A 114,696-nucleotide genomic window follows, 5' to 3' on the forward strand; every position below is an offset into this window, starting at 1 on the left:
AAGAAACTACCATCAGAGTGAACAGGCAACCTACAAAATGGGAGAAAATTTTTGCAACCTACTCATCTGACAAAGGGCTAATATCCAGAATCTATAATGAACTCAAACAAATTTACAAGAAAAAAACAAACAACCCCATCAAAAAGTGGACAAAGGATATGAACAGACACTTCTCGAAAGAAGACATTTATGCAGCCAAAAGACACATGAAAAAATGCTCATCATCACTGGCCATCAGAGAAATGCAAATCAAAACCACAATGAGATACCATCTCACACCAGTTAGAATGGCAATCATTAAAAAGTCGGGAAACAACAGGTGCTGGAGAGGATGTGGAGAAATAGGAACACTTTTACACTGTTGGTGGGACTGTAAACTAGTTCAACCATTGTGGGAGTCAGTGTGGCGATTCCTCAAGGATCTAGAACTAGAAATACCATTTGACCCAGCCATCCCATTACTGGGTATATACCCAAAGGACTATAAATCATGCTGTTATAAAGACACATGCACATGTATGTTTATTGTGGCACTATTCACAATAGCAAAGACTTGGAACCAACCCAAATGTCCAACAATGATAGACTGGATTAAGAAAATGTGGCACATATACACCATGGAATACTATGCAGCCATAAAAAATGATGAGTTCATGTCCTTTGTAGGGACATGGATGGAACTGGAAATCATCATTCTCAGTAAACTATCACAAGGACAAAAAACCAAACACCGCATGTTCTCACTCATAGATGGGAACTGAACAATGAGAACACATGGACACAGGAGGGGAATATCACACTCTGGGGACTGTTGTGGGGTGAGGGGACGGGGGAGGGATAGCATTAGGACATATACCTGATGTAAATGACGAGTTAATGGGTGCAGCACACCAGCATGGCACATGTATACATATGTAACTAACCTGCACATTGTGCACATGTACCCTAAAACTTAAAGTATAATAAAAAAAAATTGATAGACCGCTAGCAAGACTAATAGAGAAGAAAAGAGAGAAGAGTCAAATAGATGCAATAAAAAAATGACAGTGGGGATATCACCACCAATCCCACAGAAATACAAACTACCATCAGAGAATACTATAAACACCACTACGCAAATAAACTAGAAAATCTAGAAGAAATGGATAAATTTGTCGACACATACACTCTCCCAAGACTAAACAAGGAAGAAGTTGAATCTCTGAATAGACCAATAACAGGCTCTGAAATTGAGGCAATAATTAATAGCTTACCCACCTAAAAAAGTCCAGGACCAGATGGATTCACAGCCAAATTCTACCAGAGGTACAAGGAGGAACTGGTGCCATTCCTTCTGAAACTATTCCAATCAATAGAAAAAGAGGGAATCCTCCCTAACTCATTTTATGTGGCCAGCATCATCCTGATACCAAAGCCTGGCAGAGACACAACGAAAAAAGAGAATTTTAGACCAATATCCTTGATGAACATTGATGCAAAAATCCTCAATAAAATACTGGAAAACCGAATCCAGCAGCACATCAAAAAGCTTATCCACCATGATCAAGAGGGCTTCATCCCTGGGATGCAAGGCTGGTTCAATATACACAAATCAATAAATGTAATCCAGCATACAAACAGAACCAAAGACAAAAACCACATGATTATCTCAATAGATGCAGAAAAGGCCTTTGACAAAATTCAACACCTTCATGCTAAAAACTCTCAATAAATTAGGTATTGATGGGACGTATCTCAAAATAATAAGAGCTATCTATGACAAACCCACAGCAAATATCATACTGAATGGACAAAAACTGGAAGCATTCCTTTTGAAAACTGGCACAAGACAGGGATGCCCTCTCTCACCACTCCTATTCAACATAGTGTTGGAAGTTCTGGCCAGGGCAATCAGGCAGAAGAAAGAAACAAAGGGTATTCAATTAGGAAAAGAGGAAGTCAAATTGTCCCTGTTTGCAGATGACATGATTGTATATCTAGAAAACCCCATCGTCTCAGCCCAAAATCTCCTTAAGGTGATAAACAACTTCAGCAAAGTCTCAGGATACAAAATCAATGTACAAAAATCACAGGCATTCCTTTACACCAATAACAGACAAACAGAGAGCCAAATCATGATTGAACTCCCATTCACAATTACTTCAAAGAAAATAAAACACCTAGGAATCCAACTTGCAAGGGATGTGAAGAACCTCTTCAAGGAGAACCACAAACCACTGCTCGGTGAAATAAAAGAGGATACAAACAGGTGGAAGAACATTCCATGCTCACGGGTAGGAAGAATCAATATCATGAAAATGGCCATACTGCCCAAGGTAATTTACAGATTCAATGCCATCATCTTCAAGCTACCAATGACTTTCTTCACAGAACTGGAAAAAACTACCTTAAAGTTCATATGGAATCAGAAAAGAGCCCACATCTCCAAGTCAATCCTAAGCCAAAAGAATAAAGCTGGAGGCATCATGCTACCTGACTTCAAACTATACTACAAGCCTACAGTAACCAAAACAGCATGGTACTGGTACCAAAACAGAGATATAGATCAATGGAACAGAACAGAGCCCTCAGAAATAACGCTGCATATCTACAACTATCTGATCTTTGACAAACCTGAGAAAAACAAGCAATGGGGAAAGGATTCCCTATTTAGTAAATGGTGCTGGGAAAACTGGCTAGCCATATGTAGAAAGCTGAAACTGCATCCCTTCCTTACACTTTATACAAAAATTAATTCAAGATGGATTAAAGACTTAAACATTAGACCTAAAACCATAAAAACCCTAGAAGAAAACCTAGGCATTACCATTCGGGACATAGGCATGGGCAAGGACTTCATATCTAAAACACCAAAAGCAATGGCAACAAAAGCCAAAATTGACAAATGGGATCTAATTAAACTAAAGAGCTTCTGCACAGCAAAAGAAACTACCATCAGAGTGAACAGGCAACCTACAAAATGGGAGAAAATTTTTGCAACCTACTCATCTGACAAAGGGCTAATATCCAGAATCTATAATGAACTCAAACAAATTTACAAGAAAAAAACAAACAACCCCATCAAAAAGTGGACAAAGGATATGAACAGACACTTCTCGAAAGAAGACATTTATGCAGCCAAAAGACACATGAAAAAATGCTCATCATCACTGGCCATCAGAGAAATGCAAATCAAAACCACAATGAGATACCATCTCACACCAGTTAGAATGGCAATCATTAAAAAGTCGGGAAACAACAGGTGCTGGAGAGGATGTGGAGAAATAGGAACACTTTTACACTGTTGGTGGGACTGTAAACTAGTTCAACCATTGTGGGAGTCAGTGTGGCGATTCCTCAAGGATCTAGAACTAGAAATACCATTTGACCCAGCCATCCCATTACTGGGTATATACCCAAAGGACTATAAATCATGCTGTTATAAAGACACATGCACATGTATGTTTATTGTGGCACTATTCACAATAGCAAAGACTTGGAACCAACCCAAATGTCCAACAATGATAGACTGGATTAAGAAAATGTGGCACATATACACCATGGAATACTATGCAGCCATAAAAAATGATGAGTTCATGTCCTTTGTAGGGACATGGATGGAACTGGAAATCATCATTCTCAGTAAACTATCACAAGGACAAAAAACCAAACACCGCATGTTCTCACTCATAGATGGGAACTGAACAATGAGAACACATGGACACAGGAGGGGAATATCACACTCTGGGGACTGTTGTGGGGTGAGGGGACGGGGGAGGGATAGCATTAGGACATATACCTGATGTAAATGACGAGTTAATGGGTGCAGCACACCAGCATGGCACATGTATACATATGTAACTAACCTGCACATTGTGCACATGTACCCTAAAACTTAAAGTATAATAAAAAAAAATTGATAGACCGCTAGCAAGACTAATAGAGAAGAAAAGAGAGAAGAGTCAAATAGATGCAATAAAAAAATGACAGTGGGGATATCACCACCAATCCCACAGAAATACAAACTACCATCAGAGAATACTATAAACACCACTACGCAAATAAACTAGAAAATCTAGAAGAAATGGATAAATTTGTCGACACATACACTCTCCCAAGACTAAACAAGGAAGAAGTTGAATCTCTGAATAGACCAATAACAGGCTCTGAAATTGAGGCAATAATTAATAGCTTACCCACCTAAAAAAGTCCAGGACCAGATGGATTCACAGCCAAATTCTACCAGAGGTACAAGGAGGAACTGGTGCCATTCCTTCTGAAACTATTCCAATCAATAGAAAAAGAGGGAATCCTCCCTAACTCATTTTATGTGGCCAGCATCATCCTGATACCAAAGCCTGGCAGAGACACAACGAAAAAAGAGAATTTTAGACCAATATCCTTGATGAACATTGATGCAAAAATCCTCAATAAAATACTGGCAAACCGAATCCAGCAGCACATCAAAAAGCTTATCCACCATGATCAAGTGGGCTTCATCCCTGGGATGCAAGGCTGGTTCAATATACACAAATCAATAAATGTAATCCAGCATATAAACAGAACCAAAGACAAAAACCACATGATTATCTCAATAGATGCAGAAAAGGCCTTTGACAAAATTCAACAACTCTTCACGCTAAAAACTCTCAATAAATTAGGTATTGATGGGACGTATCTCAAAATAATAAGAGCTATCTATGACAAACCCACAGCAAATATCATACTGAATGGACAAAAACTGGAAGCATTCCCTTTGAAAACTGGCACAAGACAGGGATGCTCTCTCTCACCACTCCTATTCAACATAGTGTTGGAAGTTCTGGCCAGGGCAATCAGGCAGGGAAAGGAAATAAAGGGCATTCAATTAGGAAAAGAGGAAGTGAAATTGCACCTGTTTGCAGATGATATGATTGTATATTTATAAAACCCCATCGTCTCAGCCCAAAATCTCCTTAAGGTGATAAACAACTTCAGCAAAGTCTCAGGATACAAAATCAATGTGCAAATATCACAAGCATTCTTATACACCAATAACAGACAAACAGAGAGCCAAATCATGAGTGAACTCCCATTCACAATTACTTCAAAGAAAATAAAACACCTAGGAATCCAACTTGCAAGGGATGTGAAGAACCTCTTCAAGGACAACCACAAACCACTGCTCAATGAAATAAAAGAGGATAGAAACAAATGGAAGAACATTCCATGCTCATGGGTAGGAAGAATCAATATCGTGAAAATGGCCATTCTGCCCAAGGTAATTTATAGATTCAATGCCATCCCCTTCAAGCTACCAATGACTTTCTTCACAGAATTGGAAAAAACTACTTTAAAGTTCATATGGAACCAAAAAAGAGCCCACATCTCCAAGTCAATCCTAAGCCAAAAAGAACAAAGCTGGAGGCGTCATGCTACCTGACTTCAAACTATGCTACAAGGCTACAGTAACCAAAACAGCATGGTACTGGTACCAAAACAGAGATATAGATCAATGGAACAGAACAGAGCCCTCAGAAATAACGCTGCATATCTACAACTATCTGATCTTTGACAAACCTGAGAAAAACAAGCAATGGGGAAAGGATTCCCTATTTAGTAAATGGTGCTGGGAAAACTGGCTAGCCATATGTAGAAAGCTGAAACTGCATCCCTTCCTTACACCTTATACAAAAATTAATTCAAGCTGGATTAAAAACTTAAACATTAGACCTAAAACCATAAAAACCCTAGAAGAAAACCTAGGCATTACCATTCGGGACATAGGTATGGGCAAGGACTTCATGTCTAAAACACCAAAAGCAATGGCAACAAAAGCCAAAATTGACAAATGGGATCTAATTAAACTAAAGAGCTTCTGCACAGCAAAAGAAACTACCATCAGAGTGAACAGGCAACCTACAAAATGGGAGAAAATTTTCGCAACCTACTCATTTGACAAAGGGCTAATATCCAGAATCTACAATGAACTCCAACAAATTTACAAGAAAAAAACAAACAACCCCATCAAAAAGTGGGCGAAGGATATGAACAGACACTTCTCGAAAGAAGACATTTATGCAGCCAAAAAACACACGAAAAAATGCTCATCGTCATTGGCCATCAGAGAAATGCAAATCAAAACCACAATGAGATACCATCTCACACCAGTTAGAATGGCAATCATTAAAAAGTCAGGAAACAACAGGTGCTGGAGAGGATGTGGAGAAATAGGAACACTTTTATACTGTTGGTGGGACTGTAAACTAGTTCAACCATTGTGGGAGTCAGTGTGGCGATTCCTCAGGGATCTAGAACACCATTTGACCCAGCCATCCCATTACTGGGTATATACCCAAAGGATTATAAATCATGCTGCTGTAAAGACACATGCACATGTATGTTTATTGTGGCACTATTCACAATAGCAAAGACTTGGAAGCAACCCAAAATGTCCAACAATGATAGACTGGATTAAGAAAATGTGGCACATATACACCATGGAATACTATGCAGCCATAAAAAATGATGAGTTCATGTCCTTTGTAGGGACATGGATGAAGCTGGAAACCATCATTCTGAGCAAACTATCGCAAGGACAAAAAACCAAATGCCACATATTCTCACTCATAGGTCGAAATTGAACAATGAGAACACATGGACACAGGAAGGGGAACATCACACACCGGGGACTGTTTTGGGGTCGGGGGAGGGAGGAGGCATAGCATTAGGAGATATACCTAATGCTAGATGACGAGTTAATGGGTGCAGCATACCAACATGGCACATGTATACATATGTAACAAACCTGCACGTTGTGCACATGTATCCTAAAACTTAAAGTATAATAATAATAATAATAATAATAAAAAGAAAAAGAAAAAAGACAGATTGCTTTTAAAGAAGTAACAACTTGTCAGTTGGCTTCTCAACATAATGAGGAGTGCTAAAAGACAGTGGAATAATAACCTTCAATGCACTGAGAAAATAATTGCCAACATACAATTTTACACCTGTCATGAATAGGGTAAATACAAACTAAGAGATTTTTCCAACAGCAGATCCTCACTAAAAGAATTTCTAATGTGTATACTCCTTATACAGGAAGAAAATAATCCTACAGAGAAAGGCTGTAATGTAAAAAGAAATAAAGTGCAGTGAAGAGTAAATATGTGGGTAAATCTAAGGGAAATGAATCAAATAAAGGAATAGTGATGTTGTTATTGTTACAAGAAGAAAATATATTTAAATACATGAAAAAATAATATGTAAGTTGGAAGGAGTTTAAATGATATTAAAATGTTCTGTGGACCTTGTTCAATAAGAGATAGTGATTAATTGTAGACTTCCATAAGTTAAGCTTGTATGTGGTAATTTCTATAGAAGCCTTTCAAATAATGGAAAGAGAATGTTTAATTTCATACCGAGTGCAGAAAAAAACTAGTATGTTTTAAAACAATCTAAAAAAGGCAATAAAAAAAGAGAAAACACACATGGAACAGGTGAGACAAATGAAAAGCACAAAATAAAATGATAGATTTAAGCAGAAATGTATCTGCAATTATAATAAATATAATAATTAATAAACAGGTGGTATGGTTTGAATATGTCCTCCAAAGTTTATGTGTTAGAAACTTAATTATCAATGCAACAGTGTTGAGAAGTGGGACCTGAACTTTAAGAGGTGATTAAGTTATGAGGGCTCTGTTCTCATAAATGGATTATGTCATTATTGCAGGAGTGGGTTCATTATTGTGAGAGTGAGTTCTTCATAAAAGCAGATTTGCCCCCTTTTCTCTCTCTCTGTCTCATGCATGTTTATGCCTGTGTGCTTGTGTGCTCTCTTGCCTTTCCACCTTCCACCATGGGATGACACAGCAAGAAGGCCCTTGCCAGATGAGGGCCCCTCAGCCTCACTTCCCAGCTTCCAGAACTGGAAGAGATAAATCTCTAATTTTTATGAATTTCCCAGTCTCAGGTATTCTATCAGGTATTCAGTACAGAACAAACTAATACACTTATCCCATTGATAATGTAAAGCCCACTTCTGACATAGAATTTAACAGATATTACTGGATTTTCAATAACCCTTATTCCCCTCTTACCAGGTCCTACAGCTCCTTTGGCATATTTTCTCTCTGTTCCCTTAGCAAGCCTCGTACTTCCTCAATCAAGTTTTGCTGATTTTTTTTTCCTTTCTAACTTTTATTTTAGGTTTGGGGGTACATGTGCAGGTTTGTTATATGGGTAAATTGCATGTCTTGGGGATTTGGCGTACAGATTATTTCATCACTTAGGTAATGCTCATAGAACCCGATAGATAGTTTTTTGATTCTCACCCTCTTCCCACCCTCCACCTTTAAAAATGTGTCTGGAAGCCAGATGAAAAGTTAGGGCAGATCCTGAGTAGGGTAAGTATTACCTTATAAATAGGGTTGACAGATTTAGCAATAAAAATACAGGATACAGGAGATTATGATACTGTAATAATTCATGAAAATTTAATAATTCACAGTTTATCTGAAATTAAAATTTAATTGGGCATCTTGCATTTTATCTGGCAACTTTATTTGCAAAGCATTGCCTCATTTGATACCTCTTAATAGCCTTCAAGAAATAGAAGGTCTCTATCTAACAAGGGAGAGTTGGTCACTTCTGCAGACCAAGGGGTTTAGGCAACTAAAAATTCTTTTTAAAATCCTCAACCTGATCTTCAGTTGTGCAGCTCTCCTGCTGCAGGAAATGAGTGTCTTTAAATGCTTCCAAGGAGATACTTTGACTCTCACAGTTTGCTTAAACTTTTTTTTTTTTTTGAGACTCACTCTGTCGCCCAGGCTGGAGTGCAGTGGCGTGATCTCAGCTCAATGCAACCTCCACCTCCCAGGTTCAAGCGATTCTCCTGCCTCAGCCTCCTGAATAGCTGGGATTACAGGCACCTGCCACCACAACAGGCTAATTTTTTGTATTTTTAGTAGAGATGGGGTCTCAGCATGTTGGCCAAGCTGGTCTTGACCTGCTGACCTCAAATGATTCAACCCCCTCGGCCTCCCAAAGTGCTGGAATTACAGGTGTGGGCCACTGCACCTGGCCTTAAAGTTGTTGATTAATAGATCTGAGCCTGAGATTTTTCTTTCTGCCGTGAATCAATAATAATTAACAATAGCTATCCAATTCCACAATCCTTTCTTGCAGGTACTATTACCCTACAAGCCCCAACTGCCTGAGGCAGGAGTTTCTAAACTTGTCAGCACATGGGAATAACCTGGGAGTGTCTAAAAATACCGGTGCCAGTGTCCTAAACCCAGAGATTGTAATGTAATTAGTCTTAGGTGTGGTCTGGGCCTAGGAATTTTTAAGTTTCCCAGGTGACTTTAATGTGCAGATCACTGGAACCACTAGCCTAGGATATTGTACCAGTTAGAGCATCCCCTTGCACCTGTATCCTGTTACAGCTCACTACAGGTAAAAGCCTTAAAAATCCACTTTCACAGTGTCTTAGTCCTTTTCTGTTGCCACAAAAATACTTTTTGGTGTGTGGCACGCAGCATCCAGGCAGTATCATCACCTGGTCCTATTGTTGTCCAGCTGGTGAGTAATCCAGCGACAAAATCCTGCACTTACTGTCTGCTTCCTAGGACCCTTCCTGGTATCAACTTTCTTAGGTAGGCTTCCTCAGAAGCAGAACCTAAGGCAGGTAATCTTATCCAAGTGATATGTGTGGAACACTCTCAAGAAAAGAGAGTGAGGAAGGCAGGACAGGGTAAGGATGAAAGCAAGAATGTGGTCTTAGCTAGTGACTAGCTTTAGTGCCTGATCCTGGGGCAACTCTGGAACACAAATTCTACTGCAGAGTTATCCCTACCCTGAGGCAGGGGGGTGAACTTTTGTACCCCTACGTCAGTTAATCATTGGCTGAGGTCTGTCCCTAGAGGGGTGATGGAGGGCTGGAGTATAGCTTCTTAGCCAGGGCCAGGACTAGGGTGAAGTGAGCAGGGTAAAATTTGAGAGAAAGTAAAAAACTCAACAATCAAAATTAATATGATTTTAATACAATATATTAAATAAATAAAAATGAATTTAAAAATTCATGATGAACACAATGAAGTTTTAAATAAAGATAGAATTAGGGGAAGGGGTTCTTATTTGGTCAAGGACAAGTCTCACAAAGAGAGCAACTATAGGTTGTTAACAGTCAACACAGCATCTGGGGGATGGATGCCTTGGCCAGGTAAGGGTGGGGAACCAACAATATCTATTATACCACCTTTCTCCCATTCTATTTACTTAATTTTGGGTTAACTCTATTCTCCTAGGATTTGGGGGAGGGAGCAGAAGAGAAAAATACTTGGTCTTTTTAATAAAGCCAAAAATCTCTGGCCATGGTGATTGCTTTAGGGATGAACTTGTGACCCAAATGAGCCCAATCTGCATCCTCCTCAAGGATGTTTTTGCTGGAGGTAACAGAAAAGATGCTGCAGACAACATACACTGGAGCCATCTCTGGTCATTTTTGCCAGCTGCACAGAGGAATCTTCCTATAATAGGAGAGACAGAGATCAACATGAAAAGAAAATCTGAGCCAAGAACAAAACCTGAGAGAGAAAGCGGGTGGGCTGAAAATATTGATTGTGCCTTTGGACTCAGCAAGGTCAACACTTTTCCATTCTATAATTTATCAGTTAGGAATTATTTTTTGTATGGAATAGAAAGCTTGAATTAAGGAGCAAAACCAACTTGAGGAATAAAAAGGGGGTTGAAGGAGAGAAGGAGAGAGAGAGCAAGAAGAAAACAGTCTATTGGCTCACATAATGGAAAAGCCCAGGAGTAGATTTGTTTCAAGTGTGGCTGGAAAAAGGTTGTGCATGACATCACCATGATCCATGGATCTTCTTTCTTAGAACTGGCTCCATCTTCAGGTCAAATATGAATCAGACAATAAGCTGAGTGACAGATATTCTGGTTTCCTCAAAACTCTACTTATCCACTTTTGACAATGGTTCCATGATTCCTGAATCAAACATCCATGCCTGGATTCTGCTTTCTTCAGGATGGATTATTTCCTAGCATCCTCCTTTTCTCCACCAGTTTTCTCCTCATGATCACTTATACCTGAATCATAGCAGAGGACAACATGGGCTCATATCACACCTCTTCCTCCTGCCACAATACAGCAAAACACAAGTTCACTGTTTTGCTGCTCTCATAATTTTTTTCTTCTCTAAATTCTCAGAATGTCTCAATTTACTCTTCTTTCCGTTTGATTCCCCCTTCTCTTCTTAAAACAACTTTTTAGACTTTTGCAAGGTAGCCTTTTTTTTTTCTTCCCAAGATAATGTATGTAAACTATTTAACACAGTACCTGGCACATGGTATGCTCAATAAACAGCACTGTGGAGGAGAAGGAGGAAGAAGAGGAGGAAGGGATGAACAATAATGTACCTTACATAGGTTTAAGAAGATATAAAATTTTTTTTTGTCTTTGCAACTTTACTACATTTTCTTTATTCAGTCCACCATTCATGGGCATCTGGGTTGATTCCATGTCTTTGGTAATTGTAAATAGTACTGTCATGAACATATGTGTGCATGTATCTTTATGGTAGAACAATTTGTATTCCTTTGTATTCCAATTTGTATTCCAGTTTTATACACAATAACAGGATTGCTGGGTCGAATGGTAGTTCTGTTTTAAGTTCTTTGAGAACTCTCCAGACTGCTTTACACAGCAGCTGAACTAATTTACACTCCTACCAGCAGTGTGCAAGTGTTCCCTTTTCTCTGCAACCTTGCCAGCATCTGTTATTTTTTGGCTTTTTAATAGTAGCCATTATGACTGGTATGAGATGGTATCTCACTGTGGTTTTGATTTGCATTTCCCCAATGATTAGTGATACTGAGCATTTTGTCATATGCTTGTTGGCTATATGTATATCTTCTTTTGAAAACTGTCTGTTCATTAATGTCCTTTGCCCACTTTTAAATGGGGTTGTTTGGTTTTTGCCTGTTGATTTAAGTTCCTTTTATATTCTGAATATTAGACCTTTGTCAGATGCATGGTTTGCAAATATTTTCTCCCATTCTGTAGGTTGTCTCTTTTCTGTGTTGATAGTTTCTTTTGCTGTGCAGAAGCTTTTTAGTTTAATTAGGACCCACTTACCAGTTTTTGTTTTTGTTGTAATTCCTTTTGGAGTCTTCATCATGAAGTCTTTGCCAGGGCCAATGTCCAGAACAGTATTTCCTAGGTTTTCTTCTATGGTTTTATAGTTTTAGGTTTTACATTTAAGTCTTTAATCCATCTTGAGTTGATTTTTGTATATGGTGAAATGTAGGAGTCCGGTTTCAATCTTCTGCCTATTGGCTAGCCAGCTATCCCAGCACCATTTATTGAATAGAGAATCCTTTCCCATTGTTTGTTAATGTTGATTTTGTCAAATATCAGATGGTTGTAGGTGTGTGGCTTTATTTCTGGGTTCTCTAACCTGTTCCATTTGTCTATGTATCTGTTTTTGTAACAGTACCATGCTGTTTGGGTTATGATAGCTTTGTAGTATAGTTTGAAGTCAGGTAATGTGATGCCTCTGGCTTTGTTCTTTTTGCTTAGGATCACTTTGGCTATTTGGGCTCCTTTTTGATTCTGAAGTAAGAGGCAGGACTGGACTCTGGGCTCAGACATCAGACCAAATTGAGGACTAGCTCAATTGAGACATGCCCTAGGGATGGGGCACAAGCAGCTTTCCATAAGACATACCCACCAGTGTGCTATGTCAGCTTACAATTTCCATGGCAACACCTGCAAGTTACTGCCCCTTTTCATGGCAGTGACCTGACAACCCAGAAGTTACCACTCTTTCTAGAAATTTCTGCATAATCCACCCCTTAATTTGCATGTAATTAAAAGTAGATATGACTGCAGAACTGCCTTTGAGCTACTGCTGTCAGCACACTGCATGTGGGGTAGCCCTGCTCTACAGGAGCAGTCACAGAGCTATAACACTGCCACCTCAATAAAGCTGTTTTCTTTTACCACCAACTCACTTTTTTTTTTTTTGAGACGGAGTCTAACTCTGTCACCCAGGCTGGAGTGCAGTGGCGTGATCTTGGCTCACTGCAAGCTCTGCCTCCCAGGTTCACGCCATTCTCCTCCCTCAGCCTCCCAAGTAGCTGGGACTACAGGTGCCAGCCACCACACCTGGCTAATTTTTTGTATTTTTAGTACAAAAAATACTAACCGGGTTAGTACTAACTGGGTTAGTATTAACCGGGTTAATACTGACCGGGTTTCACCATAGCCAGGATGGTTTCTATCTCCTGACCTCATGATCCGCCTGCTTCGGCCTCCCAAAGTGCTGGGATTACAGGCATGAGCCACCAACTCACTTTTGAATTCTTTACTGAGCAAAGCCAAGGACTCTCCCAGGATAAGCCCCAATTTGAGGCTCGTCTGCCTTTCATGAATTCCATCTGAATTTTAGAATAGATGTTTCTAATTCTGTGAAAAATGTCATTGGTTGTTTGGTAAGAATAGCATTGAATCTGTAAATTGCTTTGGGTAGCATGGCCATTTTAACGATATTGATTCTTCCTATCTATGAGCATGTGATATATTTCCATTTGTTTGTATCTTCTCTGATTTCTTTCAGCAGTATTTTGTAATTCTCATTGTAGAGATTGTTCACTTCCCTGGTTTAGCTGTATTTTATTTTTTTTGTGGCAATTGTGAATGGGATTGCATTCTTGAGTTGGCACTTATGTACCATGTTACTGGTATGTAAAAATGTTACTTTGTACCCTGGATACATTGATTCTGAGTCCTGAAACTTTGCTGAAGTTGTTTATCAGATCCAGAGCCTTTCGGAAGAGACTACGGGGTTTTCTAGATATAGGATCATAGCATTTGAGTGTTTCTAATGCCTAAGACCCTGATGATCAAGAGTTTTCTTATATCGTAACTGTATTTCCTGCTGCAAATAAACCACTCCTAATAAGTTCTCCATATAAGTAATTTCTCAGGGAGAATGAAAACTCTTAAAATTCTCATTGATATGCCATCTTGTTTCTTTAAGTCTTCTACAATATATTTTTTCCCAGCTAAAACACTTTAAACTCTGAGAACAGTCACACATATTAATATGCATGGCTGGTTTAGACACAGGAACAAGATTTATTGTTTTTTAAAAAAGCATTTCTTCCTTTTCTTTTCTTTTTAAATTGATAACAGGAGTCTCAAAAATACTCCCAGACTGTAACTCCAAGAGAGTTCAACAAACACATTGAAAATTGGAGGAAAGCTAGTAAATGTGTTTTTTAAAAAATGTGTAAAGGAACTTATTTGATTGGATGGGTTGACTTTTTGAAGCAAAAAGTGGAATAGACTTGTTTTTCCATCAAGTGGACACAGCTCAACTGTTCTTACAGAGGTTGAGACCTGAAACCTGGGGGCAAATACTTGATGTGTGTAGTTAAAAAGTGGCAGATAGACTGGTGGAAACAGCATGTAACTAGTTTGTGTCACCAGTTAGCATTGTAACTATACCCTAATATGTTCTAATAATAAGCTTCAGGTATATGTTCTGGGTTGCAAAATATGAATTTAAGAAAATGTTTTAATTATTTGGCAGTTAGTGATCTGAAAGCAATCGGCTCCTGCTTCTTGCTCCATACTCTGTGCCTCTGGTCTCTCATGCCAGAAATTAGCCCCTACCTCACCCCTGTGCTGGGTCTATGCTAAAGAAAAGGATCTTTTCAACATGGTGACTAAATAAAAAACTGTGATTTCTAATACTATTTCCAATCTGCTAGCTATGCCTGGGCTATCCAACTTTTCCAACATTATATTTTAGGATTTCTTTTTCCCCATATCATTTGAGTGCAGAAAGCTCCTGTGGTCCATCTCCAATAAAGCAGCTCCTGTTAGTTTCTATTTCCCTCTGATTTGAGTTTACTTTTGTTATGGAGTCTACCTTGTCCTGCTCCTGGTCTGATAAGCTTGGGCACCAAGATCTAATCTAGAAATTTCAGGAGGCTTCTGCTAGTTCAGCTCCTTAGAAATGCCAAACTTGTTGAGGCTAACTGTGCCTGTTTCCTAATTGGTTTACCTGCCTCCAATTTGCACAGCCCTCCCTGATACAAACCATCCTCTACACGGCTGCTCCTCAAGACAAGGGCTTTCCAAAATATTAACTGGGAGCCTTTGTTCCTTTTTATTCTCTGCTTAACTGCTTAGAATTTCATGTTATATTTAGTAAGGAATGAGCTTCCTCTTATCTTCACAAAGAAGTAGATATTATTGATTGTCTGGAAATAATCTTGACAAAGGAAAGATAAAGGAGGTCCCAGGAACTTGGCTTTGGTCTCAGAAGGTAAAGATGGAAAAGTTCCATGTGCGTAAGGTGAGAGCATGAATCATCTCAGTCCCCAAGATGAGATCCTGAGAGTGGGACTTCATGTGAGGCTGATGCAGGAGGAGTTGTAGGAGCATTTCTGGCTTTCAGCAGGGTGTTGGAAGACTTCTGGGCTGAGTGTTCTATGAAAGAATCCAAGCCCACGCCTGTTAATCCATGTACAGCCCAACCTACAACTCCTCCTACATCAGCCTCACATGAAGTTGCCATCCTCCCACTACTAATTCTCACTCACCATCCTCAAGCCCACCCTGTTGAAACAAGCTACCCAATTGCTTGTTTGTCATGGCTTTTTTATTTTTCTTCCCTTTCCTTTTTTAAACACTATAATCCTTATCTTTTGGATTGCTGTTGATCCTGTAAGGTAGGTAGATATTATTAACCCTATTTTACAAATAAGAAAACTGAAAATCAGAGAGATTAAGTAATTAGCCCAAGGTCACACAGTCAAGTGTAGTGGTGTCAGGTCTATCTGACCTGAAGTCCATGATCTTCCTTCATTATGCTCTGTTGACACTCATTTTCCAGCTCTTCTAGTTAACAGGAAGTTTAGAGGGGCACAGTGGGGTGGGAAGAACCCTGGACTGAAAAATCAGGAACCTGAGTTCTGGTCATGGCTCTTTTTGGTGTTGGGTGAATTGCTCCCTTCTCTGCCCTCATCTGCCACATACAATGCAAAGGTTCTTCTCATTGCTTTCTGAATTTCTTCCATTTCTAATAGACTGTTAGGACAATTTAGTGACTTTTTACTCTGTACTTGGTATATTTAGGAAAGTGAGTTCACAATGTTTAATCTGAGTCAATGTTATAATCAGATCATGGGAAGAGAAACCCACTTTGCCACATGCTACAAGTACGATAGGGCTATGGTACTAAAAACACATGGAGTAAGTAAATTTATGCATACTGAATAAGGAATGTAGAGGTTCCATCACTACTCACACCCACCCCTCTTCTCTCACTTGGCTCCCAAAATACTAGCAGCTATACCTCCACCTTCCAAGCAAGATACTGAAAAATTACCAGCTCAAAAAAGAAGATCTAAAAATGATTTCCTAAAAATGTCTTGCTCCAGATCCCTCTGCCATGAAGCTAAAGTTGACAAACCCATCCATAAACTCAGATCCTCCAAATTTTTAGTTTTTCACTCTTAATTGTGAACAGACAATCAAGTATCATCAGACAGCTGGGAATCCTTTAACATGGATGATATAGATCAAAGCAAACAAACAGGAAGAAATAACTTGGAATATAAAACTTTAAAAACAAACAACCTAATCGTTAATATCCTAAGACAGTTAAGAGATAATATTTCAACCATTAGGAACAGGTTCCTTGCAAAAAGAAACATTCAGAAAACAAAAAAGAGCTCTGAAAATAAAACATGATAGCAGAAGTAAAAAATACAACAGAAAGGCTGGAAGATAAACGAGAAAATCTCTAGGAAATGGAACAAAAAACAAAATATGGGCAACAGGAGAGAAAATAACAAAATTGGAGGATCAGTCTAGGAGATTCAACATTCAGGAATCTGACATTCTAAAATGAGAGACTAGTGAAATAGAGGGGAAAAATAATCAATGAAATAATTCAGGAAAATTTTCCTGGAGGGAAAGACATGAGTTTCCAGAAGAAAAGTCCATTTGAGTGTTAATCACAATGGACAAACAGGCATTTCATGACAAAATCTTAGAACACTGAGCAGATTCTAAAAGCTTTCATGTAAAAAGATAAGGAGTCAGAATATTTGTAGATTTCTCAAGAGCAACACTGGAAACTATGGACAATGAAAATAATTTCCAGCCCAAATTTTTATACCAAGCAAAATTATTATTAATAGTTAAGCAGGAAAGTAAGATAAAGACATTTTCAGATACATAAAATTTCATTAAATATATTTCCTACAGATCCTTTCTCAGAAAGCTGCTGGAGCAAGCTACTGAAGGATATGCACCACCAAAGTGAGGGGGTAAATCAAGAAAGACAACTATATGGACATAGGAATTGGGAGATCCCTTCAGGGTAACTGTTGCTCACCAGACCTAGGGTGTAACTTGTTCAGATTGGAGCAGGTTTTAAACTTTGTAACTAAGGACAGTGAAGGATTCTATATCTGTAAGTATCTTTTCTTCTGAAGTGAACAGGTAGACATAGTAAAATCCAATGGAATCTCACTTTTATTATAAGATCCACAATGATGCTAGAATATTGGTGAGAATGAAAACTTATACATACAGATGTATGTTTTTAATATGAAGGATTACACTGAAGACTGATGTCAATCATCCTAGAAAGAGTATTCTGGTTTCTGTAGACTGTAGTGTAAAGTAAAACCAAATCTGCCTGAATAAGGGGAATATGTGTATGTGTGTGTACACACACTTATATATAGGCATAGTGTGACTATGAATGGATACCCAGGAAGCTGGAGACCAGAGTTGTGTGGCTAGGGAAAGGGAATGTGAGGGAGACCTTTTCACTATTTACCTTCTTATTTCTCTTGGTGTGTTGGACAGAATGCAGGGTAAGAGAGATAGGAGACTGGGATCAGTTGGGAGGTGACTGACATGTTTTTGGTATGAATAAAGAAGGTCCTGAATAAGAAAATAAGAGGTGGGTGTGAAAGTGGGAGGAATGCTTTCCTGGCCTAGTGATGACTGATAACAGAATGAGGCAGGAGCAAAGGGGTGAGCAGTGGGTGCTGAGGGAAAGGTTGAATGCAGTCATCAGAGATGACTCTTTGCTTTCAAGCCTCGGTTAATGTATTAGTTCCTTCTCACACTGCTAATAAAGACACACCCAAGACTGGATAATTTATAAAGGAAGGAGGTTTAATTGACTCACAGTTCAGCAGGGCTGATGAGGCCTCAGGAAACTTAAATCATGGTGGAAGGGGAAGCAAACATATCCTCTTTCACAGGATGATAGGAAGGAGAAGTGCCAAGCAAAAGGCAGAAAAGCCTCTTATAAAACCATCACATCTCATGAGAACTCACTCACTATCATGAGAACAGCAGCATGGGGGTAACTGCCCACATGATTCAATTACCTCCCACTGGGTCCCTCCCACAACACGTGGAGATTATGGAAACTACAATTCAAGATGAGATTTGGATGGGGACACAGCCAAACCATATAATTTCACCCCTGGCTCCTCCCAAATCTCATGTCCTTACATTTCAAAATACAATCATGCCTTTCCAACAGTCCCCCAAAGTCTTAACTCATTCCAGCATTAACCCAAAAGTCCAAGTCCAAAGTCTCATCTGAGACAAGGCAAGTATCTTCTGCCTATGAGCCTGTAAAATCAAAAGAAAGTTAGTAACTTCCTAGACACAATGGGGGTACAGGCATCGAGTAAATATACCCATTCCAAATGGGAGAAATTCACTAAAACAAAGGGACTACAGGCCCCGTGCAAGTCCAAAATCCAGTGGGGCAGTGAAATCTTAAAGCTCCAAAATGATCTCTTTTGACTCTATCTCTCACATCTAGGTCATGCTGATGCAAGAGGTGGGCTCCCATGGCCTTGGGCAGCTTGGCCTCTGTGGCTTTGCAGGGTACAGCCCCCTCCTGGCTTCCTTCATGGGTTGGCATTGAGTGTCGGTGACTTTTCCAGGTGCATGGTTTGTGGACCTACAGTTCTGGGGTCTGGATGATGGTGGCCCTCTTCTCATAGCTCCCCTAGGCAGTGCCCCAGTGGGGACTCTGTGTGGGGGCTCCAACCCCACATTTCCCTTCTGCACTGCCCTTGCAGAGGTTCTCCATGAGAGCTCTACCACTGCAGCAAACTTCTGCCTGGACATCCAGGTGTTCCCATACATCCTCTGAAATCTACAGGGAGGTTCCCAAACCTCAATTCTTGACTTGTGTGTACCTGCAGGCTCACTGTGCTGAAGCTGCCAAGACTTGGGGCTTGCACCCTCTGAAGCCATGACCTGAACTGTATCTTGGCCTCTTTTAGCCATGGCTGGGATGCAGGGCACCAAGTCCCAAAACTGCACAAAGCAGCAAGGCCTCAGGCCTGGCCCAGGAAACCATTTTTCCCTCCTAGGCCTCTTAGCCTGTGATGAGAAGGGCTGCTGTGAAGACTTCTGACATGTCCTGGAGGCATTTTCCCATTATCTTGGCAATTAACATTTGGCTCCTTGTTACTTATGCAAATTTCTGCAGCTGGCTTGAATTTCTCCTCAGAAAATGGGTTTTCTTTTCTATCACACTGTCAGGCTGCAAATTTTCCAAACTTTTAAACAAAAGTTCCAATTCCAAACATATTTTTGGGAATACATAAAACTGAATGCTTTTAACAGCACAAAAGTTACATCTTGGATGCTTTGCTGCTTAGAAATTTCTTCTGCCAGATACCCTAAATCATCTCTCTCAAGTTCAAAGTCCCACAAATATCTAGGGCAGGGGAAAAATGCCACCAGTGTCTTTGCTAAAACATAGCAAGAGTAACCTTTATTCCAGTTCCCAACAAGTTCCTCTTCTCTATCTGAGACCACCTCAGCCTGTATTTCATTGTCCATATTACTATCAGCATTTTGGTCAAAGCCATTCAACAAGTCTCTAGGAAGTTCCAAACTTTCCTACATCTTCCTATCTTCTTCTGAGCCCTCCAAACTGTTCCAACCTCTGCCTGTTACCAAGCTCTGCCACTTACAAAGTTAACAATGTTGGGTAAATTACTCTGACTTATCTCTATGTTTAGATTTTCTCATCAGCATAATAGGCATAATATTCCATTACCTACATCATAGGGTCATTGTGAGGATTAAATAGGATAATGAGTTTAAAGGTTTAGATGAATGACTGGTATATGGTAAATGTGAAATAATGTTAGCTAGTACTATTCTGCCTAATGACCTTTTTCAACCTTCTTTTTCTTTCCCCTAGTCTTAGAATACAGCAGTTCAGATAATTTAATATACAAAGGAGGGATGTTCTCACCAAAGGGCATGTTAATATTTCATTCAATCTTTAAATAGATATGTTTTGAGAAAACAAAAAAGAATTCTGAAAAGAATACATGACACCAGAAATAAAAATATAACAGAAGTTAGAAGACAAAGTTGAGGGACTCTTTAAGAAATACAGCAAAAGACAAAAAGATGGATAATAGGATAGACAACTATCTTAGTTGTCTAAGGATCCATTGGTGAGAAATTAAACACATTCCTGCCCTCACAGAGTCTAGGTCATTTTCTTTTGTCCAGAGTTTTCCTGGCTCTTCTCACATGCTGTATGTATATATGCATTTATTTTATAATCATGGTGTTTTCAAGGAATATTTTTACATTAAGCTTTTGTTTAATGTACATATAAGTACATAATTAAAAAATTACACACTACAGGTTACAAACTCAAAAGTAAGCTTCCCTTCCTTATTCCAGATTTCTTAGTTGTCCTCAAAAACAACCATTCTTACTTGATTTTTTATGACTCATTACTGAGATAAACATACAGAAGTATACAAGCCTCCTTTCTCAAATAATGGTAGGGGAAAGGGAGGAGGAGAAGATACAGGATGTGTCAGAGGCTTCTAGCCATAGAGATGTAAAGAGAAAGGAAGTACATTCAGAGGACAGAGTGGGGAACATCAGACCACAAGGGTTGAGTAGTACTCTTGAAGCCAAAGCAGAAAATGTAGACTTTTAAATGAATGTAAAAAACATTTATTAAAAACTGTGCTGCACAAAACATGTTAGAAACTAGCCAGGTGCTAGGAGTCTAATCAAGGCAGGGGCAGGGTACACACATGAGAATATTACATGGACAAGCTTGTCTAGCATGGCAGTCTATAACCCTTGAGGGTTTACATAAAATAAAGGAATATTTTCGTGGCTCAGGCTCCCCAGAGTTCTCTTTATGTTTGGGCAGAGACTGCCCCATCCCTTACTGATCCCACCTTAGAGCCAGGTTTCCAAAGTCATTTCTCCCAGTATATCTGTCTCTGTATGCAAGTTTCCTCTGGTTGCCTTGAGCAAAAACAATCATCCAACTCAAATTTGCTAGCCCTATGCTGGGCCAGCCCATGTTCCCGTAGGACATCTGTAGGCTAAGTAAGCCCCTGGGTGATCTGCGTCTTGGTCTTCCTAATTCCGTTGCAGCTCTTCCTCTCTCAGCCAGGAGTGGAAAGTCCTAAGCCTCCTTCCATTCATCCCAGTGTCAAGGTGATGGCTCTCCCTCCCCAGCTCTGCTTCCAGGAAGATGACATCCCAATAACTTGGGTATCACCAAAACCCCTCCCTGACCACCAGGGAAACTGCTGTCTGTCTTATGTCCATTTGGACAGACTGTCCATCTGTTGCTTGTTTCAAGACTTGTTGATGGGGTGGACAGACCAGACATTTCATGTATTTCTGTGGATCAAGATCTCTCTTTTTTTTCTCTCTCTCTTTTGAGTACTGTGATCTTTTTTGGTTCTTTCACAGCTTCCCCAGGCCATCTCACTAGTCAGTTCTTCAAGAGAAACAGGGTTCACAAGCTCCGGCATTTTCCTGTTTTTTCAGTTCTCTCCACTAGGGCTTGTTGGGCGGAGCAAGCCTCCTCAATATTAGCAACAGCCCAGATAGAAGTGGCTCCAGGTTCTAACTCTGCCTCTCCTAATTTCCCCAAATTTAGGTTGGTCTGCTCATTGTTGCCTGTACTCTAGGTCACCGTTTTCCTTACTGACCCTGACAGAGGGATGAGAACTCCTTAGCAGGGGTAGACTTTTCTCTAGAGCATAGTAATCACACTATTACAGTACATAGATCTCTATGTTTCAAGATATTAACACTGTAAGGTCATAAATACATAAGTACCACCCAGACTGAGGAGGTAGTTGTTTAGTCACAGGTACACAAGATTCAGTGGGGCACCAGCTTAGAATTCTGGGCAGATAAAAGGCAGTTTTCCAGAAATTGAGAGGTCTATTTAAAAAAACACAATCTATGAAATTAAGAGAAGAATCTGATCTGGAGGAGGTATTGGTCCTAAATTTTATTTCCAGGTCATGAACCACTAAGCTGTGCTTGGCCCATAAGTGTGCTCTGAAGTGAAAAGAAGCAGTAAGAGAATTAAAGTCTGCTCTTGGCATACAGAGCAGAGCTGGAGTCACAGGGAGGCTATTCCACTTAGGGGGAGTCCTGGAGCGCCCTTATTACTGATGGTAATGTCTTTTTGCCTTCTGGAAGAAATCAAAAAGTTGCCCAGAAACTTACAAAGGAAAAAGGTAGAAAAAATGAATACTTGTATGGGCTTTACTCTTTAATTAAAAACATGTATCACTTTTGTCGCAGGAAGATGTCTTCGAACTTTTAAAAACACGCTGGGCTTCATCAGATCTTTCAGGTATATGGATTTTTTCTCTGGAGAAATAGAAGAAAAGATTAGGTAATATTTCACATTTGAGCTACTTTCTTTTTCTAGATTTCAATGATAGGGCAGAATAGAGGTTGCCATTGGAACAGCAATGAGGAAAAACAAACTATTGAAGAGAAAGATGGAGAAGGCAAGAGAAAAGAACCACGGTCTACACTGTCATCTGTGCTTCAACAGCTACCCTCTATTTCTGCCTGGCCCTTCCCATGCCCTCTGCTGGTTCTCTGCTGCCTGCCCTCTGCAGGCTCTTCCAGACCATTTCTGAAACTGAGTGTGACAGGGTAGGCAGGATTTCAGCACCCTTTCTCATTGTCCAAGGGTGCCCAGAATTATTAGTCTTGTTGCTAGAATCACAGTGGCTGGTATATCTGGATTAGTGCTGGGTACTCTTGGTTGTCTCTGCACCCTGGGGGTTATGACCGTTATCTCTGAAACCAGGCTTGTGACTGAGGGTTGCTTTGATCCTATGGGTATGCAGTCAGAGCCTTGATATTCCTGAGAGCTTAATTTCTCAGGACGGATAGAGGTACAGACTATCTGATAGCTTCACGTTGTGAAAGGACTGATCACCACGAACTTTTATGTATTCATCATGCATCAATCACTCTTTCAACATTTATTGAGAACCTGCTATATGCCAGACACCATGCTAAGTGCTAGCAGCACAATGATGAGCTTAACTGGTATGGTCTTTGCCCTTCATAGGATTTAGTTTAGTCTAGTTTATAGAGTTTAATAAGATAATTACACAAATATGTAACCATAATCTGGTGTTATTAAGAAAAAGCCAAGGGATCCACATGATACTGTAACAAGTTGACATTTTCTAGTTTGGGAAAGGGTTTTTAAGAAAGTGCTGCTTGAGGCAAGATCTGAAGAATGAGGTAAAGAAGTGGCAGAAGAACATCTAAACAGGGTCATAGCAAATACTAAGATGCTCAGCCTGAAGCAAACATGTTATCATTCCCCACTTCTTCATTTATTCATTCCACACATGTAGGATGCCCACTAATCTAGGCACTGTGCCAGGTACTGGGGTTACTGTGGCAGATAAGATGCAGCCCATGTTCACCACCTCTGAAATCTTTGGTGTTGACTTTTACTTGACCATGACAGAGCTTGTCATGCTTTCTGGGCATTGTGCATTGGATACCCTGTCATCCATTAACAGGTTATTTTCTTCTAGGTCTTAACTAGTTTTATTTTCCTCTCCCTCTCCATTAGTTCAGGTTTGCTGAGGTCTCAACATATGTTAGGCATAAGCCTATTCAAGTAACAGGCACTCTGGGGATTATACCTCTCTCATCAATGTCTCAGGGTCAGGATTTACCTTTTCTTGGTCTGTTCACTCTCTTCCCTCTCCATTGTGTTGGTTCCTGAAAGACACCAAGAACAATCTTCAAAAATGTATTCCTCATAGATACCAAGAGAAGGAAAGTTTGAAAAGGCTTCAAAGTTCTGGGACTCAGAGAGAAATTGTTGTAACTTTATATATGGAAGAGATAGTTACTCAAATGATGCAATTTCAGGGGGATTGGGAAGAAGTTTCTTGCATTCAAAAAGTATATGCCTTCCCTTGCTCACTGTGCCTTAAGTTCTAACACTGGAAATAGATTTTTCACTTATATCTTTATCCTGGCTAACCAAAAATACCATTGGGAGGGGTAATATATTTAGTTTTAGCAATCATTTTGTGTTTGGAAGAGTTTCTAATCCTTTTCTGAAAGCAAGCTTTATAAGGAGGAGGAAAAGAAGTCTTGAAGATGTTGATGCCTAAATGGGCTAGCCAGATGGTGCTAAGAATATTACACAATGTTGCATGGGCAAGGAGAAGTGGGAAATTTCTAGCCAGCTAGAACTCACAAAGCCTGAGTTGCTATTGATAGGGACTTGCTACTGACACAACTTGGGATGTAAATTTCTCTAGGCTGACTGTTGTGATGATGCTATTGTCCCACATAAACCCCAACAGGTTGCTAACCTGGGTGTCCATGGAGGTATTTATAGACCACAAGAATCCACTCAACAATACCTCTGATGGTTTTGTGATTCTGTCTTTACTAAATAGAGCATTCTTGAACACTTCCTGTCATTGGAAGTTCTCTTTTATGTGTGTATGTGTGTATTTAAAAACAATCAGCTTTTATGAGGCCACAAAGTCATAAGAATGATATAATGGACTTGGGTACTTGGGGGGAAGAGTGAGAGGTGGATGAGGGATAAAAGACTACACATTGGGTACAGTGGACATTGCTTGGGTGACAGGTGCATCAAAATCTCAGAAATCACCACTAAAGAACTCATCCATGTAACCGAAAACCACCTGTTCCCCAAAAACTATTGAAATAAAATAAAAATAAAAGATAAAAACAATCAGCTTTATGGAGGTATAATTAATAAATAATAAAACCCAATCATTTTCAGTTTAGAGTTTGGTGATTTTAACGAATATATATAGTCACATAACCACCACCACAATCAAGATCGAGAACATTTTTATAAGCCAAAATAGTTCGCTTTTCAGCTGATTCCCTTCCCCCATCCCATGGATAACCATGAATCTACTTACAATAGTTTTGCTTTTTCTCAAATTTCATATACATGAAATTGTATAATGTGTATTCTTCTTGTGCCTGGATTGTTTCACTTAGCATAATGCTTTTGAGATTTATCTATGTTCTTGTGTATTATTAGTAGTCCATTCCTTTCTATAGCTTTGCAGTATTTCATTGTATAAATATACCACCGCCAACTGATGAAAATTTAGGATGCCAGGTTTGGTATTATGAAGCAAGCTGCTATGAACATTTGTGTATGAGTCTTTATATATTTTTAAATTTTTAAAAATTTCTGTTTGGTGAATGTCTAGGATTTCTGGGTTGTATAGCAGTACATGAGAGTTTCAGTTGCTTCTTATCCTCTCCAGCACTTGATGTTTATCAGACCTTTTAATTTTAGCCATTCTAGAGGGTGTGCAGTGGTATCTCATTATAGTTTTAATTTGTACTTCCCTGATGACTAATGATGTTGTGACTGTGCTCATCGGCCATTTGTATATCTTCTTCTGTTATGTATCTGTTCAAGTCTCTTGCTTCATGCCTTTTATTAAATGGATTGTCTTCTTCCTAATGAGTTGCAATATGTAATTATATATTCTGGATACAAGTCCTTTATCAGATATATATTTTGCAAACGTTTTCTCCCTGTCGGTGGTTTGACTTTTCCTTTTTTAAACAAAGTCAAAGAACAAAAGTTTTCCATATTGATGACATCCATTTTATCTTTTTATGATATGGTTTTTGCTTTCTGTGTCCTATCTAAGAAGACTTGCCTAACTTAAGTTTACAAAGATTTTCTCCCCTGTTTTCTTTCAGAAGTCCTTTCATTTTAATTTTTAATATATAAGTTACTTTGTGTGTGTCTAGGTTCATACTTTTTCCATGTGGATATCTAATTGTCTCAACACTATCTGTTGAAAAGACTATCCTTTCTGCATGGAATTACCTTGGTACCTTTGTCAACAGTGTGAATCTATTTTTGACTCTCTATTTTGTTCCATTGACTGATATGTCTGTCCTTTTACAAATATCACACTGTATTAATTACTATAACTATATAGTAAATATTGAAATTAGGTAGGTTAAGTCCACCTTTGTTCTTTTTTTTTTTTGAGAGGGAGTTTCGCTCTTGTTACCCAGGCTGGAGTGCAGTGGCATGATCTCAGCTCACAGCAACCTCTGCCTCCCGGGTTCAAGCCATTCTCCTGCCTCAGCCTCCGGAGTAGCTGGGATTACAGGCATGCGCCACCATGCCTGGCTAATTTTGTATTTTTAACCTTTGTTCTTATTTTTCAGAATTGTTTTGGCAATTGTAGGTTCTTTGCATTTCCCTATAACTTTTAGAGTAAGATTTTTAGTATCTATTAAAGAGCTTACCAGGATTTTGATTGTAATTACATTTAATCCATAGATTAACTTGGAGAGAATGGATATCTTAACATCTAGTCTTCTGATTCATAAACATGGCCTATGTCTCCATTTATTTTGGTTTACTTTAATTTCTCCAGTAGTAATATTGTATAGTTTTCAGTATATAGACCTTGTACTTGTTTTGTTAAATTTATTTCCAAGTTTTTAATATTATTTGATGCTATTGTAAATGCTATTAATTTTTTTCAGTGTAAATTGCTTTTGTTAGTATATAGAAATAATTGATTTTGTGTATTGACTTTGTATCCTGTGTCTTTGCTACACTCACTTATCAGTTTTAATAGGTTTTTGATAGACTCCTCAGGATTTTCTACAAGCATGATCATTATCTGTGAAAAAAGACAGTTTTACTTCCTTTCCAATCTCTATGTCTTTTATTTCTTTTTCTAGTCTTGTTTCTCTGGCTATGACCTCCAGCACAATGTGGAACAAAAGTAGAGAGAGTGGACATCCTCCTACTTTCCCCATCTTAAGGTAAAAGCAATCAGTCTTTTATCATGAAATATTATGCTAACAGAAGAATTTTTGGTAGACGTTCTTAGTCAGGTTGAGGAAGTCATCCTGTATTCCTATTTTTATGAGAGTTTTTCTTTCCATTTAAAACTATGAATGGTTATTAATTTTGTCAAAAGCTTTTCCTGTATCCATTGACATGATCATATGTTTTTTTTCTTTTTAGTTTATTTATGTAGTAAAGGTTATTGCCTGATTTTTGAATGTTGAGCTTACCTGTGTTTCTTGAATAAACCCCACTTGATCATGATGTATTATACTTTTAACATATTGCTAGATTTTAGTTGCTAATTTTGTTAAGCATTTCACGAGAGATGTTTGTAGTTTTCTTTTCTTGCAATGTCTTTTCCTAGTTCAGTATCAGGGCTTCCCTGCCTTCAGAGGGGCCTGGACACTGGCTCCAGGCAGCAAACTAGAGCCATCATAGGGCTTATCTCATTTTTTCTTTCCTTCACTCAGGGACTACAGTTTTCTGCTGTCTGTCATCCGATCTCTGAAAACAGTTGTTTCATATATTTTGTCTGCTTTCTAGTTGTTTATGGAAAGAGGGCAATTCCTATAGCAGTTAATCCTTTGTTGGAGGAAGAAGAAGTCTACTTCTTCTATACAATTTTAAAGACTATTTATTTATTTATTTATTTATTTATTTATATTTTTTAAGACGGAATCTCGATCTTCTGTCACCCAGGCTGGAGTGCAGTGGTGTGATCTTGGCTCACTGCAACCTCTGCCTCCCAGGTTCAAGCGATTCTCCTGCCTCAGCCTCCCAAGTAGCTGGGATTACAGGTGCCCACCATCACACCCAGCTAATTTTTGTATGTTTAGTAGAAATGGGATTTCACCATGTTGGCCAGGCAGGTCTCGAACTCCTGACTTAAGGTGATCTGCCTGCCTCAGCCTCCAAAAGTGCTGGGATTACAGGTGTGAGCCACCACCCCTGGCCTAAAAGACCTTTTAATTATTAGAAAAGTCTCTCTTAATTCCTTATACCCTCTCATGACCTTCATTCATTGAGATGCCCTTTAGAGTCATACCATCAAGCTCAATCTTTGCATCCTATGGTAGCTCTTTAGATATTTGAAGACAGCATTTCTGTTCTCTCCAGGCCTTCTTTCAGGTGAAGCATCATCAGTTACTTGAGCTATTTCTTAATTGACTGAGTTCTCAGATGCTTTATAAATCTGGTTATGTTCTATTTTTGTAAAGTTTCTTCTTAAAAATAATGGTGTTTATAAGGACATGAATAGACAATTCTCAAAAGAAAATATACAAATGGCCAATAAACATGAAAAAACTTCAATATCACTAACTATCAGGGAAATGCAAATTAAAACCACCATAAGATACCACCTTACTCCTGCAAGAATGGCTATTATTAAAAAATCAAAAAATAATAGATGTTGGCATGGATATGGTGAAAAGGGAACATGTTTACACTGCTGGTGGGAATGTAAACTAGTACAAACACTATGGAAAACAGTATGGAGATTCCTTAAAGAAGTAAAAGTAGAACTCTACTATTTAATTCAGCAATCCTACTACTGGGTATATACCCAAAGGAAAATAATTCATTATATGAAAAAGACACATGCACATGCATGTTTATAGCAGCACAATTTGCAATTCCAAAAATAAGGAACCAACCTAAATGTCCATCAACCAATGAGTGGATAAGGAAAATGTGGTAAATATCCCTTATGGAATATTACTCAGCCATAAAAAGAAACAAAATAATGGCATTTGCAGCAACTTGGATGGAACCAGAGACCATTATTCTAAGTGAAGTAACTCAAGAATTGAGAAACAAATATTGTATGTTTTCACTGATAAGTGGGAGCTAAACTATGAGGATGCAAAGACATAAGAATAATATAATGGACTTTGGGGACTCAGAGGAAAGAGTGGGAGGGGTGAGAGATAAAAGACTACACACTGGTGCAGTGTACACTGCTTGAGTGACAGGTGGCACCAAAGTCTCAGAAATCACCACTAAATAACTTATCCATGTAACCAAAAACCACCTAGTTTAGTTCAGTAGTTCCCAAAAAACTATTCAAATAAAAATTTTGAAAAAGAATCTTATTATAAATGTAAAAAAAAGGTACTTATAGTTGAATGCAGTATTTCAGATGTCTTCAGACTAACACAAAATAAATTATCCTTTTATACCCATGACAAAATAGTCACCATATCAAAAAAAGCCACTATCAAAAAAATGAAAGAGACAACTAAAAGGTAGATTCTAAACTTTTAAATTTGATTACAAATTTAGCATTTTGAAGGGGAAATGTGATGATATCACTAACTTTCAGTTTTTAAGCCTGTGAATATTTCTGTTTAAATGTTGGTTAAAAATGTATCACGAGGTCAAGAGATCAAGACCATCCTGGCCAACATGGTAAAACCCCGTCTCTACTAAAAATACAAAAATTAGCTGGGCTTGGTGATGCGCACCTGTAGTCCCAGCTACCTGGGAGGCTGAGGCAGGAGAATCGTTTGAACCTGGGAGGCAGAGGTTGCGGTGAGCTGAGATCGTGCCACTGCACTCCAGCCTGGTGACAGAGTGAGGCTCTGTCTCACACACACACACACACACACACACACAAAGAAAAAATAATAATAATAATAATAATTTCTTTTGAAAAACAAACTTTACCTTTAAGAAATCATTCCTGAAACAGCTGAGACTCCTAGGTTTGTTCTAGGGAGGCAAGTTGTAAAAACCATTGTTGCTAGGGCATTGTATACAGATTTCAGTCACACAAAACCCAAATGAGGAAGTAAAATTTCAGGGAGAGCTATTTTAGTCTTTCTCCCAATGTGTAAGCTGATAGGGTGATTTCTGTTTGGGAAAAGACAGTAATTCATAGTTATAAATTCTCATGCCTTATCTGCCCTATTTGACAAAACAAAAAAAGAGAAGAGAGATTGGAAACTGGCTAGAATAACTATGGCATTTCCTTTTTAGTCATTTAAACAGCCTAAACTGGGTAAATATATACAGTTGAGGCATAGAAAATCTATAATGAGAAAACACTGGACAGGACTTTTGGTGCCAAGTTAGTTAGTTTGAGGACTGTCTCCTCCGAGAAAGGGATTAACACTGGAGTAGGAGGAAGCTCCACTTTTGGAGAAATTCCTACCAGTTATCAGTAAGCTTGTGTCTCTGTGGAGGGATCTGCTGTTTCCACATTGGTCTCTTGGCAGAATTCAGCTCCTTATAGTTGCAGAACTGAGATCCTAATTTCCTTAATGGCTGGCTGTCAACTGAGAGCCACTTCCAGCTTCTAGAAGCTACTTACATTCCTTGGCTCATGGCTTCCTCCTTCCATCTTCAAAGCTAGAAATGCTGGATTGAGCTTCTTAAGTTTCAGATCTCTCCTTCTTCCAGTTCATTTCTCTATCCCAGCTAGGAAAGATTCTCTGACTCATGTGATTATATTGGGCCCACCTGGATAATCCAGGCTAATCTCACCATCTCAAGCTTGGTGCCTTAATCACCTATGTGAAGTTCCTTTTGCCATGTAAGAACATATTACAGGTTCTGGAGTATAGGAGGTGGACGTCTTGTGGGGGGCATTATTTTGCCTATCACATGGCCAATGCCAGGAGTACCCACAAAGCAATGGTAGATATTGCTGAAGTTACAGAATCCAAATTTACAAATATATCATATCTATAATGGCATAGTTATACCTGTTGCACCTCCCTCCCTACAGTGATGGCAAGGCTACTGTCTTTGATCAAACTCATTGGCATGGATGACTGTCTGAATAAATAACTTTTTCTTACCAATATTCTTCATTACATTCTTAGGAGTCATATATGTACCACCCAGCCCAATCTGACCATCTCATCTGTACCTACAGAGCTTATTTAACCACCTTCTAACTTCTCTCATGTGAACACACATATCCTGTTTATCTCCCCTATCTAGTCTCCTGATTTTTTTCTGATTGCCCCATGGAGGAAGAAACATCCTTAATCTTTTTCTCTATCCCTTCTTTGTTTCATTTGTAAGCTGATCATTCTAATGTGAAGAAAAATTTAGGAAACAGCTTATTCCCAAGATGTAAGTCACTTCTTTATATTTGACTAATTTTAAATGGCAATGAGGTTGAAAGAAAGTGAAGCTCAAAACTCTCACCTTGAAAAGTCAAATCCTGGACAAGCATGATATGTCTTTACATCTGTGCTATGAATTTTATACTTTTATATCATAGAAATCTCTCAGCACACTCCATACATTGGCAGTTTGAATGGCTCTGCCACATGCTTTGTATTAATTTATTTAAATTTTATGATTGCTCCCCAATTTCTTATTTTTAAAGTACAGCAGGATGCATTGAATGACTGCTAATGTCATCCATCTATTTTCTAGATAGATTTTAAAATCAGTATACTGAAAAACAAGATGCTGGCCAGAGGCAATACTCATCTCGTGCTTTCTACCATAAGTGAGTTAGAAGGTTACCTTAATTATTAGCGCCAATCAAACTAATTACTACTGGAGGCAATTACTAAGATAAAGTCCAATCTTAGCTTAGAACCTGCCCAAACTACAAAAAAAGCATGGCATTATTATAAAGTTAGGGACCACTTTGTCCCCATTAAACATTTTTATAACAGAAGTCAGTGGGGAAGGTGTTTATAATAACAAAACTATTGGACTAACTCAAGTGTCCAAAAAATGAGGTTGGTTAAATAAATAAATTAAGGTGTATCCACATAAGGGAATATCTTGCAGCCATTTAAAATGATGCTGTAGAATGATATTTATGACATTGAAAATTGTCTTGCTACATTTAGTATAACAAAGTTAGAACACAGTACATATATTATCCAAATTATGAAAAATAGCCCTTATGATAATCCTAATTATGGAAAACAACATAGATTGATACATAGAAAAATCTTAAAGATAGGCACCAAAAATGTTTGTGTAATCATTTTTTCTTATTAGTAGAGTTATAGGTGATTTTATTTTTGGTATATATGATAATGGATATGTATTACTTAGAAATTAGTAAAAGTTAATATTGTTTGTTATAAGTCAATGGGCAATAATTCATCTAACTTATTTCATAAGAAACCTAGATTTTTTTAGAGACGAGAAGCTGATTCTTGTGGTCATTTAGCAAATATCCCTGCTTAAACACCACCAGGTCCACAGTCTTTAACATTTAGGAGTGGTTTTACCATTTTACTTTATGTATATGTCACAGTAACCTCAAGAAGTGAGGTAGATAAAGCAAATAATAATCAGTTTTCCCTGGAAACCAGAAGTACATTTGTAAACCTGAGGTTAGAAATGTTGCCTTTCTTTGAAGTCCAAGAGCAACATAATCTGCTGCTGCCAGTCTGTATAGGCTCAAAACTCCAAGGAAAAACCTTTTTTCCCAACAACTTCCTGACTTTTTGCCAGTCTAGGCTCAGCCAACAAGCTGCAGAAGGCTGCCAGCCGATTGGGAAGTAGGTGCAAAGTGGCAGTCTGTGGGGAGGACAAGGACTCACTCACCACATTTATAAGAGTTGCGAGGCTGCTTCTTCTTCTTCCATTTCCATAGAATTAGACAGAAAGCCATCACACATATAATAACTGTTGGAAGTACAGCTGTAATCCAAGGGATGTGGTCTGGGGGAGGCTGAGGGTCCTCAAGCTCTACAAATGACCACAAATTTTCAATCAGCCAGGAGAGTCATTTACAAAAGGGTTCTGCTAGCTGCTCTTCTCTTTATTTACCTGCCAGCCTCTCCCCAGGGTTCTAAGGCCAGAGAAGCCTGAAATCCACAATAGGAGGCCATAGAAAGTCCCAGTCTCTGGGCCTCGGCAGTGACCTAAGAATCAAGCCCATGCCTCTGGCCAAATGCCTGGACTGAGCTGCCATGCCTTCCTGGAGGTGGGGATAACACCGACCATGATCAGGAAGAAGAGGGTCAGCCTGGCCCGTGATTCTGGAATCTGGGTGAGGTGTCTGTGCTGAGGCTCTGCACGTGCAGTCATTTGTGCTGTGCCTGCTATCCTGCCCCCCTCTGCAGTCATTTCCCAAGCCCTGAAGATCCTCTCGTGATGATTCTTCTGTCCACTATCATCTCCAGACACCTCTCACTTGGACAAATGCAACAGCTTCCACAGGCCTCTACCTCTAGTTTTCATTTGCTTGTTTGTTTAGTTTTTTCCTACTGAGGTCACAGCAGGTTTCCTCTGCATGGCTTTCAGCGTGTCTCATCTACTAAAAAACCTTTGATGTTTCTTCATGCCTTGAGGAACCTTCACGCCTTCAGGACCTACTTCCTTACATGAGAACTCCTAAGTTTCTGGACAGTTGGAAAACAGACTTTGTGGGGAAAACTTAGAATGGAGTCACCCACTTTAAAGACATTTTTGGGAACAGTTCTGGTAGCTAATCCCAAATTTCAGGAAAACTAGGACCAGCTGATCTATTAGCTTAGCTATAATTTGTAGACACATGCCCTGTTTCTGGGATGGTAAGAAGTTGTTGGCATTGCAGGCCATATTTAATCCCTTTTGAGTCTGTCCCAGTCTATTCCACTTGAGCCAGTTTGGCACTCCCACTAAAGGGGGTTAGGGGTTATACTTACTAATGTGGAGGCTGCTACCTTTCAACATGCAAAAAAGACCCCTTGACTCAGAGTCTAACCTATCTCTGATCAAGCGATAGAATGGGAAACCCAGAGAGGCAAGCCCCATCTTCCTGAGGCAGCTAGAGCTGAAACATTTCTGAAGATGGGGGTACCTGTTGAAGTTTGGCAGAACAGTAGTTGAGAAGCAGCAGGAAGGTGAGCCATGATGAGGTTATAGTGGTGGCAAGCCCCTGTTAATTTGTAGACTATGGGAGCCGTAACAGAGGGCCCTGGGGCATGTCATATATGGTGATGTTGGTGGCCACAAGATGGCCACCAATCAAACTAATTACACATTGAAGGAGGTACTGAACTTCAGGCATAGCTTGGAGAGGCTTCTATCTGGCCAAGAGAGGATACAGGAGAAGCAACTGGGACAGGACGAGTGGCTCCACCATTTACTGGACTCTCAGAGGCTGAAGTGTCTGAGTAGGAAGAAGTCAGTAGCAGGAGATGAGATTGGCCCAGTTGTAAAGTTGGTTCATGGGGATTGGCCCCATGGGCTGTTCACAGACCAAATTATATCTGAACAACAAGACACTGGGAGAAAGGAGGCGATAAAGCCAGGGTATGGAGCAAGGAGTTGGATGGATGTCACTGGAGGGGGCAAGCCAAGAATCATTGCTGGAGAAGGGGTCAAGGTAAGAAGAAGGCAGATGTGGGGGTCAAGGTCAGCACAGGCAGTGATGGGACAGGGTAGATGCAGACCACCTTTATTCCAGGAGGGAATCTTGCAGTTACAGCTTCTTAAAACAGGAGTCAAATATAGACACATGCCCTCCCGGGTAAATCCAGGACTTTAAAATGTCAGGCTCCTATTAGTGGCTACTGCTTAGTTTCAATCCTTTCCTCCACTGAACTGGTCCCTGAAGAATACTTGTGAACACCCAAGCATTTCTGCCTCCAAGGCTTTCTTTGACATACCTCCTGCACTTATGTCAGATACAGTTGAGCCACTGTGGTCCTCTCACCTGCTGAGCCCAGATATTGTCTCAAATTTTTTCTGCTACGGAAGTCACCACAGTTTTGGGAACCTGTCATCCAGAATGCCCTCCCCTCCTCACCACATTTATTAACCCCAATAATTTATTTTACATGTTACAAGGTACCCCTTCCTTTAGGAACCATTCCCTGACCCTCAGGGATCTTGCCTACCTCTGAATGCCCATAAAACTCATTACCAGTCACTTTTGTTTTAAATTTAGTCAGATATTTCCATGGAATAAAATTTAGATTCCAATTCAACCTTTTAAAAATCCAGTTTTTCATGTGTGCACATTACAGGGTTCTGATTCTATTGGAAGGTCCTCAAGGGCAGAGGGGGTGTCATATCTTTTTGTTTTCACTCCTGCGACCAATAATGTCCCAAATGGTTCTATATTCACAATAAATACCATTTGTATGTCTGCATGTATGCATGGTGTGTGTGTGTGTGTGTGTGTGTGTGTGTGTGCAAGCACATGTATGTGTTGTAATCAAAGAAAGAATTCTAGCCTGGAGGAATCCTGCAATTTTTAATCAAAACTTCAGAATCCTCCATCCAAAGGTAAACCAAGAGACTGAGTCAGTTTCAGGGCTAAAAGCATATTTCTTCAAGTGCAACATAGGCTCGTAGCCTCCTGGACCCTGCATCACTCAGGAGAAGCAGGAGCCCTCCATCTGGGTCCTTCCTAACAGCGTCATAAAATGGCCCAGTTGGAGGTTTCCTAGCAAGTCGGGGACGTTGGATGATCTGCCTTAAGCATTTGTGTGTAATACCTGCTGAAAGAAATAGTCTTGGAAAACAGCTTTACCTATAGAGAAAGGTGAGGATAAAAGCCGTATCTTGTCAGTTTCCAGAACACAGAAGATGGTCATATTGCTCGTAACATCAGGGAATGAAACAGACAAGCTGATGGAAACATCGTACAGTTCTGTGACATTATCTTGAGATTTCTGCATAACACCATCATACTCGATAGTTGAATTCTTGGTTCTTAGCAAAACACTCATCTTCTTAGGTTCTGGGTAACCATGTATAGATGAGCAGGTCAAATTTATGTACACATTTTCTGTTATATTAGAAATTGGTACTATTTCAGGTTGACTGAAGTTAGCTGAAAGCAGAAGAGAGATACAAAAAAATCAATCTAAGTTTAGATGTATCCAGGAGGGAATAGCAAATAACTGGGTACTTGATCTGGGGCTCATTGGGGGCACACCTGGGAGCCTCAGGGTGTCTAAAATGTGACCCTCAGCCCAAGGTGAGTGCCACATAATGACTTCATGCTTATTTTTCAACAATAGAGTTTGGGGCCATACTTACTTCCTGCTTATCCAAATCAAGGGGGTGCTCTCTAAGTGAAAGGAGGGCTGTAATTGAGTCACCAAAGGTTTACAATGAAGCCACTGTTTCCAGGGAGTAGAGTCTTTGGAAGGAGAAGTGGTCTGACTCTAGGGCCCAGGTGTCCCATGGGGCACATTCCAGCTCACCAGACTAAGAGAGCAGAAAGGGATTGAGCTGGAGTCTCACCAGGAACTGACAGATTTCATGGTGCTGAGATGCCCTGTGTCATATCTTTCAGAAACCCAAGCAGGATTGTGGTAAGTGAGTGGGTGGAGATTTTGGAATTTGAAGTTCAGAACACTGATTTTTGGCATGATCATCAAAGTGTCTTCATAACATACTCTAAGAAGAAGGCCAAATCCAGCTATTTTAGGGAAAAATACATGCTCTTAATAAACACAGTGTTTCTCTTGCCTTTGTTTGCCATTCTCACTTTCTGGCTGTCCAGGATCACTGGCATGGAGCCCCTAGACCTGTGTCATGTGCCTTCTGTCAGAAAAAATCTCTTGTTCTTTTATAGTTACTAGGTAGTTTGCAGGTTCTACAAACTAATTTATAATTTAGTATATTCTTACTAAAAGGTCTGTCATTTGTGTGTCATCTTTATAAGTTTTGCTATATCAATGTACTATTTGAGCACTCTTCTTGGACTCTATGTGGTCTATAGAAGGTGAATTGCCAGACCGTATTTAGCTTTATTAACAACATCTGTGAAATCACATGTTGCGTAAGTTAGAGTTTTTCTAATATACATTAAAACAAATACAACATGACTTTTCAAAATGCTTATCTGTGTCCCACCTAAAACATTTCCAATGGTACCTGATCACATTTTGAAAACACGGATTTAGCACTTGGTTAACTGTTCCTAAAGCCCTGCAGCCTAGTTTAAATCACACAGGGTTCAAAGGGAGCAGCTCTCCATTCTATTTTTACTTTTGCTTCTGTTTTACTCTATGGTTTTAGAATAGGTGTTGATCTGCCTTTTCAAGTTTCATCAAAAATTAACCTGGATCCAGTAATACCACACCTGGGTATTTTCTCTAGAGAACTGAGAACTTATGTTCACACAAAAACCTGTATGTGAATGTTTACAGCAGCCTTATTCATAAGAACCCCAAACCAGAAACAACCCAATGTCTTTTACTGAGTTGAATGGATAAACAATAAAATGCTACTCAGCAATAAAAAGGGACAAGATCAATATGTGCAACAACTTGGGTGAATCTCAAAGGCATGCTAAATGAAAGAAGCCAGTCTTAAAAGGTTACATACTGTATGGCTCCACTTATGTGACACTGTCAAAAAGACAAAACTATAGGATGCCCAACAAGGGTTACGAGTGCAGACAGGGTATGACTCTATGAAGGGATAGCCTGAGGGAAATTTTTAGGGTGATAGAAATGCTCTATGTCCTGTGGCGGTTACCTAAATCCATACAAGATCTATAAAATCGGCAGAACAGTATACCAAAACAAAAAAAAAATAATTTTACTGTGTGATAGTTTTAAAAAAATCTGTAGTGGCATTTATGCCTTCCAAGGTCTGGTGAAGCAGAGGAGCTGGTTTGTAAGTTTGTGGGTTATGTTTGTTGGGTTTTTTTCCGTTCTGTCTACCAGGTTCATGGTTGTGGCAGTAAACAACTCATAAGCAACCTAGAGGAGGCTGAAGGGAAAACCCAAATGTGTCAGCTGTCCCCTTTGCTAGGAGCTCCAGGCAAAGATTTAGTAGGTGAAAAATCTTGGACCCAAGGAAAAAAAATGAATATAAGACATCTGAGGCCTTTATGGTTATACAAACTTTGTGATGGCCAAATTACCCATGGTTTTTACCATGGGTAATTAGCCATATTTGTTCAATTAGCTCTATTTTTTTCCCCAAAGCAGATTTTTACTGATCCTTCAGAAGCAGACTATAAAAAGTACAAAAGACTTTCAGTTCCCTACTCCCAGACTCTACACTCCCTTCAAATGCACTTCCCAGAAGTGGCTGTCCTCTGCCTTCTCTCTATAGACCCCCCTTTTCCCCTGGGCCCCTCAAGTCCCCCTCCAACGTTTTTCTAACTCATTTGCAGTCCCATCTGAGAAGGCTAAGAATCTGAACACACCATTGACCACATACCAAGCACTGACAGTTCAGAATTCATCTGGTGGATGCGAATCATTCCTGTGGGCTTTTTGTGATGGATGATACATTGATACAAGCCCTTGTCCTTGATCTGAAGATTGTGAAGTCTCAGGGTCCAACTGTCCGGATCAAAACTTGTGCGGCCCATATACTTGGAATGAACGCTGTCAAATTTCTCTTTGCCTAAGTATACCTCGTTCAGAACCAAGTTTTCCTGGTCCTGCCAAAATACTACTAGCTCACTCAGGCTTCGGTTTTGAGAGTTTGCAAATTGGCATGGCAGGTCTGCAGTCTCATTGAAATAAGCTTGAATCTTCAGGGGAGCAGCACCTAAAAAGGAAGGCTAAGGATTAGGGAGGGAGAAACAAGAGGAAAGGGGAAAAAACCTCCATTTCTCTTTATACAATACCCAGATACTATCTTATCAGTAATCATGCTGAAGAATAATATTAAGCTCTGGAACTGTGCACACATGCTTGGCATCTGGAGATTAGGACCTTTGTCCTTGCTTCACTGCTGACTAAATGTGTGGCCTTGTACAAAGTGCAATCTTTATGAGCCTCAGTTTCCTCATCTGATTAATGAAGTAGTTGACTAAATGTTCTAAGGGTCTTTCTAGCACTGTGGTTCTGTGAATTTAAATTGCAGGACAGGGAAAAACCAGTAGAGTTAGACAACCCATTCACCCACCAGTTACCTTCCTATAACCTTAATTTTAGTTCTCATCACTGTAGCTGTTACATGTTCCATAACGTCTACACCATCACCAAAAGCTTTCCCCTCTCCCCCATCCACATATTCCTTGGTCTGCTATGATGAAAATATTGCTGATAATGGTAATAAATTACAGCCCCCCTTTATTATACTTCATTAGTTGGGGAATCACATTGAGTAACATCTTTGAAATTCAAATAGCTCCCTTTACAGAACTTCCCCTATGACTGCTGCTCCCATGGCCAGCACTCCCAAGGATGTCAAATGCTTTAGAAATGACTTCGATAGTGAACCAAGGCCTTTATTTTCAGTGACCTCTCTAAGCCCTTTCAGAGATCAGAAAGAGAACTGGGCAAATTTGATGGTTGTTTTGGGATTGTGGTGGTCAATGACCATTTAAGGCACATGAGTGAAATGCTGGAAATGAATCATAGATGGGCAGGTGAGGATGTGCTTTGGGAGTATTGGGGAAACCCCAGGCACCACAAACTTGCTGCTCCCAGTATGCACTGACCCTGGACAATTTTACAACCATAGACATCATGCTGGAAGTGTTCAGAGAAAGGCTTTAGTCCTTGAGGGCACTTTGGGGTTTGTGGGAAGGATGTGGGCCACCCAACTACTTAAATGTGAATGATCACAGGGTTTGTGTAGGACCTTTTCTAGGTTACAGAATTACTTGAGACTTGGCAAAAAAAAAAAAAAAAAAAAAAGTAAGCAGTGGTGGGTGAGAAGTACGGGGGTGGAGAGTGGGAAGGCTGTTTCTTACTTAATACGAAGTTAGATGCCACCTTGGAGAGGAAGTTAGTGTAAGTTCTAAATAAAATTTCATCATTCAGGATTTATGTGAAGGCATGTTGACATTGAGGAGGAAAGGGAGGAGATGGGTTGATGAGAGAGATGAGAGGAGTTTCATTTGAAGAGTTCTTAGTGGGGGAGTAATTAAATTGATGTGGTTTCTCTTGAAAGAGGGAATAGAAGGACAAATAACAGTGACATGCACTTGTCAAACTAAACTGTGTACAGAGTGGCCCAGTGAGAATACATAATCAAGGGGTTGGTGGTGGTCTTGAACTCTTAGGGAAGCAGACAGCAGGCATCAGTGGGAGTTTGCACAAATATGAATCACTGCCTATTTCACTACACTCACTAGGACCCTGTGAAGTACTTGAGGTATAAAATGCACCACCTGTAGAGGATGCATACCGGTATTGGAGGGAGGAGGGAAAATCTATATGGGTACCCTGACAGTGGAAGGGAGACCTAAGGAATATTTAGTGTGTTTATTAATCACCTTACAAGGCAAACCTGAGGCTTCTGCAGCCTTTGCTGAGCTCTTAATGTAATGCAAGAGTGCCACCTACTGTAAAAGCTTCTAGCATTGTCTCTGAGGAAATACTGGTTTTAGTCTAAATTGTCATGTAATATAGGGCAGATGACCTAACGGAGAAACCAAACACACAGTTAAAAATTCTGCCAATTAACAGTCAATGTTATGTTATTACTCAGCTGTCAGTTGTGCCTTCTGGACCTGGAAATGACTTCGTCTTTAGCTGCTTCTGTCCCCTTGATTTACATATATGTTTGTTTGTTTTTTTCTGTAGAGCCTCACAGTATCTTCTTTCCTTCCCATCCATTCTCTCTACTCACAGACCAGTCTAACTCCGCTGACCCAGGCCCCTTCTCCCAAAGATTACAACGGCTTTCTCTTCCACTCATCGAGTGCTCCCTTCTTCACCTAGCAACTGAAAGTGTGATGTATGGACCAATGAGATTCACGTCACCTGTGGGCTGGTCTGAAACACGGAATCTCTGGCCCCACCCAAGACTACTGATTCAGAACCTGCATTTTAACAAGAGCTATAGTTTGAGCAGCTGCTGTAGAGAATCTCTGCCTCTGTCTCCAGAGTGGATCACAGAAAATGACATGAAAAATTTTTTTCCATCCATTCCTCCTCAGACTCCCTCTCCTCCCCATGGGGTGGAAATCACTTTGAAATCCATTCTGAGTGGAACTGAAAGTATTTTGCAATTTATACTCCATAGCACCTCACCAACCATTGGCTTCCATGATCTCACACAGAGCCAGGCATGGGGGATGCTGCTAATCCTTTCTCTGACTAAATGGGGAAAGTTTGGCTCAAGGTCTGTGATCACCAAATGACTTCAGGCCTTCCATTTTATGACCCCAGACCTCAAGCCACCTAGCAACTGGACTTACTGGGACTCCATAGGTGGGTAAGCATTGAGAATCTCTCCCTTCCCCAGCACTTGGGTAAGAGGAATGGTCGAAGTCTAGTTACAATGGGTTGCTATGATGTCAGGAACAAGTTGCTCAAGAATACAGCGAGATGCCTTCGTAATCAGCTGAAGGAATTTGTTTCAAAGGATAATTAAGGACTTTCTGAGCAATATACTCTACTGTTGGAATGCCACTCAAAAACTGTAATTTGCTAGCCTTACGAAGTCTCTGACCCCACTGGGACTTCAGTGTTCCCTGGCTGCTATCCCCAAATGCGTATCTTATATATTTAAGAATTATCTCTTCTTTATGTTCCTATGCTTATCTGTACTAAAAAAAATTCCTTCTTTTACTAAACTTCCTCCAAAGTTTTACTTGGCCCTTTGGAAGCCTCATTCCATTACTTACTACAAGGAAACTCTCCCACATCTTTAACCCCTTCATTGACTGTTTCCCCTGAGTTTATTATTTCAGTGAAATCTGGCTTCACCCAAAGGAAGCCACTTGCTCCAGCCCCAGCTACTGTTTGTTTTATCACACTTTGTGGGGACTTTGAGCAACACCCTCCACTTTTGAGGTGTCTGACTCTCATTGCTTGTAGCTACTAAATCACTACCACCTTGCTCAATGAGGATTTTGGCATTAGATGCAAGGTCTTGCTAACAATTTGGGTGACTTCTTCATGAATGAGTCTAACAACCTTGCCTCAAATTTCTTTGATCTTGTCAACTCCACAGGTCTTCACCCACAGACTATTTCAGCAGCTGCCCCCCACCCTCTTATGACATAACCCTAAAACTTTTCACCTGGAGCAGCTCAGTCCCTAGAATCTTAATCTCAATATACTAATCTCTGTCCACAACCTCCTACTCATTCAGGTTTTACTCTTGCTTACTCCTTCTGCATCTGTTGTTCAACTTCATCAAGACCTCAGCTTTATCCAGACCCTGTAGTGCAGTGTTTTCCACAAGAACTCTTAGTGATAATGGAAATGCTCTGTCTCTGTGCTGAACAATATGATAGCCACCAGCCCCTGTGGCTATTGAGCAATTGATACATAGCTAGTATGACTGAGAAGCTGAATTTTTAATTAACTGAAATTTAAGTAGTCACATATGGCTAGTGGTTATTATATTGAAACAATGCAACAATAGTATGTCTTTGTAATTATTCCTTGCCACAACTTCAATAAACACACCCCTTTGTCTCTATAAAATTTACCCTGGGGACACTCTACTTTTGGTCTACATATTTGTTCTTACAACTGGGCAATTGAGCAGTTCTGGAGGAAATTATTCAGTTGTGCAGACTGGTGACATTCCAAATCTGCAGTGTCATCTCACTTCACTTGGCCTCCAGGCTATTCACCTGGTTCACCACCGTTACTTCAAACACAAACCTTGTGCTACTGCTTTTAGTTTCTCTTTCCCTTGGAGTCAAACTCCCTGAAAGAGTAAGCAGCAATTGCTGCCTTTACTCCCAGCCTCCCACCCCCACCTCTCTACTGAAACTCCCTGACAAAGGTTGTTGGTGACTTCACACCATGGCCAAGGCTTGAGCTCTTTTCAGATCTCAACTCATTTGACCGCTGTGTCAAATGTTAAGTGTTGGCATCTCTCCTCATTGAAATGCTCTATTCTTTCCCAATCTCTGATTTCCTCATTAATTTTCTCAAATCACTGTTTAATTTTGGTAACCTTGAGTGCGTGTTCTTGATCTTCTTATTCTCCATACTTTCCTGGTTTTTCTCCTCTAGCCCCATGGATTCAACTGTCAAGTAAAAGCTAATAACTCCCAGGTGCTTACTGCTAGCCTATAACTTTCACTAGAGTTTCAGATACCTGTATTCAACTTCCTGCTGGATGTCTCTACCTAGATAGCAACAGGTACTCTCTTCCTCCCCTTCAGCCTTCCTCTACTCTATCTCAAGGAATGCTTCCCTGTCTGGGAATGGCCAGACAACCCTCTTCTGTCTACAATCATCTAAATCATCTGTATAACCAAGATGAATCATCTGTGTACCCAAAATACCCAACAGAGGCTCTACACAAGTGTGTCTGAGGAGATCTAGAACTACTACAGCCAGAGCTGAACTCCAATATGTTAAGAAAAGGGTGGAGGAGACTAATGTAATTGTCTCCTAACTCATCTGCCTGCTCCATCCTTGTCCCCAGGTCTAGTTTCTCAAGCCAAAATGATCCCTTAAAAATACAGCTCCAATCACATAATCCTCCTGCTCAGAAGCCTCTGATGCCTTCCCACCAAACTGAAAATTATATCCAGATCCCTTCCCCTCACACTGAGAACTATATCCCAAGTCCTTCCCCTGGCCTTACAAGATGTCATGTAATTGGGTCCCCAATACCTATCAGGCCTCTTTCCCCTGCTTACTCTGCCCCAGCCACACTGGCTTCCTTGACATACCTCCAAAAGATCACACGCCTCTGTCTCAAGTCCTCTTCTCATGTTGTTCCCTCTGTCTGGAAGGTTCTTCCTCCAGACAGTCTCACAGCTACTCCTTCACTTCATGTAGGTCTTTCATTAAATGCTACCTCCCAGGGAGATTTCTCTAACTAGTCTATTGAAGATAGCATGCTTGGCATTCTGTCCCTCATGCTGACTTATATTTATAGCGGTACTTATCATGACATGACATGACATGGTATGTTTGGTTATTGTCTGTCTCTCCTGAGAGGTCTGAGTTCTGATTAAAAATCTATGTGTGATTTTTCAGACCTGACCACAGGCAATTAAAGAGGCTTAATCTGACAAGCCTTGCTGAGGAAGTTGCCCTTTCTACAGCAGACTTGGTGCACAGTCAGTGCACGGCAGTCGCTGAAGGGGGTTGCAATCAATATCTCAGCCTCCCGCCAGTCATGCTTTTTCACATACTTGCAGTCTTAGCCCAGGCACCCTCATTCTTAGGTCTCTTTATCTGAGGCTCTGGGATGAGGTCTTCAGGCACCTCTGCTGAAGCCTCCTCATCATGGAGAAGACACTTTTCCCCACTCAGACGCAGTACCTAGCACTTTTCCACTCCCTGCCTTGAAGACACTGTTTTCCACTCTGACTCAGTACCTAGTATTTTTTCCACTCCTAGCCTTAAAGACACTATTCCCCACGCTAACTCAGTACCTTGTACTTTTCCATTCCTAGCCCTCTCGCCTCATTTTCCTCATGAATTCTCCCCACCCTTGGATTCCTCCACCCCCAGGTCCATAAAACTGCTAGAGCCTCTCATTTGGGGCTTTTTCAATGGTAAGGCGACCCCCTAAGTCTGCACTGATTCACCTGATCCTCGACTGGTATACTCACTCTATGTGGGGAAATGGAACAGGCAGAGTCTGCCCTTCCTCCCATTTTAGCCTCTTGATTATACCGTCGTAGTAAGAGATTAAAAGCTGAACTATTTTATTTCTGTTTTACTGCTATAATTGGCTCCTCTGACACCTGACAACTCAGCTCTCTCTCTCCCAGCTCAGCTGAGCAGCTGACATCTCCCATTAGAATAAGCTCCATGACAGCAGGGGCTTTGTCACTTTTCCTCACTGCGACATTTCCAGTACCTGCAATTGTCCCTTACAAATATGAAGCACTCAATAAGTAATTGTTGAAGAAATGAATGGAAAAATCTCAAGAATAACTAGGGAAATGCAATTTAAACCTCAGTGAGAAACCATTCTTTTTGCCCATCTGATTGGCACATATTAAAAAAAATACTGGTAATACCCAGTGTCCACGAGAGTGTTAGGAAAATGGGTCCTAACTGCTGAATTTACTGCTGGTAAAATTCTAAATTGGTACAACCTTTTTGGAAGACAGTTGGTAATATGTAAGAAAATTAATTATGGGCTTAAGCATTGACTTAACAACTCAATTTCTTAAGAATTCATTCTACAAAAAGATACATGTGCACAAAATTAGAGGTACACAGGTAGGCATTGTTTATAAGAACAATACACTGGAAATAAGTTAAATGGTTTAACAAATAATGATATATCCATATAAAGTAATGCCATGTAGCTGTGAAACAGAAAGCTATAAAGCAGTACACTATTATAACTAATAGTATGGATTCTGGACAGCGTGAGTTCAATCTCAGCTCAACTACGCACTGCCTGTGTTACTATAGGCAAATTACTTAACTCCCCTGGGTCTCAGTTTCCTCTTGCGAAAAACAGGAACAATAATGGTACCTACCTCATAGGTTTGTTGTGAGGATTAAAGAAATGAATATTTGAGTTAGTGTTGGATCAAATACTGGCCTGTGGTAAGCATTAATTGATTTACTTGTTTTTGTTTTTTTATTTATTTTTAACATTATTAATGATAGAGAACAATGTCTATCGACATAAAATCAATAATTTATAGATAAATTTACTCAAAAAATTTTAAATAAGTATATTTAGGATACTTAAAAAGATATTTGAAGTAACATCAAAAAGTACAAAAAATTATAAAACATAAAAATAAATAGGCCATGCCTATAATCCCAGGACTTTAAGAAGCAGAGAAGAGATAATCACTTAAAAGGAGTTCAAGATCAGCCTGGGCACAAAGCGAGACCCCGTCTCTAAAGCAAAACAAAACAACAACAAAAAAAACAAGCCAGGCATGGTGGCATGTACTTATAGTGCCAGCTTTTCAGGTGGCTGAGGCAGAAACATCTCTTAAGCCTGGGAATTAGAGGCTGCAGTAAGCTTTGATGGCACCACTGCACTCCTCTAGCCTGGGTGACAGAGTTTTTTGCTTCCATAAATCTCAACAGTATTTCTGGGGACAAAATAACCAGGTTACATATTTTGGAAATGGCATTAAAACTCCCCTCTCACAAAGGAAAAATAAGCCACAGTCTCTCAAACACTTGCTCCTTCCAAAAAAAATGTCTGCTTGCCTTGGGAGTCTCTCTGTTCCATACCAATTTCACTCTCGCTCCCAAACAACCCTATACACATCCTATTCAGTGATTGTCTTCCACTAAATCAACTGGTCTGATTGCTCATTTTCTCTGGAACCCACTAAAAGCCCTCCTGAAACAATCAACTAATTTGGGGGTAAGATACTCCCTACTAGATAACATACATCTATTTTTAAAAACACTGAAATGGTGGCTTAACATAAAGGGGTGAATCCAATAGAACTATTAGGCTCCATGACAATTCTTTGGGAATGATAGGTCTCAGCGGTCTATTCACCTCCAGGTGATGGTTTTAATGAGGGCTATCAACAACAGCAGGAAATGGGAGTCAAAAGTAACCATCCACGCAGATATCTGCAAAAATCTGGGGGGAAAACAGTGGACCTTTCCACAGGAATGAGGGTTTGAGCCAATCTTACATAAATCTTAAAGTGGGCGGGCGCAGTGGCTCATGCCTGTCTGTAATCCCAGCACTTTGGGAGGTCGAGGCGGGCAGATCACCTGAGGTCAGGAGTTTGAGACTAGCATGGCCAACATGGTGAAACCCCGTCTCTACCAAAAATACAAAAATTAGCTGGGTGTGGTGGTAGGTGTCTGTAATCCCTGCTACTTGGGAGGCTGAGGCAAGAGAATCACTTGAACCTGGGAGGCGGGGGTTGCCATGAGCCAAGATCATGCCATTGCACTTTAGCCTGGACAACAGAGTGAGACTCCATCTCAAAAAAAAAAAAAAATCTTAAAGTGAAGAAATATTCCAACTACCACTCCAGGTGTATGAAATTAACTAGAGGTGTTGTTCAAGAGAAATGAGAAGCCCTAGGACCCAGAGAACCCTCAGACAAAAAGAGAGCAGCTACCAAAACTCAAACTGGAAAGATACTTCCTCCTGATGTGGGAGCTACTGATTTTTCAAAAACCTCTCTGGCTCCAGCCTAAAATTGTGATGGAGGTGCCAGGGCAGCAGCAAACAGAGCTTGAAAGTTAGAAGTGCCTCTGCAAGTGGCACTAGGAATTCCTTTCGCTTTATAAATATAAGGCACAAACTGTAACCTAATTCTGCAAGGCCACGGGTGCCCGTTTCAGTCTTAAACTCCCATCCAATTTTACCCTCAAGAGCAGGGGCAGCAAATAGTACTGTGTCAAATTTCCATGACAGAGGACACAAAATATAAGGGAGGGAAAAGTGAAACAGAATTGCTTCACTGTATTGCTATTTCTATGCCATGAAATGAATTATTCAGCTCTATATTTTGGGGGTGGATTATGTGGGCCAATTGCATCTCCTTTCTCCCTTTGGAAGCCTGCCCTGTGGCTAGGTCACTGTTCACCAGCCCAGTAAGCAGAGGTGTGCCCTGAGAAGAAATAATTCAAATAGAATCTGATTTGTTGTTGCTTTTCATCGTGTGTGAATTACTGGCAATGTTATTTTCTGATCTGATGTCATGGGCTTTCTATTCCACTTTAAAATTGTACTGCCAAAAATATAGTCACTTATTCTCTCATCACCGTAAAACTTAAACAGTTACCATTTGAGGTTGTTGCCTTCAATATTGATAACTCTCTTCTCAGGAGCTAAGAAACTTCTAAGAAGTGTCAACGGCAAGTAAAGGCCAAAAGTGACACCTGAACTCAGTTTTCATAGAGTGTCTCGGCTTTACTTTCTCACTTTCAGTGTGCAGAGTCAGAAAATTTGGTGGGAAATAGTGTTCCAGTTTAGTGTTTTCTGGAAATGTGTTTCCAGGGCATTTTTCTTCCTTCTCTCCCAGATCTTGAGAGCTGGGCTGGTCACTTTGATGAGAAGGGCTTGGGCCCAAGCTCTTGGGTCAACTGAGGTGTCACTGGATGAACATGGATGAGGCGGAAGCTATTTTATCCACCAAAGCTGTTCAGGCCCCATGGAAGAAGTCTTACCACTTATTCATGGTTTACCACAAGAGTTAGGAGAAGAGTCAAGTGAACAAATGCTAAATCTACATTGCTGGGTGTGAATCCAAGCTCTGCCACTTAGTAGCTCTGTCGCTCTTGGGTAAATTACTTCACCTCTCTGGGCTTTAGTGACCACTTCTTAAAATGGGAAATAATAACAAGACCTAAAGCAGAAAGTTATTGTGAGGCTCAAATGAGTTAATATTTATGAGGTACTTAGAACAGTACCAGGCACAAAGTAAGGCAAATATATATGTATATATATGCATATACAGTCATGTACTGCACAGCAACATTTCAGTCATATACAATGGTGGTCCCATAAGATTATAACACCATATTTTTACTGTATCTTTTCTATGCTTAGATATGTTCAGATACTAAAATACTTACCATTGTGTTACAACACCTACAGTATTCAGCACAGTAACATGCTGTGCAGGCTTGTAGCCTAGGAGCAATAGGCTGTGCCAGGTAGCCTAGGTACGGAGCAGGCTATGCTATCTAGTTTTGTGTAAGGACACCCTGTGATGATTACAAAATGACAAAATCGCCTAACAATGTGTTTCTCAGAACATACCCCTGTTGTTAAACAATTCATGACTGTGTGTATATACGCACTTATCAAATAAATAAAAATAAGTCATGTGCGATGGCTCATGCATATAATTCTAGCACTTGGGGAGGCTGAGGTGGGAGAATTGCTTGAGCCCAGGTAATCGAAGCCACAGTGAGCTGTGACTGTGCCACTGTACTCCAGCCTGGGTGACAGAGAGAGATGCTGTCTCAAAAAAATAATAATAATAATAAATAAACAAATAAGAAGTGGGATGAGAAGGGAATCTTATTGGATAATGTTCTCTAGAGTCTTGTCTCCTTGCCTTGCTCTCTGACACACACATACCTCCCACCTCCCCAGCAGCTAAGGTAGCAGGTCATGGGCCCTGGGGGTTGGAAGCTGCTGTTGTTACCTAAGTCAGTGATCAGCTGGCACATCTACAGACCTCACACTCAAGGACTCCACAAGCTCAAGGTGCTAAGCAGAAAAACAGAAATCCCAAAAGGCTTATCCCAGCCAGCATGGATCTGAGGGACCATCTCTTTGTAGTTCCCTGACTCCTCATCATGCACAGCAGACATGGGGACAGTGGCCAAGGGCCTGGTGTGTGGCCATCTGGAGGAAGTGAACTCATGGCTGGTGGCCTGTGGGTGCTGTAGCCAAACTTCAGGCTCAGTTCACCTCCCTGTCTTAGTGGGGTGGCTTCCCTCTCAGGCCTGCAGGTGGAGACAAGGAGCAGCAGGAAGGGGTGGGCCAGGAGTAACTACAAGACACTGAGTCACAGGGTACATGGCAGGGACCGCAGCCAACTCTTGTTTATAGATGAAGAAACTGAAACTCAAAGTGGAACTGTAAACAGGGAAGATCTGAGTTTTGTGAGGCTGAATGCTGTTAAAATTTTGAGGGGAGGTGGTGGATAGTTAAGAAAAAGAATGTAGAATTCAAATACAAAATGCCCCTGACTGCTAACACCACCAGACAGGAGGAGAATGGCATGGAGGGGAAAGTTGCAGAGGAAGGAGACATTGGTCATAACTGATTGTGGTTAAAATATCTTACTTATTCAAATTTTACCAAAGCATAAGACATGTGACCACACTGCTAGGGGGCGCTTCACAGGGTCTTGAGGGGGATTTAGAAAGAGTTGTGCCAATGGAGGGCTCTGAAGCTTCAGCTTCATTGGCTCCACTATAAATCAGCTGACACAATTAGCTGAAGATCCATAGTTGTCAGGAAGCCATGGCAACCATGATATATGTGCATGGGCTATAGGGAAGGGAGTGAGAGAGGGTAGGGAAGTCAGGGACGTGAAAGCCAGTGCTCCGTATGAAGGGAGACTTTTGGAATTCTATCAGTTGTTTCCTAGGAGCCTGAGAAAGACAGAAACAGGGTCAGCGAAGACCAGAAGAGAATATGTGTGGAACAAAAGAGTCAAGTCTCAGGAGCCTCAGTGCAGCAGCCTTCCCCCATCCCCATGGGATAGGCCAGGCTACCCTACTCTGAGCATCTAGGCTCACTGATGTGAGACTGCAGAGGAGGAAGAAGCACACAGGGGGAGAGCTCCATCCCAGCTGCCTGCCATCAGCTGCTCTCAATCATAACACTTCCTTCTTCTCCAGGAAAGTCTTTTTTGCATGTGGTCTTGTACAATGCTCAGTAGAAAGTGAGTAAAACCCACCAAGTCTCAGGCCTGGGCTTGCTGTGGTCAGACTCATCAGGAGACAGTAGGATTCCAGGACTTAACAAAGCTGAAAGGTTCTTACCAGAGAGCAGGAAGGCCATCACAAAGAGAGTGTTACTCAGTCCCATAGTGCTAGAGTCAAAAAAGAAAAGATAAAACTTGATTAGAAAAGGAAACTGAAAACCGATGTTCACCAAAACATGACTTGGAAGTGGAGTTTGAGATTCACTTGGGTTCTCGGGTGTGCAGAGACAATGCCAGGGCTTCATCAAAGCCATTTCCTTTTGCTCTTAGCTCCATCGATAGGTCACATTTCCCAGCCTCCCCTGCAGTTATATAGGCCATGAGACTGGCTTCTAGCCAATGGAATTGTGGGCAGAAAAGATGTTTCTTCCAGATCTGGCTGCTAAAGTCTCCTCTCTTTCCTCTCTCTCCTGCCTTCTTAGCAGCAGGGGATCCAGAGGAAATGTCCAAGGGCCTAGAAAATCGCAAAGTTACAATGGAAGGGAACTGGTTTGCTTAATAAACTAGTAAAGCAGCTCTCTTTACACCTCTCCCACAACTGATCTACATTGGATTGTAATATTGGCAAAAAATAAAATTTGAGGGATTGATTATTGCCGTAGCTAGTATTATTTATCTTGACCAACACAACAGGCATGATGGGGGCAATCAGAGAGTATTGCATTTACGCTTAGAAATCAGCCTTCCTTCTGTTTTCCTGTGGTTCTCAACTTTTACTCCAACTTGAATGTGAGTAAAAATCACCTGGAGAGTTTCCTGGGCCTCATCCACAGAAAGTCTGGCTTAGTAAGTTGGGATGAAACCCATGAATTTTTATGTTTAACAACATAAGGTGATGACAATGCTGCCGGCCCAAGGACCACACTTTGAGAGCAATTCACTTAATCTACATGATGAAGCCAAGAAAAAGGATATGCTTTGCTTTATAACCTCTATCTTCTTTCTTCCTCTCCCTCCTCCCTGCTTCACTACCCATGCACTTACCCTAACTAGCACCAAAAAGGCTGCTTAGTGGCTTATAAGGAAGCAAAGAATAAGGAGAGGTGACCAACATTAGATGCGATCAGGCACATTCAGGATGGTATGGCCATACACAGGAAAGATGACCAACATGAGAAACAGGTGGAAAAGCAAACCAAATACAGAGCCAGGGACAAGGCCAGTGCTAAATGCCTGCCCTAGAAATCTGCCCAATTTGCACTGAGGGGGACATAAGTTTGGTTTATAGCTTTTTAACAGCCAATGTAAAAAAGGAAAGCCTAACCAGTGAATTAATTCACAGGTCTGTCCACTAAATTCATATGTCTGTTGATAAAAACAAATCAATTCTTTCCAGGAAAAGATGCACAACTATTCTTGATTGAATAGCAGAAATGTATTCCCCAGACGGTGTTGTCTAGAAGCCATCTGTGTTTCTTTCCTCTGCTCTCATAGCACCCAGTGCAGGGCATTGGGCTAGAAGTGTCTGTTATGTTTTTTTTTTTCCTTCTAGACTATATCTTTTTTTTTTTTTAATAAATAGTTTTGAATTGATCATGGTACTAAATGTAGATGGTACTAAATTTGAAAGATAAAGGTGATAAATAGTGGAAAGCAAGTCTCCCTCCCAGCCTTGTCCCCTAGGTGTCTAGTTTTCTTCCACAGAGGTAACAGGGTGATCATTGTTACATGTTACCGGTTTCTTGCCTCTATTTAAAGTTACTTTAGACAAAACTAAACAAAAACATTGACCCATATTCTGTTTTCTTTTTATTTTTAAGCACAAATGGTAGCATACTATGTACAGTTTTGCACACATATGACTACCTTGGAGATTATTCTGTATCAGCATGTAATGAGTATCCTCATGCTAAAAGTTGCATATTAGTATATTGTATTCTGTTGGATGCTAATAATATATATATATTTCCAGACCACTACTGATGGATACTAACGTTGTTTCCAATCTTTTGTTGCAATGGAAAACCTGGATTATATGCCATATCACACAGGTGGGAGTAAGCTATATTCCTAGAAGTAGAATTGTTTGACCAAAAGGTTGAAGAATAGTTGCAAATTGTTCTCCCCTGAGATTATATGTTTATGCTCTGATCAACACAAGAGTGCTTATTTTCATGTACCTTTTGCCAACGTGTTTTCTAATTTGTGATCTTTAGCAATAGGAAAGGGTGAAATTACATCTCATAAGTTTTAGAAATCTTTATTAGTTGTGGCATAATACACATAAAATTTGCCATCTTCACCTTTTGAGTGTACAGTGGTATGAAATACATTCACATTGTTGTGCAGTCATCACTACATCCATCTTCAGAACTCTTTCATCTTGCAAAACTAAGCCTCTATACCCATTAAACAATAACTCTTCTTTCTCTCCTCCTCTCAGCTCTTGCCAACCACCATTCCAGCTTCTGTTTCCATGAATTTGACTGCTTAGGGTATAAGTAAACTCATACAGTATTTGTCTTTTTGTGACTGGCTTATTTCACTTAGCATAATGTATTCAAGGGCCATCCACATTGTAGCATGTGTTTGAATTTCCTTTCTTTCTAAGACTAACTGATATTCCACTCTATGTACATACTACATTTTGTTTATACATTCATTTTTGATGGACATTTGAGTTGCTTCCACCTTTTGGCTATTGTGCATAATGCTGGTATGAACAAGGGTGTACAAATATCTCTTTAAGACTCTGCTTTCAGTTCTTTTGGGTATATACCCAGAAGGGGAATTGCTAGATCATGTGGTCATTCTATTTTTAATTTTCTGAGGAACTGCTACACTATTTTCCATAGCAGCTACATCACTTTACATTCCCATCGACAACTGGAACAAGAGCTCCAATTTCTCCACATCCTTGCCAACACTTGTTCAATTCTCATATTCTGTGATAAGTAGGTTGCTGTTGGTGATTTAGTATGAGGAAGCTCACTGGAATCAGACAGAGAACTCTGTTCCCATGCTGTGCGCTTGTGTGGTGTCAGCTTTGGCTCAATAGGTAATGCCCAAACTCTGAAATCTATTGGCTGGAAGGGAGGGAGGCAGCAATCAGGAACCAGCTGTTCAGCTCTTACATGGAACACCTACTGCATATTTTAGCAACTGAAAATATTTGCAACTAGTCACAAAGTATTAATTTTATATGTATAAAAGAGTTTCTACAAATCAATAAGAAAAATAAGAAAAAAGCCAAAGACCCAAATTAAAAGCGGGCAAAAGAAATGTACAGATAGTATGTGGAACTGGAAATAACTAACTCATACATTTGAAAAGATGGTCATACTCAAAATAAAAGAAATTCAATATAAAATGACAGTGAGAACCACTTCCTACTCATTAGGCTGGCTACTACTAAAAAAAAAAAAAAAAAAAAGAAGAGGGCCTTTTGAATCTGAACTCCCACCTAATATAGGAATCGCTCATGGTTTGCAAACTAAAAAACCATTCTGTTTGACCTAACCAAAGACAATTTTTCTTCTGGGGTGGCATGACAAACAGGGACACAAATCAAATTATATTTTACTATAAATTTAACAAATCACCTTTCATTCAAATAATTACATGAAATCAGTATTGCTCTGAGGAATCTTGGACAAATGGCCCCTGTAGTTCACACAGTGGGGAGAAGCACTGACCCTGACAAGGAATCAGTACCATTTTTGATTTCTCAGTTTGGAAACTCTCTCTTCCCCTGGGTTAGAAGCTGCTTCTCCTTACCTTCCTTCTGTCAATACTAGTTTTGTCCTCTGAAGCTATCCAGAGTAAGCCTAACACACTTCTGCCAAAGTCCGTCAAGGATTTGGTGACAGCAACCACATCTCTCCTCAAAATCCTGCCTGGCCCAGGAGTAACAATCCTTCCAGTAAGCTTCATTAATGTTAATTTGGAGACCATACACCATCCTAGAAAACACTCTGGACACTTAGTTTATCAGTGACCCTGTCGTAATAGGATGCTAAAATACTCAAGATTGATATGATTTTCTTTTATGAAGTACAAGTGCCCCATATGAAGAATTTCTCTCCGTTCTAGCCATGATGTGTGTGTGCGAGGGTGTGGGCTGGGTTAGGAAGCCAGTTTCTCCAATGTCATTGGCCGTGAAGAAGAGTAGAAATGTCCCCACTCCCTCAGGAATGAACCTCCAACCACAACCAGAAGCCATAACTTTCTCCAGTGGGCCTGTAAAGTGGAAACTCTTGCCTTCGGAGGGAGAGAGCAAAAAGGGGAATGGAAGAGGAAAGAACCTAAGAATTTACTGGGGGGATTCTCTGAGAGGAGATTTCTGTCAGCTAAGTACAGAATAAGGTCTATGAATAAGGTGGGTGAACTAGTCAGAAATCTAAAAAGAGGAGCCTCCACATAACTGGAGGTTCACTCCAGAAACCAAGAAGAGCACCTGCTGTAATCCACTTTCACTTACTTTGTATGTCTGGCCCATCAGAGAACACGAGTAAGAGTTGGCTAAATGATTAATTGTACTATTACTGCTCACAACAGGGTGAGATTATTTGTCCCCGTGTTACAGATGAAGGAATGGAGTCTCAGAGAGGTCACAGTACTTGCCCTAGGCTGCCCAGCTAGTAAATGGTACAGCTGAGATTTAAACCCATGCAGCCTCACTGTGTTTCTTTCACACTGGTGTAGCACCTTTAAAAATGCCAACCAGTTTTTGCTCTGCCACAGGAGCCAGTGGAAAGGACTCTGATGTTATCTAGCCTCTGAGACAGAGAGGAGCAGCACAGCCTAGGGCCAGGTGTGATGGTGGCTCCTGGAATCGAGAGGACTCCAGAGAGACAGACTGGGGTGGGAGAAGAAGAGGCCCCAAAGCATCCCTTTGCATCAGAAGGGTTTCTGCCCTGAGCTGCTGTTCATTCTGCAAACACTGCTTGAATACCCACTGTGTGCCAGGTACAGAGAGTTCTTCTCCACTTTAACCTGGTCAGGCACCAGCTTCCCAGCGTGGGTTTAGGCTTCAGGTGCACACTATTGTGGACCGTCTAAGCCACATCTAGAAGAGCTCTGGGGAAATATGACTACTTGGGAAGAAAAGGAAGGAGCTAAGAAGAGGTATCTTTGTGTCTGAGGTCTGAAGGAGCGTATGCGCTCTTGTTCAGGCAAAGGGCAGGATGAGGGGAGGTAGGATGGCAGCAGCCAGTAATGGGGTGGGACAGGGGAGTGCAGAGGGGATGAAACAGGAAGTGAGAGGAGGGGTCCACAGTAGATGTTGGAGAGCAACAAAGAAAAAGATTTATTTCACAACTTTGTCTAGAATGTTAGTGGTAACCGGAGTATCAGGAAAAATGCTGAGAAGTTTGCTGGTGCCTCAGAAGGTTATTTATTGAGGTAGTCTTTCAGGCAAACATTTGCTACATCTACTCAGTGTCAGACTTGTTCTAGAGGTTGAGGGGTTGTAAAGACCTGTAGGCCTTGGTCCCTCACCTGGCACTAAAAAGAAGAAAAAGTGTCCACAAATAACTACAATGCAGGCTCCAGGGCCAGTGTGGAAGGTGGTAGGTAGTCCTTGGCTTCTCGTGAGGTATACAAGAGTTCTTGCCCTGAGCAAAGCAGGGGACACCACAGTCTCTGTGGAGGAAGGATTAGGTCGGCCTCAGCCCAGCAGCATTCAGGGCCCAGCTCACTGCCTTCTGCAGATTCATACTTGTGTTTGGATAAGCCAGGCCTGCTGGACTGGCATGTCATCAGCTCGCTGAGAGGAGAGTAGAGCTCCAGTGCAACACCAGCTGCCTGGGGCCTTGGCTTGCCTCTGGGTGTGACATGCTGCACAGCGTTACTTCTCAGAGCACCAGGACCTGAAGTTTCGTCTTCTGCATTCCCCTGTCCCACCCCATTACTGGCTGCTGCCATCCTACCTCCCCTCATCCTGCCCTTTGCCTGAACAAGAGCGCATACGCTCCTTCAGACCTCAGACACAAAGATACCTCTTCTTAGTTCCTTCCTTTTCTGCCCAAGTAGTCGTATTTCCCCAGAGCTCTTCTAGATGTGGCTTAGACGGTCCACAATAGTGTGCACCTGAAGCCTAAACCCACGCTGGGAAGCTGGTGCCTGTCCAGGTTACAGCAGAGAAGAACTCTGTACCTGGCACACAGTGGGTATTCGAGCAGTGTTTGCAGAATGAATAGCAGCTCAGGGCAGAAACCGTCTTGAGCAGCTCAGGGCAGAAACTCTCTTTGAGATACTGGGAGGAGTAAGATAGGCTTATTTCCTTCTTTATAAAGTTTCTGAACTACAAAATAAGAAGATTACTGGGAATCAAATATATTTGAATTTTAGCAAGGCTTCTGACAGAGTGTCTCATGATATACTTGACAGCAATATGGAGAAATGTGGGATTAATATTGATACAGTTATTACTCATTCATTCATTTGCTGTTGGTTCATTCATTCATTCGTTTCTTCCACAAATATTTATTGAACCAGGCATTGTGTTTGGTGCTAGGAATATAATGAGCAAAACCAGAAACAGTTCCTCTTCACATGGTTGCCTACGGTTTAGTAGAAAAGCAAGATAGTGATCAAGTAATCATACAAAGAAATGTAAAACTAGCTATGACAAGTGCTACAAAAGAGAGGTTCACGGTACTTTGAGAGCCCATAAGAGGACCAGCCTAAACTGAGATCTGAAGAATGATATAATAGATTAAAAAGAAACACATATTCTTAGCTACTCCTCCTCCCATGAAAAGGTAGAGTTGGATCTTCTCTCTTTGAATCTGGGCTAGCCTGAGTGACCTGTTTGACCATAGAATGCAGTACAAGGGATATTCTGGGACTTCGAGAGCTTGGTCATAAGAAGCCTCACAGCTTCTACCTGTCTCTCTGGGAGTACATTTTCTGGAGTTCTGAGCCACCAAGTAAGATGTCCCACTACTCCGAGACCATCATGCTAGAGAGGCCTGTATAGCTGTTTGGGTCAATGGTCCCAGCTGAGCCTTCCACCTATCCCTGCGAAGCCACCAGACATGTGAATAAAATCTTGGATCTTCTAGATCAGGGGTCAGCAAACTACAGCCTGTAGGCCAAATCGGGCTACCACCTATTTTTATTAATAATTGTACTGGAACACCGCTATGTCTATTGTAAATTATTATCTATGGCTGCTTTTGCAGTACAATGGAAGAGTTGAACAGCTATGATGGAGACCGCATGGCCTGCAAAGCTGAAAACATTTTCTATGTGGCCTTTCATAGAAAAAACTGCTTGACCCCTGCTCTAGATCAGCACTGTCCAATAAGAATATAAAACAGGCCAGGTGTGGTGGCTCATGCTTGTAATCCCAGTACTTTGGGAGGCTGAGGTGGGCGGATCACCTGAGGTCAGGAGTTTGAGACCAGCCTGGCCATTATGGGGAAACCCCGTCTCTAATACGTCTCTAAATACAAAAATTAGCTGGGCATAGTGGCGGGCGCCTGTAATTTCAGCTACTCAGGAGGCTGAGGCAGGAGAATCACTTGAACCTGGGAGGCAGAGTTTGCGATGAGCAGAGATCACGCCACTGCACTCCACCCTGGGCAACAGAGTAAGACTCCATCTCAGAAAAAAAGAATATAATACAAGCCACAATTACAAGCCACAGATATAATTTGAAAACTTGTAGTAGTCACATTAAAGAAATTAAAAAGAAATAGGTGACATTAATTTTAATAACATATTTTATGTTGTCTAATGTATCTGAAATATTATAATCTCAACATGTAATCAGAATAAAAATTATTAATGAATATTTTAAATTTTTTTTGGTGGTACCAAATCTCCAATAATCATGTGGGTGTTTTATAGTTATAGCACATCTCAATTAGAACTGGCTGCATTTCAGGTGATCAGTGGCTACCAAACTGGACAGTGCATCTCCAGATCAGCCCATCCATCAGCTTAATAACATCAGGTGATATCAATTGATGGCATGAGGAACAGAAAAATCAGCCAAGGCCTGCTCAAATTCCTGACCCCAAACATTGTGAGAGAGGGTAAAGGATTCATTGTTCTAAGCTGCTAAGTTTGGGGACAGTTTGTAACGTACCAATACGCAAACAGAACAGATTGAATAGGTAGGTGCTAAGTAGCTGAAGGGCTTGGGAATTGACAGGAAGAGTTCTCGGCAAAGGGAACAGCATATGCAAAGGTGCTGAGGCAGGAAGACACGTGAGAGAAGGTACGAGGAGGTCCCTGTGGCCAAAATGAAGAGACAGGTGAAAGACAAGGCTGAAGAGGTGAGCAGGGGCCAGATCACACTTGTGTTATGGGTCAGTTAAAGATTTCGGTCTTTATGTGTGAACCACCAAAGAAATTAGAACTGAGAGTGACATCATCAGATTTGCATTTTGAAAAGATGACCGTGGTTTCTGTGTAGCAAATGGATGATAGGGAAGCCAGGACAGATGCAGGAAGACCAATCAGTTGGCTACTGCAATTGTTTGAGTGAAAGAAGATGGCTGTTTGGTCTGGGATAGTAGCAGGTGAAGTGAGGGAAAAGTGGATAGATCAAGAAATATTTAGAATAATAATTAACAGGATGTGGTGATAGATCAATACGGGAAATGAGCACAAAGTATCGTCTGATTTATTCATTTATTCATTTGACTCAGCAACTGCATCATTCCTGTCTAAAAGACTGATCCCACTGTGGATGCTACAAGACTCTGTGTTTCACTATTTCACTTTTATGTATTTAGTAAAACTACTAATAAAAGCAACAGAAATCAAACTTCTGCTGTGCAGATGGCACAAAATGAGACAGATACCTCAAAAATGGGTTAGCTGAATTAATATTCATAAAGCCTGAAAAGAGAGACTAATACTAACATGATGAATCTCCTGAGGGTAAGTGTAAGAATCTGTACTTCAGTTTTGAAATAACCACTGTGTAAGAGGAAGAAGTGGACACAGGAGAAATAGTCTATCCATAGTAAACATAAAAATCACATAAATGTTAGTGTGGCATGGCTAACTAAAATTTCATCCAATCCTAGTGTAGGATTCATTCACTGAACTCTGTGCTAATCAGACCACATCACTTGTGGTATCACATTCTGTGAGGTCAGTTATACTTGAATGACACTGACAAATTCGGTTTATCAAGGGGAAGGGCAGCAAGGTTCACTAGTGAATAATGAAATTATGTAAAATGAAGAACAACTAAAAGGACTAGGGTAATGAACCTGAAGAAGAAAAGATTGCAAGTATATGCTGGGTGTCTGCAAATATGTAAGGGCCCTTCCATGGGAGGATACATACACTGTTGCTGAAGGGCAAGTAGTTCCAATAACTAAAAGTTACAGGGAGCCAGATTTCAGTTCCAGACGATGGAAAACTTTTAATAGAAAGCTACAACCATTTCTTGTGTGGTGATAAGCTCCCTGTCACAAGTACTATTCAAACCAAAGAGGGGGTAATAACACAGAAGAGACATTTTAGGAGCGAATCTCTAATTGAGTGAGTGGTTGAACTCATAACTTTTCAGTTCACCTCTAAGATTCTCATTACATTTCCAGGAATAAGGAGAAATAAAGGAGAACATCTGGACACTCCATCGCTCTCACCCTGAGTCAGTTCCTCTCATTTTTAACACAGTAGACAATACGGTACATTTAAAGAATCCCTGTCTGGGTAGAGTCTGCTGAGCTGGCTACAAGTGATCCAGGGCTTCAGAAGGAGAATAGCAAGCACTCCTACAGCTTGGAAGGGTGGTGTAAAGGTGGTAATAGTTGAGCTGAGCTTTGACAGGTGAGTCAGACTTGGTCTCAGAACTGTACCCTGCATGTTAGAACTTGCACGAGTCGATTTCTGTTACAGCAGATGAGGTTCCACCCTGTATTGGTTCTAAGTAATTAAGTCCACTCATTCTGATACTCCAACTCATGAGGGCTGTTAGCCTGGGCCACTGCACTGTTTAACAGTCTTCCTCTGAGAAACGCTGTCTTCCTTTAACAATAACAATTGTTAATTTCCTAGAACTCAACGTGGTAGCTATCTTCCTCTGTCCTTGAAAGGCTCTGCAAGCTTCCAATAATTCTCCCCTAGACAGATTCCTGATAATATATAACCCTGCATCCGAGGCATCTGTTTAATGGGTCTCAAAGAACTGATGCTTCCGAAAGAACCACTTTTTAGTGTCGATTGAGTTTCACTGGATAAATATTTCAGCCATATTTTTGATACACACATACATGCACGCACATGTAAAAACATCAAGTATAACCTTTTTGATGATTTTCATTGGTATATATTCTTTGACAGCTTTCTGAGACACAATCAAATAACAGTTTTTAAGTACACATGGAAATGGAGGAGTGACCATGGAATTTTTATAGGACAATAAGAAAAGCTGACTGGACTGCAGCAGAGGATGTCTTTGGATAAATAACGGGAGATTAGTTTCTATAAGTAAAGCAAGGAGCAAGATAGCTTAATAGGGCATGGAAAGTCAAATAAGGAATTCATATTTAATTTAACAGAAAATTGGAAGTTTGGAATTAATAGTTTGGGAGCAGAAAAATGGTGTAATGTCAGCTTAAAGAAAATAAGCCTGTCAAGAGGTGACGGCTGGTATCAGGGTGATCAAGAAAGCCAGTATTACAGGCTCATCGACTTGAGATGGTGAGCCTGAAGCAGTAAAGAGGCGGTCGGCATGATGAGGAAGGGATGGGTGTGAGGGCTGCCTCGATGGAACATGAACACTTCTTGGTGTCTGGTGGACAGAGGACACGACTGGAGGTGGAGACGTCCTCCATCCTGAGCTCTGTTTTCCTCAAGCTCCCACCAGCCATGTCTCCTTCTGGCTTAGGCTGGATTTTATGTCTGACTTGGTTTCCAGTCTCTCCTTGGAGCAAATCCCCCTTATCCCCATTTGTGGAGAGTTTTCTGACCGAATGCTTGTTTTCTTTCGTGAGTTGTTCTTTCTGAAACTCATTTGAGAGCACAGTGTTTCCACGGAGACATGAGGAGAGCTGCATCAGGGATGTGTAGGTGCAGAGAAGAAATGTCTTTGCAGATTTAGAAGGAGCAGAGAGTGCTTTTATCCACCTTCCAATATTGTAGGCAACTGAAATATTAAAATGAAGAGTGTGTTCCCCTCACTGGCCTAGAAGAAGGAGCATAGCATGGCGATAGCATTTAGCTTTTCCGTTCCCCCAAGAGCAAATCTGTGTACAAGACATACGCCTAGTTCTCCGAGTTGTATCTAGAATCGAAACTTTCTGAATCAAGGCACACCCTATTTCAAACTATTGATGAATTTGAAAACGACTTTTTTTTCCTTTTTGCCAAAAAGGTAAGGATCATGCAAAGTTTCACAGTGCTTCTCCTAGTCTGTACTCATCCACTCGAGGGCTCTGACTGCCAGGAATGAGGCTCATAGAACTCACTAAAAGGGAGCCATGCCCATCCTGGTCCCCTAAGGTAGCCTGATTCTTGTTTTCTCAGAAACAGCATCATGGTCAAAGAGAGGAAGCCAACGTTTCAGGGCCACAACTTGAGGGGCCTTCTCTCCCCATTCTGTGCACCAGTCCTACCCTGCTGCTTGGAATTCCCACATTACTCATTCTTTGGGCTAAGGCATTTTTTGAAAGCCCCTGTTAAAATGCAAATGCTAGCTGGAAGGAGGAGGGTTTTTTTGTTTGTTTGTTTTTAAGCTATTAGACATTAGTTTCAAGTTGATTTATCTAAAAAGGACATGGAACTTAGAAAGGAATCATATCCATCCATGAATAAAGGAGGACGAATTGGGAACGATTTGCTTCCTGGTGTTGAGGTCTCAGGGTGGTGATGGGGAGGTGGAAAGTGCTGAAGACACACTTTTCTTCCTCCACACATATTCAAAATGGCGCCTATTTCCCAAACCTCAGCCCGAGTGTAAGCCAATGTACAGTTCGGAAACAGCGCTGTATAGGAGAAGAGAGGAGAGATAAGGGCCAGTAAAGGGCTGTGTGCCCAGCCTATGGCCCTATCCTTTCTCCCACCCCACAGATACTCTTACCTGCCCGGCCATGAAAGGTGGATTGCCCGCACTAGAATGGACTGTGGAAAAATGCCCAGGGACCTCTCTGCCACTCTCTGTGCTTGCTTTTGCTCTAGTTTTATCTCTTTGAAGCTTCAATCCCCTGGCCTAGGGACCCCTAACCTCAACTCCCACCTCAGTCTGATTTTTGAAACATGGTATTTCAACCTTGATTTTTCTACTGAAGAATCTGGCTTGGCTCATCTCTTCATCTTTCTCATGTTTTCTCCCCACCTGCCCTAGCCTCAACTCCATACAATCCCATTCTCACCCCCACCCAGGAAGAGGAATATGAAATTCAAGAATAGACTAACCAAAATATCAAATGCAAAGGCTTAGTAATTAATCAGCTGATATAGTCACATAGAACAATTTCCTTCCCTTTAAAGCACTATTGCTATGTAGTCATGTTTAGTGTGATTAAATTAATGTGATTTCCCCACTAGGCTAGAAACCAAGAGTACAGCTTTTCCTTATGTCTTTTATGCTACCTGTTAAGTCCCTAGTACTTGGAACATAGCAAGCACTTAATAACTATATTAGGAATACATAAATAGAGATTTATAAAAGCTTCCATTATACACAGGATAGCTCACATAAATAATATTAATGGTATCTGCAGCAGCAGACATAACACGAACTGCAAGTCTGAGCACATAAATAGACACATTTTAGTACAGGGCCTTAGTCCCAAGATTGAGGTTACATGTAAGATAAGCAGTTCATTTCCTTCATTATTACAGTTTAACAGGAGTAGGAAGTTCCCTTTGTCAAAAACTATTTTCATCTGGCTCTCCAGAACCTTAAATTACTATTAATAGAGATGATATTTTAAGCCCGTTTGCAAATACAAATGCAAATAGGTTCACCGTATGTGAAACACAGTATGTTCAATCACTTGCCTGGGCTCTTTTTTGACCCAAGAATATTTCTTTTTAAATTAGATCTTGGTCTCTGGTGCCAAGTGGGGCTAATTTTGGGATGGGGCACTTGGATGGGAAGAAATATTGGGGAAGGGTCTCTGGACCAGAGAAGGGAAAGGTCAAACAGGAAAGCCAAGTAAGTCCGTTGCAGAGAGGCTGCAAGAGGAGGAAATCCCCCTTCTCTGGATTTCCCACTGGCACAGGGGACTCAGGCGGGGCCAGCTGACATCTTTGAATTGCTTCTTCTAGAACAGAGGCTGCTCGGAGACCCCAGCACCCCAAAGCCAAGAACAGCTGCCAGTTATTTGGTAAGTGGCACCTTCTATTTCCTGCCTATTCTGTCTCAGCTCACGAAAAACAGATGAAGGGATCTGGCAGGAAGAGACAGATTTTTGTAATATCCTACCTCCAATGTAGTCAATCTGAGAAGCAAACCTGATGGTCAGAGGTTTTAAGCATGCTCTCTGCAATCCCTTTTACTCAGTCTCTGGCCGGCCATTAGCACATCAGCATCTCTGCCCCAGATGCAGCTTGCAGCTTTATCTCATGCCACTCCCTAGGCGTCTGAGCCTCCACAAACATACCTGTCACAAATGCCTGTCCACTGCAGCTCCAAAAAGAGACCAGATGCATAAGCACAGCAGCATTCCCAAGGAACACAGAAGCAAGGTGGTAAGAATAAACCAAAAGGAGTATTTGCGAGCTCCCCGTACCTCCTAAGGCTCCTTGTAGAGAGAGAAATAATGCCAGGACTGACGGTAGAACTCAAATACAGAAAGGGGAACTGACTAGAGAAACAACACCACAGCCAGGGACAGTGCTCTTGCTTGGTTCCAAATAACTTCTGCCGGCAGGTGGGCATTTCCACTGATGAGAATGACTACAAACGTACCCTCGGAGCATGAGTGTAAAGCCCTGGGAAACCCCCAAAGGCAGCCCCATCCACAAACGTGACAAAGACACCTTCCCTGACAGATTCCCAGAGATCCCAGAGTACACACAGCCTTTGAAGCCCATAGGTGAAAATACAGTTCAGTTCAACAAATGTGGGCAACCATGTGGACGGCACTGAGCTCCACAGGGCTTCAGAAGACAGCCTTCAATGAGTGAGGGCAGAGAGGCCATGTGCTTCACTTCTAGCCCTTCCCCAAAATCATTCATTAAGTACATCTCTCCACCCATCCTGTTAGAAGGCAATTGACATACACAAACTTCATTTTCAGATGATCCTAATCTAACCCCAATTGTACGAATCTAGAATGTTTCTGTTACCTTGGTACACTATTCCTGGAAGTGGGTGGTACTCTTGAGTTTGGCTACAAGTCATAAGCAGAAGTGGGAAAAGTGTGTAAATGCCCAGTAGATTTCTCCAAACCTAGTGCTTCAGCGGGGACAGTTTCACTCGTATATGATCCTCCCCCAGGTGCGTGCCTCCTTTTTCTGCCCTGATCAGGCACTGCAAAGTCCTCTGCTCAGTGTGGGGGACATTTATGTGCCTCTGAGGTCTGTGGCACTTGAGCTTAAAAAGAGAGAAGCAGCACCCTCTGGGCATGCCTCCCTGATCTCTTGGAGGCTAGCTGTGTCCTGTGAAGCAGGAGACATTAAAAGTGACAAAGTGACAGTTTGTTGTTGACAGGGTTGGGAAGGCTCATCCACACAAAAGCGTGTGGTGCAAGGGAAGGGGTGTGGGTTTGGAACTGGTGGTCCGAGGTCCAGTCCTGGCTTGACCACTGGACCCTGGGCCAATTATTGAACATGTTTGAATGTCAGTCTTCTCACTTATGAAATGTGACTTATAATCACTTCTTTGCTGCATTGTTGTGAAAAACAAAGGAAACCTTGCCTGTAAATCATGTGGCAGAGTATGCCAAGTAGTTATTTCGTCTTCATTATTACTTTCCTATTTTCTTTTCAGACTTTCCCAATTCTTACTTTGACCTTTGCACAAAGATCTCCCTTCTGTCACTACAGAGGTCTGTAAACAGGTCTGTAAAACCCTTCACCTTTCACCCAGGGCTTCTCAAACCCACAGGGCTCCCCCAGGGTCCAGGGTCTTGACTCACAGGGTCATCACTTCCTCTCAGCCATTCTATGTTCAGACCCTGGAAATTTCATCCTTCATACAGATAGATCCCATCTGGGGTTTTCCTCTGGATTTTACAATCACAGATTTTGCTGTTGTTTGAAAAGGTTCATTTGATTTTCTTATTGTGACATATGATCAATTACCCACCTATCAGAGCATAGGGGAAGTAACTCATATTTCACTTAATTTTCATGTTTCCTTCTTTTCCTTGTACTCAGCAGTCCAAATATAAGACAGGCTAAATTGAAAGGCTAGCTATCAAAATATTTGGAGTAGTATTTCCCAAACTTTCATCATTCTAGCTACTAGTACCACTTCATACTCATGTAAAATCTGTTTCATTATTTATACAGTATTTTTATAACATACTTTAAGTAAATCTGTTTAGAAAAAAATCTTTGTGTTAATACTAAATTAGAAAGCAGTATCATTATCCATAAACATATCAGTAAAAATAACATATCACACTGAGCTTTGGAGTCATAGAGACCTGTGTTCAAACCCTGCTCCACTACTTAATGCCTGTGTGTTCTTGGGGCAGTTATTTAACCTCTCTGAGCTTTGGCTTCCTCACAGAAGTAATACTAAATATCTCATAGGCATGTCATGACGGGTAAATAGAATGGCATATATATGGTGCTTAGCACAGATCCTGGCAATAGTAGACTCTTAAAAAACAAGTTGTTTTATTGTTTTCCCTTCCATAGCACTTCTTTAATCTACTTATTTCAGTTCCTACTTAGAGCAGCCTCCTTCAATGCTGTAACGTAGAATGATATTAAAAGGAGTAAAGAGAGATGAATGGTGAGGCAGGCAGCAGAAATGAGGGGTGATACGGTGTCATGGAATTCTCTTATTCTCCAACTTAGCTAGAGTTGCTGGACTGTAAGGGACCTCAAAAGTCATCATTCCAGTCTCTCACTCAAGCAAGGACCCTTTCAGTGTCATGACAGATGCGTGTCTAGCCTGTACTTTCTTACTTGTCAAGTTGGGAAATTCACTATTTGAAAAGAGAGTTAACAGAAAAATGTCTTTTTTATAAATAATCCCCAAACTACTGCCACTCACTCCTCCAATCCGTAAGTACCATTTACTTGTCTCTGTCCTGTTTTCTAGAACTACCAGAACATATTATTTTATCCTTTTATATAAACCCTTCCAAACAGCTGAAAGCTGATTTTGTAAATTTTCTTAATAGTCTCTCCTCTCAGCTAAATACTACAGTGTTCTCAACTGCCCCTCATGTCGATGGTCTCTAGGACCCTCATCCATTGGCAGCTCTGCCACCAGCACCCTTCTCCCTGAGTCAGTCAACCTACCTCCTAGCAGAGAAGGCTCTCAGGGCAGAACAGGCAGCGAACAAGATCACTTTTGTTAATGAGTCAGAGATTGAATTAGCCTTTCAACAGTTGCAGGGGGTTGCTGACCACGGCTTTTTTTTTTCACATGTCAAGTCAGATCGCAACCCCCTTGCCCCATCTTGTTTGTGTCACAGGCTAGCAGTCAGCCAATCAAAATTCCTCTGACTCCCACATATGTCATCAGAGCCAAGGGTGGAGCGGGGCCAACTGTGATGGTGGCCAACAGTGTTGTCCTTGGCTGACAAGAGGCCGAGCCCAGTGGAGAAGATCAGTTCCTTGTGTTTGGTGAGGAGGAAGTTGCTGAGGTTACTTCAGAAAGCTGCTTTCTGTGTGGCGCTGCTTCCTCCACTGCCTCATTCTCCAACGCTCTCAGGACTGAAGAGGCCAAGGCTGCAAGGAGAAGCAACCAGAGGAGGAGAGGCTACACACAGCAGCTGGTGTGTGTGGGTGTGGAAGTTGACCTCACCAAACTTCACCAGAGAGAGTCCCCTGAGGACCACACAATCAAGATCTACTCCATGTGCCAGAGCCAGAAACCCGTGGGAGTCTAGAAACATCTGAACATTTAGCTGAGTTTTCCAATTTCAGCCATCTGTTTGTTGTTATATGGAAGTGGCCTCCTGTGGCCAGTGGTCAAGTCTAAAAGCACTCTAGGAGGTGGTGCTGATGGTAGTTCTAATACAGAATAGTTTCCACAAATAATTAGAGCAGCATTATTTATTGAAACGTTAATTAGTGTTTGTTTCCTAAGCTTTCTTGATGCAGAGGTTTGTGCAAGGGGGAAAGCAGAAGAGATACAAGTTCAAAGGTTCATCCAGACTTTTGTGAAAGCCCATGGAAGAGGTGATACCGGTGGCTTAGAGGTGAAAAGAGAGGAAGAGAGTGCTTTCGAAATGCAAGAAGAAGGGAGGGCAGGGGATGGTTGTCTGGGTCCTGTGAGCAGTAGAAACCCAACTGCCCCTCTGTCAGTGCTCCCGAGGGTGTAGCAACCTCAGGTGTGATGGCTCATGCCTAGAAAGGCAGCGTGCTTTGCTCATGGGGCCCAGCGTCAGTAGATATTCTCTTTCCCCACTGTGGCATGGGGGCAGGGAGCTGCCGGACTTCACAGACCACTATGGGCTCAGATAGTAAGGGTGCCAATGGCAACCAGGACAGACTAGGGACTTGAGGCCCTTCCATCATTTTCCGGGTACCAGGTGAACTTCTTGAATTCTGACTGGGCTGCAGGAAAGGAAGGAGACTCCTGCATGACTCAGTTACAGTCTCTTGTTCAACTGGCAGAATTGAGGCTCACAGGTAGGATTAAGTTGAGTTAAAGGAAGTTTTCAAAGTGATGATTTCGCATGTACTTGGATTCATGGACAGAAATTCATATCCTATGCATAATATAATCTATGTGAGAAGGGCCAGGATTTCACTGTAAACACAGTTCCTGAATTATTCTTAATTTAGAAGTGATGCAGCTCAGGACTGGGTTGTCTTCTTACTCCCAGCCCTGCTGCACAATTGCCAATAAAGCAGGATTGTCAGCCACAGCCCCCAGGACTTGACACTCCCCTTTAATTAAACCCTGCTGGGTCCATAGTTCCCTGACATCACCTGAGAGTGAACATAAGACATTTGCAATAAATTTTTGTTTTTACTGCTACTGTAAATTGTATTTTTAAAACCCTTCCTCCTTAAAGCAGAAACATGTATCAACCATTATATGAATAAAAAGACATGCCACAGATTGGGAAAAAAAAAATTGCAAAAGATATATCTGATAAAGGACTGGTATCCAAAATACACAAAGAACTCTTATAACTCAAAGATAAAAGAACAAACAGCCCAATTTAATAAGGAGCAAAAGATCTGAACATATACCTCACCAAAGAAGGTACACGGACAGCAAATAAGCATATGAAAAGATGATCAGCATCATACATCACTAGAGAATTGCAAATTAAAACAGTAAGATACCACTACACATCTACTAGAATGGCTAAAATCCAAAAATTTGACAATACCAAATGCTGCTGAGGATGTGGAGCAACAGGAAGCCTCATTCATTGCTGGTAAGAATGCAAAACGGTAAAACTACTTGGGGAGATAGTTCAGCAGTTTCTTAAAAAACTAAATATACTCTTACCATATGATCCAGCAGTCACACTTCTAGGTATATTTACTCAATTGAATTGAAGACTTATGTCCACACAAAACCTACACATGAATATGTATAGCCACTTTATTCATAATTAGCAACTAAGATGCCCCTCAGTTGGTAAAGCTGTGGTATATCCAGACAATGAAATATTATGTGGTAATAAATAGAAATGAGCCATCAAGATGTGAAAAGACATGGAGAAAACTTAAATGCATATTGCTTAATGAAAGAAGCCAATCTGAAAAGGGTACATACTGTATGATTCCAAAGATAGAACATTCTGGAAAAGACAAAACTGTGGAGACAGTAAAAAGATCAGTGGTTTCCAGGGGTTGGGGAGGGGTGGGAATGGTGAACAGGCAGAGCACAGGGGATTCTTAGGGCAGTGAAGCTATTCTATATGATACTATAATGGTGGATACATGACATTGCGTATTTGTCAAAATCCATAGAACTGTACAACCCAAAGAGAGAAACTTAATGTAAATTATGGGCTTTAAATAATAATAATAACGAAGCAACAATGGCTTAATTGTAAGAAATACATCACACTAATGCAAGATGGTAAAAATAGGGGAAATTGTGTGCCACAAAGGGAGTAGATGGGAATTCTCGTACTATGTGCTCAATTTTTTGAAAATCTAAAACTGTTCTAAAAATAAGTAAAGTCTGTTAATTAAAAAAAAAAACACACTCACTAACCACATACACAGATTTCTGGTAAAGTAACTAAATTAATAATGTGACATTTTAGAGGGCTGCTAGACTAGTGGGAAAGAAAATTAGCATCAATTTCACAGTCCACGTGTTCACTTCCCCATGTTGCACCTTGGAATCAAATGCTATACATAGAACGTTGTTGCAAAAAGTCTCCTTTTGTATTTCTACCTTTTATTTTGACACTTTCTGCATTTTTCTGGTGCAGAACCCTAGACTTTTATGTCAATTCCTTAGGTAAATTAAAGAAAAGGCCCCAGTTTTCTAAGGGCCAGATCAATTTTTAAAAATAGCTTTCAGTTCCATGTTTCTGAAGGAACATTCTTAGAAATGTAATGAGTTTCTTGTTTCTTTGAGGGGGCGATACAATTTTAACTTGTACTTTAAAAGCAAATTTTACATAGTTAAGCATTAGAAGTTGAGTATTTTTCTTTGTGTGAGCCAAAATTTTGCATTTATACCATACCAGTGAGTTACCGAGGTGGGATGGGATGGACCCTCACTCTCATAACTTCTAACACGTCCTCCATTCCCATCCTAGGCTGGGTTTTTCTGCCTCCCTAGCTGCCCTGGGGAATCTTCTTTTATTTACTTTCTCATGATGCAAATTCACACCTACCATTCATGCATGCTAAGGAAGAGGCAATGTGTATTGTTTTCTTGCATTCGATCAATTTCTGAACCCAGAAACTAGGACCCAGGGACACATTTTTTCTAGATGTCTTCAAGCAAGAAGTCAGAAAGGCAAGGGATACCAAGAGGTATTTTCAGGATTCTACAAGTGAATGCAGAAGACTGTCTTCACTGTCTCTCAAAATCACATGGTGGCTTCGGCAGCAAAATACACTTATTTGGATTGAAGACTGAATTTGCTTATATTAAAAGGTAGGTTCAGGAAAAAATTGTCAAAAGGGTAAGCATTAGGGTGTATGCATTTTAGAAAAAGTACCATTGTACTGGGGATAAGTATAGCCTTCAGATGTGCAGTTGCTTTAGCAGAAAGGGCAATGAGGAAGATGAGAAGGATGGGTGCCTGGATAGAGCTCAGGCTAGTGACAACTGCAGCACGTGGAGAACAAACAACCCCATACCCAGGGTCTAAGTGAGGTCTCTGGTCTGATGGAGACAGGGCAGAGTGGAGTTGAGGTGTTCTGGAGCATGCCCACAATCAGGAGCTCCTGAGAAGTGTGTGGAGGAAGGTCCATCCCTGGAGGCAGGCCACAGGGGCCAGGGGGAACCTGGACCACAGGGCAGGGAAGGAAGGCTAAGCCAGAGAAGGAGTGTAGTGTGGGAAACTGATGGGCTCACAACTCACTCCATGGACACGGACACTAAAGACCACAGTCTAGCAGCAAGACTACATCCAGAGCACCCCTCCTTCCTCACCTGCCTGTCGTGTATCTCAACACCTCATGGCAGAGGTTGGCCAAGGTTTCAGAGGTGGTGCCAGGGCTGCATAGGAACTGGCAATCACTATTGACTCTAGCAACACACAAATATGCACATTTTCATGCTTTACCTTTGTTCCTATCCATCTTCGAATCTCAGTAATATTTCCCATTTTCCAATAACACCTTAAAATTCACAGATGTAATTTCACCATTTGGAATTTCTAGTTTTTTTTTTTTTATTTCCTTCATTCAATTAACAAATGCTTAACTAGCTCTGACTGAATGAAGGCCTTGGACTGGTCTTGAGATCCAAGATGAGCTAAGAAGTGTGGTCCCCGCCCTCCTAGAGACCATAGTTGAATGCAGGAGACCTACACTGATTTAATAAAGTCAGGGTACTAGTCACCAAAAGATTTTCAACATTATACAATTTCAGTTATGCATGATATCCTCATGATTAAACACCATCTTAAGAGCATGAGGTAGATTCTAGTTAGTTGTGTAGATTACAACTAAGAAAAGTTTTCCCCTGGTCTCTTGTCTCAGGAATAGGTTTCTCGATATATCTGTTCTTCTCTTCATATTTTAAATGGTTAGGGTGCCTGCATAAACATTTGTCATGGATAAGACTGTAGAGAGGACTTCCTGGGGGAAGGACGGTCTAAATGATTTAACTTCCTTTCCAATTTAATAATTCTGTATTCTAGTTATTCAGTAGGATTTACAATCTAATCTTACAATCTCAGGACTTCTTCTGATAGGTTATACAAAAGATGGTCTATTATTTAACAAATAACATAACTATGTAAAATATTTCTAATCAAATGAAATATATACAGCGGCACATTTAAAAATTAAATATCAATAAACTACCAACACCTGTGATGTCACCTTTCAGAACTCAAAGTAAATACCTGATTCCAAAACTTGTTATCTTTTCGATCTTTATCTGAGAATATTAAACCAATATTCAGAAGACTGTGATTCTGAATTTAAGTGGCCTATTTGTCTAAGGGTGTGCATTTACATATTCTGAGAAACTGTCATTTCTTTACAAAGCACATGACATTTGCCATTTTCTTTATAACCTCAGTTAGAAGAAATAAAATGAGGTAATATTCTAAACATAAAAGTTGCTTGAAGGTTAAGTTCATATTTTTTTTCTATGTGTGCAGGGGAAGGGATATAATACATAACAAAACTAACACATTTTAACAAATGGGCAGCATATTTAATATTTAGGGAAGCATGAAGATCTGTGAAAGCACCTTATGTAAAATATTTATTTGAGTATAAATTAAATGTACACTACAAAGTAAAATAAAATAGATTGGGGTATATAGAACACAGGCAATATGACTAAACTTGTTAAAAAACAAAACCAGTGGTTTTTTAAATCAGTGATTTTTTTTTTAAGTTTCCATTTCACAACAGAGGTGGGGACGGGGCACTGCACATTCAAAAACTTACTTCCCTGTGGCATCTTTGTGACCAAAGCAAGGCACTTAAGACTTCTCTGAACACTTAAAATGTACATTTGTCAACCTGGGCTTGTAGTTTTCAAGTCGGTGATGCAGAATCATAGAGTTGCAATTTTTGCAGCTCCTTGCTACTTCCATCACATGCTTTATCTGGAAGACTTGAAGGGTCTGACACCACACAGAGGCATTACTGCCTGAAAGAAATTTTCTGGTAAAAGAAGGTGTCATTCTTTCTACTCTTCAGCAATGTGAGTAAGGGATGGCCTCTTTTGAAAAGTGTCTCAATTTCAGCTTTACTCAAATCTTATTTAATATTGCAAACAATCTTAACTTGCACTAGCTGGCTACAGTTTTAATGTGAGGAGTTGGAATTTTTAAGAAGGACAGCATTTGTAAACCAATTTGATCTTTGCATTTGGTGGACTGCAGATAAAATATTGCATTTGAGTTGCATTTTCACTGTGGATGGCCTATTTGCATACAAACAAAAGAGATTATTTTTAAAAAGAGATTTTCTGTGTTTTTGTTTTGGTCTCTTGGGATGACTGTGGTAAGGACGAAGGGACCAGGCCATTTTCATACCTTGGATTTTACATATTGTGTTTATGTCACCCTGTATTCTTTCTTCCTCACCATTCACTTTCAATTCATTGGTGGCCAGTTTTAGAGTCTTTGTCATCTCTTGTTTGGACGATTGACTGCAACAGCCTTGTGGCTGGCTCCCTTCATTATCTTTCATGGAAAACAATTTGATTATGAAACTTCCTTCCTTTAAAGACCCATGCCTTACTCCTCATGAGTTAGTGGTCACACTTCTCAGCAAGAAACACAAGGCCTTTCAAAGCATGAATTCAATTTTTCTCTTCTGATTTTATCACCCAACCCATAAAACTGCCCCCACAACCCATACAACAGTTTCACTTGAACCATTCACTGTTCCGTGACCATCTTCCCCACCATCCCCTACCCCTAGAACCTTTGAAAACGTTTTGCTGTCTTTACCTTTCTGGAAGCTGTTTCTTCTGCCTGGAATGTCTTCCCTGCTTTCTCTACTGCAATACTCTACTCTTCCTTACAGATCTAGATCATGCCACAGTTGGAGCCCGAACCCTTCCCTCTTTTTTTCACCATATCTTTATCTTCCTTAGTCCCTCTTCACACTATTTGTTTTTCCATTATAACAGTTTCCTCATCGTGTTAAAAATCCACTACTCATACAGCTGGCCTGCTCTGAGTTCCACAAGTTTGGGGAACGTGTTTCATTTCCCTTTGCACTCCTGGTACTTAGCATAGTAACAGGCCCAGAGTGGAGGCTCAGTTAAGTATCTATTTATTAAAGTCAATCTCTATTAACTGATTACTATGAGCTACGCACTCTGCTAGAACTCTAAGGCACCCTAAGTATTTTAAATGCATTACTTCATTTAATCCTCACAATAAATATTTTTAAAAAATTTATAGGTGAGGAAACTGACTTTCAGAGGGTTTTGGCCAGCTGCCAAAGATCACACAGCTAGTGTGACCCTCAAGCTTTTAGCAGGATATAGAATTGAATCTGTTTTCATTTCTAGCTGATAATGCTATGTGACTGCTGTTAGAATGTTGGATAGATGTCAGTGTCCCTTTTTTGGATAGAATGCTGAGCAGCTGGGCACCTTTTAAGTAAGTTCTTAGCCTTGTCCCTGGTCACTTCTTTCTTCTGACTCTGAGCTATGCACTTGATATTTCTTCATTCACCCTCGTATTCCTTACCCTCGGAACGTGGAAACCATTCAACCTTCTAAGTGACAAAGAAACTGAGGCTCAAAGAAGGTAATAACCTGTCCAAAGTTCCTTTAATCATAGGAAATATTTTTCCTAAGGCCCCCAGAACTGAATGGTTCTTGACTGGTACCCTCAGCCAATGCCTGAAGAGTGTGTAAAGGGATTACTCTGCCTGATTGTTTGAAAATAAAATTAGAAACATTTAAGGAGCTGGGTTTTGGCTTGTTTTTCTTTTTTTCTAACTTTTCCCCTGCAACCATGAACACTTAACAAGCCAGAGAGGTCTCCTGGAAACAGAATCTTGGGTCAGCCACAGAATGGACACATTAACTTTTCTACTGCCTGTCATCTAAACTCTCTGTTTCCTTCAAATTTACATGTCTGTATTGAGCCCCCAGTCAAGTTTCCCCCTCTCCCCCAATTCAATTTCTTCTAACACCCAGAGATCTTGGAGAGCAGAATGCAAATGGCCTTTTCCTTAGAATCTTATCTCCTCAAAGGAGTGGAATGGCTGGGTCCAGACTTGCAAATGACCTTCATTTCTGGACTCCCAGTTCTCACCTCCTTGATCCATAGGTTATTCCTTCTTCCTTTTTGGGGCCTCACTTTCCAGACCAAAGCTCTTAGACTCAAGCATCTGCAGCATCCAAGCAGCTCATATAAATGAGGCAGGCAGGTTGCATAGGAAGAGGAGAGCTTATACCCACTGGAAGCTGGGCAGCCTCTGCCAGATTCACCAGTTGTTACCATGTGGGATTATTAGCACACTGTTACTAGATATTCCAATTCTCCAGAAGAGCTGGAAATCTAAACTTATGTGAATTCTCCAGATTTTTGAAATATTGGCAATTAATTATGATTAAGGTTTTTGTTTTGTTTTGTTGTTTTGATGACCATTGTCTATGGACCATTTTTAGTCCACCAGCTTTTACTTTTCAATCTCTGGCTTTTACCTTTATCGTATAGTTGCCAGAAATTGTTTTGGACATGGCTCAACACAGCTCTCTCCAAGCTCAAATCTTTTCATCCACAAATGTTTCTTGCTGCTAGAAGTAATGTCTTCCTTCCCTGATCTGCCATAATATATAGCATGGTTGTTCATAGCTTGGCTCTGGAATCAGATTGGCATTTGGAATCCTGATTCTGTTGTCAGCTATGTAACTAAGCGAGACTCAGTTTTCACTTATGGAAAATCAAGGATAATACTACTTACCTCCTGCAGTTATGATGATTAAATGAGATCATATATGATACAATATAGTATACCATAATTACTGTCAGAGGCTAAGACATATTAGATATGGTGATATCTCTTCCCATAGAAACTTCTAAACAGGATTTCTATCTGATTCATGTTCATCTTTCCAACATTAAATAAAACTTTATTGAATAAATTAACAGTCAAATAGTTTCAGCCCACTACTTTCTCGCTCTGACTCACTACAGCCTGGGCCCCAATATAATATTCCTAAAATATTCCATTTACAATTTTCTCACTCTCTCCTGAACCTCTGATGCACTAACAGAGGTCAGAGGTAAAACTGGTGATTTATACCAAACCAGCCCCTCCAGACATTGAGCTATTATATAAATATTAGGATTTCACTGGTAAGTTTGTCTTTCTGGCTCCTCCTGAAATATAAGACTTGGCTGTTCTGAATCACATCCTTATACACAGGACAACAGAGTGGTGACCAGAAGCACTTCTCGAAATGGGGCTCGCCTGTGGGCATACACAGCTTCTACCATTCATACGTCACAGAGCTGTACATAAACCACAGGCCTGCATCACTCACTTCCGTCATCTGAGGATCTATGTTTGCCATTCATGGCATAGGGGCTGTACCTCACTACTAGATTACTTTTCAACTTGATTTCATCCTGCTCAGCAGAGCAATGTAATTGTACTGAAGATCTGGCAATTTTAGTCAAAGAAATAACCCTATTTCCATAATCCCACCAATCAAGAGGTAACTACTATGACTATTTTGACATATTTGTTTGCTATGTTATTTTTATGCTTTTTTTTTTTCCTCTTGGTGCTCCCCCTTGCTCCAGCATCATCCCCACCTTAGGAGCAGCTACGCTTCGTTGTCCTGCTTTGTCAGCCGTGTGTCACAACTGTCTGGTCTGGATGGTGGAGAGGCATGGTTTATGCACTGCCTCAAAGGCTGCCTGTGAAAAGACACTTTCCCTTCCCCTTTCTCTCTTGTTTGGCTGATTCATCTGTCCTTGGATGGTTTTGCATAAGCTGACTTTTTGGAGTTGTTGGGCAGCTCCTGATCCAAGATTAAGAACATTGTTTATTTGTTTTGTAAACCAATATTTATGCCAAGGTTTTTCTGTGCAAATATATTCTCAATTAAAACACCGGCTTCTCAATTCCTGATATGGAGCTTTCTTTCTAAAATTCTTTCTAGGCCAGGTGCGGTGGGTCACACCTATAATCCAGCACTTTAGAAGGCCGAGGTGGGCAGATCACTTGAGGTCAGGAGTTTGAAACCAGCCCCATGATGAAACTGTGTCTCTACTAAAAATACAAGAAAATTAGCTGGGTGTGGTGGCGTGTTCTGAACCCAGGAGGTGAAGGTTGCAGTGAACTGAGATTGCACTACTGCACTCCAGCCTAGGTGACAAAGTGAGTGAGACTCTGTCTTTAAAAAAAAAAAAAAAAAATTCTTTCTATGTACTTACTTAGTTTTAGGAACCATTTACCAAAATAAAACACACATTCTGTGGATTATTTTCTTTACAATTCTGTATGTAGCCTTATGTTGTCTTCTCTCATTAAGGAGTCATTATTAACTTCATTTTTAACTTACTTACCTATTCATCTACTTATTTAGGTTGATTCTTATTTTTCATTATATTAAATAATGTAATAAACATTTTGGTGCACAAATATGTTTCTGTAGCCCTTGTTATTTAACTAGTTAGATCCCTAGAGGTGAAATTATTAAAGCAAGATATATAAATATTTTTATAATTAAAAAACGGTAGTTTATATATCTTCTAGAATTAGAAGTGTAAGTTTGAATACAGTTCATGATTACTAATGAGCAAAAAAATCTTTGTAAATGAAAAGCAAACTTAAAATATTTGAAGTCCAGAAAGAGAAAAAGAAAGTTTTCACAGACAACTTCATGAAAGCACTTACATGATTACTATTATAGAATAGAATTTTATTTTAATGATTTTGGCATCCTACCTTACATGAAATTTATTTTAGGCGGCTTTATTGCTTGACTTTCACCTGATTCAACTGCATTTGGCATGCCCTTCTCTTATCTATAGTCAGGAGGTCTACTATAGCAACTTCTAGGTTATAGGTAAGAGTCCATCTGCTGGAAATCAAACAGAAAAGGCAGAACTAAAGAACTCTGACAATTAAAAATATAGGAAATAATAGATTTTAAAGCAAAGAATGCGAGTCCTAAAATATCTTATTTCCATAGGACTTCCTGTCCATTATAAATTGTTATATTCCTCATGGCATTGGCAAGTGCTTAGTAGCCTAATCTTACAGAGGACACTGAAGTTCAGGAAGCTGATAGGTTTCCCAAAGTGATACCACTAATAAATAGAAGATGATTTATTAACTACTTATTATTTGGTACCAACCAAACTAGCTCAAAACCCTGGCATTTATCTAAGACATCATACTGCCTACAGACAAATAGGAAACAGCTACCTTCATGCTCCTGTGAAACGTCATACCCTGTTATAAAAATCTTATAAAAAATCACCTTTCATATATTTACCACAAAACTGAAATTCTTGAGAACAGAAATCATGTTTACTCATACTCATCTTTGGTGTATTTTTAATGTTTAGCACAGTGTCTGGAACAAAGATGCTGAATGAACTGAAAAAAAATGTACTAAGGACATGGAGAAATTGGCAGTGCCCAGAATGGGTGTCTGCTTGTACAACCATTTTTAAGACTCTTGATATATGTTGACATATTGCTTTCCAGAAATGTTCTTCCCATTCATATTCCCACAATCAGTAGTATATGAAAGTATCCTCTTATTGCATACTTATTAGCATGATTACTCCCAACCATCCCAAAATCCACATAAAAGGAGAATATCTTGTGTTTGAATTGGCATTTCTTTAATATTTAGTGAAGATGAACATTTTTAGTTTTTTTTTTTTTACTTTTTAAACTTTTCATTTTTAAATAATTATTGATTCAAAAGAAGTTGAAAAAATGTACAGGGAAGTCCTGTGTACCTTCACCCAGCTTCCTTCAGTGGTAACATCTTGCATACACAGTTTGTGTTACGATTCACCCACTGAGGGACTTTTTTTCCCAGTTTTTTACTATTATGAATAAAGCTGGTATAAATATTCATATACTGATTTTTGAAGGAGCATAGGCTTTTATTTCTCTGGGATCAAAACCCAAGAATACAGTTGCTGGGTCATATACTAAATGCATGTTTGGTTTTATAAGAAACTGCCAAACTGTTTTCTAGAGTGGCTTAACCATTGTACATTCCCAACAAGCAATCTATGCATGATCCAGTTTCTCTGCATCCTGCCAGCATTTGGTGTTGTCATTATCTTTTATTATTTTAACCATTTTTATAGGTAGGTAGTGGTTTAATTTTTTCATAAAGACAAATGATGTTGACTCTCTTATATGGTTGTTCACCATCTGTGTATTTTCTTTGGAGAAATGTCTTTTTATATCTTTTGCCCATTTTTCTGATTGGATTGTTTGTTTTACTGTCTAATCTGATACAGGAAAATATCTCATTGGTGTTTGAATTGGCATTTCTTTAGTATTTGGTGAGAATGAACTTTTTGTCATGTTTATTTCTTTTTAAAACAATTACTGAATTATTAACTGCATTAATTGCTTTTGTCATTTCATAATTGTGGGTTTCTATTTCTAAATAGACTTAAAAAAAGTATCAGCAATTTCATTTGTATTCATCACAGTACCTTAAACTATCAGGCTCTTGATAAAGATTTATTGTTTAGTTGGTTGAAAATAGTTGTAATATTGGGGTGATAATCTAGGTTGGCCTTGATTAATCTAGGTAGTCGAGTATTTTAGGTTTATCCAGTTTTACCATTTTCTGGCCTGTATTGACTAATTGGTTCACTTAACCAAATGTTCATTCCTTTTATTTTTACTTGATGTTTCAGTGCAAATCTGATTCATTTGGCACCTAATAATATAGAGCTGTGACATTAGGGTTGTTTGGCTTATCATATTCCTGCCACTACAGAAAGATTAATTTTGACTCAAAGCTTTCTAAGAAAGTGTTTTAATACTTCTCTATTCCAATCTCCAATGGGTTTTTTTCCCCATTCTGTTTATTGATGTAAATTATAAATGATCCCTGAAATTCCTCTTGGGCTTGTTTTCTTCTTTATCTCACCAGATTCACCAGAGGCTTTACCTTTGCGAAGCCTCAAATCTCGACTTGCCTCTGAACTGACAATACAGAATAGAATCTGTATGTTATGTGCACTCAAAATCCAACAAGTAAAATGACTGCAAAAATTATTTTCTTCCTGAAATCCTTCCCAAACTAGTTTTGGGTGGGAAAAATAAAGTATTGGATTTTATTTTTGGTTACCCTTTTTTTTTTTTAATTTAAATTAAAATTTTTTTAGGAATGGGAGTCTCGCTATGTTGCTCAGACTGGTCTTGAACGGAACTCCTCGCCTCAAGCCATCCTCCCACCTCAGCCTCCTGAGTCACTGGGATTACAGGCATGAGCCATTGACCTCAGCGCTGTTTAACCTTTAAAATGGAGGAAGGAAGAACTCTGGGTCTGGCTGGCTTGGCTCCAGATTATTTCCACGGACAGCAGAGGTGAGTTTACTCCAGTGAGGAGGTCTCATTTTATCACCAGATTTTCTGCAGGAGACCATCTGTGCTGCCTCCATTTTCCGAGCTCTCCAAAGTCTACTGCCTCCACTCAACTGGGAGTGTTCTGCAAAGGTCACTGAGGGCCTCTGGACTGACATTTTCAGTCATTCTCCTACTTCGCCTTTCTGCAGAATTTGACCTGTGACTACACTCTGCTTTGTGAAATGTTTCTACTCTTAATTTAAGTGATGTAATCCTGTTTTGGTTTCTTTCCCTCCTCCCTGATGCACTTATTCACAACTTCTTTCTCTGGCTGTATGCACTCTCACCAAGTGTATTAGTTTGCTGGGGCTGTGGTAACAAAGTACCACAAACTGGGGTGGCTTAAACAACAAAAATTTATTTTTTTTCTGGAAGCCAGGAGTCCAAACTTAGGGTTTCCACAGGGTTGGTTCTTTCTGGAGGTTGTGGGGAAAGACTCTGTTGCGAGCCTTTCTCCCTGGCTTGTATGTGGATGGCCGCCTTCTCCCTGTGTCTTCACACCGCTTTTCTGCTGTGTGTTTCCCTTCCTTACAATAAGCACAACAATTGTCTTGGATTAGGACCCACCCTAATGACCTCATTTAAATTTTATTATCTCTGTAAAGACCCTATCTCCAAATATGATCAAATCCTGAAGTCCTGGGAGTTAGGATTTCAACATATGAATTTTGAGGGAGCCACAATTCAATGCTTAACATGTAGTCACTACAGTTACCTTTCATGCCACATCTCATGTGTTCAACATGGAAAGCTTGGTAAATATGCTCTTTCCATGAATGCATTCTCCTCTTTCTTGCACCCATCTCCCCACTTGATTTCTTTCTTTTTTTTTTTTTTTTTTTTGAGATGGAGTCTCACTCTGTCACCCAGGCTGGAGTGCAATGGTGCTATCTCAGCTCACTGCAACCTCTGCCTCCCGGGTTCAAGTTATTCTCGTGCCTCAGTCTCCCAAGTAGCTGGGACTACAGGCCCACTTGATTTCTATGATACCACTTTTCTCCTGAGCTGCTCCAGTCTCTCTAGCCCCTCCTCAGTATCTATTGTAGATTCTTCTTCCTCATCTCCCTCCTTAAATGTCAAGGTTTTCCAAGTTCTGTCCTTGGCTTCCTCTCAATCCTCCATCCTCTCTGCTACTGAATTGACCCACAGTGAGAATTTCAACTGTCAACCGTACTTATGCAGAAGACTCTTCATGTGCATTCCAGGCCATCCCTCTTTTTTGAACTTGCACCTAAATATCTACTTGTCTGCTTGGACATCTCCATCCAACTGCTCCACAGGCACCTCAAACTCAACACGTTAGAGAAGGAATTCACCATCTGTCTTTTCTCTCTGCCTGACGCAAACCCACTCTGCTTCCTATACCTTCCATTTTGTGAAGGATGCCACTATGCACTTAGATCTCTCCTCCTCTCCCAGTGTCTACATCTGTCAAAAACCAAATTCTGTCAATTCTGGTGCTAAAATATCTCTTAAATGCATCCTCTCCTCTCTGATCCCACCATAACTGCCCTGGTTTCATGCCCTCACCATTTCCCCTTGGCTTACTCCAATAGTCTCCTAAATGATCTCCGTGTCACTCCAAATCAGTTTGCATTCTTCTGCCAGGGGATTTTTTTAAAGTAAATTTTATCATGTCTCTATTTGTTGATGATTCTTCAAACTTAGGCTGTTCCTTTAGGATGATTATAGTTGGATGCCTGGACTGTGGGCTCCTTGTTCTGGCCCCACCCAGCTTCATCCTCTATTATTACTCCCCATTAGGCATCTTCTCAAAGCTATACTTAAAATTCCCCCATGCACCTAGACCCCGTTTGTCTATTTAATTACCCAGGCCTTGAGACTTTAAACTACATTAACCTCCCATGAAGCCCATAGCTGGTGGCCTACAAAAGCCCCAGTGTCTCTGAGTCATCTGCTCTCTCTTGCACTAGCTCTTTGCTCCAGGCTTCATTCCTGCTCCTAACTTGACTCTCAGTTTCCTTAACTTCACCTGCCTTTCTACCATTTGGCTTCCCGCTATCATCAGTCACTCCCTGGAGGCTGGCCTTGTCCTTGGGTTCTGCTTGTTTTAGATCAGCTCCTCCATCCCAAAAGCACAACTTGGGGTTGTCCTGCCAGGCTCAGAGGATACTGAACATTTCTGCTGGAAAAAACCTTCCTCCATTCTGTTCTTAGTAATGCCGTTAAGTGGTTGTATAATCTTGGACAAATCACTTTTCCTCTGTTTCTTAATCCAAACAGTAATAGTAATAAAAACTACTAACAATTCTTGAGTACTTAGCAGGATATGGATTATCTCATTAAAATTTCACAACTACTTTATGACATATTACCATACTCCCATTTTACACACAAGAAACTGGGAATTACAATGGTTAAGCAACTTGTCCAAAATCACACAGCTAGGAAGTTGGGGAACTGGTATTCAAACCCCAGCAGCCTGGCTTCAATGTGCGGCCAGTTAGCCACTGCACTGTCCTCCCTCTCAATATGCAACTCACCCTAGAGAGCCATGCGATCACTTCCGTAAAATAAGGGAAGAGTGCTCCAGCCTGTTCTAAATATAAAATTCTATCAGAACATGCCTTTCAAGATCTAATGAGTTATGGGTAGAGTGGGTGTATTTAGAAGAGGATTCAAGAGATGAAGAAAGATAAATGCAAAGGGCTAAAGCCCTAACTATGGAATCTCACAACTTATAAATTATCACACATCGCTAGATGGTTACTTCTCTGAGAAAAACCAGCTATTGTTTTTTTTAATCTTAAATATTTAACTTTATTTTTCTGCCAACAGATGGGATTCAAATTGAAAAGCACACAGTGGAAAATACAAACTACCTATATTTCTGATTAATATTGTTTGTATACATGTATCATGTATAAAAGTGATAGCACTGTTCATTCTGCATTTTTCCCCTTTAACTAAACCATTATGAATTGTTCTACAATGGAATTTCAAATAATTACATGGTATTCCATTATGGATGTTCCATAATCAACCAATCACTTGTTTTTAAACATGTAAATTGTTTCTAAGATTTTCCTTATTAGAAACAATAGCAAGAAAAATATCCATCACTAAAACTTTACAAACATGTATTATTATATCTTAAAATAAATTCCTAAAAGGTGAATTGCTTGGTTAAAGGGCATATACATTTTAAAGGCTTTTGATATGTATCACTAGATTATTTTCCAGAAAGATGATATCACCACTAGTGGGCAACTAGGGTACAAATAATCCTCCCTTCTTAGCAAGATAGAGGATTCTTGCTTGCTTGCTTTTTAAAACTTAATATTTATCTCTTTGACAGAGAAAAAAATGATACTTCACTGTTGTTTTAATTTGCATTTATTTCATCTCTTATGAGAGCAAACATTGTTTAATGGCTATTATTGGTTCATGACCAATCTTCAGGCACTGTGAAACAAAAGGAATCTTAACAAGTTCAATATAGACAGCAGCCTATGGTTTTTTAGACCTCTGCAGACAGTGCTAGCATAATTAAGTAGTATCCCCTCTATGGTACCACAAAAATTATAAATTTTGAAATTCTTTTTTTCTTCATACAAGTATAACACTTCAAAATTCCCCTGGAGCAAAAGGAATCTTTACTGGAAAATTAAATTTTAATCTTCTGAAATAAAAGCAACAAAGCTTTTTCTCAAACCAGTAAGCACTGGGTAGATGAAAGTTACTTCGATTTTCAAAGAACAGTAATTATAAATACATAGTGACGGCCGGGTGCGCGGTGGCTCCCGCCTGTAATCCCAGCACTTTGGGAGGCCGAGGTGGGCAGATCACAAGGTCAAGAGATTGAGACCATCCTGGCCGACATGATGAAACCCCGTCTCTACTAAAAATACAAAAATTAGCCGGGCGTGGTGGTGCGTGCCTGTAGTCCCAGCTACTCAGGAGACTGAGGAAGGAGAATCGTTTGAATCCGAGAGGCAGAGGTTGCAGTGAGCTGAGATTGCGCCACTGCACTCCAGCTTGGCGACAGAGTGAGACTCTGTCTCAAAAATAAATAATTAAAAATAAATAAATAAATAAATACACAGTGACTGGTGCCAGCTGCCGCCATCCAAGAGAAGGGCGGGTGTGACTCCTTCCAGGAAGTCTCCACAGCATGGAGAAACCTTCTGGCACACAGCGAAGCGGGCAGTAAAGATTTTAGCTCTATCCCTTATGAATAGTGTGAACTTTGGCAAGTTATTTAGCCTCTTTAAGCCACAGTTACCTCATCTGTCAAAAAGAATGACGGTATCTTTCCAAAAGTCATTGTGAAGAATAAAATTCAGTGAAATAACACCAGTAAAGTACCCAGCACACCATGCATGTTCAATACATGGTAACTAATTTAATCACTCTACCTCCTTCCACTACCCAACCCTGCCCAAAATCTCCCATGGCCTGACTATGACATATTAACTGAGTTTTGCATTTTCTCCTTATACCTCTTTTTTCTCTTTCTCTTTCTTGATCTCTCTCCCTCTACCTTCTCTATCTCATTCCTCCACCCTCAGACCAAACTGACCCTGGTAGACAAAAAACATATTCCCTGTTATTTGTCATTCGTATGCAGATATTTTAAAAATTCCTGATTCTTCACTTAAAATCAATGACTGTAACATTCAGTATTTGAATAACAGATTTACAAAACCAAAATTAGGCACCTAAAAATATATATAACTACCACCAATGAACTGCTTTGGGCATTGCAAATAATTCTTGCCTTCATGCGACAAAGATCTTTTGTAGAAAAAAAAAGCTTCTCCACTTAGGAACTAAGTGAAGGACACACATCAAAGCACCATCTTCAACCTCAGCCTTTCACTGCAGTCACAACTTATAACTTCTCTGCAAAGAATAAGAATTCTTACTCACCACTGGGGATCCATTTTGGCTGCTTCTGCTGTGACCTAATACCTGGAAATGACCCCACTCATCCGTGTGTCTGTGCTAGTCCCTGTTACAACAGCAGAGAAGCAAAGCTTTCACCCTGTGCAAGTCTTCCTCGGCAATGACTGTATACCTACCCAGCTAACTTTCTTTAAGAGAAGCTGTTCCTCTTTTCTCTACAGATTTTGACCACACTTGAGGAAGAAATTTAACCCTTTCCTTGCAGTTTAAATTCATTGACGTAGGTCTACATGTATTAAAGAATATATAATTCAGTAGCTTGAGTTCCAGACATGAGGTTAAGATGAGCCTGACTAAAAAAAATCTCCCCTCTTGAAATTCCCTCAAAAAACCTAGAAAATAAAATAATTAGAAAGAGAAAACAAACCTCCGCAGCTACAAAATAGAATAAAGAGGCATTCTACAGATTTTGGTAAGATAATAAAAAGTGATTTATTGTGGATGTGGATTGGGAGTGAGTAGCCACCTAACCCTGCCAATTTCCACAACCAAAGTCTGGAGAGTTTCACTGAGCTGGGGTGGCGGTGGGAGATGGGGAGATGTTCTGTGAGGACTGCATAACCAAGGAGGGCAAACAGAAGCTACTGCTTTTATTATTTCATTCCTTCTATAGCCAAGGATTACATTGATGAAAGCAAATATTCTGAAACAGAAGTCTGAAAAAAAGGCAGCATTATAAAATTAATAGATGTCCCTAAGAGATAAACATAGAATTAATAAACAGAAACTATACTAGAAGATATTTCCTCGTATGAATTAAAATGGGCATCATCTAGAAACTCAAACTGTTTAGTATATCAAAGCAAAAGTTATGAAAATTGATTCTCATCCAGGCAAATAATTGTGAATATTTTAAATTCCAAAGGCAAAACTAAAAACAAAATGAAAACATAGAATGACTACAGAGAAACAAAAAACAACTTGGCATCTTATTCAACCCTAAATGGCAAAAAATAACAGAACAATATCTGCAGAATTTTGAGTTAGCATTATCTACCTAGATAAGATGCCAGTTAAGTGTCAAGTCAATAGAAATATGTCACCAAGCAGGCAAGAAAACAACAAGTGCAACAGAAATACCACCACCAAGACAGCCTTCCTAAATAAATTATTTAAGGATATATTCCAGAATAATAAATGAATTAAAATAGAAAGCCTTAAAATGGAGAAGCCATGGCTGAAAACACCAGTGCTGAGCTTTAAAGCAAGTTAAACATGGAGAAATAAGATTAAATAATTATAAATTAGTTTAGACCAAAATGCTAAATAAGAAAAACTTATTAGAAGTAGATTACATATATTATTTCAAGGAAGTTTAAAAATAACAGATGACATCACTGCTAACTAGAGTAAGGAAGCAAAATCAACACAATTATTAATCTTCAAATAAGAAGATAGAACAATTATTATTTTATCAACTTTGATAATTTCATCCGGATTTGAGAATTTTTAAAAATGAAGACAGCAATGATATAAAATAAGTTATCTATCTTCAAAATTATTGCAGAGCAGGAGTGCAAATAAAATAGTATTTATAACTACATGACACATCAGAAATAAGATGAGATAAAAAAAATCCATGTAAATCTCATTTGTTATAAGTATAAATATTAAAGGTATGGGATGTCATTTTTCAGTTTCTTGGTAGCAATGTACACACTCAAATTTCCATTTCTTGGTATCAATGCATACACTCAAATTTTTATTTAAGATAGCATAAGCATTTTCTCCTGTTATCATAAACTTTTTAGTAGTCATTAAATAGTACATTAATAGTACATCAAGTATACACTGTGAAAGCTGGCTGTAATGGCACATACCTGTAATCCTGGCTACTCAGGAGGCTGAGGTGGGAATATTGCTTGAACCCAGGAGTTTGAGACCATCTTGGGCAACATAATGAGACCTTGTCTTATACACACAAAAAAGGTATATATTGTAGTAAAATTATCTTCCTAATATCAGACAGTTTTAGCTTTCAGTATTTTTATATTACAATTTTCTGATTAATATATTTAGTATATATATTTAGGAGTTTTTAGTATTTATTAGTTATCCATTGCCATATAACAAAGTATCTCAAAAATTTATTTCCTTAAAACAATAAATGTTTAGGGATTGATATCCAGAATATATGATTAAAAAAACTCCTACAACTTTGCAGAAGAAACAACAAACAATTAAAAAGTAGGCAAAAGAGTTGAACAGACTTTCTTCAAGGGAGATATACAAACGGCCAATACTCACATGAAAATGTGCTCAAAACCACTAGTCATTAGGGAAATGCAAATCAAAACCACAGTGAACGTCAGCAAGATGGCAGAATAAGAAACCCCAGCCTGTGCTCCCTCCCACAGAGACACTAACTTAACTATACACAGACCGATTCCTTTTGTGAGAAATCCAGAAGCTGGCTAAGAGGCTACATCACGCTAGATGAGCAAAAAAAGCAACGGCACTGAAGCCAGTGGGAAAATTCATAGTATACCCTCACCATAGTCTGTCCTCTTGGCACAGTGCCACATGGTTAGGAGGAAATTCCCAGTTCTTGGCTTCTCCCTGAAGAAGAAATGAGAAGACTAGACCATATAACCAAAGTTCTGACTTTTTGGCCGGGCGCAGTGGCTCACGCCTGTAATCCCAGCACTTTGGGAGGCCAAGGCAGGCGGATCACTTGAGGTCAGGAGTTTGAGATCAGCCCGGTCAACATGGTGAAACCCGATCTCTACTAAACATACAAAAATTAGCCAGGCATGCTGGCACATTCCTCCCAGCTACTTGGAAGGCCGAGGCAGGAGAATTGCTTGAACCCGGGAGGCGGAGGTTGCAGTGAGCCGAGATTGCACCATTGCACTCCAGCCTGGGCAAAGAGGCGACACACCGTCTCAAAAAAACAACAACAAAAAAACCCAAAGTTCTGACTTTCTTGGGGGCTGCCTGAGGGACTAGCCTCTGTCTTACCTGTCTTAGAGAGTTAACAGGACCCACCATACTCTAGATGCCTGGGGGACACTGAGAACAAAAAAATACTGGGTGATATATTGCTGTCCTAGAGGGTTCTTGCTACAGCAGATACAGACTGATACAGTTCAGTGGCCTGTCCCTAGGGAACATGGAAAAGAGTGAAGCATGCAACCAATATTCCTGCGTTTTGGGGAAATGGGGAGATGCCCATAGGATTGGTTTCTTTCTTGCCTGTCTTGAATCACTGGCATACTCTAGATGCCTGGGGCCCCATGAAAAGAAACCAAAGAGCTGAACAGCATGATGCCATTTCAGCGGACCTGTGGCACAGCAGAGGCCAATATAGCTCAGTGCCCTCTTCTTCAGGAAGGCAAGAGAAAAATAGAACATGTGTCCAGAATTCTGGCTTTTCAAGGGGCTGCCAAAGGGACTGGTTTCCATGTATCCCCATTTAAGGCAGAGAAGGTCTAACATACTTTAGAAGACTAGGGGCTGCCAAGAACAAAAAAAAAGAGCTGGACCGTGTGCTGCTACTTTGGAGGACACACACTATAGAAGACAGACAACAGGAGGAGCAAGAGATAATGAACTCGTCAAAAAGAGAAGCCAGAAAATCTCTCTACTTAGGAATCTACGTGCACAAGCCCAGAGAAAACGTATCCACAGAAAATGTTTGCGAGGTCCCCAGAATCTTTAGCCAGGCTAAAGATTATGAAGGTCTTTCCCAGTACAAAGCCAGCTGGTAAAGACTGGAAGAAGTGGCTGGTTTTTGTTGTTGTTTGTTTGTTTTGTTTTTTAATATGCAGATACCAACACAAAGTTCTAAGAAATATGAAGAAATGGGAAATGGTCAAGTCAAAGAAACAAAATAAGTCTCCAGAAACAGATCCTAAAGAAACAGAGGTATATGAATTATGTGACAAAAAAATTCCAAATAACCATCATATTGATGCTCAATCAGTTCAGGAAAGTGATGCATGAACCAATGAGAAATTCAATAAGGGTAGAAAATATTAAAAGGAACCAAACAGAAATTTTAGAGCTGAAGAATGCAATTTTAACTGAACTAAAAAATTCACTAGAGGGGTTCAACTGCAGATTTGATCAAGCAGAAAAAATAATCAGCAATTCAATTACAAGTCATTTGAAATCATCCAGAGGAGCAAAAAGGAACAATAAAAATAACAACAAAGAAAATAAGTAAAGAAAGCTCGAGAGACTTATTGGACACCATCAAATGGACCAATATATGTATTAGAGCAGTCCAAGAAAGAGAAGGGTTGGAGAGCTCATTTAAATAAATAATGGCTGAAAACTTCTCAATTCTGAGGGAGAAAATGGACTACAGATCCAAGAAGCCCAACAGGCCTAAATAAGATGAACCCAAACAAATCCACAATGAAGCACATTATAATCAAATTGTCAAAAGTCAAAAAGAGAATTTTGAAAGCAACAAGAGAAAAGCAGTTCATTACATACAAGGACACTCCTATAAGATTAGCAATGGATTTCTTAGCAGAAACTTTGAAGGACAAAAGGGAATGAGATGATGTATTAAAAGTGCTGAAAGAAAAGAACCAGCCAACCAAGAATACTCTCTCTGGCAAAACTGGCCTTCAAAAATGAGAAATAAAGACTTTCCTAAACAAACAAAAGCAGAATAAGTTCATCACTAGAGTTGCCTTTCAAGAAATGCTAAAGAGAGTCCTTCAAGTTGAAATGGAAAGATACTAAACAGCAATACAAAAACATGAAAGTATAAAGCTAACTGGTAAAGATAGATATATAGACAGGTACAGAATACTGTAATAGTGTAACAGTATTGTGTAAATCACTTAATTCTGGTATAAAAGTTAAAAAAACAAAAGCATAGAAGTAATTATAATTATAAAAATATATTAATGGCTGTACATTATTAAAAATATAATTTGTGACATCCGTAACTGTGTGTGGGGGAAGTAAAAGCAAAGTCTTTATATGAAGCTGAATTTAAGTTTTATCGGCTTTAAAAAGATAGTTATATCTATAAGCTGTTTTATGTAAGTCCCACGATGAGCACAAAGAAAATACCTGTGGAATTTCCACGAAAGAAAGTAAGAAAGGTGTAAAATCATGTCACTATAAAAAAATCAATGAAACACGAAGGAAGATAGCAAGAGATAAAAAGAGCAACAGAATAGCTACAACACAAAAAACAAATTTCAAAATGTTGATAGTAACCCCTTTTCTATCAATAATTACTTTAAATATGAATGGACTAAGCTGCCCAAATGACATAGCACAGTTGAATGAGTTTTAAAAAAATAAGATCCAACTATGCACTGTCTACAAGATTCACTTTAGATTTAAGAACACACATAGGCTGAAAGTATAAGGATGGAAAAATATTCCATGCGAATGATAACCAAAAGAGGGCAGGAGTAGCCATACCTACAAAAGATAAAATAGACTTTATCTTCGTAAGTTTGTGCAACTATAGTAAGATATCTGAAATTGGGTAATTTATAAATAACAGAAATTGATTTCTTACAGCTATGGAGATTGGGAAGTCAAAGGTGCTGGCATTCAAGTCTTGTGAAGGCTTTCTTGCTGTATCCTCACATGGTGGAAGAAGGACAAAAAGAGATAAATTGCTGTGTCCTCACATGGTGGAAGAGTAGAAGAGCAAAAAGGGCCTAAGCCAGTTCTCTCTAGGCATTTGATGAGGCTGTAATCCATCCATGAAGGTGGATATTTCATTATTTAATCACGTCCCAAGAGGCTCCACCTCTTAAAACCACTACAATGGGGATTAAGTTTCAACACATGAATTTTTGGGGACATTCAGACCATAACAGACTTTAAATCAAAAATTGTCAAAAGAAACACAGAAAGACATCATATAATGATAAAAGGTTGAATTCACCGGAAAGATATAACAATGATAAATTTATATGCACCAACATCAGAATACCTAAGTATATGAAGCAAACATTGACAAAACTGAAGGGAGAAATAGACAGCAACATTATAATAATAGAGGATTTTAATACCCTAGTTCCAATAAAGGTTAGAACATCTAGACAAAAGATCAATTAGTTAACAAGGGGCTTGATCGACACTATAGACCAAATGGACCTGACAAACATACACAGAACATTCTACCTAATAGCAGCAGAATTCACATTTTTCCCAAGAACACACAGAACTTTTTTTTAATAGATCACATGCTGGATCACAAAACAAGTCCTATCACATTTAAGATTGAAATCATACCAAGTATCTTTTCCAATCACAATGGAATGAAACCAGAAATCAATATTAGAAGGAAAATTGGAAAATTCACAAATATGTGGAAATGCAACAACATACTCTGGAACAAATGGATCAAAGAATGAATCAAAAGGGAAATTAGAAAATATCTAGAAACAAAGAAAATAGACAACATACCAACCTTTATGGAATGCAGCAAATGCAATACTAAAAGGGAAGTTGATAACAATAAACATATTAAAAATATCTCAAATAAAAAATCTAACTCTACATGTTAAATAACTAAAAAAAGAAGAACAAGCTAAGCCCAAAGTTAGCAGAGAAAGGAAGTAATGATTAAAACATAAAGGTGGCTTATGCCTGTAATCCCAGCACTTTGGGAACCCAAGGTAGGAGGATCAGGTGTCCAAGACCAGCCTGGGCAACATAGCAAGACCCTGTCTCTATACAAAAAAAAAAAAAGAAGACTCAGATAAGAGGAAAAATGAAATAGGAGACATTGCAATTGATGCCACAGAAATTTAAAAAATGTTGTAAGAGACTGTTGTGAACACTTACGTTCCAACAAATTGGATAACCTAAAAGAAATGGACACATTCCTAGAAACAGAACCTACCAAAGCTGAATCATAAAGAAATAGACAATCTGAACAGACCTATAACTAGTAATCAGATTGAATCATCAATCAAAAACTTCCCATTAAAGAAAAGCCCAAGACCAGATGACTTCACTGGTGAATTCTATCAAACATTTAAAGAAGAATTAACACTAATCCTTCTCAAATTCTTCCAAAAATTTGAAGAGGAGAGAACACTTCCAAACTCATTTTACAAGGCCAGTGTTAACCTGACAGCAAAGCCAGAAAAAGACACTACAAGAAAAGAAAACTACAGGCCAATATCCCTGATGCAAAAATCTTCAATAAAATACCAGCAAACCAAATTCTATTGTACATTAAAAGGATTATACTCTATGACCAAGTGGGATTTATCCCTGGAATGCAAAGATGATTCAACATATGAAAATCAATATGGTACATCATTAAAATCATATGGTCATCTCAATAGACACAGAAAATATACTTGGTAAAATTCAACACTCTTTCATCATAAAACCCTCAACAAACTAGGAATAGAAGGAAAGAAGGAATTTACCTCAACATAATAAAGGGAATATTTGAAAATCCCACTGCTAGCATCACACTTAATGGTGAAAAACAGAAAGCTTTTCCTTGATGAGGAACAAGGTAAGTGTGCCTACTTCATCACTTCTATTCAACACAGTGCTGGATGCCCTAGCTAAGTAATTGGGTAAGAAAAAGAAATAAAGGGCATTCAAATTGGAAAGAAAGAAGTAACATTATCTGTGTTCACAGATGATGTGATCTTATATATAGAAAACTCTAAAGATTCCACCAGAAAAAAAAAGTTAGATCTAATAAACGAATTCAGTAAAGTTGCAAGATACAAAATCAACATACAAAAATCAGTTGCTTTTCTATACACTAACAATGAACAACCTGCAAAGGAAATTAAGAAAACAATTCAATTTATAATAGCACCAAAAATTCTTAAAAACTTAGAAATAAACTTAAACAAAAAGGTAAAAGACCCATATGCTGAAAACTGCAAAGCATCAATGAAAGAAATTAAGAAGACAAAGATAAATGGAAAGATAGCCGTCTTAGTCGGTTTTGTGCTGCTATGACAGACTACCTGACACTGCGTAATTTATAAACAATAGAAATTTATTTCTCGTGGCTTCACATGCTGGGAAGTCCAATAACAAGTTGTCAGCATCTTTCAAGGGGCTTCTTGCTGCATCATCCCATGGCAGAAGGCAGAAGGGCAAGACAGGGAGACAGTGAGAGAGAACAAAAAGGGACCTAATTCACTTCTGTAACAAACTTATGGCAGTGATAACAAACCCACTCCTGTGATAATGACATTAATCCATTCATAAGGGAGGGAGTCCTCCTGACCTAAAATTATCTCATTAGGCCCCATCTCCCAACACTGTTACATTGGTAATTAAGTTTCCAACACTTGCTTTTGGGGGGGTACATTCAAAGCACAGCATTTGTCACCTGCATATCTTCTTTGGTAAGGTGTCTGTTAAGGTTTTTGGCCCATTTTAAATCAGTTGTTCATTTTCCTATTGCTGAGTTTTAGGAGTTCTTTATATATTTTGGATAACAGTTTTTTAAAAATTAAATATGTCTTTTGCAAATATTTTCTTCTAGTCTGTGTCTTGTCTTTTCATACTCTTGATGGTGTCTTTCACAAAGCAGAGATTTTTAATTTTAATAAAGTATAACTCATCAATTATTTCTTTCATGCATTGTGCCTTTGGTGTTGTACCCACACAGTCATGAATGGATCCAAGGTCATCTATATTTTCTTTTATGTCATCTTCTAGTATTGCAGTTTTTCATTTTAAATTTAGGCCTATGACCCATTTTGAGCTAATTCTTGTTTTTTTTTTCTTTTCTTTTTTTTTTTTGCATCTGGATTTCCAGTTGTTCTAGCATTATTTGTTGAAAATGGTATCTTCTTCATTGTATACCATTTGCTCCTTTGTCAAATATCACTTGACTGTATTTTTGTAGGTCTATTTCTGGGCTCTCTATTGATCTATAATCTATTCTTTTGCTAATACCACACTGTCTTGACTACTGTAGCTTTATAATAAGTCTTGAAGTTAGGTGTATCAGTCCTCCAAGTTTGCTGTTTTTCTTCAATTTTCTAAGATATTATTTTTTATATTTTCCTTTCCCAACATGTTTGCACTAAGACATTTTTGAAATTCAGATATTTTATATATTTTGTAGTAAAACTATGGATATTTTTTATGCAACTTCTTCCAACCCCTTTGAATCTGACAAAACCCATTTCCCAACTTGAAATAAAACTTTTCGATTTTATCTTTTTTGGTTTCTAAGATTGCAGTTTTGTTTTTTTTTTCTTTTATTATTATTATTATTATTATTATTATTATTATTATTATTATACTTTAGGTTTTATGGTACATGTGCGCAATGTGCAGGTAAGTTACATATGTATACATGTGCCATGCTGGTGCGCTGCACCCACCAACTCGTCATCTAGCATTAGGTATATCTCCCAGTGCTATCCCTCGCCCCTCCCCCCACCCCACAACAGTCCCCAGAGTGTGATGTTCCCTTTCCTGTGTCCATGTGTTCTCATTGTTTAATTCCCACCTATGAGTGAGAATATGCGGTGTTTGGTTTTTTGTTCTTGCGATAGTTTACTGAGAATGATGATTTCCAGTTTCATCCATGTCCCTACAAAGGACGTGAACTCATCATTTTTTATGGCTGCATAGTATTCCATGGTGTATATGTGCCACATTTTCTTAATCCAGTCTATCATTGTTGGACATTTGGGTTGGTTCCAAGTCTTTGCTATTGTGAATAATGCCGCAATAAACATACGTGTGCATGTGTCTTTATAGCAGCATGATTTACAGTCCTTTGGGTATATACCCAGTAATGGGATGGCTGGGTCGAATGGAATTTCTAGTTCTAGATCAATCACAAGCATTCTTATACATCAATAACAGACAAACAGAGAGCCAAATCATGAGTGAACTCCCATTCACAATTGCTTCAAAGAGAATAAAATACCTAGGAATCCAACTTACAAGGGATGTGAAAGACCTCTTCAAGGAGAACTACAAACCACTGCTCAGGGAAATAAAAGAGGATACAAACAAATGGAAGAACATTCCATGCTCATGGGTAGGAAGAATCAATATCATGAAAATGGCCATCCTTCCCAAGGTAATTTACAGATTCAATGCCATCCCCATCAAGCTACCAATGACTTTCTTCACAGAATTGGAAAAAACTACTTTAAAGTTCATATGGAACCAAAAAAGAGCCCGCATCGCCAAGTCAATCCTAAGCCAAAAGAACAAAGCTGGAGGCATCACACTACCTGACTTCAAACTATACTACAAGGCTACAGTAACCAAAACAGCATGGTACTGGTACCAAAACAGAGATATAGATCAATGGAACAGAACAGAGCCATCAGAAATAATGCCACATATCTACAAGTATCTGATCTTTGACAAACCTGACAAAAACAAGAAATGGGGAAAGGATTCCCTATTTAATAAATGGTGCTAGGAAAACTGGCTAGCCATATGTAGAAAGCTGAAACTGGATCCCTTCCTTACACCTTATACAAAAATCAATTCAAGATGGATTAAAGACTTAAATGTTAGACCTAAAACCATAAAAACCCTAGAAGAAAACCTAGGCATTACCATTCAGGACATAGGCATGGGCAAGGACTTCATGTCTAAAACACCAAAAGCAATGGCAACAAAAGCCAAAATTGACAAATGGGATCTAATTAAACTAAAGAGCTTCTGCACAGCAAAAGAAACTACCATCAGAGTGAACAGGCAACCTACAAAATGGGAGAAAATTTTCGCAACCTACTCATCTGACAAAGGGCTAATATCCAGAATCTACAATGAACTCCAACAAATTTACAAGAAAAAAACAAACAACCCCATCAAAAAGTGGGCGAAGGACATGAACAGACACTTCTCAAAAGAAGACATTTATGCAGCCAAAAAACACATGAAAAAATGCTCACCATCACTGGCCATCAGAGAAATGCAAATCAAAACCACAATGAGATACCATCTCACACCAGTTAGAATGGCAATCATTAAAAAGTCAGGAAACAACAGGTGCTGGAGAGGATGTGGAGAAATAGGAACACTTTTACACTGTTGGTGGGACTGTAAACTAGTTCAACCCTTGTGGAAGTCAGTGTGGCAATTCCTCAGGGATCTAGAACTAGAAGATTGCAGTTTTACATGTAACTTTATGTAAAATTGACTTTACTAAGTTGGTGAGGTGAGAATATAAATAAATCCTTTCCCTCATTTTAAACCAGTTGTTCCCTTGTTATTTGTTTAATTCTGGTTTACTCCTCCACTGATTTGTGATGTTTTCTTAGTAATATTGTAAAATCTTTCATGTATGTGAAATAATATACAGCGTGGGGACAATTATGTATCATACTCTTAATTAACATAGATTTAAAATATCTTATAATAATTTTAGTATCCATTAAGGCTATCTCTTAATTTATTTTTGAAATCTTCAAAAGTCATAGTAATTATCCTTTCTATTTACATTCTGAAGTAATTTTATCGTATTTTAAAATGTAGTCTCTCTTTAACTGAGTCTTTTAAGAACTTGTCAGTAAATTTTACAATTGTGCTATTAACATTTATTTTATTTTTCCCCATGTTATAAACACATAATACATTGTTAAAATTTTGCTTTAAACAATCAATTATCTTTTAGCACATTGAAATATAAGTAACAATAAATTTTATCTTACCCTCATTTATTCTGTTTTCAAATCTCTTCATTTCTTCGTGTATATTCTAGTTTCTAACCCATATTATACATCATATTTCTTCTGCCTGAAAAACATTTTTTCTTTTAAAATTTCTTGCGGTGTATGTCTGCTGGCAATGAATTTTACCAGTATTTGTCTGAAAAAGTCTTTATTTCTCCATTGCTTCTGAAAAATATTTTTGCTGCATAAAGAGTATGGGGTCAACAGTTTTCTTTCTTACAGCACTTTAAATATATCCCTTTACTGTCTTTTTACTTACATGGTTTCTGGAAGAAAATGTCTGCTGTAATTCTTATCTTGTTTTTCTACATGTAATATCTTTTTTTCTCTACTTGTAATATCTTTTTTTCTCTGGCTACTTTTAAAATTTTCTGTCTTTGGTTTTTAGTGGTTTGAATCTAACGTGCCTAGAAGTGAGTTTTTTGCTTTTGGTTTTTGGTATTTATACTTCCTGGTGTTCTCTGAGCTTCTTAGACCTGTGGTTGGAGGTATGCTATTAATTTTAACAAATTCTTGGTTATTATTTCTTCAGATATTTCTTATGTCTTATATTCTGTCTCTCTGATCCTCTTAAATTTCAATACATGTATGTTATATCACTTGATGTTTTCCTCCAGCTCTTAGTGGTTCTGTTTTATTTTCACTCTCTTTTTCCTCTGTGCATATCTGTTTGTGTAATTTCTGTTGACCTATTTTCAAGTTCTCTTTCTTTTTAAAATTTTTTCAGAATTTTATTTTTTAATTGACAATTAATAATTGTACACAAAGGGTGCATAACAATATTTTGCTACACATAATGTATGGTGATCAGATCAGAAGTTCCCTTTCTTTTGCTGTGGTCTGACAGGTTGGTTTAAGGCATTATTTATTTCTGTCCATGCGTTTTTTTATATCTAGCATTTCTATTGATTCTCTCTTACAGTTTTTGTCTTTCTGCTGAAAATATCTGTCTGAGCTTGCATGCTATTTACCCTTTGCAATAAGTTATTTGATATATTAATTATAGCTGTTTTAAATTCCATGTCAGTTAATTCCAACATCTTTGTCATATCTGTATCTGATTCTGAAGATTCCTTTGTCTCTTCAAATTTTGTTATTTCTTGCCATTTTGTGTGCCCTATAGTTTTTTTGTTGCAAGTTAGGTGTGTTGTATAAGATAGTAAATACTGAGGTAAACATATTATATGCTGCAGACAAACATGCCTTTCCTTCTGCAAGGCCTTTAGTAGTATGGGGATTTACATTAATTTAGCATGGAGTTCAGTTGGATTTGAAGTTTGTTGTTAGTATCTTTGACCTCAGTGCACTATAGGCTTCAGATTTCTTTAGTAATACCTATGCTAGGGTATGGGCTATTTGCCAGAGTGTTTCTCTAAATGTCTGCTCCCCACTTGGCTTTGTGTTTCCCTGCTTTGTTTTGGATCTTCCCTTCACACTGCTCCACAGAATGAATTTGTCTCTTGCAACTCTCTGAGCTATATTCTGTTCTTATTTTACTTGGTTTATTAGAGTGGTTATGATGGTGGGGGACAGTTCTCTGATATTCTGATCAGGTTTTGTAGTAGTCTATTTTCACATTTCTATAAAGAACTACCTAAGACTGGGTAATTTTTGAAGAAAAGAGGTTTAATTGATTCACAGTTCCACAGGTGTACAAAAGCATGGCTGGCAGCCCTCAGGAAACTTACAATCATGGTAGAAGGTGAAGGAGGAGCAAGCACATCCTACCATGGTGGAAGAGGAAAGAGAGAGAGACAGAGACAGAGTGACAGAGAGACAGAGAGAGAGAGAGAGGAAGTACCACACACTTTTAAGCCATCAAACATCATGAGAACTCATTCACTATCATGAGAACAATAAGGAGGAAATCTGCCCCATGATCTAGTCACCTCCCATAAGGCCTCTCCTCCAATTCAATATGAGATTTGGGTGGGGACACAAATCCAAACCATATCATTCTGCCCCTGGCCCCTCCAAAATCTCATGTTCTTCTCACATTGCAAAATACAATTATCCCTTCTCAGCAGCCCCCTAGACTTAAGTCATTTCAGCATTAACTCAAAAGTCCACAGTCCAAAGTCTCATCTGAGACAAGGCAAGTCCTTTCTATAAGCCTGTAAAATCAAAAGTAAGTTAGTGACTTCCAAGATACAATAGGGGTACAGGCCTTGGGTAAATGCTCCCATTCCAAATGGGAGAAATTGGCCAAAACAAAGGGGCTACAGGCCCCATGAAAGTCTGAAACCCAGCAGGGCAGTCATTAAATCTTAAAGCTCCAAAATAATATCCTCTGATTCAATGTCTCACACCCGTGGCACACTTATGAAAGGGGTGGGCTCCCACAGCCTTGGGTGGCTCCGCCCCAGTGACTCTGCAGGGTACGGCCCCTTTGGCTGCTTTCATGGGCTGGTGTTGAGTGCCTGAGGCTTTTCCAGGTACACAGTGTGAGCTGTTGGTGGACCTACCATTCTGGGGTCTGGGAATGATGGTCCTCTTTTCACAGTTCCACGAGGCAGTGCCCCAGTGGGGACTCTGTTTGGAGGCTCCAACCCCACAATTCCCCTCTGCACTGCCCTAATAAAGATTCTCCATGAGGGCTCCACCCTTTCACCAGACTTCTGCCTGAACATCCAGGCATTTCCATACATCCTCTGAAATCTAGGCAGAAGTTTTGAAACCTCAACTCTTGCCTTCTGCACACCTGCTGGCCTAACACCATGTGGAAGACACCAAGGCTTGGGGCTTGCACCCTCTGAAGCCGTGGTCTGAGCTGTACCTTGGCCCCTTTTAGCCATGGCTGGAGCTGGAGCAGCTGGGATGCAGGGTGCCATATCCTGAGGCTGCACAGAGGAGTTGGGCCATGGGCCTGGCCCATGAAACCATTTTTCCCTCCTAGGCCTCTGAGCCTGTAATGGGAGTGGCTGCTATGAAAGTCTCTGAAATGCCCTAGAGACATTTTCCCCATTGTTTTGGTTATTAACATTTGGCTCCTCTTTACTTATGCAAATTCCTGCAGCAGGCTTGAATTTCTCCCCAGAAAATGGGTTTTTCTTTTCTACCACATGGCAGGGCTACAAATTTTCTAAACGTTTATGCTCTGCTTCCTCCCTTTTTTTTTTTTTGAAATGGGGTCTTGCTCTGTCACCCAGACTGGAGTGCAGTGGCATGATCTCGGCTCACTGAAAGCTCCACCTCCCGGGATCACACCATTCTCCTGCCTCAGCCTCCTGAGTAGCTGGGACTACAGGTGCCTGCCACCATGCCCAGCTAATTTTTTGTATTTTTAGTAGAGATGGGGTTTCTGTGTGTTAGCCAGGATTGTCTTGATTTCCTGACCTTGTGATCTGCCCACGGCCTCCCAAAGTGCTGGGATTACAGGCGTGAGCCACCACACCTAGCATCTGCTTCCCTTTTAAATATGAGTTTCAGTTTCAGATAATCTCTTTATTCATGCATATGAATGTACATTTTTAGAAACAGCAAGGTCACCTCTTGAATACTTTGCTACTAAGAAGTTTCTTCCACCAGATGCCCTAAATCATCTCTTTTGAGTTCAAAATTTCGCAGATCTCTAGGGCAGGAGCAAAATGCCACCAGTTTCTTTGCTAAAGCATAGTAAGGGTGACCTTTACTCCAGTTCCCAATAAGTTCCTCATCTCTATCTGAGACTACCTCAGCCTAGACTTCATTGTTCATGTCACTATCAGCATTTTGGTCAAAATCATTCAACAAGTCTCTAGGAAGTTTCAAACTTTCTCACATCTTCCTATCTTCTTCTGAGCCCTCCCAACTGTTCCAACCTCTGCCTATTACCCAGTTCCAAAGTCACTTACACATTTTTAGGTATCTTTGTAGCAATCCCCCACTTTCCTGATACCAATATTCTGTATTAGTTCATTTTCACACTGATCTAAAGAACTACATGAGACTGGGTAATTTTTGAAGAAAAGAGATTTAATTGACTCACTGTTCCACAGGCTGAACAGAAGCATGGGTGGGAAGCCTCAGAAACTTACAATCATGGTGGAAGGCAAAGGGGAAGCAAGCACGTCTTACCATGGTGGAGCAGGAAAGAGAGGGAAGAGGGAAGTGCCACACACTTTCAAACCATCAAATCTTGTGAGAATTCACTCACTATCATGAGAATAGCAAGGAGGAAATCTGCCCCCATGATCCAATCACCTCTTACCAGGCTTCTCCTCCAATTTGACATAAGATTTGAGCAGGGACACAAATCCAAACCATATAAGGTGTCTTTTTTTGGAGAAAAGACATACAAATTTATTGATGTATACATAGGGAGAACCATAGAGTGATTATCCTAGGTTTCCATTCTAATCAGGCATTGTGAACCTGCTTCATGGGGGCCTTCACTGGTGTTACAACCCCTCCTCTAGCTCTAGTACTAAGCCTAGAACCTATTCTTGCCCTTCTCCCAGGGATAAACTTTTTTTTCTTGTTTTCCTACCCCAGTGGCAATGGGTTGCCACAGCACCCTAAGAACAAAATTTTTGTTTCCTTTATACCTACAGGGTAAGCGTTCTGTTCCATAGGGAAGATAGAGTAGATGAGTCTGGGCAGAGTTTTGGCAATAGTTGCTGTCCCCTCACCAAGCCAGCCTGGTGATGAAAACTTTCTAAGAATTTTTTCCAATTTTTCTCTTGAGCTCCTAGTGGGATTTGATATGGTTTGGCTGTGTCCCTACCAAAATCTCATCTTGAATTCCTGCACGTTGTGGGAGGGACCCAGTGGGAGGTGATTGAATCATGGGGGCAGGTCTTTCCCATGCTCTTCTCATGACAGTGAATGAGTCTCACAAGATCTGATGGTTTCAAAAAGGAGTGTTCCCTTGTACAGCTCTGTCTTTGCCTGCCGCCATCCACATAAGATGTGACCTGATCCTCCTTGCTTTCTGCCACGATTGTGAGGCTTCCCCAGCCATGTGGAACTGTAAGTCCAATTAAGCCTCTTTCTTTTGTAAATTCCCCAGTCTCGGGTATGTCTTTATCAACAGCATGAAAACAGACTAACACAGAGTTCTTATAGGAAAAAAAAAAAAAAACCTGCGAGAAAGTGTGAACTCTAAGGGGTTTACTGTATCACAGTAGCCCATACTTAGCATTTAACAATTTATTAAAGTTTTCTAGCTTGATTCTTGTTACTGGCTTACATGGCATCTGGAAGCATCAGCTAAGGTAATAAAATGCTCTGATCTTGTTTTTCCGTGTATGAGCTTGCTTTTTCCAGATTTTGTTGAATTTTTGCCCTGTGACCTCAGTTCTCTTAGGGATTCAAGAAATTTTATTTGTTTGCAGTTTGTCCAGGATTTTCTTGTCATAAGGATGAAAACAACTCTCTTTCTAGCTCTCTACATCTCTGAGGTGAAATCAGAACTAATATCTATAACTTTTAATATATAATTTCTAGAACTCAATGAAAATTAACCAGACACAAGAAGTTGCTGGATTTAACCTTGTGGTCAATATATTTAAAAATCAACTGTACCTCTATATACCAACAACAAATAAAATGTTAAAAATTAAATAATACTATTTAACATCAAGGGGTATGTGAAATTTCTTCTAAGTTCTTACATTGGAAGGCTTAATAACATAAAAATTCCAATTCTTCCCAAATTGGTCTATTGATTTAATGCAATCCCAATTAAAACCCTAGCAGATTTTTATGGAAATTGACAAGCCAATTCCAAAATATATGTAGAAATGCAAAGAACCAAGAATAGTTAAGTCATTCTTGAAGAAGAAAAATGAGGTGGAAGGACTTGTTCTGGTAGATATCAAGACTTTTGTAGAGTTATAATAGTTAAAAGAGTGTGATGCTGGCACAAGGACAGGCAAATAGACCAATGGAAGAGAATCCAGAATCAGATTTACACATGTATGGTCACTTGATTTGGGGTAAAGATGACACTGCTGGGCAGCAGGAAATAAATTTCATTTTCAATGAAAATGTGCTCAGAAAATTGTTTATCCATAAAAGAAATAATAATTAAACTTAACCCCTATCTCACAGCTCAGTTCCACGTGGATTGTAGATCTAAATGTAAGAGGCAAAATATAATAGTATTAGGAGATAATGAAGAAAAAAATCTTCATGACCTGGGGAATACAGCATTCCTTATATAAAACACAAAAATCTTGAGGACTTTAAAGGAGAAGATTGATAAATTAAACTTTATTAAAATAAATAATAAAAATATCTGTTTATCAAACAATAGCATTAAGAGAGCAAAATGGCAAGTCACAAATTGAGAGAAGGTACTTTGAACTTGTATAATCACAAACACACTATATCCAGGACACATAAGAAACTTCTACAAACTCCAGTAAGAAAAAGGAAAGTGAATAAATAAAAAAACAAAAGATTCCACCGAGACTCAAGAAAGGATATCCAAAAGTTCAAGAGTCCAATAAACATGAAGAAGTGTTCAACGCTATTAGTCATTAGGGAAATGCAAATTAAACCACAGCAAAATACCGTCTCACACCCACCAGCAGAGCTATAATTGAAAAGATTGTTAGCTCCAAATGTTGCCAAGGATGTGGAACAACTAAAAATCTCAAACACTGGTAATGTGTAGGTAAATTTGGAAAAATCTTTGGCGTATCCTACTAAGTTTGGACATATGCATACTACATGAGTTATCTATTGCCGCATAACAAAGTACCCTAAGACTTAATGATTTAAAACAACAAACATGTTTCCTCACTGTTTCTGTGCGTCAGGAATTTGACAGCAGCTTGGCTGTATGGTTTTTAACTTAGTGTCTCTCATGAGTTAGAAGTCAAGGTGGCAATTCTTCCGAAGACTGGACTGCAGCTGGAACATTCCTTTTTAAGATGGCTCACTCCCTTGATTATTGGCAGAAATTCTTGGTTCCTCACATGGGAGTGAGCCATCCCTTCTCACCACGTGGACCTTTCCATAGTACTGCTTGAGCATTCTCATGACATGGCAACTGACTTTTCCTAGAGTGGACAAGGAAGAAGCTATAATGCCTTTTATGACCTAGGCCTGGAGGTATTACACTACCACTTCTGCTATTCTGTGTACCAGAAGTAAGTCACTAAGTCCAGCCCACACTTGAGGGTCATGGATTTAGTCTCCTCCTTTTGAAGGGAGGACGGTTGAAGAATTTATGGACATGTCTTAAGATCACCATACATATCCTATGACCAAACAATTTTACCTCGAGCTATAGAAGCAAAAATGGATGGATGGGTGACCCTCAAAACAGCGTAACATGTGAAAGAATGTTTATAGCATCATTATTCATAATAGCCAATTAGCAGAAATTAAATGTCTATCAATAATAGAATGGATAAACACATTGCAGTATATTCTAATACAATGGAATACTATTCAGAAATGAACATAAACTACAAACACATGCAAAAACACAGAAGAATCTCACCAACATATTATTAAGCAAAAGAGATAAACCCCCAGAATGTGTACTACATTGTTGTTTTATACAAATGTTAAAAGGAGGCAAAGCCAATCTAAAATATAAGAAGTCAAAATGGTGGTTACCTTTGGGGAGAAGCAAGGAGGGAATAATTAAGCAGGGTTACAAGAGAGTTACAAGAGGGAGGTTCCGTTCTATATTTTGTCCTGAGTGGTGGTTGCAAAGGTATATTTACATTGTGATAGCTCGTTCAGCCATGCATTACTGATTTGTGCATATTTCAGAATTGCCTTATACTTCAATTTTTAAAAATTGTTAAGATATCAAGGAAATAAACAGTACTCTTCCAGCAAGAAAGAAAACAGGTATGTGTGCAATTTGGCTTGAAAGTAGCCAGTGTGTAATATCTGCTTTAGACCCAGGGTTGGTGTCCTATTGCATTTGGGCTGCTATAAAAAACTACTATAGACTGGATGGTTTATAAACAACAGAAATTTGTTTCTCATAGTTCTGAAGGCTGTGAAGTCCAAGATCAAGATTCTGGCAGATTCAATGTCTGGCGAGGACAGACTTGCTGGTTCATAGATGGCTATCTTCTCTCTGAGTTCTTACATGGCAGAAAGGGTCAGAGAGTTCTTTGGGGGTCTCTCTTTTAAGGGCACTAATCCCATTCATGAGGGCTCCAACCTCATGACTTAATCACCTCCCAAAGATCCCATCTCCAAATACCATCACCTTGGGGACTAGGTTTCAACATATGAATTTGGGAGCACAGAAATATTCAGTCTCTAGCAGTTGATAAATGCAATCTGTGGCAGGCCTCAAAGCATATAGTTGTGGTAGACTTTGGTGGTAAGCATCAGTCTATTCCCACAAAGTCTGAGTTGTAGAATGTTGGTTCTGAAAAGACCTTCTGGATCATTTGGTCCAGTGATTTTTCAAACTGACCTCCCTGGCAGAGACAACCCCTTAGGTACTCCACAGGATGTCAGAAATTCTCAGAACACAGTGTGAAAACTACTGATCTAGCTAACTCCCTGGTGCTACAAATAAAGAAACTAATATTTAGAGAGACTGTTACTTGTTTAGAGTTATGCAGCTACTTGTGGCAATGTCCAGAGATTCATTCCCATCTGAATGTAATATCACAGGTTATGCTGTTCTGGTGGAGAAGGAAGAAAGGGGAAATGTTACACATCTCAGGGCCATGAGCTTTGGAGTAGGTACTCTTCTAGTCTGTCATTCTAGGTGATGAAAAAGAGAAAGTTAGCAAAGAGAAGCTGAGATATAAAACATGTTAGAAAGTGTTCCATTTAGGGGTTGCCCTGGGGAATGCCCTATTTTGTCACCAAGATGCAAGACATTCTCTCATTCAACTCATGCTTTAACTAGCTTCTCAGCTCTGGCTGCACATCAGAACCACCTGAGAACTTTAATAAGATACTGCTTCCTGGGCCTCCCCAAATACTAATTGAAACAGACTTTCTGGAGTGAGCTGGAAAGAATAGGATATTTTGATCCTCATTGAGCTTAACCAAGATGTATGTGGACTGACCTCATCATTTCAGAGTAGCTCTGACTGCTCAGAAGAGTAAGAAACACTTAGAGAGAGAGAAAAAAAAAAACAAAACAAAACCCTTGCCTCTTTGTTCTGGGACTGAGCTCACAGAGGTAATGAAAGGGAAACCATTAAAATCATCCATAGTTGGCTACAAAGTGGTGGCATGATTCAGCACAAGGAATTCACATCTACTAATCACAGCCTCTTGCATTTTGGTCAAGAAGAGATTGCAAAGAGATGGGGGGATGTGGGGACAGTGGCAACTGGCAATGACAGGGAAGGGGAGAAGCATGTGGCTGAGTGGTATTGTGTCTGTTTCCATATTGATTAATAATTTTCTCTCTCTCCCTCCCCTCCCCCTGCTTCATGTTGTCAAAGGAGGTGGTGGCAAACTTCAGACACTCTACCTTTGTTGCTATGACTTGAGGACTTGAACCTCTTCTCTGCGGCTCTAGTCCTAGGAATGCAGCCCCCATTTGTCCTTGGTTTCTCCCCTTATAATAAAATGTTGCAAGAATTAGATTCTTAGGCTGTGCATGGCAAGTGCAATTAAAGTTCCTTGGTTTTATAAGTGGCTTTTGGCAGACCATGGAGTCTACACTTCTACTTATAATGGGTGGATCCTAGCAAGACTTTTCTCTGAGAGAGGTCACCCTTAAAGATACTTTAGTTCTCCATTCCTTTTTCCAGCTAAGGGAGCCTGACATCTTCCTAACCTGGATTCTTCTCCCCTTTGAAGTGTAGAATGCCAGAAGTGAAAAGAACCAAAGAGATTATTACATCCAGTTTCCATTTTGTAGATTAAAAACACACTTGAACAAAAGTGATTTATGTAAGGTTACCCAGTATGTCAGGGGAAATGTCAAGGTACAAACACACTTGGTTTAATTCTATAGTAAAAGGTCACTAGTTTTTGTCTTTAAAATATTTATAATGATAAAATATGCCAAAGGTACATAAAAGTACATAAAATAATAGGCACCGTCTATCTTATATCACCTAAATTTAAATGATTTTGCATGTCTAGTGTGTTTCATATGTTTGTAAAAAAATAAAATGTTAAGGATTCAGCTAAAGCACCCCCTAATCCATCTCTCTCTTCCCTCCCTCCTCAGGAGTAACAACATTTAAGACTGGTGAGTCCCATTCCCCTGAATATATATATATATATATATTTTTTTTTAGCCGGAGTGTCACCCGTCGCCCAGGCTGGAGTGCAGTGGCTGGATCTCGGCTCACTGCAAACTCCGCTACACTGGTTAAAGCGATTTTCCTGTCTCAGCCTCCTGAGTAGTTGGGATTACAGGTGTGCACCACCACGCCTGGCTAATTTTTGTATTTTTAGTAGAGACGGGGTTTCACCATGTTGGCCAGGCTGTTCATGAACTCCTGACCTCAAGTGTTCCACTCACCTCTGCCTCCCAAAGTGCTGGGATTACAGGCATGAGCCACCACGCCTGGCCCCCTGTATATTTTTATACTTTGTTCTACATACATATGTATCTTCCATAATACTATGCGATATTGTTTTGTGTCTTAATTAGCATAATGCTTTAGTCTTTTACAGCTTCTTTATTCACACAACATTATATTTTTAATATTCACCCATGTTGTAAATCTAGTTAATTCACTTTAACAGCTGCATATAATCTCATTTGTGAATAAACACCACCCTATTTGTCTATTATTCCTCCATTATAAAGTTGTTCCCAAGTTTTGCACAAATTGCTTTGCAATGAACATCCTTGCACATGTACCTGTGTTCAAGAATGAGTTTCTATAGAGTAAAGACCTTGAAGGGAAATTACAGGGTCCTGGGATATGTACACTTTTAATTCTACAAGATATTGTCAAATTGTTCAACAAAGTGGTTGACTCAATTTATACTTCTCACATGTTTGCCAATACTTAGCTAGCTCAGACTTTTACATTTTAACCAATTTGATGGATATGAAATACCATTTGTTGTTTTGGTTTCCATTGTCCTGATTACCTGTACAAGTTGAGTGTCTTCTAATGTTTACTAGTGAATCAGATTGCTTCTTATGTGAATTACATGTTTATATGCCTTAGCAGAGGGTTGTCTTCTACTGATTTTTAAGGAGTTCTTTATATATTTCCAGTTATAACTTTTTTGCCTTTTTCATGAACAGCAAATATCTTTTCCTAGTTTGTGACTTTTAAAAAAAAATTTTATGTAGTCTTTTGCTTACAGAACTTTTTAATTTAATATAGTTGAATGAGAATAACAAACTGTTTTTCCTTTCACACAATACTTCACTTCTGACACAAGATGTGAGGGTATTTTTTCCATACCAAGCAGTTTTCCTCTTCTTTTTTTTTTTTTGAGATGGAGACTCGCTCTGTCGCCCAGGCTGGAGTGCAGTGGTGCAATCTCGGCTCACTGCAAGCTCCACCTCCCGGGTTCACACCATTCTCCTGCCTCAGCCTCCCAAGTAGCTGGGACTACAGGCGCCCACCACCATGCCCAGCTAATTTTCTTTTTTTTTTGTATTTTTAGTAGAGACAGGGTTTCACCATGTTAGCCAGGATGGTCTCGATCTCCTGACCTAGTGATCTGCCCGCCTTGGCCTCCCAAAGTGATGGGATTACAGGCATGAGCCACCGCACCTGGCCAGTTTTCCACTTCTTGGTGGACACCAAGTGAACATCCTACAATTTTACTCAATTCTAATACAATTACCTGGAGATAGCATCAGATCCCAAAGATTAAGGGTTCAGCCCCGTGAGACTGTCCCTTCCAATTTCAGATGCCAATTGCGAGTCAAGGTTATCACCTATATCTCTGATCGTCTGGCTATAAATTGGAGGTACTCACAACCCCCTTGTCAGGTTCAATAATTTTCTAGAATTGCTAACAGAACTCAGGTAAACAGTTTACTTCCTAGATTACTAGTTTGTTATAAAGCATACAACTCAGGAACAGCCAGATGGAAGTGATGTGCAGGGCAAGGAATGGGGGAAGGTAGGCCCTCTCCAGGTGCGCTGCCCTCTCAGCACCTCCACATGGTCGGCACCATGAAAGCTCTCCAAACGCCATCCTTTGGGGGTTTTATGGAGGCCTCATTACACAGACATGATTGATTAAATCATTTGTCATTGGTGACTGAACTCAATCTCCAGCCCCTCTTCCCTCCCTGGCACTACCCCCCATCCACAAACTAGGAGTCATCAGTCATCTTATTAGCATATTTATCAGTCAATTTTCACACTGCTGATAAAGACATACCCAAAATTGGGTATTTATAAAGAAAAAGAGCTTTAATGGACTCACAGTTCCACTTGTCCGGGTAGGCCTCACAATCACGGCAGAAGGCGAAAGAGTCATCTTACATGGCGTCAGAAAAGAGAGAAATGAGAGCCAAGCAAAAGCGGAAATGCTGGATAAAACCATCAGCTCTCATGAGACTTATTCACTCCCTGAGAACAGTATGGGGGAAAACTGCCCCATGATTCAATTATCTTCCATGGGGTCCCTCTCACAACATGTGGGAATTATGGGAGTTACAATTCAAGATGAGATTTGGGTGAAGACACAGCCAAACCATATTAGCACACAAAAACATAATTATTACTCCAGAGATTCCAAGGGTTTTATATGCCAGGAAAGGGGTGAGGGAGACTAAATACATGTTTCTTATTATGTTGCAATAGTTTATATATCAGTCTCCCTTAATGAGTTATTCTTTTTATTTTCTGTTGAAATTTTCATTCTTTTTTTCAAGGTCATATGGGTATTCTGTATTTTCTTCTAAAAGCTTGAAGTTTTTGCATTTAACAATGAGATTTTAATTAGTTTGGAATTCATTTTGTACGTGGTATCAAGAAAGAATACATTTTATCTTTTAACATAAGAAAAATCAATTGCCCCAGCATCACCTATAGAATAGTTTATGGCTGTCCCCCTGAATTACGATGCCACCTCTGTGATATATCAAGTTCCCCATCTATATGAGTATCTACTTACGGAGTTTTACATTCTTCTTGTCTGTTTGTCTATCCATGTGCCAATGCCACACTTTCCACTGCTCTAGATTTCTAATTTTGAAGTCTGACAATGCAAATTCTTCTTCTTCTAAATTGTCTTGTCTATTTACTACCTTATAATTTCCAGTTAATTTTAGAAATGGTTTGTAAAATTCTGAAAAATTTTTCAGATTCTTATTAGAAATACATAGAATTTGTTAATTTGGGAAGAATTGTCATCCTTAATGATACTGAGGGTTCTTATCCAAGAACATGATATATCTTTGCATTTATTTAGGTCTTTAAAAAAATGTTTCAGTCCAGGCATAGTGGCTCACTCCTGTAATCCCAGCACTTTGGGGGTCCAAGGTGGGTGGACCACTTGAGGTCAGGAGTTCAAGACCAGCCTGGCCAACATGGTGAAACCCCATCTCTACTAAAAACACAAAAATTAGCTGGGCGTAGTGGTGGGGGCCGGTAATCCCAACTATTCAGGAGGCTGAGGCAGGAGAATCTCTTGAACCTGGGAGGTGGAGGTTGCAGTGAGCCGAGACTGCGCCACTGCACTCCAGCCTGGGTGACAAGAGTAAAACTCCGTCTCAAAAAACAAAACAAAACAAAACATGTTTTCATTGAGAATGCTGGCTTGATACTAACTTAAAACAGTTACAAAAAAAGAAAAAAGTGTTTTCAGTAACTGTTTACAATTTTCTTCATTAAGCTATTCCACATATTTTGTTGGACTTATTTCTGGTTACTTAATAGATTTATTGTGTATTTTAAAGTCATATCTTCCAAATATATGTTGCTGGTATATTCAAATGTCAGTGACATTAATATATTGATCTTGTTTCCAGGAACCACTCTTGTTAGTTCTTATATATAATGTATAGATTCTCTTAATATTCTGTGTAGATAACGTAATATTATCAATAATATTTTTACTCTTCATTTTCAGCCTTTTAATTCTATTTTATAATTGTGTTGGCTAGAATATCCAGTATCATGTTGAATAAGAGTTGTAATAATAAACATACTTGTTCCCAGACCCCTTTCATTAGCTTCCACCACCTCCTGCTTTTATCCTTACTCCAAGATTGTTTTGTTCTAGGCCACTAGCCAAGAAGTAAGTCTCTCAGTCCCTGCTGACCTAGACTTCCCTGTACAGGCATGCAGCTCCTACAAACCTCATTCAGCCAGTTGCGCTTAATAAAGGTGTCCAACCATCCTTAGGAGTTTTATTTTGGTGGTCCAGTACTCTCTAGTGCAATGTGTCTGAGGTGCTTGAAAACATTTTATTCTTTCTATATGTTTATGTTCATTAAAGGAATCACCATCTATCTAGGGTCAATAGTCAGAAACCTGTATCCTTCTCTCAATCCCCACACTAATTGATCATCAATTATGTCAGTTCCACATTCTACATAACTGTCAAAATATTCTCTCTTCTCCATTTCCAACACCAGTTATTGGCTTGGGCCCTCAGTTCTCCCACCTTAACTATAGTAACAGTTTCCTAACTAGTCTCCCTGTCTTTCTTCTAAATTCCTGAACACCATTCTTCTCACTGCTGCCAAGTTTATCTTTTGAAAACACAATTCTCATTATGCCTCTCTGGATTCAAAATGCTTCATTGGTTCTCCATTGTCTCCTGCATGAAGTCTTAGTTCTCCAGCTGGTCATACAAACTCTTTTTTTATTCTGGCTAGCTCTCTAACACACCAGCCTAGCAAAACTTAAGTGCTTATTGTTCAGCTATGCTGTTTATTGGTGCTGTGATTTTTGTATAGGCTGGTCTCTCTGCTTGGATTGCTCTGGCAAAGTCATATTCATTTTCAAACCTAGAGCAGATGTCCCTTCCTCCAGGAATTATTGATAAAGAGTGCAACAAATATTTATTGAGTATATCTATATTTCAGATACTATGCTAGATGCTGGGAATACAAAATGCATAAGACATAGTCTGAATCTTCTAGTGTCAATCACCTACTTACACTTCTTACCTCCCTTTAGCTTTAAGTGCCTGGTGCATGATTTTTACTTACCTGATTCTTCATTCTTTTCCCTGTATGTCTACAAAATCTTCCCCATTCTTGATAAATACCGTACACATATAAATGTACAAATATTACATTATTCTCAAATACAGATGCACATATATAGTATTCAGAAAACACACAGTATTCAGAAACATTCATAGACACAGTTTCAACTAGGAAGTACGATTATAAATGATGAGATAACAGCTTAGTACTTTGTGGTCAGATCCTAGCTCAGTCAACACACAGAAGCATTGTACAGCTAGGGTGGTGAAGGGTATTGTGTTCTGAAAATAGATTGCCTAAATTTGCATCTCAGCTCTGCTACTTACAAGCTGGGTAGACTTGGGTAAGTTAATGAACCTTTGCACCTCATCTGTAAAATGGGGACAATGATGATCCCTGCGTCATAGTGCTGTTCAATACAAATTATTGTATTTGTATTTACTTCAATAATGAAAGTGCTTGGAAGCTAGTTTGAGCGTAGTGAGTTATCTCAATTGGTTGTTCCCAGTCAGCTACAGATAGAATTCCTTGTTGTCTTTCCCCCATTCTCACTAGCGCACTTAGCTAGCATTTTTAAAAAAGTGCCCCGAATAGTGCCTAAGACAATGTGTTTAATACATGGTAGCTATTATTATAACTTTGTATAGGAGGAAGTCACTATCAGCAGGTCAAGTGATTTTTACTTTATATCTAGCAATGAAAGAACTGCTGTTGTTCTGAGCCAAGTACATACTCTTATTTAATCTTTATTGGACGAATGGCACATGTAGGAAGAATGACTGGCCCAAAAGAGCCCAGAGCTGTGGGATTCAGTTTTCCCTTATGTAGAGCTAAATAACATATGTGGAAAGAAATTGTATTAGCACACATTGACAGAGCCAGCTAGCTGTAAACACAGACAGATGGAAATATATTAATAGCTATGTGAGGGTCTACAGTGTACCAGCTAAGAGCACAAACTCTGGAGTCAGATCACCTCACCTAGGCTCATTATTCTGCCATTTACCAGCATCGTAACATTGAGCAAGTTATCTCTTTGTACCTCCGTTTCCACATCTATAAAATGGGATTGATAATAATAGCCCTTATTTCATGCAGTTACTGTAAGACTTTAATGAAATAAAGCATGTGAAGCACTAAGAACATTGCTTGGTACATAGTACATAATAAATGATGAAGAAAAAAGATGCACACGGTAGACAGAGAAACGGGTGAAAATAAGTCATCTAAGTGTTCACTTCAAGAGAAGCAATGAAGGTAGATGTTCAACTGGATAAGTAATTCCCAAGGGAAAAATAAGGAAATTCTAATTCTAATGCACTTGAGATAAACTTTATTAAAGCTATTTTTCATTTGTTTATATAGAAGTCTCCAACTTATCCTCCCAATTATGTTTGGTTTACAGCACCAGGATTTCCCAAAATATGTTCCATGGAGCATCTGCCCTAAACCATATGTGAGAAAAAAGGGTTTTGTGGCTGAATGACTTTGGGGGAATGCTGAGTGCCGTATTTCTTTCTATATTCAAATGTACATTAACACTCTAAGGTTTAATATGTCCTGAAAAATTGTTTCATTTAGTTTAATCCAGCATTTCTTGAATTGACTTAATAATAGGGCCCTTTTTTCATATACTGTGTATTAACATTCCAGGGAACTACTGTTCAATGGAACAAACATGGGAGAAATGCTGGCTTAGATGAATATTAAAATGGCCTTTATACCAAAGCGGGGGCTGAGGGGTATAGGGGGGAGGTGTGGGAAAGACAGGGCTCACATGTCTTTTTAGACTGGAATTGAGCATTTGCCGAAGACTATTCACAAACCCGGAAACTATGCAAATCCCTCAGGATCACAGACATCCAAACATACACAGTGTTGCTGGGAGCATGTACAGGGTCTTTAGAGGGGGTTGAGGGACTTGACCCCCAACCCTCACACTGCAGCTTCCTCCTGCTGCTGCTGCTGCTGCTCCTGCTGTGCTAGGATCCCTCCACGGAAGACCTATAAGGCTCCTAAACATTTTACCATCTATCTTTGGCCACATACTTCCTGAATTTACTCTCTGGAAGAGAAGAGGCCCACTGGGGAAAAGAGAAGCCAGATCCAGGAGGGAACTGGAAGAAGGAAAGACAGGGAGAAGAGACTGGGTTAAGATCCCGCATCAGATCTAGGACAAGGATGCTCCTCTGGGTGGAGACGAAGTGAGGGATATCAGCAACGCAGGGTAAGGGGCCCTCTCACAGCAGAGCAGGGCATAACATGAGCTCAGGAGAAAAAAATATTGACTTCTAAGGTTAGTGACCAGAATGGGAGCTTCCTGAAACTGTGTTTAATGAATTTAATGAATTTTTATTCATTTATTTTTCTTGAAGAAAAATGTGATGGCTGGTGGGCTTCCTGCCGTGGAAGGAAAGACTGAGATTACATGCTACGTGGCCTGGTGCAAAGAGACCTAGAGTCTTTGCAAAGCAAAAGGTCAAAACCTTGATCTGACAAGGTCAAAACCTTGGTAGGGGCTGAGGTCTGTGAGTGGCTTCTCAGTGACAATGAAGGATAAGAAAAAATAAAATAAATATATACCTACTTATAATATTTTTATAAGAAAAAATAAACATTAGAATAATATTAAAATAAATAATAGAATAAATAAATAAATACACCTATTTGAACAATGCCTAGCTATAGAAAGCGGCAGCGGGATTTTTTTAAACTCTCATAACTTTATATTTTTCTATAATATTTGACTTTTATAGTTGTAGAAACTTGAGTCAACTTCTCTAGTTTATCTCTACCTTCTAGAAACACATATTTATTTGTTTATTTATTTATTTATTTATTTAATTTTTTATTTTCGAGACCGCGTTTCGCTCTGTCGCCCAGGCTGGAGTGCAGTGGCGCGATCTCCGCTTGCTGCAACCTCCGCCTCCCAGGTTCAAGCAATTCTCGGGCCTCAGCCTCCCGAGTAGCTGA

General features: G+C 39.7%; 1 protein-coding gene across 2 annotated transcripts; it reads right to left on the reverse strand.

Annotated features, from left to right (window-relative positions):
* Positions 1 to 21,011: 21,011 nt before the first annotated feature.
* Positions 21,012 to 85,180, reverse strand: CD86 (CD86 molecule). Of its 2 annotated transcripts, none has more exons than XM_002813228.5 (7): positions 85,039 to 85,180; positions 50,447 to 50,496; positions 38,319 to 38,654; positions 35,665 to 35,967; positions 32,745 to 32,888; positions 24,055 to 24,100; positions 21,012 to 22,711 (listed from the first exon to the last, which is right to left on the reverse strand). In XM_002813228.5, exons 1-7 carry the CDS (start codon positions 85,050 to 85,052, stop codon positions 22,615 to 22,617), a joined length of 990 nt encoding a protein of 329 aa, XP_002813274.3. In that variant the 5' UTR covers positions 85,053 to 85,180; the 3' UTR covers positions 21,012 to 22,614. The 2 variants fall into 2 exon arrangements, with proteins under 2 accessions (XP_002813274.3, XP_002813275.4); XM_002813229.6 differs by lacking the exon at positions 85,039 to 85,180 and adding an exon at positions 63,909 to 64,170.
* Positions 85,181 to 114,696: the final 29,516 nt, after the last annotated feature.

The sequence above is a fragment of the Pongo abelii genome, chromosome 2 (genome assembly GCF_028885655.2).
Source record: "Pongo abelii isolate AG06213 chromosome 2, NHGRI_mPonAbe1-v2.0_pri, whole genome shotgun sequence".
Taxonomy (NCBI): domain Eukaryota; kingdom Metazoa; phylum Chordata; class Mammalia; order Primates; family Hominidae; genus Pongo; species Pongo abelii.

Coding starts and splice junctions, on each gene's coding strand:
- CD86 (XM_002813228.5), bottom strand. Junction 24,101..32,744: donor TCGCAACTCTTATAAATGTG/GTGAGTGAGTCC, acceptor GGTGTCTTTCAG/GAACCAACACAATGGAGAGG. Junction 22,712..24,054: donor AGTGAACAGACCAAGAAAAG/GTAAATCCTGAC, acceptor CTATTTCTCCAG/AGAAAAAATCCATATACCTG.